The sequence below is a fragment of the Microcaecilia unicolor genome, chromosome 1, assembly GCF_901765095.1.
Source record: "Microcaecilia unicolor chromosome 1, aMicUni1.1, whole genome shotgun sequence".
Classification (NCBI taxonomy): domain Eukaryota; kingdom Metazoa; phylum Chordata; class Amphibia; order Gymnophiona; family Siphonopidae; genus Microcaecilia; species Microcaecilia unicolor.
This window is the reverse complement of record NC_044031.1, coordinates 647,451,805-647,573,700: the sequence shown is the minus strand read 5'-3', so window position 1 is coordinate 647,573,700 and position 121,896 is coordinate 647,451,805. Positions and strand designations below refer to the sequence as shown.

The 121,896-nt window shown below is 45.5% G+C and overlaps 2 protein-coding genes across 9 annotated transcripts; one reads left to right on the top strand and one right to left on the bottom strand.

The window, feature by feature from the left end:
* Positions 1-13,986: 13,986 nt before the first annotated feature.
* ACY3 (aminoacylase 3) lies at positions 13,987-63,696 on the bottom strand. 2 transcript variants are annotated; one of them, XM_030222553.1, is made up of 7 exons: positions 63,625-63,696; positions 51,355-51,607; positions 44,648-44,843; positions 41,713-41,806; positions 36,880-36,987; positions 19,393-19,502; positions 13,987-14,439 (listed from the first exon to the last, which is right to left on the bottom strand). In XM_030222553.1, exons 2-7 carry the CDS (start codon positions 51,570-51,572, stop codon positions 14,242-14,244), a joined length of 924 nt encoding a protein of 307 aa, XP_030078413.1. In that variant the 5' UTR covers positions 51,573-51,607; positions 63,625-63,696; the 3' UTR covers positions 13,987-14,241. The 2 variants fall into 2 exon arrangements, with proteins under 2 accessions (XP_030078413.1, XP_030078404.1); XM_030222544.1 differs by lacking the exon at positions 63,625-63,696 and adding an exon at positions 51,916-51,998.
* A 9,765-nt stretch (positions 63,697-73,461) lies between these two features.
* On the top strand, positions 73,462-114,320 carry NUDT8 (nudix hydrolase 8). Of its 7 annotated transcripts, XM_030222589.1 has the most exons (6): positions 77,333-77,494; positions 78,912-79,051; positions 90,254-90,554; positions 94,632-94,764; positions 95,292-95,369; positions 113,183-114,320. In XM_030222589.1, exons 3-6 carry the CDS (start codon positions 90,268-90,270, stop codon positions 113,405-113,407), a joined length of 723 nt encoding a protein of 240 aa, XP_030078449.1. In that variant the 5' UTR covers positions 77,333-77,494; positions 78,912-79,051; positions 90,254-90,267; the 3' UTR covers positions 113,408-114,320. The 7 variants fall into 7 exon arrangements, with proteins under 7 accessions (XP_030078474.1, XP_030078449.1, XP_030078457.1 ...); XM_030222614.1 differs by lacking the exons at positions 77,333-77,494; positions 78,912-79,051 and adding an exon at positions 73,462-73,471; XM_030222597.1 differs by lacking the exon at positions 78,912-79,051 and having other exon boundaries at positions 77,333-77,482.
* The last annotated feature ends 7,576 nt before the right edge of the window (positions 114,321-121,896 follow it).

Here is a 121,896-nt window from a genome sequence, read left to right as displayed (position 1 = left end):
CTTCATTATCAGCAATAGATTTTGGCTATCTACATTTTGCCTGGACTTGACATGACCTAGAAGAATTTGCCAGGCATTTTCAGTTCACAGAATGTGAAACTAAAGAGCTGTGAGCACAGCTCATGGGCTGTGACTTCAGTAAACAAATAACAGACAATTAATGCAATTGGAAATTCATTTTAGATTTGTTCCTCCTTGGTGCAGTGTACTTACTGGCTGCTGAGAGTAGGCAAATCTCTACAAGTCACTTACTAACAGAAGAGTGACACTCATATCACAGAATCAGGGCACTGGTGCCCTAGGCAAATGCTTCTCAATCCAGTCTTGGGGGTACACCCAATCAGTTAGGTTTTCAGGATATCCACAATGAATATGCATGAGCTAGATTTGCATACCAGGGAGGCAGTGCCTGTAAATCTAGCTCATGTATATATTCATTGTGGATATCCGGAAAACCCGATTGACTGGGTATGCCCTGAGGACTGGGTTGAGAAGCACTGCCCTAGGCAAACCCTACATCCCCCTCAATTATCTTTCAGTCTGCTAGCACCCTCCCTCCAAGATTTTTGATCATTAAATTCGACAATGATGATCACACAAACCAGGGGCGTACCCAGGCCAACCAATCTCGGCCCAGGCCCACCCAGTCGTTTGCAACTTTCCACGACGACGATGATGACTTCGTCTTCTTGCCTGCAACGGTGAGCGGGCGGGCGTAAAAGTAGCAAGTAGCCAGGCTCGACTCCCTCCTTCGCATCCTGCCCTCTCAGCGTCGCGCCCGCCCGAAAGGAAATGACATCAGAGGAAGGCGGGATGGAGCAGAGAGAGGGCAGGAAGTGAAGGACGGAGTCGAGCCTGGCTGCCTTCTGCCTTTACGGCTGCCCGCTCGCTGCTGCGGGCAAGAAGACGAAGTCATCATAGTCACGCAGGTTCCACATTACATTCTTGATGATGCCCCGCTCCTGTCATGCTTACCCTCCCCCAGCCATCCCTCCTCTTGTGCTCTCTTATTTATCCATCTATCCCCCTTCAGTTTCCTCACCACCATCTCTCTCGTTCTTCCCAAGTCCATTCTCTTCTCAGACTCACTCCTCCATCTCTTTTCTCACTCCTGTTCTCCTCTGTTGCCCTAGTCTCTCATGTCCTATTGCCTTCCAAACTTCCCTCTCTGTGTCTTATTCTCTCTTCTCATTTTGACCCTGCTCTGCATGCCCTTCTCTTTGCTGCCAGCCATCTTTCTGATTTTGTTTTTTGTTCTGTTTTTTTTCTCCTTTTGGAGGAGGGTTTGCTGAGTCCAGTGCAAAATAACCCCATTAAATTAAATTGGGGGGGGGAGGGGGAGTAGAGTCTAATAGTACACCCATAGCAATGATAGGCTGGGGTCAGCACCGTCATACACAAGGATCAGGTAAGGAGCAGAGAAAGTGCAAAATAGCTCCCCCAACATGTATCTCCTGCTGCCTTCTTGCAGGCTCTGTTGTTGACTCCTTCTCTTTGGCAAAAAAATAAGTCTGTGCAGCTTTGGTATTAAGCAGGCCTTCTACTTATGTATCCCTTCCTTGTGTTAGGGATTATCAGGAGTACACATCACAGGTTGATAAACCCCTTCTCTGTTGCTAGCAGTACACAACTTACTGCGCTCACAACCTTTCTGTTTTGCAGCTGGTGCAAGCCTAGTTCAAAATCACAGTTGGTACAGTAAATATCTCATTGAGAGAGCCTCCTGCCACTAGTATAATAATATGGTACAATGTGATGTTATATTTTGGTTTTATATTGCATTTGATTTACATTGCAACAACCTTTTCTCACATGAGCACGCAGTTTTGGAATACACTACCGCGCAACTTAAGAACGATCCACGAGCAAGCTTCCTTCCGCAGATTATTGAAGACCCATCTCTTTGAAAAAATTTACGGAAAGAGCCAAAACACATAAAGTCCACACTTACTGTTCATTAATGCACTATACATCCACTTCTGAACTCTCATCCCCCGTAATCCCACATCACTCATACCTTTACTCACAGAAATATGTATACCATATGTCTTTATGCCTTAGTATTGCCCTTTAAGCTCCCATTGTCTCCTTCCAATGTTCAATGTTTGTGTTCCATTGTTGCACTCCTTAACGACACTTCGATTGTCTAGCATAATTCTGCACAATGTAATCCATAACCAATTTGTAACAAATTGTACTTCCATCATTCATTTCTTATTGTAAGCCACACTGAACCTGCAAAAAGGTGGGAAAATGTGGGATACAAATGCAATAAATAAATAAATAAAAGTAAATGGTAGGGAGGTTTTATAGCTGCAGAACGGAAGGTGAATTGCTTTTGACTTTATATTTTTTTTGTCCAGTGAAATGTGCACAAGTCCAAACTTAAAGCCCACCTCTTTACCACTGCTTTTGACTCCTAACCACTACTCACTTGCCCTGTCCTTTATCCTCACCTATTTATCCCCTTACCCTTAATTGTTCTGTCTGTTTTACCTGTCTTATCTAGATTGTAAGCTCTTTGAGCAGGGACTGTCTTTTTGAGTATGAAGCCCTGCTTATGCCTTGTAGCGCTATAGAAATGATAAATAGTAAGGAAGGAAGCCATTTGGTAAATGTGTTTCCAGTTCCACTCCCCCGCGCAGCCGTCGCCGTTCACTCAAAACACAGCAAGCAAACCTGTGAGCTGCTGCATCCACGTTGTTGTTCTTTATTGAGAGAGGGGAGATGCTGCGAAGGGGGAGGGGGCGGGGGAGACGCCGGATAGAATGGGGAAGGGGATGGAAAGAAACAGAATGGGCAGGGAAGAGAAGAGAATTGCTGGACAACAGGGATTGATGGAGGGGACAGGAGAGAGAGGAAATTTGCTGGAGATGGATGGAGGAGAAGGCAGGGGAGAATGGAGAGTTGCTGGACATGGATGGATGGAGAGGAGGGCAGGGGAGAGAGGAGAATTGCTGAACATGGATGGATGAATGCAGGGGACAGAGGACATTTGCAAGATATGGGTGGATGGAGGAGAGGGCAGGGGAGAATGGAGAGTTGTTGGACGGATGGATGGAGGGAGGGGAGAGAAGTCAGGGAGGAGATGTGCATGGATAGAGGGGAGGGAAGAGAGAAGAAATGCTGGACATGGATGGAGTGGAGGGCAGGGAAGAGAGGAAAAATGGATGAAAAGGATGGAGGGAAGGAAAGACAAAGGAAGGAGATGCACATAGATGGAGGGGAAGGGAGAGAGGAGAAATGCTGAACATGGATGGAGGGGAGGGAAGACAGAGGAAGTAGATGCACATGGATGGAGGGGAGTGAGAAGAAATGCTGGATATGGATGGAGGGAAACTTCTGAGTTTAAGGGCTGGATTGGAACACGTTGAGGGCAGATACTGAAACTCGAGGAAAGATAGGGACAGGTCTACAGATGGTAGACAGGACACATAAGGACACAGGAGGATGGTGGACATGGTGACAGAAAAAATATCAAATGGAAAGAAGACACTGCATAAAACATAAGACACTGGGACCAAAGTGAATAGATCAGACAACAAAGGTAGAAAAAAGTATTTTATTCAGAATTTATTAATTGGAATATGTCAGCTTTTGGAAATGTGCATCTGTGATATTTTGCATGTAAGTTTCAATTTTTCTGGTATTGCTGCATGCTGAGTCTGACTTCTTGAGTTAACTTTCCAGTTCAATATTTTGCCTTCATATTTTTTTGATTTCTAGTTCCTTGTGTCATGTCTGTTGTGTCATGTGTGATCAAGGTGCAGTATTCTGCTAGCATGTAGTATTTGCAGCTCTTTTTGTTTTGCTTTTTTTTTTTCACGAGGTAGTGTATTGGTGTTTTAGAGCCTAGTGTAATTACAGTTCTGCCTTTTCAAGCATAAGGTTGTAGCTCATCCTGTCCTTGGAATTAGTGCTGTTATACGTTAGTAAGGATATGAGTGTGTTTTTGCACAAGTTTGTGTATAGCATTTTGCAGTGGAAAGATTGTGGGATAATGTAATTATATTTAAAAATATCAATTTTTCCATTAAGTATGTATGTGGTTATACTGATGCAGGGCAGCTGTTGGGCAGACTACTTAGAAATTCATCATCAAGTGAATTCTAAGGCATTATTTTGTAGGATCCCAAGAGACACTACTCATACTTATATAGACAGTGCTTGCCCACCCATATTAGCTCTGGGCCCACCCTAAATCTCAGGTCTGGCTACGCCACTGACACAAACACATTCCCTCCCAGAAATTCCCTCTAAAAATGCATGTTCGGAATCATACTTTTAAATATTAAACTCTGTTTCATTTATATATACACAATTAGGGCTACACAATGAGGCCTTCCTTACATTATCTCCAGCTTTGTCACTACTATCGGATAGTTCTTCCGGTAGCATGTTCACTAATTCCTCCTCTTGGTCCTCTTTCCAACTCCAAATGCTTCATTCTCTTACTAAGATTATTCTCGAAGATAAATATAATGACCTGTCCACTTGACCCACTCCCTTCCACCTGATGCAAGATCCCAGAGCTGAATTTTACTAAAGGTCCTATTAATGGTTAACAATAGCTTTGCCTTGGGTCAAATTCCAGCCTCTTGGAAATCTGCCATTGTTTGTCCTATTTTAAAACAACTTTCTTTGAAACCCCTAAGTTCCTGCTAGTTACCACCCAGTCTCTAATCTTTACTTTATTTATTTATTTATTGCATTTGTATCCCACATTTTCCCACCTCTTTGCAGGCTCAATGTGGCTCACAATGTATCGTTATTGGTAGATAATAGATTGGAAGAAAAACAAGTAGTGTTACATAAAGAATAAGGTAATCGAAATTTAAACAAGCAGATATAAACAAAAGTAGAGCTGATAATAGTTAAGGTGGAGGTGTATTACATTTATAGTTGTTGACCTTATTGGTATGCCTTGTTGAAGAGGTGAGTCTTCAGAGATTTACGAAAGTTGGTTAGTTCATAAATAGTTTTTAAGTTGCGCGGCAATGCGTTCCATGACTGTGTACTCAGGTAAGAGAAGTTTGATGCATGCGTTAGTTTGTATTTTAGGCCTTTTCACTGGGGAAATGAAGATTAAGGAATGTGCGGGATGAGGTGCTGGAAATAATAGTCTATACTCATTTCTTATCCTTCATTGAGAAGTATCTGGTTGTTCATCTGAAACGGCGTGGTTTTAGAGCACACTTTAGTACAGAAACAGTTCTTACTGCTGTCCTTAATGAACACTTGGATAAGCACAATATTGTCCTGGCTATTTCTCTTGACCTATCTGCAGCCTTTGATCTGGTGAACCACTCTCTCTTAATTTCTCAGCTAAATTCTTTAGGGTTGACAGGTACTGTTCTCACGTGGTTCTCTTCATTCCTTTCAGAATGTTCTTGTCAAGGGAAAGGGGAAAAGGGATTGGGACTTGATATACTGCTTTTCTGTGGTTACAATCAAAGCGGTTAACATATTATATACAGGTACTTATTTTGTAGAAGGCATGCTCTACAGCATCATCTCATCCTTTACCACAAGGTTCATATATCTATGCACAAAAAACTGGAACACACTCCCAAAAGCCTTAAGAAGCATGATTACTTGAACTCAAAAAATATAGGGACAGGCTTATCAACCTCAACATATATACGCTGGGAGAGAGGAGACATGATAGAGACGTTTAAATATCTCAAGGGCATTTATGTACAGGAAGTAGGGCTTTTTTTGAGGGGGTACTGAGTACCGGCACCTTTTCCGTTGTCTGCTAAAATTGACCCATGGACCCCAAGTTTTAATGAAAGAGCTCAGGCTCTACACACCAATTCTGTCTTGTCATAGATTCTGTGACTGGTTGCAGGGGGTCTGGCTATTGTGGGGTGGGTCCCTCAGTGATCACCCCACCCCTAAAGGATGGCCTAGCATTTGAGTACCGGCACCTTTTTTGCCAGAAAAAAATGCACTGAGAGGAAGTGAGCCTTTTTCAACTGAAGCAGAGCTCTGGAACGAGGGGGCATATGATGAAGTTAAGAGGGAATAGGCTTAGGAGTAATCTAAGAAAGTATTATTTCATGGAAAGGGTGGTGGAGGCATGGAATGGCCTTCCAGTGGAGGTTGTGGAGTCGAGGACTGTGTCGGAATTTAAAAAGGCATGGGATAAGCATGTGGGATCGCTTAGGAAAAGGAAGAGTTAGGGGTTACAGAGGATGGGCAGACTGGATGTGCCATATGGCCTTTATCTGCCATCATGTTTCTCTGTTCCTAAATAACTCAAAGCTTTTTTTCCTTCAAAATGTTTTTCTATATGACTCGGGGGGGGGGGGGGGGGGGGGGGGGGGGGGACACCAGATCAGTCATGTGAATCAGAAAGCTCCTTTTAACTCACTTTTCTTGAACTAGTCTACATTTGATCATTCATTCCACAGTTAGGCTCCCAGTCACCACATTACAGTAGTATGTTGTTATTCCCATAGAAACACTCAAGCATCGTACTGAAGAATGTGAAAATAACTCACTCAACTCTTTTCTACAAATAGTAACTAATATATTATCTTTGTAAGCCACATTTAAACAATGTTTATTGGAAAATGTGAGATATAAATGCCGAAATAAATAAAATAAATAAAAATAGGTTGCTATGCAACTATGTAAGTCTAACTGCTTTGAAAATACACCTCTCTTGTCATGCTAGAAAATATGACCATGATTCTCCTTTGCTTTGGGAGTGTCACTGGCTCCTTATCGAGCAGAGATTTGTTCATAAGCTTTTAACATTAACATTCAAAGTTTTCAGGACTGGGTTTCCCAATACCTAGCTATTTTTTTTATTCCCTATTCTCCGGGCCATTTGCTTCATTCCATGAATGACTATCGTCTTGTTCTCCCCTGCCCCAAAGAAGCTCTAGTTGAATCACACCTTCTACTTTGCTGCCCTGTTCTTCTGAAATTCTCTTCACCTAGAGATCTATGCCGATCTATCATTCAAAAGGTTTAAACCTACCATAAAGTCTTGGCTTTTTCACCAATCTTATAATTTATCTTAGGTCTGTTTTGCTGTTCCTTCTGCCTTGCCTCTCCCCCCCCCCCCCCCCCCACTTCTCCTGTACTTAATTTTGTTCTCCTTTCTTATTTCCTGTTTTCCCCTGACTGCTCTGTAGTAGGACTGTGTGAATTATTGTAGTTCTTTTCCCATTTTCAAAATTGTTATTAGTGAATTGTAAACTGCCTTGGTCTGCTAGTTAGTTAAGGCAGTATAGCAAGTTTGAATAAATAAATTCCCAAAACCCTTGCTCCCAAGTAAAAGTACTATTTTAATATTGCTCTCATCCCTGTGAACATAACATACGATCATAAGAATAGCCATACTGGGTCAGACCAATGGTCCATCTAGCCCAGTATCCTGTTTTCCAAACAGTGGCCAAGGCAGGTCACAAGTACCAGGCAGAAACCCAAATTGTGGCAACACTCCATACTACAAATCCCAGGGTAAGCAGTTGCTTCTCATGTCTGTCTCAATAGCAAACTATGGACTTTTCCTCCAGAAATTTGTCCAAACCTTTTTTAGACCTATATACACTAACTGATGTTACCACATCCTCCGGCAAAGAGTTCCAGAGTTTAACTATTCGTTGAGTGAAAAAATATTGCCTCCTATTTGTTTTAAAAGTATTTCTATGTAACTTCCTCGAGTGCCCCACTAGTCTTTGTACTTTTGGAACGAGTAAAACATTGATTTACCTTCTACTCGTTCTACACCACTCAAGATTTTGTAGAGTTTTACGAGCTGTCAGGACTTTCGGTTTTCTTTGACTGAGCTGCTGTTTGCTGTCCCCACGAAGCTACTGCCATAGGTGACCCCCCCCCCCCCCCCCAGTTTTTGTGTGAAGCCAGCCTTGCACAGAATGAGTGTTTTACTCTCAATTATCTAATTACTTCTGCTTTTTCCAGTACTGTACACAGGAAGAAATTTATATTTGGCATACAAAAGCACAAAGTCACTGTTACTGCCAGCACAGCATATTTATTTACTTATAAATAAATATGTTTTGTCTCCCACACATACAGCTGTCTCTCTCTCTCTCTCACACACACACACACACACACACAGAATGTATACATTACTTTAATATCATACAAATCTCCATCATACATATTCATTGTAGATATCATGAAAACCCAACTGGCTGGGTGTGTCCTGGGAAATGAGTTCAGAACAATACTGTAACCAGTGTGTTGAACAAAGAATAACGTGCTGGACTGTTGTTCCTTGGAGATGCATGTGCATATTTATTTTTTAGAATTTATTTACCGCCTTTTTGAAGGAATTCACTCAAGTCGGTGTACAGTAAGAATAGATCAAACACGAGCAATGGGCAATTACAGGAGTAAAAATATTCAACGAACAATACAAAGTATGGCGTGGAGGGGCATAATCGAAAGGGACGCCCAAGTTTTGCTGAGGACGTCCTCGCAAAACATCCTGGTAAAATCTTAAGGAAAGGTTTTGTCACTTGTAAAGAAGTACAGGAAACATTTGTTACTTTTTATTTTTTCCTAGTTACCTCTGATGTTTGCAGTAAAAAGTAAAAGTGGAAGGGAGATGTAAATGATGATTCCTCAGTAAACCAAATGAAACAGCAATTCTGGGTACAGGATTTTGTTATTGCAAACCTTGTCACAGAAGCAGTGTATCATCTCATCTTAAATTTTGCTGTTCAGTAAATATAACCTATGAGAACAGTGAAGTTGCTTGTGTTTGTTGAACTGGTTATTGGCCTCCAGCCAAACAGAACAGTGATGAGTTCGGTCACTTTTGAAGTGGAGATGAAGCCTGAAGCTGGTTGCAATTCATGCCTTTTCCATGGTGTGGAAAGTCACCCCTGACCTCCTGGCTCAGGAAAACTCCTAATTCTATCCCTCTCCTGTGAGGGCCTTGCTTTTTACTTTTACTGTAGTATTTTGACCAACACTGTTTATTATTAGTGTATCTTTTTGTTAAGAGGTATTTGAGAATTTATGGGGGATTATAGACCGGACGGGCATGCGATGAAGCTACAAAGTAGTAAATTTAAAATGAATCGGAGAAACATTTTCTTCACTCAACGTGTAATTCAACTCTGGAATTCGTTGCCAGAAAATGTGGTAAAGGCGGTTAGCTTAGCAGAGTTTAAAAAAGGTTTGGATGGCTTCCTAAAGGAAAAGTCCATAGACCATTATTAAATTGGACTTGGGGAAAATCCACTATTTCTGGGATAAGCAGCATACAATGTTTTGTACTTTTTTGGGGATCTTGCCAGGTATGTGTGATCTGGATTGGCCACTGTTGGAAACAGGATGCTGGGCTTGATGGACCTTTGGTCTGTCCCCGTATGGCAATACTTATGTACTTATGGATTAAGGAATTGGTTATTGGATAGAAAACAAAAGTGGTGACAGAGAAGAAGCTGGAAATTACAGGCCAATATGCCTCACTTCGGATATTGGAAAAGTAATGGAAGTGATGCTGAAGGAAAGGATTGTGAATTTCCTGGAATCCAGTAAGTTGCAATATCCGAGACAACATGGTTTTACCAAAGGTAAATAGTGTCAAATGAATCTCATTGAATTCTTTGACTGGGTGACCGGAGAATTGAATCAAGGATGTGCAATAGATATAATCTACTTAGATTTCAGCAAAGCCTTTGATACGGTTCCTCATAGGAGGTTCTTGAATAAACTTGACAGGCTGAAGATAGGAACCAACGTGGTGAACTGGATTAGAAACTGGTTGACGGACAGATGCTTGAGGGTGGTCAATGGAATTCACTCGGAGGTGGGAAAGGTGAGTAGTGGAGTACCTCAAGGATCGGTGCTGGGGCCGATTCTGCTCAATATATTTGTGAGTGATACTGCCAAAGGGTTAGAAGGTAAAGTTTGCCTTTTTGTGGATGATACAAAAAAAATTGTAACAGAGTGGACACCCTGGAGGGAGTGGAAAACATGAAATAGGATCTGCAGAAGCTAGAAGAATGGCAATTAAAATTCAATGCAAAGAAGTGCAAAGTGAAGCACTTAGGGAGTAGAAATCCATGGGAGATATGTGTTAGGCGGTGAGTCTGATATGCACAGACAGGGAGAGAAATCTTGGGGTGATAGTATCTCAGGATTTGAAGGCGACAAAACAGTGTGACAAGGCGGTGGCTGTAGCCAGAAGAATGCTAGGCTGTATAGAGAGAGGTCTAACCAGCAGAAGAAAGGAGTTGTTGATGCCCCTGTACAAGTCATTGAGGACTCACCTGGAGTATTGTGTTATTGTGTTCAGTTTTGGAGGCCCTATCTTGCTAAAGATGTAAAAAGAATTGAAGCGGTGCAAAGAAAAGCTACGAGAATGGTATGGGATTTGCGTTACAAGACGTATGAGGAGAGACTTGCTGACCTGAACATGTATACCCTGGAAGAAAGGAGAAACAGGGGTGATATGATACAGATGTTCAAATATTTGAAAGGTATTAATCCACAAACAAACCTTTTCTGGAGATGGGAAGGCAGTAGAACTAGAGGATATGATATGAGGTTGAAAGGGGGCAGACTCAGGAAAAATATCAGGAAGTATTTTTTCACGGCAGTGGCGTTCCGAGGGGCGCTGACGCCTGAGGTGGATCGCCGATGTGCCCCGCCCTCCCCGGCGAAGGGACACCCCCCCACCCTGGCAAAAGAACCCCCCAGGTGCACGCCGCTGGGGGGGGTGCCGCGCGCCGGTCAGCGTCGTTGGTTTCCATGCTCCCTCTGCCCCGGAACAGGTAACTTCCTGTTCCGGGGCAGAGGGAGCATGGAAACCAACGACGCTGACCGGCGCGCGGCACCCCCCAGCGGCGTGCACCCGGGGCGGACCGCCCCCCCGCCTTGGTACGCCACTGTTTCATGGAGAGAGTGGTGGATACCTGGAATGCCTACCGCAGGAGGTAGTGGAGATGAAAAAGGTAATGGAATCAAAAAATGTGTGGGATAAACACAAAGGAATCATGTTCAGAAGGAATGGATCCACAAAAGCTTATCAGTAATTGGTAATTGGGAAGCAAAGCTAGTGCTGCACAGACTTCTATGGTCTGTGCCCTGAAAATGGCAAGGAAAAATCAAGGTCAGGTGTACATATAAAGTAGCACATATGAGTTTATTTTGTTGGGCAGACTAGATGGACCATACATGTCTTTATCTTCTGTCATCTACTATATAAAACAGAGGGTAGGATTAAATGGCCATTTTTCTCAGAGAAGAAGGGTGAATAGTGGAATGCCACAGGGATCTCTACTGGGACCGGTGTTATTTAATATATTTATAAATGATCTGGAAAATGGAATGACGAGTGAAGTGATTAAATTTGCAGATGACACAAAATTATTCAGAGTTCTCAAAACAGATGCAGATTGTGAAAAATTGCAGGAAGACCTTAGGAAACTGGAAGACTAGACATCCATATGGTAGATGAAATTTAATGTGAACAAATGCAAAGTGATGCATATTGGGAAGAATAATCTGAATCATAGTTACCTGATGCTAGGGTCCACCTTAGGAGTCAGCACTGAAGAAAAAGATCTAGGTGTCAATCTTCTGCAGTGGCCAAAAAAGCAAACAGGATGTTAGGAATTAATTAGGAAAGGGATGCAAAATAAAACCAAGAATATTATAATGTCTTTGTATTGATCCATAGTGTGACCTCACCTTGAGTATTGCATTCAGTTCTGGTTGCCGTATCTCAAAAAAGATATATCAGAAAACGTTCAAAAAAGAGCGACCAAAATGATAAAGGGGATGGAACTCCTCCCATATGAGGAAAGGCTAAAGAGGTTGGGCCTCTTCAGTTTGGAAAAGAGACTGCTGAGGGGAGATATGATTGAGATCTATAAAATCCTCAGTGGTGTACAGTGGGTAAAAGTGAATTGATTTTTCACTCTTTCAAAAAGTACAAAGACCAGGGAAACTCTATGAAATTACATGGAAATACTTTTAAAACAAATAGGATGAAATATTTTTTCATTCAAAGAATAGTTAAGCTCTGGATCTCACTGCTGGAGGATGTAGTAACAATGGTAGTAACAATGGTTAGTGTATCTGGGTTTTAAAAAGGTTTGGACAAGTTCCTGGAGGAACAGTCCATAGTTTGTTATTGAGATGGACATAGGAAAGTCGCTGCTTGCCCCGGGATTGGTAGCATGGAATGTTGCTACTAATTGGGTTTCTGCCAGGTGCTTGTGACCTGGATTGGCCACTGTTGGAAGCAAGATACTGGGCTAGATGGACCATTGGTCTGACTCAGTATGGCTATTCTTATGTTCTTAAATAAACAACTGCCCTGTTGAGTGCCTCAGGGAATGGGGAACCTTCAATATCCCTTCTGAGACGCTGAGGAGAAAGGAGAGACTAGATTACATGTGTATTTTCCAGGAAGGCAACCTGGGATATTTCTATCACCTGGTTGTCTGCCAACATCTACTGGGCTAAAGAAAGATTACCATCTAAATCTTCAGGGTTCGTGAGGATCCATTTACACCTCAACTAATCCAGATTTCAAAGACCTGTATCAGAGTCTCAGAATCCCTGGGTGTCTTTGCAGTTCTAACATGAACTGTAAGTGAACCTTGTTGTGAACTGTACTGATCTGCTGCTACCCTTCATAGTAGGTTTAAGGGAGGAGAGTTGAATTTTTCTTTGGGATTTGGAGTTGGGAATATAAAGTCCCAGAAACCTTGTAAGTAATCCAGGTGCCCATTTGTTGCCTCTGCCTGTGCCTGCCTCTGTCACATTTTTATTGCATCATTTCAGTAAACAGTTGGTTCAGAACTACAGCACTGGTGTTGCCTGAATTATTGTGAGACTGGAGGAAATGGAGAGAGAGAGTGAGAAGCTGCTTATGGGACTCCTGGAGAATTCTGGTCCTGGCCTTGGTCCAAACCAAATACAAATTGTTTATGTAAGGGCAGGACCTAACAACTGCCAGTTAAATTAGTGTAACTGGGTATATATATATGCACTTATGTGGCTAGGAACATGCACATACAGCACCTGTTGAGTTCGCGTAAATTCTTGCACCAAGATTACAATAAATGTCCTGCATTTTTTAGCATTCTATAAATACTGCATGTAATGTGTGCCCTTCCCCAACTACACTACTAGACTACCAGGGACTCTAAGGTAAGCTCAGGGAGCAGGGTTGCCAGGTGGAAAAAATTTTTCCCACCCAATCCAGCCTAAAAACAGCCCAAAACCCGCCCAAACTCAAACCCCGCCCCTGACGCCCCCGCCGTCATCAACCCCGCCCCCGCCGTCATCAACCCCGCCTCCCCCGTCACCGGCCTCACCTCCCTCGTCATCGGCCCCGCCTCCCCGTCATCGGCCCCGCCCAGAACGTCACTAACCCCGCCCAAAATGTCACTAACCCCGCCCCCCCACGGCTGAAAAAAACGCCTGAAAACCGCGGAAAAGAAAAAAAAGAAGCCCAAAAAACCGCGACCCGCCGCGGGCAAAAATTTCCCGCGGCGGGTCGCGGAAAACCGCCCAATTGGGCGGTAAAACCGCCCACCTGGCAACACTGTCAGGGAGGCCTACAGATGGGTCGGGGGGAGGCTACCTTTGTTTGGGAGGGAGGAGAGTACGGAAGCTGTTACTGGTCGGGAGGGGGGGGGGGGAAGAGTGGAGGTTGCTGTGGTTTGGGGGAGGGGCAGTTTTGGTTTTGGTTGAAACCGAGTAGTGAATTTGATCCAAAGATTTGGTTTCAGTCTTCCTGTAACCCACACTCTGTTCCTGTGTAAACCTACCTCCAAAGTATATGTCATTACATTTAGCACTGTGTTACAGAACAGTGCATACCAGCAACATTGCTTTTCACATGCGTATTTGCTGGTAGTATGGTCATTTACGCATATGCTTGTTGCCTAACTATTGGCGTCCTCTTTCAAAAATTGCCCTCTTGGACCCCATAACAAACCTAAAGGATCAGATCTCTTTAATTTATTTGTTAATTTGCAGAGTATTAAAGTTTTATTTTAACTGTAATACAAAAGAAAGAAAGATATGAAAATTACAAAGACAGCTATGTAATAAAGCTTAACACATCAGCTCAGGGCCAGCTGCACAAAAAGATGATCCTAGAAACATATACAAGGGAAGAACTAGGATGATTTGATTGCAAACATACAGGCCCTGGCTTCTTTGGCTTTGTTTTTCTACTAGGAGGCTGCTAGTGAGGAGAGGCCGCTGACCTCACTGCAGCTTCCTTTACTCCATCTGCGCTTGAATGGCGGGGATGGAGAACCTGAGCTTTTCCATTTTGGCAAAGGCGACCTTCTTTTCATAGTATGCGCCTTCATTGATAAAGGTGGGATAGATGGCATTGTCTCCCTCATACAGAATATCTTTCTCATCCAGGGTCTGGAAGATTGGATCTCCAGGGTTCAGGAGGTCAAAATCCTTATCCTAATGTGAGAGAGAAAGGGGATTCACTAGTCAGATCGCCACAACATTACACAACTATACAACCAGAGTGTGAACTCTTTTATGTCTTTCTGTACAGCACTGAATATGTCTGTACCTGATTAAAATTAACTGGATAACATATCTGGTTAATTTTAACTGGATATTCAGCCAGATAACCAGTTAAGTCAGTGCCACTGAATACTGTGCAGTGTAAAGTTAACCAGATAACTTTATCTGATTAACTCAGACCTGCTATGTATGTAGTCTGACTTACCTAGTTAAAGTTAATCAGATAACTTTTAACTACACCTCTGGCATGCCTTCAAGTTTTCCCTCTTTTAACAAGTTAAGTTTTGTCCAGACACCAAGTTGTTTTTTTGAGGGGGCTACCATGCAAAGTGGAGGAATGGCTTAATGGTTAGAGTAGTGAGCTTGACAGGCAGGGGTTCCTAGTTCAAATCCCACTGCTACTCCTTGTGATCTTGGGTAAGTCACTTCATCTTTTCTTGTCTCAGGTATAAAATTAGATTGGAAGCTCTCCAAGAACAGGGAAATACCTGAATGTAACTCACCTTGAGCTACTACTGACTTAAGATAGGAATACAAAATAATTAAAAGCAGTCCCCTGTCCAGCCCTCCACTTTCCCCAGAATAGACATTTCTTCTTGTCATTTTTGATTCTTAAAAGAAAAACCTTCAGTGAGAGATGTTAAAAAATCCATTAAAACATTATTTAATCACACTATGATCTCATCATTAATGTATAAAACACTCAATTTAACTTCTGCTAAATGGAAAGGAAAATCAAATTCAACACAAGTTTAGCTTCATGGGTAGCTCAATGATAGCTTGGCCAGATCCAGCACTCACACAGAGGAAACTAGCTGAGATGCTGGACCGTATGTGCTAATTTCAGGATGGACGTGCAAAAATTACAGCTTGTGAGGAAACTGAGTTTTAAGAAGCATGGTCTAGTACATACAAATCAAGTTTATGATAACTTCCTAATGTAACTGTGGTCCTGGCCTCAAAAAATTGATATATTTACATTCTGAGACCCGGTTGTGACCTCACCGGGATCCACTCCTCTGTGTGAGTGTGGGGGATCCAAATGCCTTTGCCCTTGTAATGAATAAAGAGGAAGAATGTGATATTGGGATATTTCTGGTGGGCTCGCCCCACTGGGAGGTGTCAAGGGCAGGGTTAGGAGGTCACAGTTCTCCTTGTGGAGAACTGGGCCCTAAAGTAGCAGAGTAGCTTTAGGGTAAAGCAGAAGGAAAGAGAGAGGCATTTGGTATGTCTTTTGTCTTCTTTCTGCTGTGCTGGACTCCTGAGTCAATGGGGTTATGGGTGCTCAGTTGGGCCCTGGACATAGTAAGAGGGGATTGAAAGGGTTTGTATTTTTCTTCTTTCACCTGAAGAAGTTGAGGGGGCTTGAAGCTGAAACCCTATAATCAGCTGGGGGATTGTGAGAGAGAGGATTGAAGCCTGGGGTATTGCTGATGGGGCCTATGACCTTGGGGTGGTGGTGGGGTCGTGGAGAAGGCTAAGAACAAAAGTGTTGCCATACTGGGACAGACCGAAGGTCCATCAAGCCCTTATCCTGTTTCAGCAGTGGCTAATCCAGGTCTCAAGCACCTGGCAAGATCCCAGAATAATAAGACAGATTTTATGCTGCTTATCCTAGCCTAGAAATAAGCACTGGATTTTCCCTTCTTAATAATGGCTTATGGACTTTTTTTTAAGGAAATTATCCAAACTTTTTAAAAACCCTGATAAGCTAACTGCTTTTACCACATTCTCTGGCAATGAATTCCAGAGTTTAATTACATGTTGAGTGAAGAAATATTTTTTCCGTTTTTTTTTAAATTTTATTTTTATTAAATTAAGGATTTCCCCAAGTCCACAATCAGTGTCCAAAGAGTGTCTAGTGTAACCTCCGTAGGTTTTTGTAAAACAGGAAAATTTACCTCAGTTACAACGTGTGAAGATTGTTGTACTCCCGTTTCTCCACATACCTCCGCCAATTCTGAGTTGCCCATAGTTGTTCCTTTTCCACTCTGGCTGCCTAGATCGCTTGAAAGGCCCGCATCCTCCGCGGATTTCCTTTCCTCCTTGTTCCGTTGGATCGCTACAATCTTTGGTCGCGTCACAGTGGAGTCCTGCATCGGCGTGCTCGTTCCAGAGGGTTGTAGGGGAGGCGCTCTTCCATCGGGGCTGAGTGAAAGCTCCAACCCAGAGATCACCAAGGCATTTCCATCTTCACCTGGTCGTTCTAGCGGATCCATTCCCAATGCTGAGGGTAACTGGGTTCTTTGAAGGTAATTTTGCATTGTAGACTGGATTAATGCGGAATTCTGCCGTGGCAGGGCGGCAGAGGAGGACAGGCGGCCCCTTCTCTTCGGCATCATGGCAAACACAGAGAGAGCCCTCGAGTGTCCGAGTTAGTCAGCGACCATTTTGAATCCCTGAGCTTTCCGGTTTGTTTTAAATTTACTACTTTGTAGCTTCATTGTGTGCCTCCTAGTCCTAGTGTTTTTGGAAAGAGTAAACACGTGATTCACGTCTACCCAGTCCACTCCACTCATTATTTTATAGACCACTATCATATCTCCCTTTAACCGTCTCTTCTCCAAACTGAAGAACCCTAGATGCTTTAGCTTTTCCTTATAGGGAAATCATCCTTTTCCCTTTATCATTTTTGATGCCCTACTCTGTACCTTTTTCTAATTCTGCTTTATATTTTTTGAGATGCGGTGACCAGAATTGTACACAGTATCCCACAGAGTCCTCCTAGGTTTAGGCAACCCTCAGTGATAGTGGTAAGGTGTCATTTCAGATACCAGAGAGAGAGAGAGAGAAGCTTGTGGAAGCGAGGATAATTACAGAGAGAGGTTGTGCAAAGGATTGTGAGGAAGTCGGAGAGGAAGACAAACTGTTTCCAACCGAAGAAGAAGAGAAGTGAGAGAAACACCTTCAGAAAAGAACCCAGCAGTGATTTTATTTATTTATTTGTTGCATTTGTATCCCACATTTTCCCACCAATTTGCAGGCTCAATGTGGCTTACATTATGCCGTAATGGCGATGGCCATTTCCGGATAGAGAAATACAAATAGTATTGCATTAAGGTGCATAAATGGTAAAGTAGAATACACAGTGGTATAGCATTGAAGTTCCTAAATGATAAAGTGAATTATAGAATAAGTTAGACAATCAACTATAGAAAGTTCATTTCCGGTATGTGAAATAAAGTGGTAGTGCATATTGCGTAACTTTCATTAGTAGCATGTAGGTTATCAGTCTAGTGTGGAGATTTCGGTTTTGTCTAGTTCATGTAGAGTCTAGTTGTCTAGTATTTAGGATGGATCATTATGGTATTCCTTTTTGAACAGGTTGGTTTTCAGTAGTTTTCGGAAGATTGCTAGGTTGTGCATTGTTTTTATGGCCTTTGGTAGTGTGTCCCACAGTTGCGCGCTTATGTAGGAGAAGCTGGATGCATATGTGGAATTATATTTAAGTCCTTTGCAGCTGGGGTAGTGGAGATTAAAGAAAGTGCATGCTGATCTTTTTGTGTTCCTAGTTGGCAAGTCTATGAGGTCTGACATATAGACCGGGGCTTCACCGTAAACGATTTTGTTGACCAGGGTGCAAACTTTGAATGCTTTGTCAAGTTGACTTTCTCTATGTCTGTGAAGCTAATTGATGAACTCTTCTTAATAGCTTGATTCAAGGAACTTAGGGCCTCTTTTATCAAGGCTCATTAGTGGCTCCCGGCGTGGTAATGCCAACAAACCCCATTCACATTGAATGGGCTCTGTCGGCGTTGATGCATGGGAACTACTAGCGTGGCTTGATAAAAGAGGCCCTTAGTTCACAAGTGCTGCTAACCAGATAAGTGTTGGCGAGCAGGATATTCAGCAGCATTAACCAGATAGTGTTGAATATTTCCTCTGACCTATAAATAGAGTTGGGATGATTTTGAGCAGAATTTGGATGGAGCTGGAGGTTATGCTGCTAGCAGTGATATTCATACCGCTAACTGGGTAAAGTTACAACAGCAACAAGAAATAGCTGAGGGCAGTGGCGTAGCCAAGGGTGGGCTGGGGTGGGCCCAAGCCCACCCACTTTAGGTTCAGGCCCACCAAGTAGCAGCACTCCTATAATGTGGCTGGCAGGGACCCTAAGCCCTACCAGCCAAAAACTCCCAACAACTTTTTGCTGCCGGTGAAAATCTGCTATTTAAAAGGTATACAGGGGAGAGAGGATGTTTGAAAGACCATATGGCATGCAGGTGAGAGAGGGAGAAACCAAATAACTTGTAGGACAAGGCGGAGTGCTGCCCACCCACCTTGGGTCCAGGCCCACCCAAACTTGGGTGTCTGGCTACGCCCCTGGCTGAGGGTGCTACAGGGCAGAAGTGAGGTGCACTAGCAGAACTAAGGTAGGGCAGGAGCAGCCTAGTATTTGGAACATGGGCTGAGAACCAGGGAAGCCTGGATTCAAATCCCACTTCTGCCACTGACACTCCTTGTGACCTTGGGCAAGCCACTTTATCTGATGTTGCCCTCAAGGCTTGAATTCATAGGAGTCTTGACACCTTCAAGAGTGGCTTTTCTGGAAGCTATAAATTCAAGCTTTACTGCTTGTACCAAATGCAATATTCCAGCCAAACAGCTCTGCTTAAGATGGACAATCAAGTAAACATTTACTACTCTCCAGCAAAACCCCTCCTTCTTTTCCAACTACTTGTACTAGGCAGGAAATTTACTTTGGAGGGGAATTCTGTGTAAAAAGGAGCCCAATGACTTATATGGAGGATGAGAGTTTGATTAATAATTTGTAATGAGGAGTCTATATAAATATATGCCCATATGCCAATTCAGTGCACATTTTTGTCCTCCTTTTTGAATATGAGTGACCACTGTTGGGGTACCCTGAGAGATATACACGACCTGTAGATTGGGATGAATGATGGCCATGATCTCACCATCGGAGGATCGAGGGTAATCTTCTCGTGCAAGGAGCTTGTATGCTTCAATCTCAAAGGCTGGGAAGGTTGTACCTGCAGAGAAAAAACAAGAGAGTGTAAAAACAGAGAACGTTATGGCAGCTAAGAGCTGTGAGGTCCATCTAATCTTCTGGCTTTACTTCCTGTTCCTGGTATATTCACTACTTCAGAACTAAAGGCCCCCTGTGCCTTTCATGTTATTTTGGCCTTTATTGGGGGGGGGGGGGGGGGATTCCCTACATTCATTACCTCTTCTGTGAAACAATTCCTGGGGAATTTTATGCAAAATATGAAATATTCTGTGCAGATTTAAAAAAATTTTGCACACAGTATTTTAAGTCTGCAAAATTCTGCATTCTTTATTTGTAATATTTTTGTGTAGAATTCTCCCATCATAAACTCCTGGTACCTCCCTCCATAGGCCTGACACCTGCAGCTTTATCCCTGTTCGGGCTCAATCTTCTCCTATCAGCCCAACTTAGCTTCACACCCTTTCTAGGCTTGATCTTCCTCCTCCCACTCCAATCAAGTTGAACCACCAGTTTCCTCTGCCCCCCCTACTGAATGCAACCTCACCACCACCAGCTTTCTTTCTGTCACTCCCCTTCCCCAGGAAGACTCCCCAGTTCTCTCTGTATTCTTCTCTCTCAACCCCATAGCTCTCTCTTTTTGAACCCCCAAGGACACATGTTCCCATTGCACTCTATCAAACCCCACCCCTTGCACATATTTCCCCATAGCTCTCTTTCAACTCACCCCCCCCCCATCTATCTTTCTCATCCTCCTACATGTATCTCTTTCTGAATTCCCTCTCCCTTCCCCATAGCACACTATTCCAGCTCTCTTCACCCTCCGTAGCACACAACCCTCCGGCATACACTTTCAGCCCCTGAGCTTGGCCTCTTCTTCTTCTCCTTCTTGGTACTGATTAGCACAAGTGGAGGAGGGGGAGAGCAGCTCATGTCAGGTCATGCTAAATCAGCTCTGACGGCTGAACATGAACAAGAGCACAGAGGTGAAAGATGCCACACACCCACTGTAAACTGGAGCAAGACAGGAAAGATTCTTCAGAGAACAGATGACTGCTGATGACTTGACTTCAACAAGAAGAATCTTTATTCCATAAACAATCACACAAATGCTGACGGCATGACCCAACACAGACCATGTTTCGGCAATTCTGCTTTCATCAGGGGTCCTTAACAATCAGCACTAAATCTTTAAATGTTGTGGAAATGAGTCACGATTCCAGAGCTTATGAACGCCAAATTCTGATCAGCTAAAAGTGATCTCTATAGAGGACTGTAGGACTCTTGTTCTTTTTGTGGAAGATTTTTTTCTTTTTTGGGGGGCTGAATATATGAATCACATGGGACACCATAGAACCCTGCAGTTTATGTTCGGGAGCTGGACCCAAGCAACAGAAGAGGAAGAGGGTGCAGCCCTCTATTTTTGACAGTTCTATAACTTTAGCGCTTAAATGTAAGCGCCATTTGCACGCTAACTGCCTGATATTCAGACCGCAGTGTCTGAGCCACTCACTGCCGTGGGCTGAATTGGTCCTGGATATTCAATGCTGGGACATACTCATCTCCTGGCATTGAATATCCAGGTCTCAGCAGTCACTCGGAAGTTAACTAGGTGCTGCCCAATATTCAGACTGGCACACGGTTAAGTTCAGCACATTGTATTGCATTGTATTGTATGATTTTTATTCCACGTTTAACCAAATAATACAAAGCAGATTACAATCTCAAGGAGGCTTCCAATTAGAAGGAGCTTACAACAGAATACCATTTCATTTCAATAATAACAAGATTTCCACCCGCTGTTGAATTAAAAGTGTTGATTTAAAAACAAATAGGTTTTAAGTGTCTTATGAAAAACACAAATAAGGTGTTATTTGGCAAAATTCAATGGGAATATTATTCCATATCTTGGCACCTTGGAAAGTATTCCCAAATTGATTTCAAGATCATTTTCTTCATAGAGTGAAAGTCCAACCTCAATCTTTTCCAACTTCTCAAATGATTACTATTAGCTGTAAATGAGAGAAGCCCTCCCACAGATTCTGAATTTAAACCATAAAAGCCTTTATATAGCATACAGGCAGTTAAAAAATAAATCTGGAATTCTACTATAAGCCAACGTAATCTCTTTAAAAATGGAGTTGCTGTCCTAAATTTATGTGGTTTCTTAGCGGGCTGAAAATCACAGCTAACTGGCTAAGGGGCCCTTTTACTAAGCCACATAAGCACTTACGTGCACCCAACGCATGTCAGTTCTGAGTTACCACCCGGCTACCTTGTGGCCCAGGTGATAATTTCATTTTTGACGTCTGCAAAATACTTTTATTTTCTGGCGCGCGGGCAGTAATTGGCATTTGAATGCGTGTTGACCATTACCATGCAGTTAACGTGTGAGACCTTATCGCTAAGTCAATGGCTGGTGGTAAGGTGTCAGACCCTAAATGAATGCGCGCCAATTTTCATTTTGCCGCACATCCATTTTTGGCCCCCACCCCCAAAAGGCATTTTTTACAGGTGCGCTGAAAAATGATTGTGCGCATGGCCAAAACACGCGCCTACACTACTGCAGGCCATTTTTCAGCGCACCTTAGTAAAAGGACCCCTAGGTTTGTGCTCCACCCATGCCCTGCCCCGAACTGGTTAGGAAATGGCCTGTTAGCTGCGATATTCAGCAGCACTAACCAGTTAAGTGCCACTGAGTATCGTGTGCCGGGTTGCTCAGTGGAGTTAACCAGACAGAAGCCTCTCCTGCTCCGTTAAACCCTTTTAAACATTGGGCGGTGAGTTTATAGAATACTAGTTATACAGTGGGGGAAATAAGTATTTGATCCCTTGCTGATTTTGTAAGTTTGCCCACTGACAAAGACATGAGCAGCCCATAATTGAAGGGTAGGTTATTGGTAACAGTGAGAGATAGCACATCACAAATTAAATCCGGAAATCACATTGTGGAAAGTATATGAATTTATTTGCATTCTGCAGAGGGAAATAAGTATTTGATCCCTCTGGCAAACAAGACCTAATACTTGGTGGCAAAACCCTTGTTGGCAAGCACAGCGGTCAGACGTCTTCTGTAGTTGATGATGAGGTTTGCACACATGTCAGGAGGAATTTTGGTCCACTCCTCTTTGCAGATCATCTCTAAATCATTAAGAGTTCTGGGCTGTCGCTTGGCAACTCGCAGCTTCAGCTCCCTCCATAAGTTTTCAATGGGATTAAGGTCTGGTGACTGGCTAGGCCACTCCATGACCCTAATGTGCTTCTTCCTGAGCCACTCCTTTGTTGCCTTGGCTGTATGTTTTGGGTCATTGTCGTGCTGGAAGACCCAGCCACGACCCATTTTTAAGGCCCTGGCGGAGGGAAGGAGGTTGTCACTCAGAATTGTACGGTACATGGCCCCATCCATTCTCCCATTGATGCGGTGAAGTAGTCCTGTGCCCTTAGCAGAGAAACACCCCCAAAACATAACATTTCCACCTCCATGCTTGACAGTGGGGACGGTGTTCTTTGGGTCATAGGCAGCATTTCTCTTCCTCCAAACACGGCGAGTTGAGTTCATGCCAAAGAGCTCAATTTTTGTCTCATCTGACCCACAGCACCTTCTCCCAATCACTCTCGGCATCATCCAGGTGTTCACTGGCAAACTTCAGACGGGCCGTCACATGTGCCTTCCGGAGCAGGGGGACCTTGCGGGCACTGCAGGATTGCAATCCGTTATGTCGTAATGTGTTACCAATGGTTTTCGTGGTGACAGTGGTCCCAGCTGCCTTGAGATCATTGACAAGTTCCCCCCTTGTAGTTGTAGGCTGATTTCTAACCTTCCTCATGATCAAGGATACCCCACGAGGTGAGATTTGCGTGGAGCCCCAGATCTTTGTCGATTGACAGTCATTTTGTACTTCTTCCATTTTCTTACTATGGCACCAACAGTTGTCTCCTTCTCGCCCAGCGTCTTACTGATGGTTTTGTAGCCCATTCCAGCCTTGTGCAGGTGTATGATCTGTCCCTGACATCCTTAGACAGCTCCTTGCTCTTGGCCATTTTGTAGAGGTTAGAGTCTGACTGATTCACTGAGTCTGTGGACAGGTGTCTTTCATACAGGTGACCATTGCCGACAGCTGTCTGTCATGCAGGTAACGAGTTGATTTGGAGCATCTACCTGGTCTGTAGGGGCCAGATCTCTTACTGGTTGGTGGGGGATCAAATACTTATTTCCCTCTGCAGAATGCAAATAAATCATATACTTTCCACAATGTGATTTTCCGGATTTAATTTGTGATGTGCTATCTCTCACTGTTACCAATAACCTACCCTTCAATTATGGGCTGCTCATGTCTTTGTCAGTGGGCAAACTTACAAAATCAGCAAGGGATCAAATACTTATTTCCCCCACTGTATATATTATTTATTATTTGTTACATTTGTACCCCACATTTTCCCACCTATTTGCAGGCTCAATGTGGCTTACATAGTACCATCAAGGCATTCGCCAGGTCGGTTGATAACAAATACATGGTTATTTAGTGCTTGAATGAGGTAGTTATAGAGGGTCGAAGGTAATGAGGATTGTATATTGTCCGGTACGATCATTGGTCATGCTGTGTTGCTGGGCGAAGGGTTTACATTGGATCACTGGGGTAGGCCTTTTTGAAGAGGGTGGTTTTTAGTGATTTCCTGAAGTTTAGGTGGTCGTGGATTGTTTTCACAGTTTTAGGGAGTCCGTTCCATAGTTGTGTGCTTATGTAGGAGAAGCCGGATGCGTAAGTTGTTTTGTATTTAAGTCCTTTGCAGGTTGGGTAATGTAGGTTTAGGTAGGATCGTGATGATCTGATCCTGTTTCTTAATGGTAGATCTATAAGGTCTGTCATGTATCCTGGGACTACGCCATATATAATTTTGTGGACCAAACTGCAGATTTTGAAGATAATCCTTTCTTTGATTGGGAGCCAATACAGCTTTTGTCGGAGGGGTTTGGCACTTTCAAATCGGGTTTTACTATCTCTCTCTCTCTCTCTCTCTATATATACAGTGGGGGAAATAAGTATTTGATCCCTTGCTGATTTTGTAAGTTTGCCCACTGACAAAGACATGAGCAGCCCATAATTGAAGGGTAGGTTATTGGTAACAGTGAGAGATAGCACATCACAAATTAAATCCGGAAAATCACATTGTGGAAAGTATATGAATTTATTTGCATTCTGCAGAGGGAAATAAGTATTTAATCCCTCTGGCAAACAAGACCTAATACTTGGTGGCAAAACCCTTGTTGGCAAGCACAGCGGTCAGACGTCTTCTGTAGTTGATGATGAGGTTTGCACACATGTCAGGAGGAATTTTGGTCCACTCCTCTTTGCAGATCATCTCTAAATCATTAAGAGTTCTGGGCTGTCGCTTGGCAACTCGCAGCTTCAGCTCCCTCCATAAGTTTTCAATGGGATTAAGGTCTGGTGACTGGCTAGGCCACTCCATGACCCTAATGTGCTTCTTCCTGAGCCACTCCTTTGTTGCCTTGGCTGTATGTTTTGGGTCATTGTCGTGCTGGAAGACCCAGCCACGACCCATTTTTAAGGCCCTGGCGGAGGGAAGGAGGTTGTCACTCAGAATTGTACGGTACATGGCCCCATCCATTCTCCCATTGATGCGGTGAAGTAGTCCTGTGCCCTTAGCAGAGAAACACCCCCAAAACATAACATTTCCACCTCCATGCTTGACAGTGGGGACGGTGTTCTTTGGGTCATAGGCAGCATTTCTCTTCCTCCAAACACGGCGAGTTGAGTTCATGCCAAAGAGCTCAATTTTTGTCTCATCTGACCACAGCACCTTCTCCCAATCACTCTCGGCATCATCCAGGTGTTCACTGGCAAACTTCAGATGGGCCGTCACATGTGCCTTCCGGAGCAGGGGGACCTTGCGGGCACTGCAGGATTGCAATCCGTTATGTCGTAATGTGTTACCAATGGTTTTCGTGGTGACAGTGGTCCCAGCTGCCTTGAGATCATTGACAAGTTCCCCCCTTGTAGTTGTAGGCTGATTTCTAACCTTCCTCATGATCAAGGATACCCCACGAGGTGAGATTTTGCGTGGAGCCCCAGATCTTTGTCGATTGACAGTCATTTTGTACTTCTTCCATTTTCTTACTATGGCACCAACAGTTGTCTCCTTCTCGCCCAGCGTCTTACTGATGGTTTTGTAGCCCATTCCAGCCTTGTGCAGGTGTATGATCTTGTCCCTGACATCCTTAGACAGCTCCTTGCTCTTGGCCATTTTGTAGAGGTTAGAGTCTGACTGATTCACTGAGTCTGTGGACAGGTGTCTTTCATACAGGTGACCATTGCCGACAGCTGTCTGTCATGCAGGTAACGAGTTGATTTGGAGCATCTACCTGGTCTGTAGGGGCCAGATCTCTTACTGGTTGGTGGGGGATCAAATACTTATTTCCCTCTGCAGAATGCAAATAAATTCATATACTTTCCACAATGTGATTTTCCGGATTTAATTTGTGATGTGCTATCTCTCACTGTTACCAATAACCTACCCTTCAATTATGGGCTGCTCATGTCTTTGTCAGTGGGCAAACTTACAAAATCAGCAAGGGATCAAATACTTATTTCCACCACTGTATATGTACTTGTGTGTGTGTGTGTGTGTATATATATATATATATATATATATATATATATATATATATACACAAGTAACTAGTACAAGCTGGAAGTTAAACACTATTCTGTAACTAAAAGAAGCAATTCGCTTGGGGACCTTTTACCCAACTGCAGTAAAAAGTGGTCTTAGCGTGTCCTTTCACGTCATTCCCACGCACTAAGGCCATGCTTTCTACATGGGTAAAATGGCAGCATTTTCTATTTTTTGAATTAACGGCCATGCTCTAATTTTCCGGTTAGCACGTGGCCATTAGTGTGTGATTCCCTACCACCACCTATTTTGTAGGCAGTAAGGGCTTGTGTGCTAATTGGTTAGGACGCGGCAATGTAGCTGAACTAACTGATTTGCGTAGAACAGGCCTACTTTCTGCCTTCGACCTGCCTCTAGTGCAAAAAAATTAAATCTATTTTGTGGCACATGGGAAGTGTATGCCAATCGCAACATTACCACGGGATGCCTGAACGTGCCCTGTGATACGGCCTTTTTTACTGCGGTAATTAGTGCTTACCACAGCTTAGTGGCAATCACATTGACATGGTTCACAAAGAACCATGACTGGGCTATAGTTATATTGAGCTATAATCTGTTCAAGAAACACAGTGTAGGAAGAAAGGGAGGGGGACTGGCATTATATGTTAAAGATGGTAATGGTATGGTAAATCAGTTTTCTATCCTGCTATTACCTCACAGTTCTAAGCGGATTACAATTTATAAGAGGCCAGTTTCATTCAACTGGGAAGAAGAGCGGTTCATGATAGATTCAACAATTGGGGAAAAATATATATTTAACTAGAATGAAGAACAATTAATGAAAGATTCAGCATTTAGGATGGGATAGGTATTTCTGAAACAAGAAAGATTTCATATTTTTCCTAAAATCGATGTAAGACAGAGAAGACTGAAAAATAGATGTAATCGTGGTCCATAGTCTTGCCGCTTGAAAGGACAAACCTAATTCAAACAAAGGGTAACCTCTTTTTCCCTTTTGGTGATGAAAAAGAATAACCTACTGTACCAGTACGTCTTGTTCTCAAAGCAATAGGAAATGTAAAATGTGGCTATAAATAATCCGGTGCCAGACCATATAGAAGTTTAAAAAGAAAAGCATGCCAGCTTGAAATGTATTCTGACTTCAGTAGGCAGCGAATGCAATGTTAAATAGCTAGGAGTAATACCATTAAATTTAGACAAAAATTAGTCAGACTGCCACATGATTGTAGGACCTACAGGATAATGAAGATGCTCTGTGAGCTAAACGCGCTGTGATTGGCTCAGAGACTTCCGGGTCTCTCAGCTGAGTGAAGGTCGTCCAAAAAGGAAGTTTTTATTATTGCGGGGGGGGGGGGGGGGGGGGGGAGGATGTCCAAAAAGGACGTATTTTTGGATGGACATCTTCAACTCCACTCTCCTTGGATTGAGCCGCATCAGAGCCTTTCTGCAGCAGGCCGTGGAGGGGGTGAGTGGCACGGCATCTTCCTTTCGGGCGGCACAGGGAGGCGTATTTGGCATGCGCAGAGCAGCCAGCATAACGCTTGGCTGCTCTGCGCATGCTCGACCGGCCAACTGGCCGACTGTTTAGCGAGCAGCTCATTTGCATTCCCTTTTCTTGATGCATTCCCGTTGCTTACCGATTCACTAAGGAATCGGTAAGCAACGGGCATTAATGATTGTTTTAGTGCATCTTGGCCTTACTGCTTACTAATGGGGAGAGTGTTTCTGAGTTTATAGTAGTAGGTGATAATCTGGCATCTATAGTAGTAGGTGATAATCTGGCATCTAGTGACCACCAGATGGTGTAGTTTAATATTAAAATAGGTGTGGAGAGGGTTCATTCAAATTGAAGGTTCTAGATTTCAAAAATACTAACTTTATTCAGATGGGGATTACTTCAAGGAATTGCTGTCTGGATGGGAACATCTGGAAGAAGTTGCAAAGTAGTTGGCAAAACTGGAAGGAGCTATCGTAAGGACAACAAACCTTTTCATAAGGAATGTATATAAAAGTAAGAGGGAAAGGCAGTTGCATACCGAGGGCGGGGCGGTGGGGGCAGCTCGTGAGGGGGTGGTGACTTGGATGTCTTCCTCCCCCCCTCCCGACTGGTGCAGTGCTGCCGTCTTAACCCCCCCCTCCCGGGTGCGGTGCAGTGCTGCATGGGTGTCCTCCGCCCCCGTCCCCCGACTAGTGCGGTATCGCTCTACCCCTCCGCTCCTGCACGCCTTTCAACTTCGAGGCTTCTGGCAGTAGCATCAGCGACGTAAGCGCTGCCTTCTGCCTGCCCCGGAAGCACTCTTTGTACAGCTTCCCGCGTAGGCGGGGCGCTGTCCAGAGAAGGCTTCCGGGGCTGGCCGAAAGCAGCGCTTACATTGCTGCTGCTGCTGCCAGAAGCCTCGAAGTTGAAAGACGTGCAGGAGCGGAGGGGGAGAGCGATACCGCACTAGTCCGGGGGGGGGGGGGGGAGCGATGTCAGCCAGCCAGCCAGACAAAAGGGAAAGGGGGGTGGAGAGAGGAGGATGTGAAGCCACATCTAAGGGGAAGAGGGGGTGGATACTACGATGCCAGACCTAAGGGGAAAGGGTGGTGGAGAGAGGAAGGAAAGCAATGGCAGGGGAATGGGAAAAGGGGGGGGGGTGGAGAAAGGAGTGAGAGTGATGATAGTCTAGATCTAAGGGAAGCAAGAAGGGGAGGGAAGAGAAAGGTGGGATGCATGAGGGAGAGGAGACTGGGGAAAAGCTGGTTCAGGGGAGGGGGAGAACAAGATACAGTATTATGAAGCAGAGGAGAGAGATACTGGCCCTGGGTTTGCAGTGCAGGAGAAAGAAGGGTGAAGAACATGAGAAGGGATGGGGACACAGAGCAAATGCTGGACATGGGCGAATAGGGACAGAGACACAGAGGGGAGGTTATGGATAGGAGTTAGAGGGAATGATAGTGAACATGGAGAGAAAAAAGTCAAATAGATAAGCAGAAGATGGATATGGATGGGGAAAAGAGAGTGGAGAGAGAAAGAAGGCGAGAAGGGGAGATGCTGGAATGCATATAAAAAGGAGAGAGGGAGGCACATGCTGGATAGAAGGGAAAGAAAAGGCAGGCAGTGGATGGAAGGGGCAGAGAAAGCTGGCAGACACTATATGGAAAGGGGGAGAGGGCAGACAGTGGATGGAAGGTGCAGAGAAAGCAGACAGACACTGGATGAAAGGGAGAGAGAAAGAGAGCAGATGCTGGATGGAAGGGAGAGAGTGAAGAGAAGACGAGGAAAGCAGAAACCAGAGACGACAAAGGTAGAAAAAAAGATTGATTTATTTGCTTTAGAATAAAGTAGTATTGTGGCTGTGGTGATAAATAGAAAATGAAAATAAGGTGATCTTTTTGTTGGACTAATTTTAATACAATTTTTTGACTAACTTTCAGAGACCAAAACCTCCATCCTTAGGACAGGACCGTAACAGCAGTATACTGTACTGACCTGAGGAAGGAGGTTTTGGCCTCTGAAAGCTAATTGAAAAATGTATTAGTCCAATAAAATGGTATTATCTTATTTTCTATTTTTTGTTTTATTTCTATTTGTTAATTTTTAAAGTGGTGATTGGTATTTGTCAGTTTTTCAAATTTATGTCTGCTGTCTTTATATTTTGCACAGTACTAGGGGACATGCATCACTGTTTCTATGGTGTTGCATTGATATGCGGGATCTGGCCTCTTGGGAGTTCAGTTTAATTTTAGTTTGTGGTTACTTATTCTATACTTGGTGAGGATGTATCAGTGTTCTATATTTGTGAAAAAGACATGGTTTTCTGTTGGCAGGATCATTTTTACTAATGTCTTGGCTAGTTTTACAATGGGTATATTGATGTTCTAGTGCTCACTGCAGTGTTTAAGATGCTGCCTTTCCTAGGTACATACTTGTTGTGTAACTCATGGATTATTACTAAAAAGAATATTTTCATATAGAGGAGGGGGTGTTAAAAAATGATCGGCCCCGGGTGTCAAATATGCTAGGTACGCCACTGGGGAAAGGAAGATGCTTTGGTTTGCAAAAGTAGTAGCTGAAAAGGTAAGAAAAAAGAAGTTCACCTGTTTACAAGGGACCACAGAAAGAGGAAGACAGGCGACAATATTTGGAAAAGCTAAGAGCAGCTGGTAGAGTAGTCAAGAAAGCAAAGATGCAAATAGAAGAAAAAAATAGCCAATACAGTAAAATGGGACAAGACATTTTTTTAGATATGTTAGTGATAGGAGGAAGTGCAAAGTTGCATTGTGAAACTTAAAGGTGTAGGGAAGGAATATACACAAGCTGATAAAAATAAGGCAGAATTGCCTAACAAATAGTTCTGTTTTGGCTCACAGCTGAAGGGATGGGAGCAGGACTGCAGAAGACAAAACACAAATAGAAATGGAGGGGTGGTAGTCCTGGAACGATTTTCAGAGGACTGTGTTCGTAAGGAACTGGCTAAACTAAAGATGTACAAAGCGATGGGGCCAGATGGCATACATCTGAGGATACTGAAGGAACTTAGAGAAGTTCTAGTGGCTCTGCTGGCAGACCTTTCAATGCTTCTCTAGAGTCGGGAATGATCCCGGAGGACTGGAGAAGAGCAGATGTGGCTTCTCTCCACAAAAGTAGTAAGGAAGAGGTTGGAAGCTACAGGCCGGTACGTCTGACTTCTGTGGTAAGCAAATTAATGGAAATGCTTTTAAAACAGACAATACTTTGGAATCCAATGGACTACAGAACCTGAGACAACATGGTTGTCAGACAAATCTAATGAATTTCTTTGACTGGGTGACCAGAGAGTTGGATCAAGGGAGAACGCTAGATGTGCTGTATCTAGATTTTAGCAAAGCATTTGACATGGTTCCACCACATAGATGACAATAAATAAACTGAGTGCCCTTGGTATGGGCCCTAAGGTTACTGACTGGGTTAAGAACTGGTTGAGTGGAAGGCGACAGAGGGTAGTGGTAAACGGAGCTCATTGAGAGGAAAAGGATGCTACCAGTAGTGTGCCGCAAGGTTCAGTTCTTGGACCAGTTCTTTTTAACATTATTGTAAGTGATATTGCTGAAGAGCTGTCTGGTAAGGTTTGCCTTTTTGTGCATGATACCAAAATCTGCAACAGGGTAGACACCCCTGATTGTGTGGATAACATGAGGAAGGACTTTGCAAAGCTAGAGGAACGGCCTGGAATTTGGCAGCTTAGAATTAATACTAAAAAATGCAGGGCCATGCATTTGGATTGCAAAAGCTCAAGGGAATGGTACAGCTTGGGGGGGGGGGGGGGTGAAGAACTTTTATCCACAAAATAGGAGTGGGGCTTGGGTGTAATCATATGTGCTGATCTTAAGGTGGCCAAACAGGTAGAAAAGGGAATGGCGAAAGCTAAAAGGATCCTTGGGTGCATAGGGAGAGGAATGATCAGTAGGAGAAAGGAGGTGATGATGCCCCTGTGTAAGACTCTGGTGAGACCTCATTTAGAATATTGTGTACAATTCTGAAGGCCACACCTTCAGAAAGATATAAACAGAATGGAGTCGGTCAGAGGGTGGCTACTAAAATGGTCAGTGCTCTTTGGCATAAAGCGTAAGGAGACAGACTTAAAGATCTCAATATGTATACTTTGGAAGAAAGGCGGGAGAGGGGAGATATGATAGAGACATTTAAATACCTATGTGGCATAAAAGCACAGAAGGCGAGGCTCTTTCAATTGAAAGGAAGCTCTGGAATGAGGGAGCACAGGCTGAAGGTAAAAAGGGATAGACTCGGAAGTAATCTGAGGAAATATTTCTTCATGGAAAAGGTGGTAAATTTGTGGAATGGCCTCTCGGTGGAGGTAAGGGAGACAAAAATAGTATCTGAATTCAAGACAGCTTGGGACAAGTACATAGGATCTCTAAGAGAGTGATAGGGAGAGTAGATGGCGTGGATGGGCAGACTTGAGAGACCACATGGTTTTTACCTGCCTACATTTTCTATGTTTTTAGGCATGTTCATATATACCTAATATTTATGTGGCATAAATGGGTGTTGCCTAATTGTAGGTGCATGAATTTATATATTTATTTAAGAATTTCTAATCTGTACTATTCTAAGTGAGATATAATATATATAACATCACCAAATGACAATAAAATGAAAATAAAATATAATACAACTGTTTGTACACTATAACACAACCTGGGTGCCCAGATGCTGGCATAGACTTCAGGCTCTGTGTTCTTCATCTTTACACCTAACTTTAGCACCAAGTTCTAGAATCGCCCACTTAGTGCTGGGGGAGTAGAAGTGGTGAAGACTATAAGCTTGGGGTCTCACATGGGGTGGTATTTGCCACAAGATTATGTGCAATGTGGGTTGCAAAAAGTGGAGGGGGGGAGAAGAACACAAATTTGAAAATAGTCTGTCTGGGCAATACAATGCACTTCAAACAGTTCTCCTGAAGCAAAAGGAATGCCCCCCACATAGCCAAATTTAGTTGTTTGAGTCACAAAGGGGGTGGGTGTGGTGATATTACAGTAGGGCAACAATGTACATAAGTACATAAGTACATAAGTAGTGCCATACTGGGAAAGACCAAAGGTCCATCTAGCCCAGCATCCTGTCACCGACAGTGGCCAATCCAGGTCAAGGGCACCTGGCACGCTCCCCAAACGTAAAAACATTCCAGACAAGTTATACCTAAAAATGAGGAATTTTTTCAGTCCATTTAATAGCGGTCTATGGACTTGTCCTAATAGCGGTCTATGGACCGGTCTATGTAAGGAAGTATTTTTTCACGGAGAGAGTAGTAGATGCTTGGAATGCCCTCCCGCGGGAGGTGGTGGAAATGAAAACGGTAACGGAATTCAAACATGCGTGGGATAAGCATAAAGGAATCCTGTGCCGAAGGAATGGATCCTCAGGAGCTTAGTCAAGATCGGGAGGTGGGGCTGGTGGTAGGGAGGCGGGGATAGTGCTGGGAAGACTTATACGGTCTGTGCCAGAGCCGGTGGTGGGAAGTGGGACTGGTGGTTGGGAGGCGAGGATAGAGCTGGGCAGACTTATACGGTCTGTGCCAGAGCCGGTGGTGGGAAGCGGGACTGGTGGTTGGGAGGCGAGGATAGAGCTGGGCAGACTTATACGGTCTGTGCCAGAGCCGGTGGTTGGGAGGCGGGGCTGGTGGTTGGGAGGTGAAGATAGAGTTGGGCAGACTTATACAGTCTGTGCCAGAGCCAGTGGTTGGGAGGCGGGGCTGGTGGTTGGGAGGCGGGGATAGTGCTGGGCAGACTTATACGGTCTGTGCCCTGAAGAGCACAGGTACAGTGGGGGAAATAAGTATTTGATCCCTTGCTGATTTTGTAAGTTTGCCCACTGACAAAGACATGAGCAGCCCATAATTGAAGGGTAGGTTATTGGTAACAGTGAGAGATAGCACATCACAAATTAAATCCGGAAAATCACATTGTGGAAAGTATATGAATTTATTTGCATTCTGCAGAGGGAAATAAGTATTTAATCCCTCTGGCAAACAAGACCTAATACTTGGTGGCAAAACCCTTGTTGGCAAGCACAGCGGTCAGACGTCTTCTGTAGTTGATGATGAGGTTTGCACACATGTCAGGAGGAATTTTGGTCCACTCCTCTTTGCAGATCATCTCTAAATCATTAAGAGTTCTGGGCTGTCGCTTGGCAACTCGCAGCTTCAGCTCCCTCCATAAGTTTTTCAATGGGATTAAGGTCTGGTGACTGGCTAGGCCACTCCATGACCCTAATGTGCTTCTTCCTGAGCCACTCCTTTGTTGCCTTGGCTGTATGTTTTGGGTCATTGTCGTGCTGGAAGACCCAGCCACGACCCATTTTTAAGGCCCTGGCGGAGGGAAGGAGGTTGTCACTCAGAATTGTACTGTACATGGCCCCATCCATTCTCCCATTGATGCGGTGAAGTAGTCCTGTGCCCTTAGCAGAGAAACACCCCCAAAACATAACATTTCCACCTCCATGCTTGACAGTGGGGACGGTGTTCTTTGGGTCATAGGCAGCATTTCTCTTCCTCCAAACACGGCGAGTTGAGTTCATGCCAAAGAGCTCAATTTTTGTCTCATCTGACCACAGCACCTTCTCCCAATCACTCTCGGCATCATCCAGGTGTTCACTGGCAAACTTCAGACGGGCCGTCACATGTGCCTTCCGGAGCAGGGGGACCTTGCGGGCACTGCAGGATTGCAATCCGTTATGTCGTAATGTGTTACCAATGGTTTTCGTGGTGACAGTGGTCCCAGCTGCCTTGAGATCATTGACAAGTTCCCCCCTTGTAGTTGTAGGCTGATTTCTAACCTTCCTCATGATCAAGGATACCCCACGAGGTGAGATTTTGCGTGGAGCCCCAGATCTTTGTCGATTGACAGTCATTTTGTACTTCTTCCATTTTCTTACTATGGCACCAACAGTTGTCTCCTTCTCGCCCAGCGTCTTACTGATGGTTTTGTAGCCCATTCCAGCCTTGTGCAGGTGTATGATCTTGTCCCTGACATCCTTAGACAGCTCCTTGCTCTTGGCCATTTTGTAGAGGTTAGAGTCTGACTGATTCACTGAGTCTGTGGACAGGTGTCTTTCATACAGGTGACCATTGCCGACAGCTGTCTGTCATGCAGGTAACGAGTTGATTTGGAGCATCTACCTGGTCTGTAGGGGCCAGATCTCTTACTGGTTGGTGGGGGATCAAATACTTATTTCCCTCTGCAGAATGCAAATAAATTCATATACTTTCCACAATGTGATTTTCCGGATTTAATTTGTGATGTGCTATCTCTCACTGTTACCAATAACCTACCCTTCAATTATGGGCTGCTCATGTCTTTGTCAGTGGGCAAACTTACAAAATCAGCAAGGGATCAAATACTTATTTCCCCCACTGTACAAATCAAAGTAGGGTATACACAAAAAGTAGCACATATGAGTTATCTTGTTGGGCAGACTGGATGGACCGTGCAGGTCTTTTTCTGCCGTCATCTACTATGTTACTATGTTACCACTGTCCTCTGGTCCCTGTATGAAGAATTCTGTGAATTCTTTGCGATGCGCAATTCGTCTAGGAGAAAGAAATAATTACAAGTATTACTCCTCAGAGGGGAAAAGAGAGAAAGAGGAAGGGGATTGAAGAAGACAGTGAGAAGAGAAAGAAACAGAACACAAGGAAGACAGAACAAGAGGAAGTACACAAAGAGAGAAAGAGAGAGAAAGAAAGAAAGTGGGAGAGGATTAAAGAAAGGAAGACAACGAGAAGAGAAAGAAAGGAAGAGCAGGCACAGGGATGGCAGTTCAAGAGGAGGTACGAAAAGAGAAGCAGGGAGAAAGAGAAGGGGTGAGGGGGAGCAAAAAGTAGGAGGAGTCAGGCAGAGAAAGAGATAAAGAGACAAAATGAAGTAGAATGAAAGGAAGAAAATCAGAGGCGAGAACAAGAGAAGAAATGTTTCTGATATTAAGTGGTTTTTCTTTGTCTCATGACATCAGATCGGGATCAATAATGATTTTATTCCTTCATTTGTAACCCTCTTTCAGGGTATTTTTTTAAAAGGTTAGTGATCCACTTTCAGCAGCTGCAGGGGGGAAAACCCCCAGACTGGAGTGTCTGGAATACTACTAATCATTTCTATAGTGCTACTAGATGTATGCAGCACTGTATACATTATATGCAGGTACTTTTCTCTGTCCCTAGAGGGCTCACAATTGTAAGTTTTTGTACCTGGGGCAATGGAGGGTTAAGTGACTTGCTCAAGGTCACAAGGAGCTGCAGTGGGAATTGAAACCAGGTAGCCAGGATCAAAGCCTGCTACACTAACTATTAGGCCACTCCTCCATGGGGAAGTACAGTAGTTGGGAGGCAATTAGAGGATCACACCCTGTCACTCAAAAAATACTTCACACTTGAGTTTGTTTCAACCATAAAATAAGTTTAGTGACACATAAAGATTTGGCAAAACAGTACGAAAAATTCAAGAAAACTAAAGGGAAACAAAGTCTTTAATTTCCACAATTTCAGTCTTGAAAGTGCACCTTCTTGTACACCTCAAGGACATTATCAGGAAAGTTGAGACCACTCTCCAGATAGCTAACTAGGTAAGTTAGAACCAGTGGCGTACCCAGGAACATTTTAAAGGGATTGCTTCTCCCCCTTGCCACCCCGTGCTGCTGCCCCACCCATTTTCTCATCTCTAACCCCCCATCTCTGTCTTCCATGTTCCTCCTCCCCCACCACCTTAAAACCCTGTTGGCTTTAGTTTTCAACTGGGCAGCAGCACTTATAGGCTGCCTGTAGGCAGCCTATGAGTGCCACTGCCCAGGTGAAGACCAAACTGAGAGGGTTTTAAGGTGGGTGGTGGAGGGGCCGGGTCTAACAGCGGGTTAGTATGCCACTACATACTTACGCTAAATACACCACTGGTTAGGGCAGCCTTTTTGCTCTTCTAACTGTATCCAGACAGTTTTCTGATTGCTGGGCTGAATATTGCCGTTAACCAGATAAAACCACTCAAGCTCCACCCCGCAGGCGGTCTATAAAGATATACAGCGGGTAGTGCCATTGAATATTCACAAATAGGCCTGACTAAGCAATTTATCCAGATAATGGCAGCCGTTATGCAAATAAATGACTTTGAATATTGGCCTGTGATTTTCTATGGCATTATCATTGTGTGCTTATTTGTACATCACCCAGAGCTGTTTTTTTTTAGTGAGAAATTAAATCTAAATAAATAGTGTGGCTCACCTTGGTTGAAGAGGTCGATGAAGTCCAAAACAGAGTTGACAAGACCCCTCATGTGTTTGAGAGCGTCGGCTCTCACCACCCCCTGAGGTTGCGGGCCTACCTCCAGTGCTGCCAGGGAGACAAAGAGCCAGAGTCAAGTCTCACAGATCACAGAGCCTGCCAAGTTACCCAGCACCAGAAGGGAGACTTTTTGACCAATCCTGGTTTTGAATTTACCTCCCAAAGCAGTCTGTGATTTGTAGTCTCTGTTTCTACTCATTGAGGGGGTCTTTTACTAAGGGCGCACTAGCTAAAAATAGGTGCATGCTGAACGCTAGAGATGCCCATGGGAATATATTGGCGACTAGCATTTAGCGTGTGCCTAGTTTTAGCATGCACTAAAAAATGCTGGTGCGCCTTAGCAAAAGACCCCATGATTTCAGTGTTGCAGGTCCCAAAATGCATGGTATATAGGGTTATCAGAAATCCAGGACTGGCCTGAAATCGCCCTCCTGTGACTGGGTATCTTTGCAGCTGTGAGTGTTACATAGACAGAGCCTCCCCCCCCCCCCCCCCCCACACACATCTCTTCAGCGCAAATTATTAGGGAGATTGATAGAGAAGATGCTCAATCAGCTGAGTATAGAACCAGTGACCAGGGATATCCTGACTTTTTTTTTTTAATTTGAATTTTACTGGATTTTAAGAAATTTTTTTTTTAAAGTTCAAACATTTTATTGAATTTTGATGACAAAAAAAATACAACTGAAGAGAATTATATAAAACAAAATATAAATAAAACATAATTATATCATTCCCATTGTCAGAAGGGAAGAAATACTTCAATCATAATCAGCTTGTAATTAATAGAAAAACAATCATAATACTCATTGATGAGATAGTATATTAAGGTGCTTATTTTTCAGAGCACAAAGACTTACAAAGTGATGTGGAGGGGCATTTTCGATATGACGTCTAAGTCTGACTTTGGACGTTTTGCTCAAAATGTTCAGAATTCAAATAGTGAAAATAGTGATTTTCAAAACAGCAAAACGTCTATTTTTTTTTTTTAATGGCCTCTTGTTAGATGCTTTGGACTCTGTGCATTTATCTTTTTGGTTCATTTTTGATAAAAATAATGTCCAAGTGAAAAACGCACAAAATCAAGCCATTTGGGTGTAGGAGGAGCCAACATTCTTAGTAGACTGACCAGCAGAGCTGTGGGGGCACCCTAGGGGGCACTGCTGTGGACTTCACATAAAAGATCCCTGGTCCACATGTCACCCTTAGCCCCGTATATTGTATGGTGAGCTCTCCAAAACCCACCAGAAACTTACTGCACTCAACTATACACCACTACAATAGCCCTTATGTCTGCAGGTGTCACCTATGTGTGGGTACAGTAGGTTTTTGGTGAGTTTTGGAGCAGTTTCCATCACAAGTGTAACAGAACAGTGGCGTAGCTCCATGGGGCCAGGGGGGGCCTGGGCCCCCGTAGATTTGGCTCTGGACCCCCGTGCCGACGACCCTCTCGACCCCCTTCCCGCCGCCAACCCGCCGTTGCCTGCCTTTGCTGGTGGGGGACCCCAACCCCCGCCAGCCGAGGTCCTCTTCTTCCCGGGAGGGGGGGGGTCGAGCGGGTCATCGGCGGGGGGGGGGGGGGCAAAGTTGGTGGTGGCAGCGGCGGGGTTGGCGGTGTCGGGGGGGGGGCTAAAATGTGTCCCCTCACCTCGGGATCTGAACCCCCCTCCCGCCAATGTCTGGCTATGCCCTTGAGTTACAGTGGGGTATGGGCCTGGGTCCCATTCTCTATACTGCATTGCACCAACCACTAGGCTACTCCAGGGACCTGTTTGTTGCTCTAATAGAACTGACTATAACATCTGAAGCTGTCATAGAGGCCGGTATGTACTGTTTCTTTTACATCTTTGGGGGAGTAAGAGGGGGGGGAGGGGAGTCATTCTTTTATTCCTCCAGTGGTCATCTGGTCATTTAGAGCATCTTTTTCTGACATGATAAAAACAGGTCTAGACCAAAACATTTAAATTGTAGTCTTGGACGTTTTGGTTTTATTAATGCAGAAGAACATCCAAGTGTTGGGAATGCCCTAATCCCACCCCTGAAATGACCCCTTGTGATTTGGACACACTGCAGATGAACTACATAGATAATTGTCTGCAAAATAGGTTTTCAAAACAGCGATTTGAACGTTTTGGCAAGCAAAACATCCAAATGCTGCTTTATACCACTTTTTAAACGTTTTTCACTTTTGAAAATGAGCCCCATAGTAACCTATGGAAATTTGTATGTCTATGCGCTTTGAAAGTAAGCCTCTAAATCCATGAAAGATAAGTTTCAAGAGGTTTCCAAATAGTACAAATTTTACGGTATCTATTGTTTGTTTTTTTCTGCAGCCTTAAGTTCGTATTTATAGATAAGACAAATTGTATGCCACCAAAAGATATCATTCAGAGTTGTGGCAGTCTTGCAACAACCAATCACAATTACCCCCTGCCCCCTTTTACAAAGGCACGCTATCGGCTGATGTGTGGTAATGCCAACACAGCCCATTCACTTTGAATGGGCTATGTCAGCATTACCACACCGGCAGCCAGTAGCATGGCTTTGTAAAAAAGGGGGGGGGGGGGGTTAATATGTCAAACAAATATTGTTGTGTATCATATAGTTGGAAAGAAGGATGTGCTGAATGTAGGATGAAGATGGATAGTGAAACTAAATTGTTGATTTTTAGAAATGTTTGGACAGTTAACCATATCTTTTGCCAGAAAGTATTAATACGTGAGCAGTTGAAGACAGTATGAAGATTTTAAGAGATGTTAACAGCGAAACAAACAACAATATGCAGAGCTGTCAAGTTACCCAGTTCCAGTAGGGAGACTTTTAGACCACTCCTAGTTTTGAACTTACAGGGATTTATAGTCACTGATTCTGCCAGTTGAAATCCATCTGGACCCATAATTCATCATGTGTTGTCAGAAAGCCAGGGCTGGCCTACAAACTTGGCAGCTCTTAACATGAGTCCTACATCCAAAAGTTTTAATACATGCATCCAACAGTTAACAAACTCAGATCTTCAGCCTCATTATAACATCCTTCCCCCAGTGCCACCCTCCTTCCTCTCCAGCCCCCTTCCCTCACATTGTGACCTTTTTGTTAGCACATGTGACTACCTAGGGAGGTGAAAACAGTTAAAATCTGCTTAACCTTACCAGCAAAGAGAACTGTGCAAAGCCAAGCCCTCACCTATCTGGTGAATATATTTGAGTAACAAGGACTATAAGAAGGAACTGTTTGTAATTTTTGTGCTTGATTAGAGGAGAAGAGAAAGCTATTGTATATATTTGGCCATGTGTTTAAGAAGTTTGAAGCTGTACTCTCATCAGTTGAAGGACAGTAAAGATTTTGGCTTTCAGCAAAAAAAACCTGGTGTGGTCTTCATCATGGTGTGGTCTTCATCATTGTGTGAAGTGTGAAATCTGGTGCACAGCTTGGTCAGCCTCCTAGGTAAATCCTAGTCCCACCCTTGTCCCAACCAATAAATAATACTGTGCACCGTTGTTGTCCACCTTTCTCAGGCATAGTCTAGGCCACTGCCTAGATCACCTTAACAAGACTGACCATTCAGACAACTAGGCAGTGCAGAGCAGTTGGGGGGGGGGGGGCAGTACCTCCTCTCCAAATGACTGACATCATCCCCCGGTCTGGCACTCCCCTTCTCTCTCACCCCTCCCCTGCTTTGGCATCTCCCTTGTATCTGACACTCCTCCTCACATTTACCTCAAAAGTTTCTTTCTTCATACAGAGTCCTGGCATAGGCTGTTTGCCGCTGGCTGGAATCTTCTTTTTGCCATGGCCTGCCCTTGCGGAAGCAGGAAGTTAAATTAGAAAGGGGCAGGCTGCATCAGAGAGAAGGTTCCAGTCAAAGTCAGACAGCCTATGCTGGGACCCTGGATGGAGAAAGGAACTTTTGAGGTAAACATGCGGGAATGGGGGTGTCAGAGACAGGAGAGATGCCAAAGCAGGGGAGGGGGTGAGAGGGAGGGAGAGCATCAGACCTGGTGACAGAGGGGAGAGAGATGTCACTCATTCGGGGAAGAGGTACTTGGCCCCCCAACTGCTCTGCACTGCCCAGTTGCCCAAATGGTCAGTCCACCTCTGGCTATCCATATGTAACCCACTGGTTAAGGTGGTCTAGGCAGCTGCCTAGAACGTGCCTGGGAAAGGTGGACAACAGGGGTGCACACTATTATTTATTGGTTGGGACCAGGGTAGGACTAGGATTTACCTGGGGATGGAGGAAAGAGAGGAAAGAGGGGAGATGTTGGCCTTGGGAGGGAGAGAGAAAGAAAAGGGAGGGAGAGAGGCAGCGATGTTGGACCCAGTTGTGGGGGAGGGGCAGAAATGATAGAGCTGTCGAGGAAGGGGGGCAGAGAGATGATGCATCTAGGCAGAAAGAGAGGCAGAGATGGTGCACCTGGGGGAGGGAGAAAGATGTTGGATCTGGAGAGGGGAGAGAGAGGGAAGAGAGATGTTGGATCTGGGGGGATGTAGGGAGAGATGTGGGACCCAAGGGGGAGCCATGACCCTTATTGCCCAGGGGACCAGATCCCTTTCAGTCTGCCTCTGTGGATAGCAGCAGGGCGGGGAAATGGCCCAGGGCCACCCTTTGCTTTCAAAGATCAAACAGGTGAGGGATGAAACCAGTCTTCTAGTTTCTATCACAGGTATTCTTCTGGCCTGACACAGAGTGCCCAGTCCCACTGTGTACAGAGCAGGTCTGATTGAATCTTACTATGATAATAAGTCACCAGTGTAGAACTTTCCCATTCTTACCCAGTCCATTTTTACAGACAGAGTCAATAGCGTAGGACTCCTCATTGCCCAGCTTGTACAGGTAGATAGGTGTCTTGGTGTGGGTGTAGTTTTTCTAATTAGAAAACAAAAACATATGTTAAATACATCTTTCAATGCATCTTAGTCTGTAATGCTCTAGAATTACAAATAAGTTATTTAAGGGACTATGTACATGAATCTCAGGGTGTGTTTCATGTACATAGGTGTCTGAATGAAAGAAATCTGTGTGTGTTATCTGTACATAAGTGATTGTATCTGATAAGGTGTCAGTGGGTGTGTTACCTATATGTAAGTGACTGTATCTGCAGAGGTGGTGCTGGATGTGATACCAGTACATAGGTAACTGTATCTGGAGATGTTTCACTGGGAGTGTTACCTGTATATAGGTGACTGTATCTGGTGAGGTGCCCCTGGGTGTACTACCTATATGTAGATGGCGGTATCTGGAGAGGCAGGGCTCTTTTTGAGGGGGGTACTGAGTACCAGCACCTTTTCCATTGTCTGCTAAAATTGATCCATGGTTCTCAAGTTTTAATGAAAGATCTCAGGCTCTACACACCAATTCTGCCTTGTTATAGATTCTGTGACTGCTTGCAAGGGGCCTGGCTATTGTAGGGTGGGTCCCCGCAGTGATCACCCCACCCCAGAAGGGTGGCCTGGCATTTGAGTACCGGCACCTTTTTCACTAGAAAAAAATGCACTGTGGAGAGGTGTCATTGACTGTACTACCTGTATATAGGTGACTGTATCTGGAGAGGTGTTGTTAGGTGTGTTACCTGTATGTAGATGGCGGTATCTGGAGAGGTGTCACTGGCTGTACTACCTGTACATAGGTGACTGTATCTGGTGAGGTATCATTGGGTGTATTACCTGTATGTACATGATGGTATCTGGAGATATATCACTGGGTGTGTTACCTGTACGTAGGTGATTGTAACTGGAGAGGTGTCTCTGGGTTTGTTACCTGTCTGTAGGTGACTGCATCTGGAGAGGTGTCTCTAGGTGTGTTACCTGTATGTAGATGACTGTATCTAGTGCCACTGGGTGTACTACCTGTTTGTAGATGGTGGTATCTGGAGAGGTGTCTCTAGGTGTGTTACCTGTATATAGATGACTGTATCTGGAGAAATGTCACTGGGTATGCTACAGTGGTGGAAATAAGTATTTGATCCCTTGCTGATTTTGTAAGTTTGCCCACTGACAAAGACATGAGCAGCCCATAATTGAAGGGTAGGTTATTGGTAACAGTGAGAGATAGCACATCACAAATTAAATCCGGAAAATCACATTGTGGAAAGTATATGAATTTATTTGCATTCTGCAGAGGGAAATAAGTATTTGATCCCCCACCAACCAGTAAGAGATCTGGCCCCTACAGACCAGGTAGATGCTCCAAATCAACTCGTTACCTGCATGACAGCCAGCTGTCGGCAATGGTCACCTGTATGAAAGACACCTGTCCACAGACTCAGTGAATCAGTCAGACTCTAACCTCTACAAAATGGCCAAGAGCAAGGAGCTGTCTAAGGATGTCAGGGACAAGATCATACACCTGCACAAGGCTGGAATGGGCTACAAAACCATCAGTAAGACGCTGGGCGAGAAGGAGACAACTGTTGGTGCCATAGTAAGAAAATGGAAGAAGTACAAAATGACTGTCAATCGACAAAGATCTGGGGCTCCACGCAAAATCTCACCTCGTGGGGTATCCTTGATCATGAGGAAGGTTAGAAATCAGCCTACAACTACAAGGGGGGAACTTGTCAATGATCTCAAGGCAGCTGGGACCACTGTCACCACGAAAACCATTGGTAACACATTACGACATAACGGATTGCAATCCTGCAGTGCCCGCAAGGTCCCCCTGCTCCGGAAGGCACATGTGACGGCCCATCTGAAGTTTGCCAGTGAACACCTGGATGATGCCGAGAGTGATTGGGAGAAGGTGCTGTGGTCAGATGAGACAAAAATTGAGCTCTTTGGCATGAACTCAACTCGCCGTGTTTGGAGGAAGAGAAATGCTGCCTATGACCCAAAGAACACCGTCCCCACTGTCAAGCATGGAGGTGGAAATGTTATGTTTTGGGGGTGTTTCTCTGCTAAGGGCACAGGACTACTTCACCGCATCAATGGGAGAATGGATGGGGCCATGTACCGTACAATTCTGAGTGACAACCTCCTTCCCTCCGCCAGGGCCTTAAAAATGGGTCGTGGCTGGGTCTTCCAGCACGACAATGACCCAAAACATACAGCCAAGACAACAAAGGAGTGGCTCAGGAAGAAGCACATTAGGGTCATGGAGTGGCCTAGCCAGTCACCAGACCTTAATCCCATTGAAAACTTATGGAGGGAGCTGAAGCTGCGAGTTGCCAAGCGACAGCCCAGAACTCTTAATGATTTAGAGATGATCTGCAAAGAGGAGTGGACCAAAATTCCTCCTGACGTGTGCAAACCTCATCATCAACTACAGAAGACGTCTGACCGCTGTGCTTGCCAACAAGGGTTTTGCCACCAAGTATTAGGTCTTGTTTGCCAGAGGGATTAAATACTTATTTCCCTCTGCAGAATGCAAATAAATTCATATACTTTCCACAATGTGATTTTCCGGATTTAATTTGTGATGTGCTATCTCTCACTGTTACCAATAACCTACCCTTCAATTATGGGCTGCTCATGTCTTTGTCAGTGGGCAAACTTACAAAATCAGCAAGGGATCAAATACTTATTTCCACCACTGTACCTATACCTTCTTATCCCCACCTCTTTAATTCCCTTGCCTCTTAGTTGTTCTGTCTGTTTGCCTGTCCTATTTAGATTGTGAGCTCTTTGAGCAGGGACTGTCTTTTCATGTATGGTGTACAGCGCTGCATATGCCTTGTAGCGCTATAGAAGTGATAAGTAGTAGTAGTGTTACCTGTACATAATTTGCCATATGCATGGTGAGGTAGTTCTCTGGACTGTCCACAATCAGGCAAGCACCCATGTTGGCGGTCGTGTTATGCATGTCAATCATAAAGTCATAGGCCTGCGATGACCCTTTGGGGCCGTATAACTGGTTAATTTCTTTGGCTCGTTTTATCTCATACAGTTCATCTCCTTCATTAGAGGAGCTGGAAGAAGAGAGATAATTTGATGGATAGCAGAGACTATTAACATCTTTGAGTGTGATGAAGTTATCACTAAGTCACACTTTAAAAAAATTCTAGTAGATTGATGAGACATGGCTTCCCTGTACTAAATCCTCTGATCTAAACCGGGTTCTGAGAGTGCTGAGGGTGTCACTGAGTTCTGTTGCTCTCTTCCAGCACAGAAAAGAGAGAGCTGAGAGTGACAAAATCAGTGAACATATGAAAACACACAAAAGAATGGGGTAAAGTCAGCATGGGTTTAGCAAAGGGAAGTTATGTCTGACCAGTCTTCTAGGAATTTGTGAACACGTAAATAAAACATGTTTATTTATTTAACAGATTTATACCCCATATTTTCCCACTTAGTTGCAGGCTCAGTGTGACTTACACAATACTGTAGAGGCAGGCTCCGGTTCGGTAAAATACAAATACACAATATAGTTGTAGACATATAAGAAACATAAATAAAAGTAACAAAGAAATAAAGAGGAGGTGGTGATAAAAGTCCAATACGGTCCATAGTTTTGCTGTGTCGCAGGAAGTAGAAAGTTAATTTGGGTCAGGGCTGTAGGCATTCTTAAACAAGTTGGTTTTCAGTGACTTCCTAGTTGTGGATATCAATGAGCCAGTTGATAGTGTATTGGATTAAAAAAAAAGAAAAAGAAAATACTACAGTCCCTCATGAGAGATTCTTGAGGAAATTAAAAGGTCATGGGATAGGAGGCAGTGTCCTATTGTAGTTTAGAAACTGGTTAAAAGAGAGGAAACAGAGAGCATGATTAAATGGTTAGATTTCCAAATGGAAAGAGCAAATGGTACCATGCCTTTCTTTGAGATCTGTACTAGGCCCGGTGTTTAACATATTCATGTTTCTAGGATTTGCACACAGTGTTTTAGAATTTGGGGCAGGGGCGGACTGAGCATACGGGCAACCAGGCAATGCCTGAGGGCCCAGGGCTGTGGGGGGCAGTGCTTCCTTCCCACGTGCCCAATGTGCAACGTCCTTCTTTCTCCTCTGGGACTGGGATGTCCTGTCTCCTCCTCCTCCTACACTCTCATCGCTGAACCCCCTCCCCCCTTCGCAGGTAGGGGCACTGGCAGCTATAATCGACCATCTGCTGCTAATGCTGGAACTTCCCTCTGCCACTTCCACAGGCCACGGCAGAGGGAAGTTCCAGTATCAGCGGCAGATGGCCAATTTAGCTGCAGGACCAGTGGCGTACCAAGGGGGGGGCAGTCCGCCCTGGGTGCACTCCGCTGGGGGGGGGGTGCCGCGCGCCTGTTGGCCAAGTCCACTCGTTCCCTCCCTGGGAACAGGAAGTAACCTGTTCTGCGCAGAGGGAGCAGCAGGGAGGGAATGAGCGGACTCGGCCAACAGGCGCGCGGCACCCCCCCAGCAGGTAAAAATGCACCTGGGGGGGAGAGGGTGTAATTTTGCCGGGGGGGGGCGCATCGGCGATCCACCCCGGGTGTCAGGCAGCCTAGGAACGCCACTGTGCAGGACTAAAGGAAAAGGTCAGTGCAGCAGGACTAGGGTTACCATATTTTGTCCCCCCAAAAGGAGGACACATGCCCCGCCCCCTGTCACACCCTCACTCCGCCCCTGTCACATTTCCCCTCCCCCCTGTCACATACCCCGTCACCCCACCTCCCTGTCATCCCCCTCCCCTTACCTTACTACTGCCCTGATGGTCTAGTGACCTCTTTGGGGCAGGAAAGAGCCCCCTCTTTCCTGCCTGGAGCACTGCCCTGCATGCATCCTTCCTGTTGCTGATCCTCATTGCTGATTCAAAATGGCCACCGAGAGTTGAAGTCTCGCGAGGTCACTTCAACTCTCGGCGGCCATTTTGAATCGGCAACGAGGATCCGCAACAGGAAGGATGCATGCAGGGCAGCGCTCCGGGCAGGAAAGAGGGGGCTGTTTCCTGCCCTGAAGGCGGAAGAGGTCACTAGACCACCAGGGTACTAGTAAGTAAGGGGCGGGGAGGCTAGCAATCTGCCCGTTTGTCCGGATTTCTGGACAAACGGGCAGGCTGGTGGCCTAGGACGGCCCACCCACCAGCCTGCCCGTTTGTCCAGAAATCCGGACAAACAGGCAGATTGGCAAAACCCGCCCGGTTGCCCGGACATGCTCTCAAAAAGAGGACATGTCCGGGTAAATCTGGACACATGGTACCCTAAGCAGGATCGAGGGAGCAGCAGGACCTGTGGGCCCAATGATCCTCTTTGCCCAGGGGCCCAGACCACTCTCAGTCCACCCCTGATTCAGGGGATCTGTGCCTAATTTAGGTGTGGGCAATTAAAGCAGGGTTCAGTTGGTATAAATCCTTACACTCAAAACTGGGTGCGGATCTTGGTGCTAAGTGCTATTCTGTAAACGACGTCCAACTTGGAATGTTGTTTATAGAATAGCACTTAGTGTGCATTTTTTTTGGCACCCAATTTACAGAATTAAGTCCCATATGTAGAATGTGGGAGATAATGTATTTATTATGCTATTATGTTTCAGTGTGTTCCAGATTCTTTGATGACTACAATTAGTAAGATTGGGCTAGATTGAATAAATGGCACCAGGATGATCTTTGCTAAACCAGTATTTTGTAAAGGGCGCTCTGCTTGGAACAGTCTTTAGAGCTTCTATCAACTAGCATAGGGCCAGATTCTATATAAGGTGCCTAAAAAATCCTCGCGGAAAACATTTCTGACATCATATTCTGTAATGGCACCCAGATTTAGGCGTGGTATATAGAATACGTTTATTAGATATCTTAGCACCTAAAACTACGTGCCTCCATTTACACCAATGAAAACATGGCATAAATCCCGGCGCATAGATTTAGGCGCAGAGGGCCATATGCTATAATTAGCAAATTAATTTTGGAACCCCCACAAAATGCCCATCTCCCTGCCCATAGCTTTGCCCATTTTTGCCTGAGTGCGTTAGATGTTAGGCACACTGTGTTACACAATAGGCTTAGCAAGTTGTGCATGTAAATTCTAATTATTGCCAATTAGTGCTCATTATATCTTGTTAAGTGCTGTTATCAAAACTAATTAGCTTGTTAAGCAAATTAAGATACACATATTATTATAGAACTAGTAGAACCCAACCCGTTTCCTCAACAATGAAACGGGCCCTAGAAAGGCTCTCTTGTAAGCGATTTTTTTGTCTATCCCCTGCCCTCCCCTCCATGTCCAGCAATTCTTCCCTCCCCTCCCCTCCCCTCCATGTCCAGCGATTCTCTTCTTCCCTGCCCTCCCATCCGTGTCCCACGATTCTCTTCTCTCCTGTCCTCTCCTCTCCTCCCATCCCATCCCATCCATGTCCATTGATTCTGCTCTGCTCTGCTCTGCCCTGCCCTCCCCTCGATGTGCCACAATTCTCTCTTCCTTTGTACCTCATCGTTTTCTGGCTGGCCTGGCTGGCTTCCCTTCTGTTGGTAACATCCTGACGTCAGCTCGCCTCCAGTGTTCCCTTCCATCTCACTGTTCCGCCCTCTGACATCATTATGTTTTGACGCGAGGGCGAGGCAGTGAGAGGGAATGGAACGCTGGAGGCTGGCTGACATCATGAGATGTTACCAACGCAGGCAGCCAGACAATGATGGAGCGTTGGAGGTGCAAATTATTATATAGGATATGCCTGGGTTTTGGCGCAGATCTCTGGGCTGCTAGAAACTTAACTGGCCAGTGTTCAATATTGACATAGCCAGTTAAGTTTGAGCCAGCCAAAAACCCCTGATATTCAATGCCGGTCACCACAAATGGCCTGGCATTGAATATCTGGGGTCAACACTGATTGTGGCACATGAATCTGTAATCCATGCCCAAAACTGAGTGTCTAACTTTGGGCAACCCATACAGAATCCGGGAGATTATGTGCACCCTGTGAGGTCTATGGAAAGAATTTGAGTACAAAGGTGATAGTAATTCTGATAAGAACATAACCATATAAGCGTTGCCATACTGGGACAGACTGAAGGTCCATTAAGCCCAGTATCCTGTTTTCAACAGTGGCCAATCCAGGTCACATGGACCTGGTAAGATCCCAAAAGAGTAAAACAGATTTTATGCTGCTTATCCTAGAAATAAGCAGTGGATTTTCCCAAGTCCATCTTAATAATGGCTTATGAATTTCTCTTTTAGGAAATTATCCAAACCTTTTTAAAACCCTGCTAAGATAACTGCTTTTACCATATTCTCTGGTAACAAATTCTAGAGTTTAATCTGTAATTAGATTTCCAGTGGTGTAGAAATATTTACTGAACAATACAAGCCAGAACAAATTCAGGAATATGAATATCTAGGCAGTTCAAACACATAAGGTGGAAAATGACTAACAGAAGTAAAAAAAGAAGAATTGGGAATGGAAAAAAAATACCTTTGGGAGTCTTAGGGGTTTCTTAAGAGGAACAGATTTAAAGCAGAACAAAAGACTGCAGAATGCAGACACTGTCTGAATGATACAAGACAGAAGTGAGACATGAACTTAGGGAACATAGTTCATGGTGATATAGAAGAATTCTAAAGGTTAGCTAGAAGGACAGGACCGGGCGGGTTTTGCCAATCTGCCCATTTGTCCGGATTTCTGGACAAACGGGCAGGCTGGCAGGCAGGCCCGTCCTATAGGACGGCCCGCCCGTCAGCCTGCCCGTTTGTCCAGAAATCCGGATAAACAGGCAGATTGCTAGCCTCCCCTCCCCTTACTTACTACTGCCCTGGTGGTCTAGTGACCTCTTCCGCCTTCGGGGCAGGAAAGAGCCCCCTCTTTCCTACCCGGAGCACTGCCCTGCATGCATCCTTCCTGTTGCTGATCTCGGCGCTGATTCAAAATGGCCGCCGGGAGTTGAAGTCTTGCGAGGTCACTTCAACTCTCGGCGGCCATTTTGAATTGGCGCCGAGGATCACCAACAGGAAGGATGCATGCAGGGCAGCACTCCAGGCAGGAAAGAGGGGGCTGTTTCCTGCCCCGAAGGCGGAAGAGGTCACTAGACCACCAGGACAGTAGTAAGTAAGGGGAGGGGAGGCTAGCAATCTGCCTCTTTATCCGGATTTCTGGACAAACGGGCAGGCTGATGGGCGGGCCGTCCTATAGGACGGGCCTGCCTGCCAGCCTGCCCGTTTGTCCAGAAATCCGGACAAATGGGCAGATTGGCAAAACCCGCCCGGTTGCCTGGACATGCCCTCAAAAAGAGGACATGTCCAGGTAAATCCGAACATATGGTAACCCTATGCATGGAACTTATAGAATACTATGTTATCCCCCATATGCTATATATGGTGCCAAAAGATCGGCGCCAAAATTTAGGTACAGTGTCACAATGCTCACACAACTAGCTTGGTAAATAAGCTATCAAGTATGAATTAATGAGCCCTATCAATTGGTAATTGCACTTAATTGGCACTAATTGGAGTAATTGCACTTAATCGCACTAACTGGCACTAAGTTGTGGCCGCGGTGGGATGGTGGTAGTTCCGAATTGCCATGCGGCAACCCTTTAATAAAAGGGGCCCCTGAGTGCATAATTTGTAGGTGGGCACTCAGTGCTATTCTATAATGGATGCTCATCTTTGGGTGCCCAATATAGAATAGCATTGTGAGCCTTTGAACCAGCTATATGGCTGACCTAAACACATAGGTGCATATATACCTGGTTATGCTAGTGTTCTATGAAGGAAAATAGTTGCCTTATTTCCTTTACACTATAGGCTCCTAATGTAGATGTCCCTTCGTAGAATTGCCTTCCATATGCGTATAGTGAATCAGAGGCTTGTCTCTTGCTGCCAGAGTCACTGTCTCTTGAGGGTCCTGCTTTACAGAATGTCTCATCTTCTCTTCAGCTAGATCAAATGTTCTCAACCCAGTCCTCAGAGCACAGCTAGCCAGTCAGTTTTCAGGATATCCACAAGGAATATGCATGAGATAGAGCTACATGCAGTTCCTCCACTGTTTGCAAATCTATTTCATACGTATTCATTATAAATAACCTGAAAACTTGACTGGCTGGGTGTGTCCCAAAGACTGGGCTGAGAACCACTGAGCTAAACAAAATGTTCCACAATCCCCAAGATGTCTAGACCTAGTTTAATATACAAAAGAGAATATTATGTGTTGGAACCCTCTGAATGTTCATGTTCTTCCTAATCTCTATTGGAAAGAAAAGCAGAATGGCAAAGCATTGGAAGAATCCTTGTGGAGGAGTATCCTATTGGTTAAAACAGCAGACTAAGAACCAAGGAAGCCCAGTTCAAATTCCACTGAAGCTGCTTGTGATCCTGAGCAAGTCAGTTAACCTTCCATTGCCTCAGGTACAAGCTCAGATTCTGAGTCCTCCAGGGACAAGAAAACATATACCTGAAGATAACTAACCTTGGAAGAAGGTGTGAGCTAAATGCCTAAATAAAGACATCTATTTGACTGAAAAGGAGGACATAGTTCATGGGTGAACCACACATGCCACTCATTTAGACAGAAACTCTACTTTCTACTTACGTTAAGATCTCTGTTTTGAAACTGCGGTTAAGGTCCTGGTCAACATATCGAACAGTTTTCTCAGTGGCATGAGGATTCCCCAGGAAGGGTGTGGCACTGAAGGTTTTTCGCTGAAGCTCGCATGGGTTCTTCAGCCAGTGCTTACTGAGAAAGACTCCTGACATTTCATTTCCATGGGTGCCTCCAGTCACTACCACCCGTTTCAAAGGCTTAAACATCGTTGGAGAAAGTGTTTGATCAACTTGCTCCACTCCTGCAAGACAAATCAGTATTAAAGGTCCACTCAAGGTAACCATGTAGCAGGCAAAAATGTTATCAGAAAACCCACCCTATCCATGTTGCATAATATATACAGAAAACAGGGAGTAATTATAGAGATTCGATACTTTAGAGACTGAAAAGAGACAAGACAGACCCCATAGAAACATATGTAGAGAGAAGATAGATAAGAGAGATAAATAATATATTACAGAAATATAGTATAGATACATATATATACATAGAGAGAATAATAATAAATCATCACTAACAGAGAGATTGTTAGAAACATAAAGCACAGACCTCCTTAGAGAAATGCTCAGACAGAAGATGCAATGATAAAAGACAGGGCAGAAAGAAGCCACATTGGGCAATAAATGTGTTTGTGGGCAGGGAGTGGGGGACTATTTTGGGGTTTGTGCGTGTGTGTGGTTTTTTTTTTTCAGCAGAGTAAAAATTTAAATTAGGAAGTGAAAACCTCTTAGAGGAGCAAAACAACAGAGCACATGTTATAATCCAGCGCACATTTCAAACTCCTCAAATCAGTAGCTGCTGGATTTGAGAGGAATGTTAAGTGAGACCATGAATACACTATATATTGCACTTTATTTATTTATTGGGATATTTTAAAATCTTAATAGACGAATCTGATTATTTTATTAGACTGGATAACCTAACAGTTGGATCGAAGGAGAGTGCTAGATGTCGTGTACTTACATTTACAGTTCCACATAGGTAAATTATAAATAAACTGAGTGCCCTCGGTTTGGGTCCAAAAGTGACTAACTTAGTTGGGAATTGGTTAAGTGGAAAGTGATGACTGAGGTTAGTGGTAAAGGGAGCACACTGCGAGGAAAGGGATGTTACCAGTGGTGGTCGGATTGGTTCTTGAACCGGTTCTTTTTAACATTTTTTATGAGCCATTTTGCAGAAGGGATATCTGGTGAGGTTTGCCTCTAGGCAGATGATAAAATTTGAAATAGCTTAAACACCCCTGAGGAGGGATCTAGCAAAGATTGAAGAATGGTCTAGGATTTGGCAGCGAAAATTTAATGCAATAAATAAATAAATAAAAATGCACAGTTGTGCGTTTTGATTGCAAAAACTTGAGGGAATGGCACAGTATAGGGATGAAGTACCTCTGTGCATGAAAGAAGTGGCCAAACAGGTAGAAAAGATGATAGCAAAAGTCAGAAAGATGTCTGGATGCAGAGGAATGGCCAGTGGGAAAAAGGAGGTGAAAGTGCCTCTATATAATTGTCTGGTGAGACCTCAGTTAGAGTACTGTGCACAATTCTAAAGACCATACCTTCAAAAAGATATAAACAGGATGGAGTTGGTCCAGAGGGTGGCTACCAAACATGCCAAGAAACGGTCCGGATGCGTGTGCATTTGGCGTGTGACACACACATCCGGACCCCTTTTCCAGCTCACATGCATAACCTTTAGAATCTTATGTATTGCCGATCGCTCCCGTGGTCCACCAAACTTGCTTGAGACTGCTGCACATAGCACTAAACAGATGCTGTTTCTGGCTAATGCAGGGCCTTACTTCTGCCGCTTCTGCCTCCTCTGGTGATATTTCTGATTTCTGGAGGTGGGTGGCACTCTGGGTGGCAGCCTAAAGCGAGTTCGGCAGATTACAGGAGCCAGGAAAGTCAGAGATGCCAGCCAGGCCACTGAGGAGCAGGGGAAGGAAAGAAAGAAAGTGTCAGGGGGAGATGTCAGGAAGAGATGCCAGGATGGTGGGGAAAGAAGGAAGAGGGAGATGTGCTAGACCTCCAAAAAGGAGCCGGAAAAGGAGTGAGGGAAGAGAGAGGAACACTTGCCGGACCCCTGGGGGCCTGGGGGGGGGGGGGGGGGGGGGGGAGGCAGAAGGAGGGAAGAGAGAGAGAGATGCTGGCATGATGAGGGACAGGAGGGAGAAGGAGAGATGCTGACATGTTGGGGGGTGGGCATAGAGACACAAAAAAGTTATGCTGGACAAGGCAAGAACAGGGACACTGAGGGGGGGGGGGGTGATGCTTAACATGCTGGCAAGATAGGGGCAAGGACACAGGAGTGATGCTGGGTAGGGTGGATAGGGATACAGAGAGAAGATGGATGGTAAACATGGAGAGAAAAGAAGTGCCAAATGGACAAGAAGACCCTGACAAGATGGTTGAGAGAAGAAAGCAGAAACCAGAGACTGGGGCCAACACAATTAGAAAAGTAAAATTACCAGACAACAAAGGTAGAAAAAGGTTTTTTATTTTCTATTTATTGATTAGAATATCAGTTTTTGGAAAGTACATATGCTAGAGCTGGTTTATGACAAGGCAGGGGCCGGTGAGAGAAATCTCACTCATTGGCCTTAAATCTCCAGCACTGTGGTAGTAAATCTCTAGCTTTGGGATAGGCCACCCTTGGTGTTTCTGATCTTTATCATAAAGTGTATGGGGACAGACTTAAAGATCTCAATATGATATGTAGACTTTGGAAGAAAGTTTAGTTTACTTTAGATTGTTAAAACTTGATATACTGCCCAAGCTGACTCACAGAACTAAGCAGTTTTCAAAATTAAAATCAAAACAAAGAGCAGAAAAGAACTACATTGAGTAAGATAGGAAAGATATAGACCACTCATACAAGAACAAAGATGGAAGAAGGGAGATATAAGAGAGACATTTTAATATCTCAGTAGCAAAATGCACATGAGGTGAGTCTCTGTCAAATGAAAAGAAACTCTGGAATAAGGGGGCATAGGATGAAGGTGAAGTGGATAGACTCAGGAGTAACCTGAGAAAATACTTCTTTGTGAAAAGGTGATGGATACAACAGACGGTGGAGCTGTTGAAGACGAAGACTGTGTCTGAAGTCAAGAAAGTGTGGAACAAGCACAGAGTATCTCTTAGGGAGAGGAAGAGATAGTAGATGGTATGGATGGTGGGCGGACAGGATAGGCCCTATGGTCTTCATCTGCTGTCATTTTCTCTGTTTTTATGTAAATGTTATTTTTAGTACTTACCTAGTGGAGCTTTACCCTATGGACAGGTTGCATAGGCAGAGACGCCAAGGGTGGCCCATCCCAGTGCTGAAGATTGAAGGCTAATGAGTGAGGTTTTTCTCACGGCCCCCAGTCATGTCTAAAACTAGTTCTGGCAGATGCACATTCCAAAAACTGATATATTCCAATCAATAAATATAAAATAAAATTCCTTTTTCTAACTTTGTTGTCTGGTCATTTTATTTTTCTTATTGTGTTGGTCCTAGTCTGTGGTTTCTTCTTTCTTCTCTTAACTGTCTTGCCAGTCTCCTTGTCCATTTGGTACTTCTTTTCTCTCCATGTGCACCATCCATCTTTTCTCTGCATCCCTATCTATCAGACCCAGCATCACCCCTGTCTTCCTGCCACGCTGAGCATCTCCTATCTCTGTGTCTCTGCTCTTGCCCTGTCCAACATAACTCTTCTGTATCCCTATTCCACCCCCCCCCCCCATATGCCAGCATTTCTCTCTCTTCCCTTCTGTCTTTCTCTCCCAGCCAGCGTCTCTCTCTCTCTCTTTCTGCCTCCCCCCCCCCCCCTCACTCCTGCTCTTTGTCTTCTTTGCTGGACCAGCATCTCTCCCTCTTCTTTCTTTCCCTGCAGGTACTGGCACCTCTCTCCTTTCTTCTCCTTCCCTACCCCTCCCAAGTCCGACAACTCTTCCCTTTCTGTGCCCCCTGTCTTCCTCACCCCCCTCACAGGATCTCTTCCCTACCTGACCTCCCTGTCCAGCACCTCTCTCCCTCCTTGCCTCCATCCCTAATGCTGCACTCGTTCTCTCCTTTTCCCCAGTGCAGCACCTGTCTCCCTCCTTGCCCCCCCTCACGATGCAGCACCTGTCTCCCTCCTTACCCCCAAGATGCAGCACCTGTCTCCCTCTTTGCCCCCCCTATGATGTAGCACCTGTCTCCCTTGTTGTTCCTCCCCCATGATGCAGCACTTCTCTCCCTCTTTTTCCTCTCCTTGCCACCCACAATATAGTACCTCTCCTCTTAAGTTATTCTTGCTGCAATCAGTGCAGTGCTAGCACCGTCAGCAATAGCAGGCTGCTTCAGCCAATCCCGGGGTCTTCCTTCAGCAAGGGTGCACAGATTGTGGCAAGAAGAATCACAGAGAAGAGGAGAGGTACCGGATTGTAGGTGGCAGGGGAAGACACCAGTGAGTGAGATTGGGCCCCTTAAGCATGTGAGCCAGAGAAGGGGCCCAATTGTGTGTGTCACATGCTGAATGTGTGTGACTTGGCATGTCTGCATTGGTAAAATACTATTTTATTTGCAGAAAGGCCTTCAATTATTACTTTTCCTTAGAGACCAACCAAGTTTCAGTTTTGGCTTTGGTTATGGCGCTGAAACCAGCCCAAAATCCTTTTTCTGATGGTTTTGGTTTCAGCCAAAAACTTATTTTAATTTTCAGCCATGTTTTCAGTTTCAGCCCAAAGTGCTACTACTACTATTACTACTACTTATCATTTCTAAAGTGCTACCAGACCGTATGTTTTTAGTGGACGCTGAAAATTTGTATTGTCCCATTTGTCTCCCCTCCTTCCCCTCTAACAGGAGTTTCCCCTCCTCCCAGACCCTCTAAGTGCATCACCCAACCCATAGGCCCTCTTGGGCCTATCTTACAATCCCTGGTATTCTAGGGGTATAGGTGGGGCAGGAGTGATCCCAATTACTCCTGCCCATTCTGGCTCTGCTCTCAAAATGGCTGCCATGACTAAGACATTGCTCCTGTCCTGACTACAACACTAGACCACCAGGAACTGTAAGGTAGTCCTGGGGGGGTGGGGGAGAGGGGCTACTCTTTGTATTCTTTTTTTTTTTGTATTGCAATTAATGCAGTTATGATTTTGCATAATGGTTTATATGGTAGAGTGCTCCAACTAAATGCTTTTGATAATTTTAGCAGGAATTTAAGTGTGTTAGGGGCCCTTTTACAAAGCAGCATTAAAAAATGGCCTGTGGTAGTGTGGGCGTGTCTTTTAGGTGTGTGTTGGGCTATTTTTTACCGCAACTGGGAAAAAGGCGATTTTTTAATGGGCCGGGAAATGGGCCTATGCTAATATTAAAACTAGTGGACGTCTATTTACGGCCTGAGCCCTTAGCACCGCTCATTGACTTAGCGGTAAGGGCTCACACACTACCCATGCGGTAACCATGCAGGTTACCTTCGGGAATGTCCCCTACCACTGGATCTGGCGCACGCCAAAATCGAAACTACCGCTGGGCACACTCACTACCCTGGCGGTAGTGTTGATTGGGTGCGTGCTACCCATGTGTTAGCCATCCCGTGCCTTTGTAAAAGTGCCCCTAAAGTTGGGATGATAACCTGTTTAGGAATTAGCCTCTCTTTGGAGTTCAGCACCGTGGTTTTAGTTTAAGTTTTCATTGGCTGTGGTCCATATGTGTGGAGGCTATTTTGCTTGGAGGTAAACTATGGTCTTTCATTACTTAAATTATATTCTGACTTGGATACTGTGGGCCCAATATTCAGCCGGCGACAGGCAGCGCATTTGCTGTCATCCACTGGTGTTAAACCTAGATATTCAATGCTGGGCTGTATCCAGCAACTGGCACTGAATATCCAGGTTTGTTCTGGCCGTTAAAAAGTTAACTGGCTATGCCAATATTCAGCGCTAACTAGTTAACTTTTTAGCAGTCAAAGAAAGACCTGCTATTTAAGCGGCCCATTTTGATCGCTCAACATAGCCGGTTTGGCTTTGAATATCTGTGCCTAACCAGCTATGTTGCGTGATATAGCCAGATTACGACTAGCCACTATCCAGAATATTCAGCAAGAGATAACTGGTTATCTCGCGCTGAATACCTGCAGTTTGGCGCTTAAACACTATTTAATTGGCCAGTTTCTGGCAGCGACAGTGGCAGCGATTCCCATAGGCTGCCCTGCTGCCAGCACCGGCCTCTTCTCCCTACCTGCCTCAACGTAACTTCCTGTTTCCTATGGGAATCACTGCCGCCTTTTGAAAAAGAATAAAGTAAGGTAAACGCAGGGAAGAGGGTTGAGGAGGAAAGGGGGGAGATGCCAGACAGGGTGGGGGTGGGGGCGGCATTTCATCCCTGCCTTGGGCAGCAGATTGCTGTGAGCTGCCCCTGCTCAATGCAGTTCTGTAAAGGGCATTCTGGGCTGAGCACTCATTATAGAATAATGCTTAGTGTGTAAGGATTTACACCAACTGAAACCTGGTATAACTCCTGGTGAGCAACTTGGGTGCGTAGGCCCCAAATTCTATTATACTGTGCATAATTCTTTGGAATGTCCTGACCCACCCATGCCCCTCCCATAGTCATGCCCCATTTTGGGTTGTGTGCAAGAGAATTTGGGTATGGATCTTTATAGAATCGCATGCAGTTAGATCTGCACGCTAATCCAGATTAAAGCCAATTAATTTCAATAATTGTTAACAGCCAATTTATTGATTGTTAATGGATCATTAATTAATTTATTTGCACACGGATCTCAGGATCACGCACAATTTTGGGCGCCCAAGGTTGGACGCCATTTATAGAATCCAGGGGTAGGTGTAAAAATGGTCAAGCAACTTTCTAGATTTAAGGGGTTACAGTGTAAGTAGTCATTAACATGCACAAATGACCTTTTTAAAAGTGTTCAGTGTAAATGTGTGTGCATTGTTGAAGACCCCTCTCTTCAAGAAAGCTTACCCTAATGACCCTACTTAACTTTTAAGCCCACCCACATGATTCCTGTCCTGACGATTATCATACCTTTGACCATATCTCCCAATCTCCTTATGACTATTCCTCAATCTTTTCCTCTCCATCCTTCCCACTCCTTATCCCTCCCAATCTCTTTTCCTTTGCTCATCCTATCTTTGTTTTACCTCTCCATGTTCAATTTAACTATCCTTTAAAAAAACCCTTATTACTATGTTTATTACAACTTGTAATACTCTCCTTCAAGACTTTGTAATTCTATCTGCTATGTAAGCCGCACTGAACCTGCAATGTGTGGGAAAGTGTGGGGTACAAATATAATAAATAAATAAATAAAAATAAATAAATTGTTTGCATGGTGGGTACTTTTACTGTGGGTGTGCACATAAGTGGAGTTTGGGCAGAGTGTGGATGGTACAAGTAAGTGTGGGCACTGGTGATAGTTGTGTAGAATTCTTTATAAGATAAGTGCAGCTCTGTGACTTACAGTACATAAACAAAGCAATTCCGCTCATAGTATCAAAATGTACAATCTGAAAGCGAATAATAGAGGTAAAACACCTTGGTCTTGCCAAAACCGCCAAAAGCTTTGTTTATGCACTGTTAAGTCACCTGCATTTATCTTGTAAAGAATTCTGTACAACGATTGAGACCCCTGATGCAGGTGAATAGTCGCCCGAAACACGGCCCATGTCGGGTCTTTTCAATAAAGAATTTTTCCATTGTCCTCCTCCTGAAGGCCCTTTGTGCTTTTTTGCTTTGTTCTGTTCCATGGTGGACTTTGGAAACTCTCTTTTCTTCTTGTGGGCACTGATGATGAAATATTTATTTATTTATTGCATATATTTGATATACTACCAAAGGCCTGCACATAGGCGTCTAAGCTAAAATAAAACGAAAAGCAAAGGACAGTCAGTGCGAGAGAATAAGAAGAGCTTTAAGTAGCATTACATAAGTACATAAGTACATACGTACATAAGTAATGCCACACTGGGAAAAGACCAAGGGTCCATCAAGTCCAGCATCCTGTCCACGACAGCGGCCAATCCAGGCCAAGGGCACCTGGCAAGCTTCCAAAATGTACAAACATTCTATACAGGCAAGAATGTTAGAGAAACGGAGAAAAGATAAGAATTTACACACATACTTGCCAAATGTAGGTGTGGATATGTGGACTATCGGTCACTTGCGCGAGTATTTTATACCGAAAAGTAGGAGTCTATTTTTTCCTTTTAGAGTAGGCTTAAATAGAATTCTTAAATAGTGCTTTTTGTAGGTTTTTGGAGAGTCATTGTATAACAGGTCTTCTAGACTGGAAGACCAAAGAAGCACATGTTGAGAAAAAGCCATATAGGTGCCTTTGTATCTTTATAAAATAACCTCATAAAACATGTTGAAATCATGGCTAAAATGTGGTCGTGTACGTCTCCAGCAGCTCGGGGACCAGTGTAAATGTTTGCAGCCAAAGTATTGCACAGGGGTGGACTGAGATTGGTCTGGGCTTCTGGGCACTGAGGGTGGTCTGGGCCCCCCGCCCGGCTGTTGCCCAACATCCCCTACTGCCGCGCTGCTGCCCCAGTCCTACCTGAAGGGCTCTGGTGGTCTAGTGGCCTCTGTGGGGGGAGGGGGAGATGCATGTTCTTTCCTGCCCGCTTTGCTGCCGCTGTTCCCCTGCCTGCTGCCGCCGCCATGTTTTCAAAATCGGCGACCGAGACTTTACGCGGTAGTCTCAGGGGTCTCGACAGTCTCAGCTGCCATTTTTAAAATACAGTGGTGCCAGGCAAGGGGATTAGCGGCTGCACAACGAGCAGGAAAGAACATGTTCCCCCCTGCAGAGGCCACTAGATCACCAGTGGCGTGCCTTTAAAGTTAGGACTGGGGAGGGCTATAGTGTGCAGCGGGCAAATAGGCCCCCTAGAGCCTCTGGGCTCTTGGGTACTGCCCGGTTGTCCAAATAGTCAGTCTGCCCCTGGTATTGCATATTCTAGGCATGTACTTTGTAGCTTTGCCTGTGCTTTTTATAAAGTAGGCCCCCTGAAAACACTTACACCTGTGTTGTGTTTGACTTTTCACCTTCTTGTCATTGTGCAAAGTTTTACACATAGTGTAATTGCATGAGAGGCCTTTTAGGCACATACACAGGCCTTAAACATCCTTTTTAAAATTCCCCTCTCATTGCAGAAAAGTAGGGGCTCTGAGGCCCTTTTATTAAAGCTTAGGGTGTGCTACTGGACATTAATGTGCAATAAGGGCTAGATTCTGTATATAGAGCCTAAAAATTGGCATTAAAAAATACCCGCTTAAGCGGTATTCTATAAGCTGAGCCTAAAGTTCAGTGCAGTTTATAGAATAAACACTTAAGCAGAGAAGTCCTGTGTAAATTTAGGCACCACCATTTGCACCAATGAAAATGTGGTGCAAATGCCCACGCCTAAATTTACGTGTGGTGCACTCATGTTCGGTAATTATGCATGTAACTCAGAACTATTCCCCTCCCCCATTCTGCCCTGAAACACCCATGTCCCTCCTATTTCTGTGCCCTCTTTTTGGACCGCTTGTAAATTTTAGGAGCAGATCCCACACCTAACTTTACGCTTCACTCTCAATTAAATCTAATTAGTGCCAATAATTGCTTATTAAAAAGCCAATTATTGGCACTAATTGGCTAATTATTCTATTACATTTCGCATGCAAATTGAGAATGCACCTAAATTTGCATGTGCAATTTTTGGTGACATTTATAGAATCAGGTAGCAAATGCTGCACTTTCTATTTTATATCTATATTCATGGGCCACGTGGAACATAGGACATACTAATGTCCACTAGCATGACGTAAGCTTTAGTAAAAGGGCCCCTTTGTTTCCTGGTGCCTACTTTTCTGCATGCATATCCTGAAGCAGTTTTATAAGTGGCTACATTGGGCCATAAATACTGTAATACATGCTCAGGTTGCCCAAACAATTCCTAGTGTAATGTGCTGTATAAGCATCTTGTGTCACAACCCTTCAGTTAATGAGTTGATCACAGTCTTTAAAGTTGCACCTTTCAGTTCCATTTGGGACAAATGCTCTTCTGTACCAAAAACGAATAGCATGGAGTGGAGGAGTAGTGTAATGGTGGGCTGAAAACCTGGGGATTCAATTTGCACTGCAGCTCCTTATGGCTCTGGACAAGTTACAAAACCCTCTATTGCTCCAGGTACCCCATCCCCACCCCACATTGAGCCCACTAGGGACAGAGAAAGTTTAGTTTATTCATATTTGCTGTACCGCCTTTGCTAGCAAATCAAGGCGGTGGACAGTCTAAAAACCAAGAGTAATTAGAAAAGAACTGCATAATCTGGATAGGAAAGAAGGGCAACGCATACAAGATCAAACTCACCATGTATAGGTTACAATACCTGCATATAACAAATATAAACTGCTTTGATGGTACCACAGAAAGACAGTATGTCAAATCCATGAACCTTTACCCTTTTAATCAAATATTCCATGTTAACTATCCCCTTGGGGGAAGGAGGGGTAGGAGGGCTGGCAAGGCACAAATGAGGAAATGGATAATTGTTGAAATGGCAAAAAGAACTTTTATAAAAAAGCTTGTGGTTGAGAGAGAGAGGGAACCAGAAGCAGTTTCTAAGGAACCCTCAGAGAATAAATAAATAGCCCTGCTTATCTCCATGTGCACCTGGACCAGGCGATTATGTAACCAGGCCTGGATTTTAGACCCACAAACTTCACTGCAAATCCTACAACTCAGCAAGTTCTATATTCAAAAATGCAACTCAGGAAATCTCTTGAATTTACTGCAGTGAGCTGCATGACCAGCTCTGTATCACTCCTACTACTACTACTACTACTTAACAGAATCACCCCCGCTTTGTCACTGTCCTGCCGACACACAACTGCATTAGCATAGGAACACAGAGGGCAGTATTCAGTAAATTCATCCAGAAATCTAGATCCAGGGATCTTACTTTACCCAGATATTCAGCAGTATCTCTCTGGGTAAAAGTGTCACTGAATATGCTTCGATAAAATTAATTTGAATAATTCTAATTGAGATACTCGGGCTGGCCAGGAACATCTTCAGCTCTGCCCCATTTTGAATTGCAGTCCATTGTGAGTTGAATTTAAAAACCCGTACAAGAGACCCCTGATGGAGTCGGGATTGTCGGTGAAACGGGTCCCGTTGGGTACCTTAACCTAAGTACAGGCTTTCAATTTAAAATATGCTGCTTTGGTTACCTAGGACCTTTCCTTTCTATATAGTTTTGATTCTAAGGGGACTGCTTCAAACTGACCCTTTGGAAGATAATACAGTAATCAGATTGCCCTAGTAAACCTTGCAACAATTCTACCTTCCTCATAGTACCTTAATTAACATCTAATTCAGATCAGTAGCACAGCTACCTCGCCTCCTGGCAAAGAACAGAAAATAACTTGTTCTTTTAAGACAGAAAGTTTGAACACTGCTCTATTACTATCTTGTTTAATACTCTAGGCTGTTACAGTTGTTTCTACCTCTGGTGGAAAGTTTCAGTAAGACTATGGGAAAAAGAGTTCTACGCTATGGAAACTAGTTAATAAAGTTTCCTTTTTTAATGTCAAACTGTCTCTATCAATAAACATCAAATTTATCAATAAACCTACAATTAGTTCCCTTGCTCACTAATAAAGGGGATGGGATGACTTCCCTATGAGGAAAGGCTAAATCGGCTAGGACTCTTCAGCTTGGAGAAAAGACGGCTGAGGGGAGATATAATAAAGGTCTATAAAATACTGAGTGGAGTTGAACAGGTAGAAGTGAATCACTTGTTTACTCTTTCCAAAAATATTAGGACTAGGGGGCATGCAATGAAGCTACTGTAAATTTAAAACAAACCGGAGAAAATATTTCTTCACTCAATGTGTAATTAAACTCTGGAGTTTATTGCCAGAGAATGTGGTAAAAGCAGTTAGCTTGTAGGGTTTAAAAAAAAATGTTGGATAATTTCCTAAAATAAAATCTATAAGACATCATTAAGGTGGACTTGGGAAAATCCACTGCTTATTTCTAGGATAAGCAGCATAAAATCTGTTTTATTTATTTATTTAAGACATTATCCCAAAGAAGTTCGAGTTCAATGTGGCTAACAATAAACATTTGCAAAAAGTACAATACAATTAGTAATAGCATTCGTAGTAATAATACAACACACATACTTCACTACTATTGAATAACAAGAGCAAGGTTCAAGCATGCCCAAGAGCTGGCTTTCAACAGCTTACAAAATAAGAGATAATCGATAACATACCTTAATGGATTAGACAGAGAAATCCATATCTTCGTACCTTGATAGGTCAACCTGCATTATGAATAGATTCATAATGAATCTTCTTACAACTTGAGTAATGAAGGATGAAATAGTCCCTAGATGTAGGAAAAGCATTTTGTAAAGCAGTTCTATCAGGATTTGCATGTAGCAAGGTAATAAACCATCAAAATTTGATAAACAAGTACACAAAGTTTAAAAGTAATCTGAGAATTTATTGGAAGCCAATGTAATTTAGCCAGGAGAGGAGTATAATGGTATAATGAGGAATTGTACAAACAAGATGGACAGTGGTGTTCTGCGCTGAGAGAGTACTAGTGTTTGGACCAAAGAACGGAAGATTGAATTTTACAGTTTTAGGATCTTGCCAAGTACTTGTAACCTGGATTGGTCACTGTTGGAAACAAGATACTGGGCATGATAGACCTTCTCTCTGTCCTAGTGTGGCAATGCTTATGTTCTTATGTTACTCCAGCCCACCTTGGCCATTCAGCCAACCTCCCTGCTCCCTTGCTAACTGTCTTGGCCTCTTCATTCTCATCTATCCAACCTCTCTTGCTCACGCTTATCCCCTAGTCCTTTATTTTCTTACTTCCTCAGCCTCCCTTTTTAACTCTCAACCTCCTCATCCTCATCCATCCAGACCCCCTCCCTGTTCCCTTCAGTCATATGCTCATCCCGACTGCTCACTCTAAAACTATTTTAGCTTCCCTGGAACTCTCATTCCTTCAATCCCTTTACTCACTCACTCATCCTCATCCTCTTTCTCTAGCACTCACAGTCTCTTTATAATTAAGGCTGCATGGTAACCGCGATTAATGCAACATGCATTAATCGTGAATAAAAATATGAATCTTGGCAGATAAAATTAACCTTACCTTTTACTTTCCACACAGCCGCCATTTGCTTCTCCTTCCCTTCCTCTCCCATTTCAGCTGAGGAGCATCGCTATTGGGGAGCGCACTGAACATTAGCGCGTGCTCTCTACAAGGAACCCCCTCTGCCTGCTGTTGTTGCCTGCCTGCCAGTGCCTGCTCACTACTGGTAAGGCCTCAGGATCCTTCCACCCCCTCCAAGGGTGCTTTTTAACATATTTATAAATGTCCTAGAGATGGGAGTAACTAGTTAGGTAGTTAAATTTGCTGATGACACAAAGTTATTCAAAGTCGTTAAATCGCGGGAGGATTGTGAAAAATTACAAGAGGACCTTACGAGTCTGGGAGAGTGGGCATCTAAATGACAGATGACATTTAATGTGAGCAGGTGCAAAGTGATGCATGTGGGAAAGAGGAACCCGAATTATAGCTACGTCATGCATGGTTCCACGTTAGGAGTCACAGACCAAGAAAGGAATCTAGGTGTCGTCGTTGATGATACGTTGAAACCTTCTGCTCAGTGTGCTGCTGCGGCTAAGAAAGCATATATAATGTTAGGTATTATTAGGAAAGGAATGGAAAACAAAAATGAGGATGTTATAATGCCTTTGTATCGCACCTTGGTGCGACCGCACCTCGAATATTGTGTTCAATTCTGGTCACCATATCTCAAAAAAGATATAGTGGAATTAGAAAAGGTGCAGAGAAGGGCAACAAAAATAATAAAGGGGATGGGACGACTTCCCTATGAGGAAAGGCTAAAGCGGCTAGGGCTCTTCAGGTTGGAGAAAAGGCAGCTGAGGGGAGATATGATAGAGGTCTATAAAATAATGAGTGGAGTTGAATGGGTAGATGTGAAGCGTCTGTTTACGCTTTCCAAAAATACTAGGACTAGGGGGCATGCAATGAAGCTACAATGTAGTAAATTTAAAACGAATCGGAGAAAATATTTCTTCACTCAGTGTGTAATTATCTATCTATCTATCTATCTATCTATCTATCTATCTATCTATCTATCTATCTATCTATCTATAGCGCTACAAGGCATATGCAGCACTGTACACCATACAATTAAACTCTGGAATTCGTTGCCAGAGAATGTGGTAAAGACGGTTAGCTTGGCAGAGTTTAAAAAAGGTTTGGACGGCTTACTGAAGAAAAAGTCCATAGACCATTCTTAAGTGGACTTGGGGAGAATCCACTATTTCTGGGATTAGCAGTATAGAATGTTTTGTACTTTTTTGGGATCTTGCCAGGTATTTGTGAACTGGATTGGCCACTGTTGGAAACAGGATGCTGGGCTTGATGGAATTTTGGTCTTTCCCAGTATGGCAATACTTATGTACTTATGTAAGGTCCACCATCTCCTCTGGCCCCCCTCCACTGCAGTCTGGTATCCTCACTGGGCCCTCTCCAGAGCCCCCCCGCCACAGTCCAGCATCTTCTCTGGGCCCTCTCTACTTCCATCCCCCCTCCGGGGTCCTGTGAACTCAGCCCTCTCCACCTCCTCTAAATCCTGAGGCTCAGAATCTCAGCCCCCTCCACCTCCCCACCTCCCGAGGTTGGCAATCTCGGCCCCTCCCTCTCCCCCTTCCCCTAGCGAGGTCCGGCATCTCTTTAGGTGCACACAATCTTGGGGGCAGGGTGAGAGATGTAGTCATTCACAGCCAGTATGACTGCATCATAAGAACATAAGAATAGCCATACTAGGTCAGACCAATGGTCCATCTAGCCCAGTATCCTGCTTCCAACAGTGACCAATCCAGGTAACAAGTACTTGGCAGAAACCCAAATAGTAGCAGCATTCCATGCTACCACTCCCAGGGCAAGCAGTGGCTTCCTCCATGTCCATCTCAATAACAGAGTATGGATTTTTCCTCCAGGAACTTGTCTTTTTGAAACCCAGATACGCTAACCGCTGTTACCACATCCTCTGGCAATGTGTTCCAGAGTATTCTTTGAGTGAAAAAATATTTCCTCCAAAAGTATTTCCATGTGATTTCATTGAATGCCTCCTGTTCTTCCCTGCAGTCCTCGTCATCTCGCCCCCCTCCCCACACTGTGTACTGCTTGCTTCTCTTCCCTCCTGTCTGATCTGTGAGTCACAGATCAGACATACAGGCAGGCAGCACACAGTCTGGCAGGGTGGGGGGGGGGGGGGGCGGAGAAGTTCAGGAGGGAAGAGAGATACAGTGACTGCATCTCTGCTCCCTCTTGTCTTCCTCCCCTCCTCGCACATACCTTGTGCAGCCTGCCCTGTGTTTGCATCTCTCTCTTCTCTCTCCACTTCCCCACAGACCTCCAAACTTCCTTCTCAGTTCCCATAAATATCCACTGGCTCACAGCAGCATCAAAATATGTGCTTGAGCTACTGGCGGTGTGATTGCTGCCAGCTAAGGCCCTGCTAATCCTGCTTAGGCCTGAGAGAATAGGGCCAGCAGGCCCTATACAGGCTGCCTGCAAACTCATGGGCTGGCTCTCCTGCACATATTGGTGCTTTGATTAGAGGGAGGGAAGTAGAGATTTGAGGGAAAATGTTGAATGGGTAAGTTGAAGGGTGGATAGAGAGTAGATGGAAATGTTGGACTAGAAGGAGGGGAGAAAGGCTGGGTGATGTTGGGCGGCTTGGTCACTGGTAGGAGGGGAGGGAAAGAGTAAAGCAGGGAGACAGGGGATGCAGGACCTAGGGAGGAAATAGGGAGACAGAGAATATGCTGGACATAGGGGGAATTGTAAGATGCTGGAGATTGAGAGAAGGGAGGAAGGGGAGAGAGAAGTTAGGAATTTAAGGCTAGAGAAAGATAGAGTGATAGGGAATGAAGAGCTGAGTGGAGGGAAAGAGTAGGTGTAAAACTAACTTTCCTTATGCGGAGAGTTAACTGGTGAACACTGGTTTGAAAAATATTGACCAATGTCTGGTTAATGTCCAGGTGCCTGTCTAAAGTGTCACCAATTGCCTTCATCCCTCCCACCCAAGTAGCATATAGCCACCCTTCCAGTCCTTCTCCCACCCTTCCTCCCTAAAGAGGCAAGATTCCCCCCTTCTACTATAGAAGTATCGCAAGACTGCCTTAGTGGAGTGGGGGAAATGGAGAGGGAGGGACAATCTTGCCTCTTTAAAAAATAACAGTGACTGTCATGGGCTGAGTATCTCCCCTCTTTTATTTACAATTTGGAATGTCAAATCTGATATTTAACTGTTGGGGAGGGGATGGACACAATTGAAATTTGAGTGATAGTTGACTTTTGCCAAATTTAATTTTTAAAAAATTGTTCTTGTCTTGAAAGCGAAATGGAAGCGAATAATAATAGTCACTTTACCTTCAAAGATCGGCCAACAGTGATTTGTACATTTTCTAAAGACGAGTTCAAGTATCATCGCAGCACGTCATCTCTGTCCTACCATCTCTGTACTAAACATTCATTTTCTTCATCCCAACAACAACATAAGAACGACAAGGTGACGGCCATGGCCAGAAGAATGCTAGAGAGGGGCGTAACCAGCAGAAGTAAGGAGGTGTTGATGCCCCTCTTCAAGTCATTGGTGAGGCCCCACTTAGAGTATTTTGTTCAGTTTTGGAGGCCATATCTTGCTAAAGATGTAAAAAGACTGGAAGTGGTGCAAAGAAAAGCTACAAAAATGGTATGGGATTTGTGCTGCAAACCGTACAAGGAGAGACTTTCTGACCTGAGCATGTATACCTTGGAGGAAAGGAGAAACAGGGGTGACATGATACAGATGTTCAAATATTTGAAAGGTATTAATTCGCAAACGAACCTTTTCCGTAGATGGGAAGGCGGTAGAACTAGAGGACATGAAATGAAGTTGAAGGGGGGCAGACTCAAGAAAAATGTCAGGAAGTATTTTTTCACGGAGAGAGTGGTGGATACTTGGAATGCCCTCCCACAGGAGGTGGTGGAGATGAAAACGGTAATGGAAGTCATACATGCGTGGGATAAACATAAAGGAATCCTGTTCAGAAGGAATGGATCCTAAGGAGCTTAGCCGAGATTGGGTGGCAGAGCCGGTGGCAGGAGGCGGGGATGGTGCTGGGCAGACTTATATGGTCTGTGCCAGAGCCGGTGGTGGGAGGCGGGACTGGTGGTGGGGCTAGTGCTGGGCAGACTTCTACGGTCTGTGCCCTGAAAATGGCAGATACAAAGGTAAGGTATACACAAAAAGTAGCACATATGAGTTTATCTTGTTGGGCAGACTGGATGGACCGTGCAGGTCTTTTTCTGTCATCATCTACTATGTTACTATGTAAGGTGCACCAAGATGACACGCCTAGCGGAGGTGGAGCTACACGCTCCACGTCCAATGTTTCTAGGTCAGTGACGCTGTGGGTGCCGGACACCCCGCGCATGATTCTGAGATTGGGACAGTAGTGGTGGGTGCAGTGCACTGTAGACAGGTGGACCCAGGCCTATACCTCCTTCTACCTGTTACACTTGTGGTGGAAACTGTGAGCCTTCCAAAACTCACCAGAAACCCATTGTACCCACATATAGGTGCCCCCCATAGGCGCCGACTCCATGGGTGTTGTGAGTGTTTGAGCACCCCCAATATTTTCTAACCCGCCATCGGAAGTTCTGGTTCCAACCCCAGCTCGACCTGCCCACCCTCTTCTCCCTCAACAGTCCTACGTCCTCACCTTCTTGCTACCCAGAATTTAAAACTCATTTTACCTCAGGTCGCGACGGCAGTGAAAGGCGAGGAGGCTCACCTTCAGCCTTCCCTTCTCTCTCAGCTCTGGTCCCGCCCTCGCGGAAAGAGGAAATGAGGGTGGGACCAGAGCTGAGAGAGAAGGGAAGGCTGAAGGCGAGCCTGCTCGCCTTTCACTGCCACCACGACCTGAGGTAAAATGAGTTTTAAATTCTGGGTGGCAGGAAGGCGAGGACAGAGGACTGTTGTCGGAGAAGAGGTCGGGCTGGGGTTAGAACTGGAACTTGGGGGGGCTGAAAAGGGGCAGGTGGTGTTTGGGGTGAGTTACTGTACTTGAAGGGGATGGGAGGGGAGGGCAGGGGAAAGAGGAGAAATCGCTGGACATGGAGGGGAGGGGAGAGAGGAGACATTGCAGGACATGGAAGAGAGGGCAAGGGAGGGATGAGACTTGTTGGACATGGATGGATGGAGGGAGGGGAGGGGAGAGCAGGGAAGAAAGGAGAAATCGCTGGATATGGATGAGAGAGGAGAGAGGAGAAATCGCTGGACATGGAGGGGAGTGCAGGGGATAGAGGAGAATTGCTGGATATGGATGGAGGAGAGGGCAGGGGAGAAAGGAGACTTGCTGGACATGGATGGTGTGATAGAGACACATCCAGGATAGTTGGGTTAAGGCAGTTTCAGTCTGAAATACAAGTCCCAGAAGGCATTGCAGGGAAGGAGGCAAGGGGGTGAGATGAAGAACCCGGACTGGACTCCTAGCTGCAATAAGGGAAGATATGGGTGTAAGCTGGCAGGACGTGTAGATTGGCTGCCACTAGGGGGAACGAGAGATAGGAAACCCTGTATGCAGGAGCTCATCATTAGTCTAATGCTCAACTCAGCTGGTATGGGTTTGGGGGAAGCTAATGGAAGGAGAATGATTGGTTGTGAGAACAGAAGCCAGGGATTGATTAGGCAGGTGGGAAGGAGTCCCAAAAGAGAGAAGCAGAAGGAGAGAAGAGGGTAGAGTGGAGCAGATGCAGGGTGAAATCCCTTGGGTGTGAGAAAGTCCCAAAAGTATTTGCAGGCTGAAAACCTTTGGGTAATAGAGGTTCCTAAATTATTGAATCTACCAGTGAAGCCGATGTAAAGGGGAATCCATTGGGGTATGAGAAATCCCTAAAGTATGGAACCCCTCCTGAAGGTAAAGGGAGTAGAAGGTAGAAACTGCTGCTTTGTGATTTAACTGTGATGATGAACTGAATGAACTGCTTCTATTTGGAATTGAACTACTGTTTATTGTGCACTGGATAAAGAGCCCAGACTGGAGCTGACTGTGAGCCTGTATTGAATCCTGGTATGTACTGATAGCCTACTGCTTCAAGGGGAGTATTTGCCACACACTTTCAGGTGGCTTATATGTGCTTAAGATTGAAGGTGAATGCTGCTGTTGGAACTGTGTATCAGGTCTACTAGAAACCTGCATGGAATAAAGTCCTTAAGATTGAAGTTGCTGGTGGACATTTATTTCTTGACTGTACCGGGAGCCTGTGGCTGGAGGAGATTGTTCTATCCTTGGCTGCACCTAGAGGTACCTGGTTAAATTGGATGGAAGGGAGGGCAGGGGAGAGAGGAGAATTTGCTGGATATGGATGAGAGGGGAGGGTAGGGAAGAGAGGAGAATTGCTGGATATGAATGGAGGAGGGCAGGGGAGAGAGGAGAATTGCTGGATATGAATGGAGGAGAGGGCAGGGGAGAGAGGAGGCTTGCTGGACATGGATTGATGGAGGGGAGGACAGGGGAGAGAGATTGCTGGACATGGATGGGAGGGGAAGGGTGAGAGAGAAGAAATTGCTGGACATGGAGGGGAGGGCAGGGGAGAGAGGAGAATTGCTGGATATGGATGGAGGAGAGGGCATGGAGACAGTTGCTGGACATGGATGGAGGGGAGGGCAGGGGAGACAGGAGAGCTGCTGGACAGGAGAGCTGTGAAAAGGGTCCACTGCTTCCCAGCAAGGTGGAGCCGTCCACCAGCCATTCTTCCAGATCTCACCACAATTGCAGACAGTGGCTAGGTTAAACGATTTTTATTATCAAGCCAATAACAGCTGTCACAAACTTCAGTACATAGGTTTCCAGTAATGCAGGTAAATAAAGCAGGCTTCCAAATAAGTCAGGTTTCCACATATATCAGGCTTCCAATAAAGCAGGTTTCCAAACACATCAGGCTTCCAATCAAGCAGGTTTCCAAATACATCAGGCTTCCAATAAGCAGGTAAATAAAGCAGGTTTCCAAATACATCAGGCTTCCATTAAAGTAGGTTACTCTCACCTCCAACACCCTTCCAAACCCTCAGGAGCTGGCCATCCCCGCCTTGGAACTCTCCCACTCCATAGAGGCTTCTCTCCCCCCCTGGGATTCCTCCCCCTCCTGATCTACCCCTCCTTCCATATAATCCATCCAATCATCTTCTTCCCTCTCCATGGGCCCCTCTTTATTCCAGCTGGGCTGCATAGTATATTGATTGCATATCCAGGGGAACTGAGCCTCTTCCCTACGCCTCCCCCTAGTGGGTGACGAAATTATAGGCTCAGCCTGGCTATCCCCCTGGCTCCCCCTGCTGGAGCTGGGAATCTATTCCCTTGTCTCCAGACTACTCTCTGCCTCCCTCCTTGCAATGGCTTCCGGTACTTGTATTTCAGGGTCTAAATGCTTCATCCTAGCCACCCTGGCAGTAGCCTTGTCACATACCCCCCCCCCTCAAGAAATTGCGACCCTCGGAAGACCACAGAGGGCTCTCCCGAGGGTCTGCAGTTCGGGACAGGGCATCTGCATTTCCATGGAGCTTCCCTGCCCAGTGCTGCACTGTGAAGGAAAAAGCCTGCAGGGCTAAATACCACCTCGTAAGGCGGCTGTTCTGGCCACGCATCTGCTGCAACCATTTTAACGGGGCATGATCCGTTATGAGCGTAAAAGGTCGTCCCTGGAGGTAATATTTTAAAGCCTCCATGGCCCACTTAACGGCTAGGCACTCCCTCTCTATCACCACATAGTGCCGTTCTGCGGGCGTCAGTTTCTTACTCAGAAACAGCACTGGGTGTTCCTCCTGCCCAAACTCTTGGGACAAGACAGCCCCCAGCCCTGTTTCGGAGGCATCGGTTTGTAAAAGGAAGGGCATCCCGAAATCTACCCCCTTCAAGACGGGTTCTTGCCATAAGATGTGTCGTAGCATGTCGAAGGCTGCCCTTCCCTGTGTCTCATAGTAACATAGTAGATGATGGCAGAAAAAGACCTGCACAGTCCATCCAGTCTGCCCAACAAGATAACTCATATTTGCTGCTCTTTGTGTATACCCTACTTTGATTTCTACCTGTGCTCTTCAGGGCACAGACTGTATAAGTCTGCCCAGGACTATCCCCGCCTCCCAACCCCAGCCCCTCCTCCCAACCACCGGCTCTGGCACAGACCGTATAAGTCTGCCCAGCACTATCCTCACCTCCCAAACACCAGCCCTGCCTCCCAACCACCGGCTCTGGCACAGACCGTACAAGTCTGTCCAGCACTATCCCTGCCTCCCAACCACCAGTCCCGCTGCCCACCACTGGCTCTTTTTAACATATCTGTCAAGGGTTCCGGAGATCTCCGCAAAGTTAGGGATGAAATGTTTATAGTACCCCACGAGTCCCAGAAAGCTACGAAGTTGTTTTTTGTTGAGGGGCAAGGCGAAGTCCCATATACCCTGCACTTTATCGGTTAGGGGTTTTATGACTCCTCCCCCTACCCGATATCCTAGGTATGTCACCTCTTGAGCGGCAAACATACACTTTTTTGGGTTCACCGTCAATCCTGCTTCCTGCAGGGATTCTAATACTGTTGCCACCCGCTGCAAATGGGACACCCACTCCCTGCTAAATATTACGATATCCTCCATGTAGGCGGCTGCATACTCGCGATGCCCCCGCAGGATGTGATAAGCGCTGACAGGATGCCGCTGCCCCATTCAAGCCAAATGGCATTCTCCTAAATTGGAATAGCCCTAGAGATGTAATAAAGGCAGTCTTAGGCTTGGCTTCCTCTGCTAAAGGAATTTGCCAATAGCCTTTTGTAAGGTCTAGAGTAGTAAGATACCGGGCTTGTCCCAATCTGTCTAATAAATCATGGACTCGGGGCATAGGGTAGGCATCGAATCTAGAGATGGTGTTTACCCTTCTGAAATCGATGCAAAATCTTTGGGAGCCGGCAGATTTTGGTACCAGTACTACTGGACTAGCCCACGGACTGTGGGACTCCTCTATGACCCCAAGGTCCAGCATTTCTTGCACCTACCTGATAATCTCCTCTCTTCGAGCCTCGGGCACCTGGTAGGGTGTTTGGCGAATGATCTGCCCCGGTTCAGTATGAATATAGTGGGTGATCACCTGTGTTTCCCTGGGAAGGGGGTTAAGTACATCCTGAAACTGCCTCAACAGTGCCTTCACCGCCTGCCTCTGCTGGGGCTCGAGGGAAGTACCTATACCCGGAGTACCCCCTGCCTTGAGGTCACTAAGCTGGGGTCCTAGGTCTTCCTCCTGGACCGCTACCATCGCTCTCCATGGGCGTAGTACAGTCACATGATACACTTGGACTCTTCCTTTGTCATTTTTAACCCGGTAGGGGGATTGAGGGGCGGGACTGTTCAGGGAAGAAGACCTGGTGCAGGTTGCAGGCAGCCTTTGAGTGGCGCTGCCACTGCCCAGGTGAAGACTGCAGCAGACAGGATGTTAAGGTATGGGGGAGGGGGGAATGCACCACCTGTAAAAAAAAAAAAAAAATTTCAGCACCCCCAATTATTTTGACAAGTTGGCTCCTATGGTGCCCCCTTCACCCAAAAGGGCTATTTAATGGTGTACAGATGAGGGTAGTGGGTTTTGGGTGGGTTTTGGAGGGCTCAACAGACAAGATAAGGAAGCAACGGTGAGAAGTGTACCTGGGAGCATTTATATGAAGTCCACAGCACTGCCCCCTAGTGTGCCCCATTGCTCTCCTGGGATGTCTGGGGAACCAGTCTGTTAAAAATGCTGGCCACTCCTACATCCCAATGGCTTGATTTACTACATTTTTCACTTGTACATTTCTTTTTTTCAAAAATGGCCTGAAAGAATAAATGCACAAAGCACAAAACCTTGTTCGAAATGGTATTTTCTTAAAAAAAAAAGACAATTTTCTTTTTTCGAAAATGGGTATATTTCCTATTCAGATTTGGTACGTTTAGTGCAAAATATCCGAAGTCCAACTTAGACGCACTATCGAAAATGCCCCTCCATGTGTAGTTGTTCACTTATACTGAATGCATTTTTTTGGCTGTTCTTGTTCTTATAGTTATTTTATTAATAAATACAATATTATTCTTTTAAGTTTTTCCTGCTGACTTTATTTTTTTTAATCATTTGATTAATCACTATTTAAAATTTTTAAATGAAATGCAGCCCTACTTATAATCATTTCTCTCTAGCTTTCCTTTGCTTGTTATACCCCCCATTCACTTTCTGCTCCTCCTCTTTGACCATTCACCAGTCCTTACCGCCCCCCCCCCCCCCCCGTGGCAGGAGAAAAACAGCAGCAGCAGCACTTAGTTGCAACTGCCTCCTTACTCCTCCAATGACTTACTGAAGTTTGAACCTGTGTAGGCCTTGTAATCTCACATGACCTATTAGGCCTACATGGGTCAAACTTCTTAGTGGCCTAGTGGAGGAGGAAGCAGGAAATCTCTGAAGCTGCTGCTCCTTTTCTCTTGTGGAGTGCCCTAGGGGGTTAATTAGACTGTAGAACCACTGCAGTTAGACCAAATGTGGATAGCTGAGCATATGCTCTGAAGCTATCAGTCTGCTCTGGATAATAAATGAATGTGATGGGCCAGTGGCATGGCACCCTTCAGCCAATGGCTACAGCAGCCTACTGGAAGCCTCTCCACCATCCTAGTGGCTCAATTCATTCCTTAGAGAGAGAGAGAGTTATTGCTTGCTAGGAGGATGAGAGAGGGATAAACAGTAAATCTTGCGGCGGCAGCCAAAAAAGCAAACAGGATGCTAGGAATTATTAGGAAAGGAAATAATAAAGTAAATAAGACCAAGAATATTATAATGTCTCTGTATCGCTCCATGGTGTAACCTCACCTTGAGTATTGCATTCAGTTCTGGTCGCTGTATCTCAAAAAAGATATAGCAGAATTAGAAAAGGTTCAAAGAACAGTGACTAAAATGGTAAAAGGGGATGGAACGCCTCTCATATGAGGAAAGGCTGACTAGGTTAGGGCTCTTTAGCTTGGAAAAGAGATGGCTGAAGGGGGATATGATTGAGGTCTACAAAATTCTGAGTGGTGTCCAATCGGTAAAAGTAAATTGATTTTTCACTCTTTCAAAAAGTATGAAGACCAGAACACTCAATTAAATTACATGGAAATATTTTTTAAAAAATAGAAGAAAATATTTTTTTCACTCAAAGAATAGTTAAGCTCTGGAACGCGTTGCCAGAGGATGTGGTAACAGCGGTTAGTGGATCTGGGTATAAAAAAAGGTTTGGACAAGTTCCTGGAGAAAAAGCCCCTAAGGTGTGGAGGAGTGGCTTAGTGGTTAGAGCACTGGGCTTGCAATCCAGAGGTGGCTGGTTCAAATCCCACTGCTACTTCTTGTGATCTTAGGCAAGTCACTTAACCCTTCATTGCCTCAGGTACAAACTTAGATTGTGAGCCCTCCTGGGACAGAGAAATATCCAGTATACCTGAATGCAACTCACCTTGAGCCCCTACTAAAAAAAGGTGTGAGCAAATTCTAAATAAATAAAATAATCTGTTTTTGAGATAGACATGGTAACATGGAATGTTGCTACTATTTGGGTTTCTGCCAGGTACTTGTGACCTAGATTGGCCACTGTTGGAAGCAGGATACTGGACTAGATGGACCATTGGTCTGACCCAGTTTGGCTGTTCTTATGAATAGTTCTGTTTTTTGTCCTGTTTTTCTTTTTAAAATATCATCTCAGCTGTAGGGAAGTAGGCCACATGTCATGTAGTAATACAATCACATTGCAAGAAGAGGTGAGACCAGTTCTGTTTGATTCCTGGAAGAAAAATTGGTGAGGTAGGTCTGGTCTTGATTGGTTTAAACTGGTCTTTGTGGCTCGGGTGCTCATCTGCTGGTTGGGTCAGATGACACACCCAGAGATATCCAGAGAAATGCATCAGAGGCCAACGGTATTTGACTCTAAATGGTAAAGTTCTATCCAGTGCTTGTGAGGTGTTGTCTGAAAACATGCATATCACAGCAGGGAAACTGCTCTCTCAAGCTAAATGGCCAGCTTCTTTTGCTTAGAGAAATATGTGACTGGAGTAACCTAGTGGTTAGTGCAGTGGACTCTTGTCCTGGAGAACTGGTTTCAATTCCCGCTGCAGCTCCTTGTGACTCTGGGCAAGTCACTTAACCCTCTGCAGAGTAAAAGCTAAGTAACATTAAGTTGAAATTGTAGTTGGAAAATATCACGATTGAAACATTACAATTGAGTATTATATTTTTATCATAAAAAAGTGGAGTTTTTTAAGACCAAGGATTATAATGGAGTCCTAAGTAAGCAGACGATTAGATGGATTGATACATTGAACAAGAATATCGTCATGCTAGGACTGATGAGGTATTTTTTTTCTCCTTTTTTTGATTAAAAAGCAAAAAGAAAAAAGTAAAAAAGATTGCAAGAAAAAGAAAGAAAGATTGATATCACATTGTATATGGATACATGTTTATATATTGTTTACTAGGGTTCAGCTTGTCACTTGACAATATAGTTCAGATTCGCTGAAATCGTGTCCAGACTTTTCTGTTTTTACAAGTTACTTAACCCTCTATTGTCCCAGGTACAAATAAGTACCTGCATATAATATGTAAACAGCTTTGAATGTAGTTGGAAAAACCACAGAAAGGTGGTATATAATCTCCTTTCCCTTATCTTTTGTTATCTGTACCTGTTTGGTCCTAATTTGGTGGAAGGCAGAGTTGTCTCCTTTTCATTTTGAACCCTTAGCCTTTCCTCACTTCCATTCATGTGTTTTTCCTGAATTACGTGTAATGATTAATTCAGCACAAGACGTGTCACTACCTTATTACATGTAATCACTCACCTCTATTATAGCTAGGCGTCTCCATGATGTTATTTCTGGGCTGCTCCAACAATGATCAAACAGGTTTTGTTAAAAATCATCATTCTGTATCCAGCATGAGTGTTGATGGCTGTAGAATCTCAGAGGGTAGCCTATAAAGAACTGTTTTGCTGAGCCTTGATACGAAAAGGTATTGGACAAGGTGGGTTGGAACAACCTCTTTTCATTCCTACCAAATTTTGGCTTCAATAGGCTGTTTTTAGATCAATTTTTAATGCTATAAGAGTTACCCAGCACAAGATGTTTTTTTAATTATATAGCCAGCCTTCAGATTTATTTCCTCATTTCAGACGAGGCTGGCTTCTGTCCGTTCCAGTATTTATTCTGGTTTTGGAACTTCTGGCCATCCAATTTAGGATATATATTAATCCATTCAGGTTACAATTAGCCTCTTTACAGATGATATATTGCTGTTTTGGTGTAACCTCCGATTAGCTCGCCATAGAATTTGGAAAATATTTGCGCACTTTAGAACTTTATCTGATCTTCAAATTACATTTTTAATTCTCTGATGAATCTTTGCCTAATAGGAGGGATTCTGGTTTTCCATTTGAATGACTCAGTGACTTCTTGGTGTACTTTACATCTCTGTTGCAAGAACTTTTGCACAGACATACAGGGCTCCTTTTACTAAAGTGTGCTAACAGATTTAGCACGTGTTAATCAATAGCACACACCAAAGGGTCCTTTTACTAAGCTGTGGAAAAAGGGGCCCTGGGCTAGCAGCGGCAGCCATTTTTGTTGCATGCTGAGGCCCTTTTTACCACAGCGGGTAAAAAGGCTGAAAAAAAGAAATGGCCATGCGGTCCGATTGCAGTAGCTGCGTGGCCATGAGGAGGGAGCACTTACCTCCACCCATTGAGGTGGCAGTAAGGGCTCTTGCGCCAACCTAGTGGTAACCGGACAGTATGCGGTGCTGCCTAATTATCGCCGATTAACTGCTGCAGTAAAAAAAGGGACCTATTTTCCCTAGCACCAGAAATGTCACGCGCTGGGGGTAGAACTACCACCGGCACCTGCGTTGGGTCGGTGGTAGTTCTGGATTGCCGTGAGGTAAGCGTGGGGTGAGCTTACCGCTGCTTTGTAAAAGGGCCCCTAATTGATAAGATACCCATTATATTCCTATGGGCACCTTATCATTTAGAGTGTGCTGATTGTTAGCGTGTATTAAATCTGTTAGCGCACCTTAGTAAAAGGACCTCATAGACTTCTTAATATTGCGAATTCTTTAAGAAAAATGAGTTCATTATTAACAAAATGGAAGGATCTGCCTCTTGTCTTATTTGGAAGATGTGCATTGGTTAAAATAACTGTTCTACCTAACTGGTGCCATGCTGAATGAAACAAGACAATATTCGGCTTTATAAATCTGCAATCGCTAGTTGTACTTGGAAGGTAGTGTGGAAAGCATTGGTCAAAAAATAAGTGGTTTGAGTATGCATGACCTACAATGCCATCTATCAATTCAGAATGTTAAAACTCAAATAAATACAAGGTAAGTTTTTACATGGAGGATGAAACTTGCTAAAGTATCCGCAATTACATTCTCTTCACTACAGGACTGGAATGTCAGATGTTTCATAACTGGAGAAAGAGAGGTCTTGACAGTCTCTGGCAGTTCCTACCTCTGTTATCTCTTTTGAATATCTGAAGGATACATGGGGAATAGCTAATTCTCCCTTGTCCGGATATTTTGAAGGTAGATGGCGGATGCACTATATTCCAGACATCACAGTATTTCCTATCTCTTCAAGATGAAAGATCATTGTATGCTTATTCTACAGTCTTTAATTTTGTCTCATTTTGGTTATTGTAATCTTTTATACAATCTGTTACAACAAATGCAGACACTTCAGAACATTGAAGCCAGGTTAGCCTATTGTGCATGTAGATTTCACAGAGACCCAATTGTTAAGAGAGCTACACTGGCTCCCCCTGATGACAAAACCTGGCTATGCTTCTGCCTTCAAGTATATAAGTATTGCCATACTTGGACAGACCAAAGGTCCATCAAGCCCAGTATCCTGTTTTTAACAGTGGCCAAGGTCACAAGTACCATGGCAAGATCCCAAAAAAGTACAATACATTTTATGCTGCTTATCTGAGAAATAAGCAGCGGATTTTCCCCAAGTCCATTTTAATAATGGTCTATTAACTTTTCCTTTAGGAAGCCAGCCAAACCTTTTTTAAACCCCGCTAAGCTAATTGCTTTTACTACATTCTCTGGCAACGAATTCCAGCAATTAATTATACGTTGATTGAAGAAACAGTTTCTCCGATTTGTTTTAAATTTACTACTTTGTAGCTTCATTGCGTGCCCCCTAGTCCTAGTATTTTTGGAAAAAGTAAACAAGCGATATACATTTACCCATTCCACTCCACTCATTATTTTATAGACCTCTATCATATTTCACTTCAGCCATCTTTTCTCCAAGCTGAAGAGCCCTAGCCGCTTCAGCCTTTCCTCATAGGGAAATCTTCCCATCCCCTTTATCATTTTTGTTGCCCTTTTTCTAATTCCACTATATCTTTTTTTGAGATGTGGCGATAAGAATTGAACACAGTAATCGAGGTGCAGTCGCACCATGGACCGATACAAAGGCATTATAACATCCTCATTTTTGTTTCCTTTTCTAATAATACCTAACATTCTATTTGCTCTCTTTGTCGCCGCAGCACACTGAACAGCGGGGTTCAACGTATCATCAACGACGACACTTAGATCCCTTTCCTGGTCAGTGACTCCTAACGTGGAGTTGTTACACACTATGGATATGCTGAGTCTGAATTTTCCCGTCCAGGGCATAAAATCTATTTTAATTTATTTATTTATAATTTCAATATAATACAAGTTAAACTCTTGCTAAAGAAAAACAGACCATATAATTTCCAAAAATATACAATATCAACTCCTTTAAATTAAAAGGAAAAAGGAAAAATCAATACTCTTTCTTAGACCACCAATGTGAAAATTGTGGGGGCGTGAGGAAAGAAAACTGGTGGATTTCAATCTAAGGTAACTTATAATAAACAACAGGGCATAAAATCTATTGTAAAGTTGATGTCATTGTTTTCTTACCAGGCAGCTTTACATTGGAATTCTTTACCATTGAATATTGCATAGCAACATAGTAAATTATAACAGATAAAGACCTGTACGGTCCATCTAGTCTGCCCAACAAGATACTTTATATGTATACCCGAGTTTGATTTGTCCTTGCCTTTCTCAAGGCACAGACTGTAGAAGTCTGCCCAGCACTGTTCTTGTACTAAGTTCTAAAGCTAACGTCGAAGCCCATTAAAATTTACACTCCAGCCCATCCCTATCTATTCAGTCGCGATCAGCACGTAGGCCATAGAAGTCTGCCCAGCTCCCATTTTGTTTCCCAATTACCGGTGTTGCCACCCAATCTCAGCTAAGATTCCACAGAACCATTCCTTCTAAACAGGATTCTTTTGTGTTTATCCCACGCATGTTTGAATTCCATTACTGTTTTCATCTCCACCATCTCCCGCGGGAGGGCATTCCATGTATCCACCACCCTCTCTGTGAAAAAATATTTCCTGACATTAGTCCTGAGTCTGCCTCCCTTCAACCTCAATTCATGTCCTCTAGTTCTACCACCTTCCCGTCTCTGGAAAAGGTTAATTTGCAGATTAATACCTTTCAAATATTTGAACGTCTGTACCACATCACCCCTGTTTCTCCTTTCCTCCAAGGTATACATGTTCAGGTAAGCAAGTCTCTCCTCGTATGGTTTGCAACGCAAATCCCATACCATTTTTGTAGCTTTTCTTTGCACCGCTTCCAGTCTTTTTACATCTTTAGCAAGATACAGCCTCCAAAACTGAACACAATACTCCAAGCGGGTCCTCACCAACGACTTGTAGAGGGGCATCAACACCTCCTTTCTTCTGCTGATTATACCCCTCTCTATGCAGCCTAGCATCCTTCTGGCCACAGCCGTTACCTTGTCGCCTTGTTTCTTCAAACAATATTAAAACACAAACTCAGTATATGACCTTTAGGAGAAAATTAAAGAGCTACCCTTTTCAGACACTTTTACAAACATGATTGGTCAGATTGAGTATTAACAAGTGAGTTACTGTTATATTCCTAGTGAATGGCTAGTACTCTTAACCCCCTGTTTACTAAACTGTGCGGCAATGCCATCATAGTCCATTTAAAATGAATGGGCTGTGTCGGCATTAGCGCATGGCAATTGCTAGTGCGGCTTAGTAAACCAGAACGTTAGAATTGTGATTTGCACTGAACTATGAGCCCTATTTACTAAGGTGTGCTAATGTTTTTAGCACATGCTAAACGCTAGACATGCCTATATATTCCTATGGGCGTCTCGGGCGTCTCGGGCGTCACTAAAAATGCTAGCTACAGCACGGCTTAGTAAACAGGGCCCTATAGTTGAAAGATAGTTGTGGAATATAAAATGTTAATTGTATTGTATTGTATATTTATCATGGGAAAAAGTATTGGCTAACTTAGATCACTTTATTTAATACCCTTCTTTACACACTCATGTAACAAAATAGCATAATGCTTTAAATGTTTGATGGGTCATATCAATGCATAACACATAGAGAAATTGACTACTAAATGGTTGGTGAAAATGGGAGAAGAGCTGATAATAGAAGAGCTTGAGAAATATTGTCTCAGTTTGTTAGAACTACCCTCAGATTCTTTATTTACGGAAATTTTAAATGATTGCAAAGGGCCTATTTCCACATAGATAGGGCTCAACTTTAAATGTTTTTAATTTGCTTAAAATGCAAAGTTGAGGTAGGTAGCTTTAGACGTTCTTTCATCTGGTTTCTGCATTTGGGTAATTTTTGATGCGGAGTACTGAATTGGATCAGGCTGGTTAGTTGCAAAGTGGTTTTAGTTCTGAGAGCTCTAGATAGGTGGATTTGTTTTCAATAGCACAGAGGAAATTTGTCTATATTGCTCTACCTCTGGCCAAAAAGGCTAGTAGGGGTTAGGTATTTACTTACCATCAAGCTTTGGGCTCAACTCATGATAAACTACCAATTCAGTGACAAATTGTGGGGTCAGGCAGTGGCGTAGCTGTGGGTCGGCCTGGGTGGGCATAGGCTCATCCATTCTTGGCTCAGACCCACCCAGTGGTGGCACCCCACATCAACATCTCTCCTCCTCCGTGGTGTCCTGGCATCTGCTCGCCCATTGCTGAGCTCCATTCATCCCTGGTGTACCTTACAGGCATCCCTGGTGCCTGCAGTGATTCAACTATTGCTGCCTGCGCCAGCCCTGCAGGTTTCCATTAGCCAGGTCTTACCCTCGCTTTCATCATTTCCTGTCTAGTGGGTAGAATCACTGCAGGCGCCAGGGACATCTGTAAGGTACAACAGGGAGGGACGGGGCTCAGCGATGGTCAGGCAGATGCCGGGACGCCATGATGGAGAAGAGAAGTTGATGTGGAGTAAGTGAAAAAATCTATAATTTGTTAAATATCTCCTGGGGGGGGGGGGGGGGATGTGGAGTGCCATGCAGTCCTGCCAAGTCTCCCGCATTGAGCAGGAGACTCCTGCTTTGGTGCGCCATCTCCCGCCCTCCTGCCAAAGCAGGAAAGTCTCCCACTGAGATGTAATTGTTTTTTCTTACTGCCGCTGCTGCTTCTTCCATGCAGCAGCCGCGGGAAAAAAAAAAGCAAACGTGGAGCCACAGTTAGACGTATGCAGCGCTGTACACTTGAACATGAAGAGATGGTCCCTGCTCAACAGCGCTTACAATCTAATTAGGATAGACAAACAGGACAAACAAGAGATAATGGAATATTAAAATGAGGATGATAAAATAAGGGTTCTGAACAAGTGAATAAGGGTTAGGAGTTAAAAGCAGCATCAAAAAGGTGGGCTTTTAGCTTAGATTTGAAGACGGCCAGAGATGGAACTTGACGTACCAGCTCAGGAAGTCTATTCCAGGCATATGGTGCAGCAAGATAAAAGGAATGGAGTCTGGAGTTAGCGGTGGAGGAGACGGGTGCAGATAAGAGAGATTTACCCAGTGAACGAAGTTCCCAGGGAGGAATGTAGGGAGAGATGAGAGTGGAGAGGTACTGAGGAGCTGCAGAGTGAATGCACTTATAGGTCAATACGAGGAGTTTGAATTGTATGCGGAAACAGATAGGAAGCCAGTGAAGTGACTTGAGGAGAGGACTAATATGAGCATAACAACACTGGCAGACATCTCTGGAAAAGGTTTGTCTGTGAATTTATATCTTTCAAATATTAGAACATCAATTATTATTGTCCTTTTATGGAATTAAACTAGTTTATGAGTATGTGAGTGCACTGGTCAGTATGAATGTGTCAGGCCTTTTGAATGTGAAATAAGAAGATTCAGTTTCTTTCTTTGGAGAAAATTATTGTTAATAAAGGGGAGTTTGAACTGTAAGATACTATTCTTATTCTCTTGTTTGTACTATAACTATTTTTAGTTTTATCTTTGTCTTTCTTTAAATAAAAGACTTAAAAATAAATAAATGACTACGGGGTCCTTTTGCAATGGCACGCTAAAAATAAGCATGCGCTAAACACTAGAGACACCTATATATATTCCTATGGGTGTCTCTAGCACTTAGCACATACTAATCATTAGCATGCACTAAAAACGCTAATGCACCTTTGTAAAAGACCTCCTATATGAATACTATGACAGACAGTGGGTTTTTGTAAGCCTGTGACATTTGTTTTGATATTTTCCTGCAATCTATTTCTCTAGTTTGGCCAGCAGGTAGTGCATGTTATGTTTTAAGCTGTTGAAGAAAGGTGAATGATTCCTCCTTTAGTTTAAGCACAGAGAGAGGAAGAGCCTGCAGTGATGTGGGCAGCTATTTTTAAATGTTGTTGTTCTGGGTTCTGATTGGCCTGGAGTTTGAAGTTACCCAGGAGTTACTGGTTTTGCCTCCAGTTTCAGCCAGGGAGAGAGAGAGAGAGAGAGAGAGAGAGAGAGCCTGATCTTCCCATATAGAAAACAAATGTTTTGTTAGTGTTATAATTGATCCATATTTCAGTTATCTGTTACTGTTTGCTGATTGCACCTTTTCTGTTCATTGTTCTAATTTTTCAGACAATAAACAATTTCAGTTTGTTGCCTCTGCTTGTCTGGACTAATTAAGAATCCTGGTGGATTGTGTGTTGGGTCTGTGAGTGCTTTCTAGGAACTATGGGAGCACAGGGCGTGTGGCCACAGTAACCTATCACTGGGGATAATTTGAGAGTAGAAGACTCACCCAGAGGCGGTTGGGACCTATTCGGTGGGAGGAGGGTGCTAGTGTAGAGCACAAGCAGCAGGTGCAGGCGGACCTGAGCTGTACTGGGGATAGACCCTCTAAGTTGCCGTGGGATATCCAGGCGAGTGGCTAGGCGTTTTGTGACAAATACATTGTCAACATGGTACTTTAAATATTTCATATGTGATTTTGTGATCTGCCAAGAACATAGTAGACTGTCAGAATATAATTGTTTTAAATAAAACATAAAAACTGGTTGTACATGTTTAGAGCATATTACTCCTTATTTAGAGGTAATAAATAGAAATAAATCAAAACATAGAACTTTCCTCTACTGATTTATGTTGGTCCTGCTCCAAGCAGAAAGGGTCACTTAAACATATATTATTTGAATGTAACAATGTAAACGCCTTTGGTTTGACATTTGGCCCAAAATACAGGCAATTATAGAGTTTACAGAACCCTTGTCTTTTAAGCACATTGTTTGGAAATCTCTTATAATGCCTTATTCTCTGTCTGATGAAGAAGCCTCTTTGTTTGATTTTCTTATCTCCATAGCATTAAAATCGGTTATTCAACATTTAAAAGATAATTCCAACTTGTCCACTTTTTTATGGTGGAATACTGTATTATTATTTAGGAAATATGAAGACGTTTCTTGAAAGTTTATTTCCCCAACTTGTAAATGTAAGTGCAAATGGCTTAAGTTTGATAATTATTTATCCAAACATTCAGCAATTTCCATTGTACTGTAAGAAGTTTTATCCTCATCTGCTCATTTGTTCTCTTGTTTATGCTTCATGTTTCAAGCATATTGTTCCTTATGCATACATAACTTGTTAGTAAAGATTATTAATTGGCTTTATATGGTTTTGTATTATTGTTATGCCGAATAAATTCAATAAAGATGATTTTCAAAAAAATATATAGAAAAGAAAATAAGATGGTATCTTTTTTATTGCACTAACTTAATACATTTTTGATTAGCTTTTGAAGGTTACCCTTCTTCAGATCAGAAGAAAAAGGTTTACCTTCGAAAGCTAATCAAAAAATGTATTGTTAGTCCAATAAAAAAGGTACCATCTTATTTTCTTTTCTCTGTTTTGATTTATTTCTATTTATTACTGTTAAAAAGTGGACTAACACAGTTACTACACTCCTTATTTAGAAAAATTGAATTGCTTACCCATGTTAAGAAGGATTAAGTTTTAAGATTTTAATCCTTCTGTTTAAGATTTTTGATGCCTACATGATTACTTTGCTCAATGGTTCCATCATGCGGTGTGTCGAGGCTCAGTCCCACATGTGGCTGGGGCCTTCCCACATATTAGTCTCGTGTTGTGGAATTCATTGCCTCGAGAACTTAGGGCCCCTTTTCCAAACCTGTGGTAAAAGGGGCCCTGTGGTGGCATTGGTGCGTGGATTTGCCACGCCGAGGTCCCTTTTTACTGCAGTGGCTAAAAGGCTTTTAAAAAAAGAATAAAAGGAAATGGCCATGTGGTAAGTTAAACACTTGCCACACAGCCATTTCATGAGGGAGCCCTTACCATCACCTAATTAGGAGGCGCTAAGGGCTCCCATGCTAACTTGACGGTAATGTTCTGCCTAATTATCACCAGGTAAGCCCCTAGCGCTAAAAATAAAAAATATTTTTAAAGCACTGGAAATGATGTGCGGTGTGGGCGGGAACTGTCACTGGGCTACTGCAGTAGCCCTGCGGTAATGCCGAATTGACGGGCAGCACGGCGCCTTTGTAAAAGGGCCCCTTAGAGAAGAATGGACATTATTAATATTTCTGAACTGTTTTGAGAGCTACCAATCTAATGGTATATAAAATGGCCAAATAAACATATAATAAATTTTGAAAGACACCAACTAACTAACTAACTAACTAACTAACTAAATAAATAAAAAAATTGGTTTTGGAACAATTTGGATCAAAAGTATAAAATATATATTATTATTGTTAATGTTTTGAATTTTCTCTATTCTGTTCTATGTAATCCTCCTATAAAAGGGGTTTACTTCCCTGGATTGGTGGAATATAAATAATTGTAAATAAATAAAATAGAATGAATTCAATGTTCAGCTTAGTTAGATACGTCACCTCCACCCTGTAGATGGCAGCCTAAGGTATTCCAGGCATCCTACTCACACAGACACAGACACCACGGATCATCAGAATTTCAATCATAAGTTTAGGCTTAGCTTCTGTGAAACTCTGATCCTGGAGGTTTCTGTAAGTAGGGTGCGCTTGTCTTTTGCTCTTGTTGTACAAAACTGTATTGCCTCTCTTCGATGGCTCGCAGAGAAAAATATAACAACAACACACAGGAAACAGGTGGATCTCCCTGGCCCTTTTTGCTATCGTTCAAACACGTCTTGCTTGAACAAAACTATAATGTTTTAATTAAAAGCAATATGTTGGAATAGGCTTATTTTTTAAAGTGATTTTACATATGGTTTAAGAGGCAATAAATGTTCCGATGAGCAAAATTGATGTTCATATTTCGGCTTAATTTGTTATATTGTACTTATACAAATTTTCAAAATAAAAGTGATTTTTGAAAAAAAAAAAAAAAATCAGTTTCTGATTATGGAAACCTCCGGAGGGGAGGGGGGCACGTGGTAACCATATTGGATAGGGGCATAGGTTCTGGAGAATGAATGTGTGGGCGGCCATTTTTGTGAGGGGCAAAAACTGGTGTTTAAATTCCTTGCTAAACACTAAACATCACGGAGCGTCTTTAAGCCATTATCTGGGCCCCTCCTTGATATGGGCAGAAGCTAGTCACCCTCGGGTTGGACCGGCTTCATCTTTGTGACGTCACACCGCTTGTTTACCCGCCCCACCTCCTTTGTAGGGAATGCAGGATACGAGACAACTCAAGGACGTGTCTATTAAACCTGCTTGACACAGCCCTATTAGTTTGGGGCGGAAGTGAATTTTTTTTCCTCTGGTAGTGGCCATCTTTGTTAGCTTATTATGCAACCTGACAGTTTCTAAGGTGACCTTTCATTCTTAAATTCATCAAGTTCCTTAGTAGAAACGTTCATATACCATTAGGCAGTTATTATTAGGTTCAGGTAAATGTGTTTTCAATGTAAAATTAAATTAGTTCTTTTTATAATTTTAAAAATCGTTTGACGTGGAATAAGAATAATCTTTTAAACATTGCGCTTTGCTCTTGGGCTGCTACCTCGTGTCGTGAGCAACGGCCTGAGACCCACGGCACGTGCCACGACCGTATTTCAGGGTTTGTAGTCCTATTTCGCCAATCCTTACTGGGTCAGGACTACAAGATCCAGAATGCACGTCACCAATCCTTAATGGGTCTGGACTACACGATCCAGAATTCAACTGCTAAGGGAGGACATGCGGTTCACTTGAATCTGAAGATGTTCCACTTCCAGAAATGTTGCAACACAACGACTCAGAACTGTAAAAACATGTACAGTGAGGATTATTGTCGCCACTAGTAAAGGTGAAGTAAGTCACAGAGGACACGGCTGTCATGTTGTGATGTCTGTTTTCGGTGCCAGAGGGCGCTGCTGCTTGATTTCTTTTTGTTGACTTTCGCTTCTGAAGGGTAAACGAATTTCTGCTATTGTGCCCTTAAGCATGTTGTTAAAATCATGAGATGCAAAGCATTCTGACATCAGACAGGACACTGCCAAATGCCCGGGTAATTAGGGAAGAATCAAATAGGAAAAGAATTAAAGACCTTTATGCTCAGAAGTTCTTGCTAGCTCTATTGAACCGGTTTACCCAAGGAAGTGGTGGAGTCTCACATATTGGAGGTTTTTAGACCAGTTGAGCTGAATGGGTTTGCACCTTAACATGAAGAAGAGAGATTGAGATTCTGACAACTGGTAAAATCAATAATTTCATTCTTGATGGAGAAAGTAATAGAAATAGTATTTATTTATTTAATTTATTTAACACATTTATACCCCACATTTTCCCACTAGTCGCAGGCTCAGTGTATTTATTTGTTACGTTTATATCCCACATTTTCCCACCTATTTGCAGGCTCAGTGTGGCTTACAAAGTACCGTAAAGGCGTTTGCCATTTCGGTTGATAACAAATACAAGATTGTGTTGAGGTCAGATGAGGTAGAAGTGAATCAGGCGTCATGGGGTCGAGGGGAAAGAGGAAAGTAAATTGACCAGTATGAACATTGATTATGTTGTGTTGCTGGGTGTGAGGATTTATGTTGGATCGGTGGGATAAGCTTTTTTGAAGAGGTTTTTTTTTATAAATGATTTCCTGAAGTTTAGGTGGTCATGTATTGTTTTCACTGCATATGGGAGTCCATTCCGTAGTTGTGCGCTTATGTAGGAGAAGCTAGATTCGTGAGTTGTTTTGTATTTTAGCCCTTTACAGTTTGGGTAATGTAGGTTTAAGTATGATCGTACTGATCAAAGTCTGTTTCTTGTTGGTAGATCTATAAGGTCTGTCATGTATCCTGGGACTACGCCGTAGATGATTTTGTGGACCAAAGTGCAGATTTTGAAGATGATCCATTCTTTGACTGGGAACCAGTGCAGCTTTTCTCAAAGGGGTTTAGCGCTTTCGAATCGTGTTTTACCATATATCAGTCTGGCTGCTGTGTTTTGGGCGGTCTGGAGTTTTTTTGTGAGTTGTTCTTTGCATCCAGCATAGATACCGTTGCAATAATCTGCATGGTTTAGGACCATTAATTGTGTTAGTTTACGAAAGGTATCCCTCGGGAAGAAAGGTTTTATTCGTTTGAGTTTCCACATTGAGTGGAACATTTTCTTTATTACGGTTTTTACTTGGTTCTCGAGAGTGAGGTTGCGGTCGATTGTGACTCTGAGTATTTTTAGGCTGTCTGAAATAGGGAGTGTATGTCCTGATAATTTCAACCTGCTTGGGTTTATTGATTTGGATCTAGCTCTTACCTTTTCAACAGTAGCTCAAAGTGAGTTATATTAAGGGTACTCTAGGTATTTCCTTGTCTCTGGAAGGCTTATAATTTAAGTTTGTACCTGTTTAGTGACTTGGTCAACATTACAAGCAGCAGGATTTGATCCAGGCATCCTGGAGGAGTAGCCTAGTGGTTAGTGCAGTGGACTTTGATCCAGGGGAACTGAGTTCGATTCCCACTGTAGCTCCTTGTGTCTCTGGTCAAGTCAATTAACCCTCCATTGCCCCTGGTACAAAATAAGTACCTGAATATATGTAAACCGCTTTGAATGTAGTTGCAAAAACCTCAGAAAGGCGGTATATAAGTCCTATTTCCCTTTCCCCTTTATTGTGAGCCTGGTTGCTCTAAGCACTAGAATACTCCTCCACGCCTTAGAATGGATCAGTAACACTATCTCATCAGATATGGATAATGTTCAATAAATAATGCAGCTTATGAAATTTACCGCAAGCTGCATTTCTTTATTATGTGTAACAGTGAGGTGCTTTGTGCGCATTTGTATTGCATCACAGTTCATAATTAATATGTATTGCATTAAGCCGTACTATTGACAGGTAACATATGTTATTGCCAATTACCTTGCATTAAGTGGCAAATAATACTCGTTATGGCCATAATAGAGCTTAATAAATAGATGTTTAAATTTGTATCTTGAAAAGGTTCTCTCTCTTTGTCTGCAGTCGGTCTGGGGGTGATGCTGGCAACAGTGTTGCGCCTCTCCTGGCGCCCAGACCTCACCAGAACATGTGCCACCTTTGCTAACTCGCCTGAAGTGACAGCCCATGGCCCTGCCTGGAGCTGCCTGTCACTTGAGAATGAGCAGCGGTGCCGCCATGTGTTGGAGGCTCCCACAGCACAGTACCGTGACACAAAAGTTTCAGCTGCTGTCCTGGTGTCGCTGTGCACCGTGGCCGGAGTCCCCTCTTTCCTGTATACGTTGCGCTCAAGCACACTACTTGGGAGCCACAAGGGGGAAGTCAGGTGAGTCTGTGTGATATCGGTTGGTCTCGATTACTATAAATTCTGTGCCCCATTGAAACACCATATTTATTTTATTTCAGTATTTATTTAGTGTCTTAAAAATGTCGTATTATAGATGATATTAGATCAGGTCCTCTGGGCAAACCCAACCAGTCAGGTTTTCAGGACACTGACAATGAATATGCATGACATAGATTCGTTTATCGTTTATTACAATTTGCTATACTGCCTCATTCGTGACACAAGGTGGTTTACAATCAAATAAAAAAATCAAAGAAAAGAACTCCATAAATTAAAGGACAAATGTCAATCAGTCAAGATAAATAAGAATACATTCATTCAATAGCCCTCATTTACAGCATCCTGTGCATACAATAGAGGTAGTTCATGCAAATTTATCACATGCATATTTATTTATTTATTTTAACACATTTATACCCCACATTTTCCCACTAGTAGGCTCAATGTGGCTTACACAAAACCTTAGGGTAGGTTACAATAATGTGGATAGGCTATAAACTGGATTGGCTAGGTGTGTCCCAAGGACTGAGTTCAGAACCCCTGCATTAGATAAGGGCCCATTGGTCCATCCACTCTGCATGTTTGTTCCCATGTACCCTGCTCTAGCTTTTGGATATCTTCCAGCTATCAGCAGTACAAACTTGACCACCTGTGGGATATCGCTTCTCTTTCAAGAAGATTTTCATTAATTCCCTTGCTTGACAACTTCATATTTTTTAAACCAACATCCACGCTCTTTTATCCAACTTCTGTACCCTGCCCTTTCCACCTCTCTCTGCCTCTGCCCTTCCTTAATTCTCTCAAAACCTTGATTACCTTCAAGTTTGCTGACAGGTGATTTCTTAGTGATGGAGGATTATATTGTATTCTCTAAGTCTCTCTTCCCACCCCCCCCCCACCCCCAGCTTCATATGATACTCATTTACCTGCTTCCCATTCTCCAACTTACTGGTTCCCAGTCTTTTGATGGAATGGCATGCTCGGCACCAATTCAATCTGTTGTGACACACCTTCACTTTCCATCCTCCCCTTCCACATCCTGCATCATCACCTCCCCTCCCCATGCCTTGTATTGCCTTCTCTCAAGATCATCTCCTGTTGCCACCTCCCCTGCCAGTTTCCTTATGAAGTCAGAGCCATGTGGGACTCCATCCCATAGTGCCGGTCTCATCTCGGAAGGAAACTGGCAGAAAAGAAGGGAAGAACAAGAAAGAAGCACCGCTCGCCAATACCTCCTCATGGTAGGACATGACCGCGCAAGGGAAAAGAGAAGAAAGAGAGGAAGACCTTGTTGCTTTGCACCACAGCAGTTGTGGCTCGTCCCCTCTTTTCTCTGCTAGGGATCTTGAAGTTCTCTGACACTGCAGGACATTAGTTGGGAATCTCTGCCTTATCTAACCTGTGGGCTGCGGCACCTGGAAGGCAGATAACATCCTTCTTTCTAGTGTCATTTTTCAGCTCTGTACCTCTTACGCCAGAGACCCTTGCTGGAATGTTTTTCTCGTTTGGGTACCTCTGCCAGCTTTTCCCAGGTCCTTGTCATAGATGATCTCTCTGAGGGTGGAGGCTTTTCTGAGAAGTAAAACACATCAGGCATCTCTGATCCATAGTCTGAGACGTTCCTCTTTTTGAAGACCTCTGTGCAGTGGTACTGGATAAAGTAGTTCCTACATTGTTCAGCTGTAACTCTGATCATTTCCCTGTCGGATCCTGAGATCCAAACATAGATAGGAGAACATTAAAACTGCTATAAGGTTTCCCTGAAGACTGAAGTCTCTCAGACACTGCACTGCATTCTCTCCCCATCCAAAATGTGGTAATGCATTTACTTGTGGGATACAGTATGAAGGACTACATGTCTGTAGTCCCGATGCAGTATGTTGGTTGCCAGTTGGCTTCAGGATGCAGCTAACGTGACTATAATGAGAAAGTGTAGTGCTTAGTCTGCTTGAATTATGGAAGACTAGTAAAAAAGGCCCGTTTCTGTGAGAAATGAAACAGGCGCTAGCAAGGTTTTACTCAGAGTGTTTGTTTGAGAAAGAGTGTGTGCGAGAGATGGAGTGTGTGTGTCAGAGAGAATGAGAGAGAGAGAAAGAAAGAGTGTGTTAGTGTTTGTGTGTGAGAGAGAGTGTGTGTGATGAAACAGGTGGTAGCAAGTGTGTGTGTGTGGGAATGAGAGTGTGTGTGTGTGGGAATGAGAGTGTGTGCCAGGGTGCCCCCCTCCCCCAAGGTGGCCCCCTTCCCTCCCTCTTCCCTGCTTGCCAGATGCAAGTGTGTCTTTGTGACAGACAGAGAGAGTTAGTGAGTGCGAGTGTGTTTGTGAGAGAGAGAGTGGGTGTGTGTGTGTGGGAATGAGAGTGCGTGCCAGTAACTGGCAGCCTGCCTGCCAAGGGGCTTCCATCCCTCTGCCTATCTCCCCACCTCGTACTCCTCCTGCAGCTTTCCCTGCCACTTGATCGGCGTTATTGGGTACTCCTCCCCCTGCCTGCTAGCACTGATGTTTCCCTGCATGCCTGGCTGCCAAGGGGCCTCCCCCCCCCCCGCCTCTCTCCCCACCTCGTACTGCTTGCCTGGCTGCCAAGGGGCCTCCCCCCCTGCCTCTCTCCCCACTACTGCACCTCGTAGTGCTCCTGCACCCCTTCGTGGGACTTGATCGGTGTTATTCTCGACTCCTCCCCCTGCCTGCTAGCACTGAGCTGTTTTACCTCCTGCTCGACCGGCGTCCCGTTTGTTTTTTTTTTGGAGGGTGGGAACTTGGGGATCGCGGCAGTGTGGCCAGGTGTTTGGACGGTAGGGTCGGGAGGGCAGCGTCGGTGGTCAGCTGTTTTGCGGAGGGCGGAGGACGGCAGCGTCGGGAGGGCGCAGGTGGCTCATTTTTTGTAGGGCGGCAGCGTGGGGATGGCGGCGGATCAGCTGTTCGGACGGCACTCCTCCCCCTGCGTAGGTCGCTGTTTGTCGCTTTGCGTGGGGGGGATGGAGGGTCTGCGTAGGTCGCTGTTTGTCGGTGTGCGTGGGGGGGGTGGAGCGTTGGAGGGCGGTGGAACTGGGGATTCGTTGAGTGTCATAGCCCCGCCCTCGACGTCATAACGTTCGGACGCGAGGGCGGGGCAGACACTCATGGGGAAAAATTTTGGTCTCTGCCACCTCAAAAACGGAAGTGGCAGCTTCATTTAGAACGTTGGGGTTGCGAATTATGTGCGGAAGGGGCGTGGCTGAGGGTGGGTCTATGGGTGAGAGTGAGTGGTGCATGAGTGACAGTGAGTGTCCCTGCCACAGAGTGAGCTTCAGAATGTTTCAGGTGAGATTTATTTATATAGATGAGTGCAATTTGCATTTGTATGATGGATATGCAGATGTTTAATGTGCTCTCCCTGCTTGGGGTACCTGTTAGAGAAGCAGTTAAATGTACATGGGAAAAGGATAAACCAGCCATTCCCAACCCAGTCCTTGGGGCACAATTATTCCCATCGGGTTTTCAAGATAATCCACAATGAATATGCATAAGATAGATTTGCATGCAAATCTAACTGATAAATATTCATTGTGGCTATCCTGAAAACCTGATGGGACTAGGTGTGTCTTGAGGACCGAGTTGGGAATAGCTGGGATAAATGTTCCTTAAAGCTGGAAAACAAATCCGCCTCATCTGTTCTGGTGATTCCTGGGTGTGGTGAATAGCCCTGCAAAAGAACCATACTGGACTCTAAACCCTATGCAGGCATCAAACTGACACACATAAACAGAAATCCAGCACAGAGAACTGAAGAGCCCCATGCAGGCATTACACTGATACATACAAAGCATGAGTACAGCATGGACAGCTCAACAGTACACTCAAGCAAGAAAATTCTTTCAAACAGGGGAAGTGGCCATAATAAAATATGCAGAGCCTGTATTTAAAATAAAAATCTCAGAAAGTGAATATATTTTAAAATAGGTGAAATGAAACAGGAGTAAAACGAAGAGAATGAGTGCCATTTAACTGCCAGTTAATATGTGGAGGCCTGTAGGTGGCGCTGTTGCTTAAAAGAGGAACTTTGGTTTTGTGTCTTTCAGTTTCCCTGGAGGAAAGTGTGACCCATCGGACCAGAGTGTTATCCACACAGCCTTGAGGGAGACTGAGGAAGAGCTGGGGATTCAGGTGCTAGAGGAGAATGTGTGGGGGATCATGAAACCGCTCACGCTTCGGGTAAATGTTTTAGTGTACCTCTCCTGAAGCCTTGTTAGGAAAGACCCATACAGACTGAATGAATAGAATAAATAAATCAATCTCCTGTGACATCACAGAGCCTAAAACTGCTCACTGATTGGGCAGTTCTTCGATAATGTCACCCTGTAATTGCTCACTGATTGGATAATTTCACTGTGATATCATACACTATGAATTTAGCTACTGCCTAGGAATTGCTTAGTGACTGGTTAGTATTGACTTCTAGGGATGGAGACTTATCCACTTGTTACATTTCAGTTTTGGGTTTTTTTGGGGGTATATGGTTTGTCCCCCAGTAAAACATTTTCCCCTGAAAGATGTAGAGTATGGTGTGTTGATGGGTGTGGAAAAACTCACAATTTAAATGTATGTAAGTCTGACACACACAGACACAACAAGGGGGTGTGGACCTTTTGTAGCTACCATACGCATAGTGTGTATTTGTAAGTTATGCAGACACTGATCTTTTCTGTGCTTCAATGGTAATATTTCTTCTTTGTGGCCAGACAGAAATGGTGATTGTTCCGGTTCTTGCAAACCTTGGTTGTAAGGAATTGCTCAGTCTGAGGCCAAACAGAGCAGAGGTGAGTCCTTCCCTGCACTGGAGTTGTTAATGTTGGAATCTGCTGACCAATGGAGCGAATGTTGGAGCTGAGAATTTGCCCAAAGCTGCCCTGGCCGCTCAAAGTCATGTCAGATGTAGCACTGAAGCTCTAGGAACATCCTTGGTACTCTATTGAAGATCTTTTCTGGACCATCCATAACCATTTCACTGTGCTGCCAGGCTGCTGCTTCTAACAGGAGTGCTTGTCCAGTACAAAATGAAATTCTCCTGTGCTCCACAATTAGAAATGTTTTGCTGTCTACAAAGCAACCATTTCAGTTCCGAAGGTCATAAGATAATCAGAAAGCCAGCATGGTATTAGGGATGTTGTGCTTGTGGAAGAGATGTGTTGCATAATCAGCAATATGTTGAAACCCAACACTGTATCAACAACTTATATTTCCTTGTCATCAGCAGCAGATGAATCCATTAACTGATGGGTTATGTCCGCCTACCAGCAGGTGGTGATAGAGAACACTGAAAAACCATAGTGCTCTATGGACGGCTAGCTCCATCTGCCTTCAGTATTGCTCTATCTCCCAGCAGGTGTGGACGTAGCTTGATCAGCTCCTGGAAAAATTCTGCCTGGGGTGGCTCCTGCGCTTTTGCCAGTTGAAGCAGGGGTGTTGTGGCTGGTGGTGCCCACTTTGAAGGCATATAGGTTCGCCCTTTCCCTGCCTTACCCATCCCCCTGCCTACCGGAGTACCTCTGTTGCTGCCTGCCTCCAACTTTCCTCACAGCGTAACAAAAAAAAACGCATTGGTTCTGCGTGGCTATTCTGAGGTTATTTTCCACATGCAGCTTGACCGGAGCTCGTTTGACTTGGTCTTTTGAGGTGAGAGTGGTGCCCTGCTCCTCCGGGGAGGTCCCGCGGACGCCGTTCCGATTGAGGTAAGTTTTGGTGCGAAGCCGCCATTTTACTTATGCTGAAGCAGTTAAACGCTTCTCCCGTTGTGGTAAATGTAGATCAGCAGCGGGGCTCTGTAAGACGTGCTCTTTAGACGCTAGAGCTGGTATGAGCATGGCGAGCGATGATTCTTCCCGCTCAATGGAGCTGGCAGTGGGCGCCATTTTGGAAGCGCTGCACGCCTCGACCCTCGCTGTTGCAGAGGAGTCTGAGTGCAGGAGGACGCCTCGGTTAGAGGCTACCAGAGGAGCTCCCGTTCCCGTTTCTCCTGATTCGGAGACAGAGGGTCAGGGTGAGTGTTTCTCCCCGGAGTTTGTGCTTTTAATGCATAAAGCTTTCATGTTGAAAAGAGCTCTGCTGCACGTGTCTGACACTGCGATGCTACCTGGTTTCCCCCCGGGTGTTGATGGCCCTAGGGGCTGGCTGATTTCCCCCAAGCGTTGGAAGGACGCAAAATACAGACGGGTAAATTCCCCATCGGAGAGTGGTGCACTTCCCTTCCCCCCCCCCCCCCCCCCCCCCTCGTGGTCGGGCGGTTGGATTCTGAGGGTTCTGGCAGGGTCTTTTGGTCTGAAGAGCCAGAAGAAAGTGCCGGTTTGCCACTGGATCTGGATGATCCCAATATGGTGAGGATTTTCCACCGCGATGAGCGGCCAGCGCTCATTTTGGACGCCTTGCAGGCCCTCTCGATTGATGATCCTGCCAAGGGCGAGGCCTCCTCTGGTAATCCGAGGATGGCGAATACTAAGAAGCCTGCTCAAGCCTTTCCTGTGCATGACTCCATCCAAGAGCTTATTTCAGCTCAATGGTCTGAACCCGAAGGGCCTTTGAAGGTGGCCAGGGCTATGGATCAGCTTTACCCTCTAAGTGAGGAGCAATTGGCCGCTTTGGGGATGCCTAAAGTGGACACCTTGGTCACGGCGGTGACCAAGAGGACCACCCTCCCTGTAGAGGGAGGGGTTGCCCTGAAAGATATACAGGACCGGCGGCTTGAATCCGCATTGAAACGGTCATTTGACATCTCGGGCCTTGCCTTAAGGGCGTCTATATGCAGTTCCTATGCTGCCCGGGCCTGTCTTTCTTGGTTGCAACAGGCAGCGGAACAGCCCGCGGATGGTGCGGAGTCCCTCGCTGAGGTTGCACCGCGGATGGAGTCGGCCCTGTCATTTTTGGCTGACGCCCTCTGTGATCTGGTCAGAGCTTCGGCTAAACAGATGTTTGTGGTGGTTGCGGCCCGCCGCCTTCTATGGCTACGGCATTGGGTGGCTGACTTGGCCTCTAAGCACAGGCTGGTGAAGCTTCCCTTTCGGGGCCACCTGTTATTTGGAGAGGAACTGGAGAAGATTGTGAAAGACCTGGGGAACCTAAACCCCAGCGCTTACCCGAGGATAGGCCGAGGCCTTCTTCCAAGGGTTCTGTGTGGCCTTCCAGACCTCACTTCCGTGAAGCTTGCAGGTATCGCCCGGGGCGCTCTGCTGGGATTTCTCAAGTGCCCGTTTTCAGCAGAGGAACTCCTTTAGCTCGGACAAGTGTTCTGCTGCGGCCGGTTCAAGGCCTGGAGTTCAGGGGCGGCCCCATCAATGACGGGGTGCCGGTCCATTCCTCGATTCCTGCAGTAGGAGGACGTCTTTCCCTCTTTCTCGAGGAATGGACCAAGATTACCCCCGATCAGTGGGTTCTGGACCTGATCAGAGAAGGTTACCGATTGGAATTCAGCGCCCCAGTGAGAGACGTGTTTATGGAAGCCCGATGCAGTACTGCCGTCAAACGGGCGGCGGTAGAGGAGACCTTACAAGTCTTGTTGCACCTTGGAGCGGTGATCCCTGTGCCTCCCGCCGAACGCGGCTGCGGTCGCTACTCCATTTACTTTGTGGTGCCTCGAAAAGGCGGGTCTTTCTGACCGATCCTCGACTTAAGGTCAGTCAACGAGGCTCTAAGAGTGCGACATTTTTGCATGGAAACCCTGCGCTCCGTCATTGTGGCGGTACAGCCAGGTGAATTTCTCACATCTCTGGACCTAAAAGAAGCTTACTTGCACATTCCTATTTGGCCCCCACATCAACGGTTTCTCCGGTTTGCGGTGTTGGGAAAACATTTCCAGTTTCGGGCCTTGCCTTTTGGCCTCGCCACAGCTCCCCGCACCTTTTCCAAGGTTGTGGTGGTAGTAGCTGCTTTTCTCAGGTGACAGGGTATCCGGGTTCACCCGTACCTCGACGACTGGCTCATCAGAGCGGATTTGGCAGACGAAAGTCGTCTGGCCACAACCAGAGTGGTCTCAGTACTGCAGTCTCTGGGCTGGGTCATCAATATACCCAAAAGTCACCTAACCTCCTCTCAATCTCTCAAATATTTGGGGGTCGGTTCGACACGGCCTCGGGGTTTGCCTTTCTACCCGACCAAAGGCGATGCAGGCTTCAGAATCAGGTCCGTCTGCTCCTGCGGATGCCTTGGGACTTTGTCCAGCTGCTGGGGTCGATGACGGCCACTTTGGAGGTAGTACCATGGGCGAGAGCCCTGCTTCAACGATGGTCTCCAATGTCCCAGCATTATCAACGCAGACTCACGTGGCTCCCTGCGGCCTGGCTCAGTATGGAGTGGTGGCTCTCCAACAGCATACTGTGGCGAGGAATGCCGCTAGCGCTTCCCTCTTGGTGCCTGGTGATAACCGATGCCAGTCTGGTCGGCTGGGGAGCACAATGCAAGGGAAGCTATGCCCAAGGTCTGCGGACACCCGCGGAATCGAGGTGGTCCATCAATCGCTTGGAACTGAGAGCGATATTCCAGGCTCTTCTGGCCTTTCACAAGACTCTGGAGGGGCTGGCTGTCAGAGTTCTGTCGGACAATACGACAGCTGTGGCCTACATAAATCGACAGGGCGGCACTCAGAGCAGAGCACTGGCCGCGGAGGCCGCTCAGATTTGCCACTGGGCCGAGCTACATCTGCAGCTTCTGTCAGCAGCTCACATAGCAGGTCAGAGCAACGTGCAAGCTGATTTTCTAAGCAGGCATCAAATGGACCCAGCGGAGTGGGAAGTGGCAGACGAAGTGTTTCTTCAGATCTGTGCCAAATGGGGAATGCCCGTAGCGGATCTAATGGCATCAAGCGCAAATGCCAAAGTCCCGTGCTTTTTCAGCAGACGGAGAGATCCTCGCTCAGCGGGGTTGAATACCTTGGCTCAACCCTGGCCTCCGGGCCTCCTGTATGTGTTCCCTCCTTGCCCCTTGATAGCGCGAGTCCTCCTGCGAATTCGGCTACATCAAGGAGTGGTGATTCTCATTGCCCCGGATTGGCCCAGGCGGCCGTGGTACGCGGACCTCCAGCGGATGTTGGTGGAGGCCCCTCTTCCTTTGCCTCTGGTACCGAACCTGTTGATGCAGGGCCCGGTGCCCATGGAGGATCCCTTCTGCTTTGGTCTTATGGCATGGCTCTTGAGAGGGCGCAATTGAGAGACAAAAGCTATTCTAACAAAGTCATCTCCACTCTCTTGCAGGCCCGCAAGCAGTCCACTTCCATTGCTTATGCTCGGATCTGGCGCCAGTTTGAGGTGTGGTGTGTTTCAAAGGCGATCACACCCACGAGGGCTACAGTCTCGCCAATACTGGAGTTTTTGCAGGATGGTTTACAAAAAGGCTTGGCCTACAATTCCCTGCGAGTGCAAGTGGCAGCATTGACATGCTTTCGAGGGAAGGTCGCTGGCCTTTCCCTGGCCGCTTATCCGGACGTTGCCCGATTTCTAAGAAGGACGCTCCAACTTCGCCCGCCAGTGCAGCTGCCGTGTCTGGCTTGGAACCTGGGGCTGGTGTTGAAGGCGCTCCAGTGTTCGCCCTTCGAGCTGCTGAGGCGAGCGTCAGAGAAGGATGTGACTCTAAAGACAGTCTTTTTGGTGGCCATAAGTTCTACGAGACGTGTGTCTGAGCTCCAGGCTCTGTCCTGTCGAGATCCCTTTCTGCAATTCTCATGAGTCCAGAGTTACGGTGCGTACTGTGCCTTCCTTCCTGCCTAAGGTGGTTTCAGCGTTTCACCTAAACCAGCCCATTTATCTGTCCTCCTTTACTAGGGAGGAGTTTCCGGAATCTTTTGGGCAGTTACATCTTCTGGAAGTTCGCAGGGCTCTCTTGCAGTATCTGCAAATGTCAAATGACTTCAGGACCTCTGATCACCTTTTTGTCTTGTTGTCAGGTCCTCGAAGAGGGTCTCCAACGTCTAAGGCCACTATAGCCCGTTGGCTCAAGGAAGTCATTTTTTCTGTGTATCTGCTGTCAGGGTGGTCTCCGCCTGATGCATTTAAAGCGCATTCCACGAGAACGATTTCCTCTTCGTGGGCCGAAACAGGAGCACTCTCTCTTCAGGAGATCTGTAGTGCGGCTACTTGGGCTTCTAAGCTCTCCTTCATCTGGCATTACAGGCTGGATGTTGCAGCAAAGCGGGACGCGCAGTTTGGAGCACAAGTGCTAGCTCGGGGAGTGACAGATTCCCGCCCTAACTAGGGAGTGCTTTTGTACATCCCATCAGTTACTGGATTCATCTGCTGCTGATGACAAGGAAGGGAAAATTAGGTTCTTACCTTGGTAATTTTCTTTCCTTTAGTCACAGCAGATGAATCCATGATCCCTCCCTGTCTGTTTATTTGTTCAGTTGTTTCCTGCAGACATGGTCCCTCATTGGGAGAAGGTTCTGTTACAGGAGGTTGAGATCGTCCCTCCTTTGTGTGATTATTGCTCCGGTTCTGGGGCATTCGTTCGCTGTGAGGAAAGTTTATGTTATTCTACTTTGAGAATACACTCTGCTTTGGAAGTTTCGAATACTGAAGGCAGATGGAGCTAGCCGTCCATAGAGCACTATGGTTTTTCAGTGTTCTCTATCTCCACCTGCTGGTAGGCTTACATAACCTATCAGTTAATGGATTCATCTGCTGTGACTAAAAGAAAGAAAATTACCAAGGTAAGAACCTAATTTTCCCTTGGTACACCTCTTATTCAGTGCAGATACTGACCATCGATTTTCTGGACCTTGGCAGCAACTCATTCCACATAGAGATCTCATTCTGTGATTTGCTGAAATCATCACCGTACCAATAATATCTTTAAACAATTTTTAATTCTGAATTTTTATCAAAATCACCTTAAAGTTTAGTTTATATAAAAACTTCTTAAAACTTCACTAATCAAAAACACTTATCTTGTAAAAGCCGCTATAAGGGCCTCGGCCAACAAGGGCCATGTTTCGCCTCTGCTGCATCAGGACTTGGTCCTTACTAACTGCTAAGAAGCAACAGAATTGAGTTCTTGAGTGGAGTGTTGTAAGCAAGATGCTTTGGCAGAAATTCTTCTCAGCAGTTAGTAAGGACCAAGTCCTGATGCAGGTTTTGATAAAAATTAAGAATTAAAATTTGTTTAAAGATATATTGGACTGATAATGATGATTTTAGCAAATCATAGAGTGAGATCTCTATGTGGAACTAGTTGCTGCCGAGGTCCATAAAATTGATATTCTGTATTTGCATTGAATAAGAGGTGTACCAAATATGAGTTGTTGATACAGCGTTGGGTTTCAATATGTTGATGATTTTTTATCCCCGCTGTTAGTTGTTTGGACCATAAGTTGATGCTGCATAATCAGGACATTCTCCATCTCCCAGCATGTCACTAGGGTCACTCCACTCCTAGAAGTGTTGTCCTTCATACCAAAGACCTAAGAACATAAACATTGCCATACTGGGTCAGACCGAAGATCCATCAAGCCCAGTTCCTGTTTCCAACAGTGGCCAATCCAGGTCACAAGTACCTGGCAAGATCCCAAAAGAGTTAAAACGGATCTTACGCTTCTTATTACAGGAATAAGCAGTGAATTTTCCCAAGTCCATCTTAATAATTGCTTATGGACTTTCCTTGAAGGTACTTGTCCAAACCTTTTTAAACCTTCTTAAACTAACTGCTTTTACCACATTCTCTGGCACTGAATTCCGGAGTTTAATTACACGTTGAGTGAAGAAAGATTTTCTCCAATTTGTTTTAAATTTACTACTTAGCATCTTCGTTGCATGTCCTCTGTGATATACACATATCTATATTTCTAGTTTTTATTTTAATATTGCTATTTTGCTTTTCTTGTGCTGGGAGCAGATCTGGAAATGCAAGATGCTATACTACTGTATTTTTTCTGGTAACTACCTTTCTAAGGCTGTAGAAATTTGTGGTTTGACATTTGGCCTGTGCTAACTTGTGATAAGTTGCTGGTCAGAAACTAAGAGACAGAAACTCCTATGACTAAGGACGCCTTCTATATCCAGATAAACAATCAGAAGGAGAAGTGGGTGTGGGTAAAATTGTAGGCTCAGCAAGAGGGTGGAGGGGGCTAGTATGATGACTGTCAGGCTTATTTTCGAAAGAGAAGGGCGCCCATCTTTCGACACAAATCGGGAGATGGGCATCCTCTCAGGGTCGCCCAAATCGGCATAATCGAAAGCCGATTTTGGGCGTCCCCAACTGCTCTCAGTTGCGGGGATGACTAAAGTTCCCGGGGGCGTGTCGGAGGCGTAGCGAAGGTGGGACTGGGGTGTGCCTAACAGATGGGCGTCCTCGAGCCATAATGGAAAAAAGAAGGGCATCCCTGATGAGCACTTGGGCAACTTTACTTGGTCCATTTTTTCTTACGACCAAGCCTCAAAAAGGTGCCCGAACTGACCAGATGACCACCGGAGGGAATCGGGGATGACCTCCCCTGACTCCCCCAGTGATACCACCTCCCAGCCCGAAAAAAAAACAACTTTAAAAACTTTTTTTGCCAGCCTGAAATGTCATACTCAGGTCCATCGCAGCAGTATGCAGGTCCCTGAGGGGGGAGGTATGTGTGTGTCAGCAGAGGCATAGCGAAGGCGTGGACGTCCTTTCAAATATTTTGGATGTCCTGAACTGCCCCCCCCCCCCCACAGGGACGGTCAAATTTCAAGGGAGTGGAGGAGTGGCCTAGTGGTTAGAGCACTGGTCTTGCAGTCCAGAGGTGGCCGGTTCAAATTCCACTGCTGCTACTTGTGATCCAAAATCCAAATAAATAAATAAATAAATAAAGGGGGTATCAGAGGCATAGCAAAGGCATGGACTTCCTTCTCACAGAAACATCCAGGCATGGACATCCTTCTCACAGAAACATCCACATTTTGGACATCCTCAACTGCCATCGCAGGGACGGAGGCATAGCGAAGGACGTCCTTCAGCCATACTCTTAAAAAAAAAAAAGTCCCTGACGAGCACTTGGACGTTTTCACCTGGACTTGTATTTTTCTAAGGTTGTAGACGGCAATTTATTTAAGGTTGTAGATGGCTATTATACACACAGCTTGTCTGCATGTATGAAGCCATCTTTGGCATGCGCATAGCAGCCACGCATAATGCTTGGCTGCTGTGCACTGGCTTCCCCTCCTTAGGAAGGAAATCGTGTGCAAATGAGCTACAGTGAGCAGCTCATTTGCATGTGATTTCCTTCATGCATGCCCGTTCCTTTCCGAATCGCTAAGGGATCGGTAAGGGAAGGGCTTTTTCCATTCAGTTAGTGCATCAATTAGTCTACTGCAGTGCCCCCTAGGGTGCCTGGTTGGTGTCCTGGCAATGTCAGGGGGACCAGTGTACTACGAATGCTGGCTCCTCCCATGACCAAATCAGTTGGATTTGGTTGTTTTTGAGATGTGCGTCTTCTTTTTTTTTTTTTTGTTGTTGTTACATTTGTACCCCGCGCTTTCCCACTCATGGCAGGCTCAATGCGGCTTACACGGGGCAATGGAGGGTTAAGTGACTTGCCCAGAGTCACAAGGAGCTGCCTGTGCCTGAAGTGGGAATCGAACTCAGTTCCTCAGTTCCCCAGGACCAAAGTCCACCACCCTAACCACTAGGCCACTCCTCCACTCTTTACCTAAATGTTGAGATTTTGGCGTCCCCGACCGTATTATCGAAATGAAAGATGGACGACCATCTTGTTTCGATAATACAGGTTTCCCCGCCCCTTCACGGGGACGTCCTGCGAGGACGCCCTCAGGAAAACTTGAGCGCCCCGTTCGATTATGCCCCTCCACGTATACCAAGGACATAGGCCAAGTCATATCAAATGAAAACTTATGCTTTATATGACTAGTTTTTTATTTATTTATTTATTTATTAATTAATATATTTCAATATTTCACTACAAACTGTGAATATGCAATCGGCATTACAATCAGGAAATCCATATAAAGAAAAATCTTTAAGGCCTATTTGTCCACAAAGTAAGAAAAATTAGATTCCAAGAATTCAGAAACATAAGTAACATAAAGTATTTAAGAAAAGAATCTACCGGTTGCTACCTCGGGTTAACTACCCTAGCCTGCTATATGACTAGTTTTAAACTGTCAAATAAATAATGGAATATGATAGAATGTGATGGAACAGGATCTTACCATAAAAGGAATAGAATGTTCTGGAAAGATGCATTGTCATTAAGTAGGAAGGGTAATTAAGATTAAGATAATGAAGAAGGAAAGAAAATGTATATAAGAGGAAATAGAACTAGGGCCTCAATGTGTCTGCACTAGTAGGTGTTAAAAAACCTCAAATATCAGAATGCCTAACAGATTCTCTGCTGACTCTACTAGATAATCTACAATGACTGTGAAGCAGATCTTGAGTTGCAAATGAGGGAAAAGTCTCAACTGCTATGGCTATATTTGCACATGAGTGTTCATTGTATAGCACATAGAAAAAGTCATCATGGACTTGAAAAACCCTCTAGTATGTAATCAAAGAATATTTTTTAAATTTAATATATCAATATATGTGTAAGCCTGATTAGACTTAAAAATCAGTGATCAAATCAAAAATATATCAAAAAAATAACTGTGTCCAAAATATATCCAAACTACATCACTTATCTTATCCAGAATCATGGAACAATGTCGTTCTAATGAGGCGGTGGATCCAAAAAAAGTTTTATGAATGCATTGGTTCCTACGGTCCCGTTTCGTAAATCTTCATCAGGGAACCCGCTATTTTATTGAACCCCGCACCATGATCGCTCTATTTGCAATGAAATTCACACAAAAATTGTGTCTTCTGGAAAGAATTGGTGTTAAAAAACCAACAAAAGTGGAGAAACTAGATCTGCTACAAGGGTAAAGATACAAAAAAAAGTAGTGTGATCAACACGACACTTCCAAGACACCATGGAGGTGAGTAAGAGATATTCAACCTTTATTAAAAAATGTAAAAAACTTAAATGACACGGAGCTGTGTTTCGGCGAAAAACACCTGCTTCAGGAGTCTGTTCTGTAAGCCAATGGATGGGGTAGCTTAAGCAAGCAAGCCAAATCAAGCCTTTAAAAAGACTAGTGATAGGTGAATGCACCCAAGCATAAGCTTTAAAGTACCAATACAGACTGTGAGAAGAGTCAATCTCAGTGGTGCTGAACAAAAAATGCTGAGGCAGCGATGAGTTTTTTGCTGAAACACGGCTCTGTGTCGAGTCTTTTAAGTTTGTTTACTTTTTTTAATAAAGGTTGATTATCTCTTACTCGCCTCCACGGTGTCTTGGAAGTGTCGTGTTGATCACGCTACTTTTTTGTTTTTTTACACTAGTAGGTGGTCATATTGACAGCTCCCAGGGAAAACTCTGTTTCCATATCATCATGCTGATCAATCCATAGACTGGTGGGTTGTGTCCATCTACCAGCAGGTGGAGATAGAGAGCAATCCTTTTGCCTCCCTATATGTGGTCATGTGCTGCCGGAAACTCCCCAGTATGTTCTCTATCTCAGCAGGTGGTGGTCACACACAGCAGCAGCTCTGGCTAGGTCTCCAAGCCTAATTTTTAGGTTTTGTTGAGTACCTGGGGTTGAGGGTTCTTCTTGAGCAAGTGCAAACCTGGTGGCGCCAGGTCCCTCCTTTTCTCCCCTCTCCCGCTGGCTCCGTTAAAAAAAAAAAAAAAAAAAAAAATTTTGAATGTCCTTAAGGGCGTTTATTTCGACATTTATTTAAACGTTTATTGCAGCTACTCACTGGGACACCAGGTCGTTACAGCTCGGAGCGAGAAGCAGGTAATTTTTACCTTTTTATAGCGGGCAGGGGGTTCCCCGATCGATCTCCACGTGGCCTATGGCGTCGGAGGGCGAGGGCGCGAAGAATCGCTCCCCGGACCGCGTGTGCGCTTCTAGCGGGGATGCGGGGGTCTTAAAGTCTGACTCGCCCTTGTTGGGTGTCAGTTCGGAGGCCGGTCAGTGTCCCGGGTCTTCCTCCGGTGCGGCGGTTTTTCCCGCCATAAACGCCCATCCCCCGCTGCTCGCCTCCGCCATCTTGGCCGGCCACGCTGCTCGGACGGCTTCTTCTTGGGCCGCCCTTGAGCTGGGAGGCGTTAATGCCATGGCCGTCCTTGATTTGGGCGACGGCAAAACGGCTAAAGTTAAGCGCCGTTCTTCCCGCGCGGCTCCTTTGCGGAGTGTCGCGCCGGACGCCATCTTGGATGCGCAGCATGTTTCTCCCCCGCTCTTGCGAGCGCCGGTTGAGGGTGCGTCTAGGGCTGTGGCCCAGGCGGCTGAAGTGCACAGTCTGGGGGGTTTATCTCCCGAGTTTATTTTGCTGCTGCATCAGGCCTTCCTTATGCAGAACGCTGCCCCTTCTCCCTTGTCCGATAAAGGGGTTGAGGCCCCCGGAAGTAAACGCCCTCGGGTGGATTCCCAGGCCTTAGAGGACTTTGTCTCCTCTGATGTAGATGAGGGCAGCGTATCTGAGTTCTCCCAACGGTCCTTTGCGGATTCCTTGGAGGAGACGGATTCCCGCTCGGATGGAGCGGATGACCCCTCTGCAGCGCGGATCTTTCGCTCAGAGGATTTCCCAACCTGTTACTGCAGGCCATGAGCATTTTGAAGATTTCCTCTCCAGAGGATGTCTCTCCCTCAGCCCCTGTTGGCTCCGCCATTATGCTGGGGACGAAGCGCCCGCCTAGAACCTTCCACGTGCATGATGCCATGCACACCTTAATTTCGGCTCAATGGGATGTCCCGGAAGCGAGCCTCAAAGTGGCTAGGGCTATGTCCTGCCTCTATCCTTTGCCTGAAAGTGAACGTGAGGCCTTTCTTTGGCCTACCGTGGATTCTTTAATCACTGAGGTGACTAAGAAAACGGCGTTGCCGGTGGAAGGTGGCACGGCCCTAAAGGACGCCCAAGACAGAAGATTGGAGGCGGCCTTAAGGTCGTCCGAGGTGGCTGCCTTAAGTTTGCAGGCCTCAGTTTGCGACTCCTATGTGGCCAGGGCGTGCCTGACGATTGTGCAGCGGGCTTCCCCCTCGGATCCTTCCTTGAGGGCTGATTGGCCGGCCCTGGAATTGGGCTTGGCTTATTTGGCAGACTTACTGTATGATGTCTTGAGAGCCTCGGCTAAAGGTATGGCTCAGACAGTCTCTGCGCGGCGGTGGCTTTGGCTGAAACATTGGTCTGCTGACCACGCCTCTAAGTCCCGCCTGGCTAAGTTGCCTTTTAAAGGCAAGCTGCTTTTTGGGGTCGAGCTGGACAAAATCGTGACCGATCTCGGCACGTCTAGGGGCAAGAGGTTACCAGAGGTCAGGGCTCGGGCCAGTGCTCGCCCCGGTAACTCCAGAGGACGGTTTCAGGAAGCCCGTCGGTACCGCCCGGGCAAGTCGGGCTCCTCTGCCCCCTCTTCCTTCAAGAGGAACTTCTCCCCCAAGCAGCATTCCTTTCGCAGAGACCGCCATCCCGGAGGTGCGCCCTCCGGTCCTCCCCCAGGGTCTCGTACCCAATGACGGGATCCTGGTCCATGGCCCAGTGCAGATTGGAGGACGCCTGTCCTCGTTTCTGGGCGAGTGGACCAGGGTAACTTCAGACGCTTGGGTGCTGGAAGTCATCAGAGACGGCTACAAGCTAGAGTTCTGCCGACCCTTAAGAGACGGGTTTGTACTCTCTCCCTGCAAGTCTCCGGTCAAAGCTGTGGCAGTGCAGCAGACCTTGGACAATCTCATCCGCCTGGGTGCGGTCGTTCCGGTGCCAGAAAATCAGCTTGGCAAGGGACGTTACTCCATTTACTTTGTGGTACCAAAGAAAGGAGGTTCTGTACGGCCTATCCTCAACCTCAAAGGGGTCAATCGGGCCTTGAAAGTTCGGCACTTTCGCATGGAGACTCTCCGCTCTGTTATAGCGGCAGTGAAGGCAGGGGAGTTCCTGGCATCCTTGGACATCAAGGAAGCGTACTTGCATATTCCCATCTGGCCTCCTCATCAACGCTTTCTGCGTTTTGCAGTCCTGGGCCAACACTTCCAGTTCAGAGCCCTCCCGTTCGGGTTGGCTACTGCTCCGCGGACCTTCTTCAAAGTAATGGTGGTCATCGCGGCCTTCCTGCGAAAGGAAGGAGTCCAAGTCCATCCTTATCTGGACGACTGGTTGATCCGAGCCCCCTCTTATGCAGAGTGCGGCAAGGCTGTGGACCGGGTGATTGCTCTTTTGAGCTCCCTGGGGTGGATCATCAACTGGGAGAAAAGCCAGCTGCGCCCGACTCAGTCACTGGAGTATCTGGGAGTTCGATTCGACACCCAAGTGGGCAGAGTGTTCCTGCCGGACATTCGGATTGTCAAACTTCAGGCTCAGGTGGACCAGTTCCTAGTAGCCTCTCCGCTTCGGGCTTGGGACTATGTGCAGCTGTTGGGCTCTATGATGGCCACGATGGAAGTAGTGCCCTGGGCCAGGGCTCATATGAGACCACTACAACACTCTCTGCTGCAGCGCTGGACTCCGGTGTCGGAGGATTATGCTGTGCGCCTTCCCTTGGACCCAGCAGTGCGCAAGGCGCTGAGCTGGTGGCTGAAGACAGACAAGTTGTCTGCAGGGATGCCTCTTGTGACCCCGGAGTGGATTGTCGTCACGACGGACGCCTCTTTGACGGGCTGGGGAGCCCACTGCTTGGGAAGGACAGCGCAGGGGCTCTGGTCTTCTGCAGAGGCAAAGTGGTCTATCAACCTCCTGGAACTCAGAGCCATTCGGTTGGCGCTATTGGAGTTCCTCCCGGTACTGGCGTTGAAGCCAGTACGGGTCCTGTCGGACAATGCCACGGCTGTGGCCTATGTCAACCGCCAGGGAGGTACCAAGAGCGCCCCTCTAGCCAAGGAAGCCATGAATCTATGCCAGTGGGCGGAAGCGAACCTGGAACAGCTGTCAGCGGCCCACATTGCCGGAGTCATGAATGTCAAGGCGGACTTTCTCAATCACCATACCTTGGATCCCAGAGAGTGGCAGTTATCGGCTCAGGCGTTCTTGCACATCACGAAGCGCTGGGGCCAGCCGAGCCTAGATCTGATGGCGTCATCGGCCAATTGCCAAGTGCCGCGCTTTTTCAGCAGAGGACGGGACCCTCGATCTCTGGGAGTAGATGCTCTTCTCCAACAGTGGCCGACACAGGAGCTTCTCTATGTGTTCCCGCCCTGGCCCATGTTGGGCAGGGTACTAGACCGGGTGGCAAAGCATTCGGGCCGGATAATCCTGGTGGGTCCGGACTGGCCCAGACGTCCCTGGTATGCGGACTTGATCAGGCTCTCAGTGGACGACCCTCTGCGGCTGCCAGTGGAGCAGGGCCTGTTGCATCAGGGTCCCGTGGTGATGGAGGATCCCTCCCCCTTTGGTCTTACGGCCTGGCTATTGAGCGGCAGCGTCTGAGGAAGAAGGGCTTCTCAGACAAGGTCATCGCCACTATGCTGAGAGCAAGGAAGCGCTCTACTTCTACTGCTTACGCCAGGGTTTGGCGTACCTTTGCAGCGTGGTGTGAAGCAGGCTCACTTTCTCCCTTCACTGCTCCAATTTCTTCAGTGCTGGCGTTCCTGCAAGAAGGTCTGGAGAAAGGCCTGTCGCTCAGTTCCCTTAAAGTCCAGGTAGCGGCTCTGGCTTGCTTCAGGGGCCGCGTGAAGGGTGCTTCCCTGGCTTCGCAGCCAGATGTGGTACGCTTTCTCAAGGGAGTTAATCACCTGCGCCCTCCTCTGCACTCAGTGGTGCCTGCGTGGAATCTCAACCTGGTGCTCAGAGCCTTGCAGAAGCCGCCTTTTGAACCCTTGTCGAGGGCATCTCTGAAAGACCTGACGTTGAAAGCAGTCTTTTTGGTGGCTATCACTTCAGCCAGAAGAGTTTCCGAGCTCCAGGCACTCTCATGTCGAGAGCCTTTTCTGCAGTTCACTGAGGCAGGAGTGACTATTCACATAGTGCCTTCCTTCCTGCCCAAGATTGTTTCTCGCTTCCTTGTGAATCAGCAGCTCTGTCTCCCTTCCTTTCGTAGGGAGGACTACCCAGAGGAATACTCTGCTCTCAAATTTCTGGATGTGAGACGAGTCATCATCAGATACTTGGAAGTGACCAATGATTTCCGGAAATCGGATCATCTGTTTGTCCTGTTTGCAGGTCCTCGTAAGGGTCTGCAGGCTGCTAAGCTTACAGTGGCAAGATGGGTCAAGGAAGCCATTGCAGCGGCTTATGTGGCCGCGGGGAAGATGCCGCCTATTCAGCTGAAGGCTCACTCCACTAGAGCTCAGGCGGCCTCGATGGCAGAGGCCGGGTCCATCTCCTTGGAAGAGATATGCAAGGCAGCAACTTGGGCATCGGCCCATACCTTCTCCAGGCATTACCGCTTGACTGTGGCTGCTCGGGCGGAGGCCCGGTTTGGAGCTTCAGTGTTGCGGTCAGGGATTTCAATGTCCCGCCCTGGGTGAGTACTGCTTCGGTACATCCCACCAGTCTATGGATTGATCAGCATGATGATATGGAAGGTAAAATTATGTATCATACCTGATAATTTTCTTTCCATTAATCATAGCTGATCAATCCATAGCCCCTCCCAGATATCTGTACTGTTTATATTCTGGTTGCATTTCAGGTTCAAGTTTAGTCTTCAGTTCCTGTTCAGGAGGACTTCGTGTTCAAGTTTTTTCAATTGGATTCTTCAGGAGTTGAGACGAGTTTGTGTTACAGTGAGCTGCTGCATTCCTCTCTCCTCCGTTTTACGGGGCTGGATTGAGACATAAATTCTGCCAGCGCTCCCTCCCGCTTCGGCGGTGTTAGGGTCAGTCAGCTCCTCCCGCGGTTGCGGTTGCAGGATAAGCCAGATCCCCCCGCATCGGCGGGGTGGTGTCCCTCCCCCGCTCCGCGGGGATGAGCTGGACGGATTCCCCTCCCCCACTTGTGTGGGGATGAGCTGGGTTAATTCCCCTCCCCCGTTTCGGCGGTGGTGAGCTGGGCAGAGTGTCCCTTTGTGGGTGTAATTCTCTAAGTGCTGAGTCCTGCGGATGGAGCTTGGATATTGACATACTGAGGAGTTTCCGGCAGCACATGACCACATATAGGGAGGCAAAAGGATTGCTCTCTATCTCCACCTGCTGGTAGATGGACACAACCCACCAGTCTATGGATTGATCAGCTATGATTAATGGAAAGAAAATTATCAGGTATGATACATAATTTTACCTTATTTGCTACATACTATACTCTATTGGGGCTTTTATTTTCTTTAATATCTAATTGCTTTATTGGCTTCTCTGAATAAACATTTATTGAATCTAATACTTATTTAGTAGCCAGAGAGGGGCATAATCGAAAGGGACGCCCAAGTTTTCCTGAGGACGTCCCGGCAAAGGGGCGGGGAAACCTGTATTATCGAAACAAGATGGACACCCATCTTTTGTTTCGATAATACGGTCGGCGATGCCCAAATCTCAACATTTAGGTAGACCTTAGAGATGGTCTTCCCTGGTTTTCGGCGATAATGGAAACCGAGGATGACCATCTCAGAAACGACCAAATCCAAGCCATTTGGACATGGGAGGAGCCATCATTCGTAGTGCACTGGTCCCCCTGACATGCCAGGACAGCAACTGAGCACCCTAGGGGGCACTGCAGTGGACTTCAGAAATTGTTCCCAGGTGCATAACTCCCTTACCTTGTGTGCAGAGCCCCCCAAAATAAAACCCACTCCCCACAACTGTACACCACTGCCATAGCCCTTAGGGGTGAAGGGGGGCACCTACATGTGGGTACAGTGGGTTTCTGTTGGGTTTTGAAGGGCTCACATTTACCACAACAAGTGTAACAGGTAGGGGGGGATGGGCCTGGGTCCACCTGCCTGAAGTGCACTGCATCCGCTAAAACTGCTCCAGGGACCTGCATACTGCTGTCATGGAGCTGGGTATGATATTTGAGGCTGGCACATAGAGGCTGGAAAAAATAATTTGTTAAATTTTTTTTGAGGGTGGGAGGGGGTTAGTGACCACTGGGGGAGTAAGGGGAGGTCATCTCCGATTCCCTCCGGTGGTCATGTGGTTATTTAGGGCACATTTTTGTGGCTTGGTTGTAAAAAAAAAAAAAAGGACCAGGTAAAGTCGTCCAAGTGTTTGTCAGGGACTCCCTTCTTTTTTCCATTATCGGTCGAGGACGCCCATGTGTTAAGCATGCCCCAGTCCCGCCTTCGCTACACCTCCGACACGTCCCCGTGAGCTTTGGTTGTCCCCGCAACGGAAAGCAGTTGAGGATGCCCAAAATCGGTTTTCGATTATGTCGATTTGGGCGACCCTGAGAGAAGGACGCCCATCTCCTGATTTGTGTCGAAAGATGGGCGTCCTTCTCTTTTGAAAATAAGCCTGAGAGTTTTTTCTTGCCTGGGGTTCTGCCTGGGGGAGTAAAGATTTACTCGAGGTTCCAATCCCCCAGGAGACCTCCAGAAGGCTACTCCTGTCTCTGAGGCACAGACAGGAATGCAGATGTACTAATGGAAATGATCACCTGTGTACTCAGGACTCACGCTGTATTTCCCAGCCACTGGAGGTGGTGTTCCTTATATCTAGTACATGCTCTTTTACGAGTTTTACTTTTTCTCTCTTTTTCTGAGGTGGAAGATGTTTTCACGTTGTCCCTTCCGCATATTTGTGAGAAGCAAAATCAAGGCTATACAAACTTCCGCTGGCATGGACGCTACCGATACACAACCCCGGTCTTCTTGAATGGGAAATACAGAATCTGGGGCCTCACTGCTGCGCTGACTGACTTTGCCGTCAAACTGCTTGTCCCTGGATTGTACCGGACCAGGGCATTAGATCTTGGTCTCCATTTCTGAAGAAAGGTTGCAGATTTGCATGGATACTGGATGAGTCTCCTCTAGGCTGGAAGCAGATCTTGGGCCATGGAAGGAGAAATGACGCAAATGGAAGCATTAGCTTAAATCAGCATTTTGGAAGGAGGGGGCCCATTGCTTGGCATTAGAGGCACAACTGCTGCTACCTTCGTCTTCTCCCCACCTCTTTTCCTTGTAAAGACTCGCAGATAGCTGTGTATCTGGCTATTCTTACAATAAGTTGGCCTGAGCTGGCCACATCCATCAGATATTCTGGGACATGCCATATTACAAACAGCTCTGTATCAGAAACATAAGAAGACTAAATGTTATCCCAGTTTCCTGGCCTGAGCTGCCCCTGAGATAGTTTGGGTACAGCTTTGAGTGCTCTAGTCAAACAGAGAATCGGCGCTATTAGAAATTTCTAACCCATGTTCTTTTAATTATTTCAGCCTGAAGGATTTCTAACATCTGTCACCGTGCACAACCAGGGGTGACTACATCAGCCAGGAAAAGTAGTAACATCTGTCTCACTGCACAACCACGGTGACATGTCAGTTGGAATGAGGGATAACATCTGTCATAATACACAATCAGGGTGGGTTACCACATTCAAAACATGGATGATAAAAGAAGGGAATGAATACGAACATGTTTTAAAGCTTAAATACTAACTTGAACAATTATCTTTCCACAAGAAAAAATACTGCATGATGTATGTTTTTGCTTAATGGATTATTTCACATAGTAATTGTAATATACTTTTATGTGTGTGAAAGAATAAAAATAGAGCACTCTTATTTTTAAACTTTGAGATGGAAACTAAAGTTATCTTTTAAGGAAATGCAATATTTTTATGTACCTTTTGGCAATTGTGCTGCTCCTAATTTTCTATTATTTTCTTATTTTTCATGTTCTTGGGTAAGAATAAACTTTGGTAATGTGAGAAGCTTCTCTTGTTTATAGTTGGGGAATTTGTATGGGTGAGGTGTTGGGCTTTTGGTTCTGAGACTCAACACTGACAGGCCCAAACAATAGCAGACTTTGGACTTTTCCTCCAGGAAATTATCCAAATCTCTTTTAAACCCAGATATGCTAACCGCTGTTACCACATCCTCCGGCAAAGAGTTCCAGAGCTTAACTATTCATTGAGTGAAAAAAATATTTCCTCCTGTTTGCTTTAAAAGTATTTCCATGTAACTTCCTTGAGTGTCCCCTAGTCTTTGTACTTTTGGAACGAGTAAAAATTTGATTTACTTCTACTCGTTCTACACTACTCAGGATTTTGTAGACCTCAATCATATCTCCCCTCATCTGTCTCTTTTCCAAGCTGAAGAACCGTAACCTCTTTAGCCTTTCCTCATACGAGAGGAGTTCTATCATCTTTATTATTTCGGTCTCTCTTCTTTGAACCTTTTCTAATTCCGCTTTCCTTGTCATCAACAGCAGATGAATCCATTAACTGATGGGTTGTATCCGCCTACCAGCAGGTGGAGATAGAGAACACTGAAAGACACAGTGACTCTGGACGGCCAGCCCCTTCTGCCTTCAGTATATCTCTATCTCCCAGCAGGTGTGGATGTCGCTTTAGCAGCTCCTGGATTTCTGCCTTGGCAGGCTCCTGTGCTTTGCCAGTAGAGCGGGGGTGTTGTGGCTGGTGGTGCCCACTTTGAAGGCGATACAAAGGCATTATAATGTCCTCATTTTTGTTTTCCATTCCTTTCCTAATAATACCTAACATTCTATTTGCTTTCTTAGCTGCCGCCACACACTGAGCAGAGGGGTTTCAACATATCAGCAACGATGCTTAGATCTCTTTCCCGTTTGGTGACTCTGTTAAGAATAATATATATATTCTATTCTCCACCAATTACCTATAAGGTAATAAAATAAAGATATGTAAGAAAAAGGGAATTAAATATTATATTTGTTAAATTACATTAACCTGCACTGCAGGGTTTAAAGACATGTGCTCAGAACATAAAGACCATATATTTAACTTTAAAAAGGTTTATTTACAATACAGGTAATGTAATAATGTTTCAAGAGAGAGGCAGTTTTAAAGAATCTTTCACAAGTGGAAATGTGCTTTTCAAGATATCAAGTCTGAATTATAAATTATACTGGATATTATAACTCACTTTGATGGAGGCTGCTGGTAGCTGGGGGAAGTGATGAAAGAGATCCTGTCTGCTAAAGAAGTCTTTTGTTGCAAAGTTGGTTGCTGGAGCCTGGAGAGAGTCTTGTCAGGGTATACGTAATGTCCAGCAGAGAGGCAGGCGGCAGATCCAAAGAGAAGCAGATCCCAAGAGAGAGAGCTGGGCATTTCCAGTCTTTTTATATTTTGTTGCTGGACCCTAGGCTGAAGTCAGGTAGGGTGTACTTGATCCAATGAAAACTCAGGGATAGCTGAAAACTGGTTTCCATATCATCAAGCTGATCAATCCATAGACTGGTGGGTTGTGTCCATCTACCAGCAGGTGGAGATAGAGAGCAAACTTTTGCCTCCCTATATGTGGTCATGTGCTGCCGGAAACTCCTCAGTATGTTCTCTATCTCAGCAGGTGGTGGTCACACACAGCAGCAGCTCTGGCTAGGCCTCCAAGCCTAATCCTTAGGTTTTGTTGAGGCCTGGGGTTGAGGGCTCTTTTGAGCAAGTGCAAACCTGGTGGTGCCAGGTCCCTCCTTTTCTCCCCCCTCCCGCTGGCTCCGTTTAAAAAAAAAAAAAATTTTTAAACGTCTTTAAAGGCGTTTAATTCGACGTTTCTTTAAACGTTCATTGCAGCTACTCACTGGGACACCAGTTCGTTACAGCTCGGAGCGGCAAGCAGGTAATTTTACCTTTTTATAGCGGGCAGGGGGTTCCCCGATTCTTCTCCTCGTGGCATATGGCGTCGGAGGGCGAGGGCGCAAAGGGTCGCTCCCCGGATCGCTGGAGCGCTTCTAGAGGGGATGCGGGGGTTTTACAACCTGATTCGCCCTTGATGGGTGACAGTTTAGTGACCGATGAATGTCCCGGTCGTTCCTCCGGCGTGGCGGTTTTTTCCCGCCATAAACGCCCATCCCCCGCTCCTCGCCTCCGCCATCTTGGCCGGCCACGCGGCTCGGACGGCTTCTTCGTGGGCCGCCCTTGAGGTTGGAGACATTAATGCCATGAACGCCCTTAATTTGGGCGACGGCACAAGCGGCTAAAGTTAAGCGCCGTTCTTCCCGCGCGGCTCCTTCGCGGAGTTTCGCGCCGGACGCCATTTTGGATGCGCAGCATGTCTCTCCCCCGCTGTTGCGAGCGCCGGTTGAGAGTGCGTCTAGGGCTGTTGCCCAGGCTGCGGAAGTGCACAGTCTGGGGGGTTTCTCCCCCGAGTTTGTTTTGCTGCTGCATCAGGCTTTCCTCATGCAAAACGCTGCCCCTGCTCCCTCTTCTGATAAAGAGGTTGAGGTTCCCAGAGGTAAACGCCCTCGGGTTGATTTCCAGGCCTTGGAGGACTTTGTCTCCTCCGATGTAGATGAGGGCAGCGTGTCTGAGGTCTCCCAACGGTCCTTTGCGGATTCCTTGGAGGAGATAGATCCCCGCTCGGATGGAGCGGATGACCCCTCTGCAGCGCGGCTTTTTAGCCCAGAGGATTTGCCCAACCTGTTTTTACAGGCCATGGACACTTTGAAGATTTCCTCTCCGGAGGACGTCTCTCCCTCAGCCCCTGTTGGCTCTGCCATTATGCTGGGGACGAAGCGCCCGCCTAGATCCTTCCACGTGCATGATGCCATGCACACCTTAATTGCGGCTCAATGGGATGTCCCGGAAACGAGCCTTAAAGTGGCTAGGGCTATGTCCCGCCTCTATCCTTTGGCTGTGAGTGAACGTGAGGCCTATCTGTGGCCTACCGTGGATTCTTTAATCACTGTGGTGACTAAGAAAACGGCGTTGCCGGTGGAAGGTGGCACGGCCCTAAAGGACGCCCATGACAGAAGATTGGAGGCGGCCTTAAGGTCGTCCTTTGAGGCAGCTGCTTTAAGTTTGCAGGCCTCAGTTTGCGGCTCCTATGTGGCCAGGGCGTGCCTGACTATGGTGCAGCGGGCTTCCCCCTCGGATCTTTCCTTGAGGGCTGATTGGCCGGCCCTGGAATCGGGCTTAGCCTATTTGGCAGACTTGCTGTATGAGGTCTTGAGAGCCTCAGCTAAAGGCATGGCTCAGACAGTCTCTGCGCGGCGGTGGCTTTGGCTGAAACATTGGTCTGCTGACCACGCCTCTGAATCCCGCCTGGCTAGATTGCCTTTTAAAGGCAAGCTGCTCTTTGGGGTCGAGCTGGACAAAATCGTGACCGATCTCGGCACGTCTAAGGGCAAGAAATTACCAGAGGTCAGGGCTCGGGCTAGTACTCGTCCCGGTACCTCCAGAGGACGGTTGCTGGAAGCCCGTCGGTACCGCCCGGGTAAGTCGGGTTCCTCTGCCCCCTCTTCCTTCAAGAGGAATTTCTCCCCCAAGCAGCATTCCTTTCGCAGAGACCGCCGTCCCGGAGGTGCTCCCTCCGGTCCTCCCCCAGGGTCTCGTACCCAATGACGGGGCCTTGGTCCACGCCCCAGTGCAGATTGGAGGACGGCTGTCCTCGTTTCTGGGCGAGTGGACCACTATAACTTCAGACGCGTGGGTGCTGGAAGTCATCAGAGACGGCTACAAGCTAGAGTTCTGCCAACCCTTAAGAGACGGGTTTGTACTCTCTCCCTGCAAGTCTCCGGTCAAGCTGTGGCAGTGCAGCAGACCTTGGACAACCTGATCCGCCTGGGTGCGGTCGTTCCGGTGCCAAAAAATCAGATTGGCAAGGGACGTTACTCCATTTACTTTGTGGTTCCAAAGAAAGGAGGTTCTGTCCGGCCTATCCTCGACCTCAAAGGGGTCAATCGGGCCTGGAAAGTGAGGCACTTTCGCATGGAGACTCTCCGCTCTGTTATAGCGGCAGTGAAGGCAGGAGAGTTCTTGGCTTCCTTGGACATCAAGGAAGCGTACCTGCATATTCCCATCTGGCCTCCTCTCCAACGCTTTCTGCGTTTTACAGTCCTGAGACGACACTTCCAGTTCAGAGCCCTCCCTTTCGGGTTGGCTACTGCTCCGCGGACCTTTTCCAAAGTAATGGGGGTCATAGCGGCCTTCCTGCTAAAGGAAGGAGTACAAGTCCATCCTTATCTGGACGACTGGTTGATCCGAGCCCCCTCTTATGCAGAGTGCGGCAAAGCTATGGACCGGGTAGTTGCTCTTGTGAGCTCCCTGGGATGGATCATCAACTGGAAGAAGAGCCAGCTGCGCCCGACTCAGTCCCTGGAGTATCTGGGAGTTCGATTCGACACCCAAGTGGGCAGAGTGTTCCTGCCAGACAATCGGATTGTCAAGCTTCAGGCTCAGGTGGACTAGTTCCTAGTAGCCTCTCCTATTCGGGCTTGGGACTACGTGCAGCTGTTGGGCTCTATTACGGCCACGATGGAAGTAGTGCCCTGGGCCAGGGCTCATATGAGACCACTACAGCTATCTCTGCTGCTGCGCTGGACTCCGATGTCGGAGGATTATGCTGTGCGCCTTCCCGTGGACCCAGCAGTGCGCAAGACGCTGAGCTGGTGGACGCAGACAGACAAGTTGTCTGCAGGATTGCCTCTGGTGACCCCGGAGTGGATTGTCGTCATGACAGACGCCTCTTTGATGGGCTGGGGAGCCCACTGCTTGGGAAGGACAGCGCAGGGGCTCTAGTCTCCTGCAGAGGCAAGTGGTCTATCAACCTCCTGGAACTCAGAGCCATTCGGTTGGTGTTATTGGAGTTCATCCCGGTACTGGTGTTGTAGCCTGTACGGGTCCTGTCGGACAATGCCACGGCTGTGGCCTATATCAACCGCCAGGGAGGTACCAAGAGCGCCCCTCTAGCCAAGGAGGCTATGAGTCTTTGCCAGTGGGCGGAAGCGAACCTGGAGCAGCTTTCAGCGGCCCACATTGCCGGAGTCATGAATGTCAAGGCGGACTTTCTCAGTCGCCATACCTTGGAGCCCGGAGAGTGGCAACTATCTGCTCAGGCGTTCTTGGACATCACGAAGCGCTGGGGCCAGCCGAGCCTAGATCTGATGGCGTCATCGGCCAATTGCCAAGTGCCGCGCTTTTTCAGCAGAGGACGGGACCCTCGATCCCTGGGAGTAGATGCTCTTCTCCAACAGTGGCCGACACAAGAGCTCCTCTATGTGTTCCCGCCCTGGCCCATGTTGGGCAGGGTGCTAGACCGGGTGGCAAAGCATCCCGGCAGGGTAATCCTGGTGGGTCCGGATTGGCCCAGACGTCCCTGGTATGCGGACTTGATCAGGCTCTCAGTCGACGATCCTCTGCGGCTGTCAGTGGAGCAGGGCCGGTTACATCAGGGTCCCGTGGTGATGGAGGATCCCTCTCCCTTTGGTCTTACGGCCTGGCTATTGAGTGGCAGCGTCTGAGGAAGAAGGGCTTCTCAGACAAGGTCATCGCCACTATGCTGAGAGCGAGGAAACGCTCTACTTCTACTGCTTACGCCAGGGTTTGGCGTATCTTTGCAGCATGGTGTGAAGCAGGCTCACTTTCTCCCTTCACTGCTCCAATTTCTTCAGTGTTGGCGTTCCTGCAAGAAGGTCTGGAGAAAGGCCTGTCGCTCAGTTCCCTTAAAGTCCAGGTAGCGGCTCTGGCTTGCTTCAGGGGCCGCCTGAAGGGTGCTTCCCTGGCTTCGCAGCCAGATGTGGTGCGCTTTCTCAAGGGAGTTAATCACCTGCGCCCTCCTCTGCACTCAGTGGTGCCTGCGTGGAATCTCAACCTGGTGCTAAGAGCATTGCAGAAGCCGCCTTTTGAACCCTTGTCGAGGGCATCTCTGAAAGACCTGACGTTGAAAGCAGTCTTTTTGGTGGCTATCACTTCAGCCAGAAGAGTTTCCGAGCTCCAGGCGCTCTCATGTCGAGAGCCTTTTCTGCAGTTCACTGAGGCAGGAGTGACTATTCGCACAGTGCCTTCCTTCCTGCCCAAGATGGTTTCTCGCTCCCATGTGAATCAGCAGCTCTGTCTCCCTTCCTTTCGTAGGGAGGACTACCCAGAGGAGTACTCTGCTCTTAAATATCTGGATGTGAGACGAGTCATCTTCAGATACTTGGAAGTGACCAATGATTTCCGGAATTCGGATCATCTGTTTGTCCTGTTTGCAGGTACTCGTAAGGGTCTGCAGGCTGCTAAGCCTACAGTGGCAAGATGGGTCAAGGAAGCCATTGCAGCGGCTTATGTGGCCGCGGGGAAGGTGCCGCCTATCCAGCTGAAGGCTCACTCCACTAGAGCTCAGGCGGCCTCGATGGCAGAGGCCGGATCCGTCTCCTTGGAAGAGATATGCAAGGCGGCAACTTGGGCTTCGGCTCATACATTCTCCAAGCATTACCGTTTGACTGTGGCTGCACGGGCGGAGGCCCGGTTTGGAGCTTCAGTGTTGAGGTCAGGGATTTCAATGTCCCGCCCTGGGTGAGTACTGCTTCGGTACATCCCACCAGTCTATGGATTGATCAGCTTGATGATATGGAAGGTAAAATTATGTATAATCATACCTGATAATTTTCTTTCCATTAATCATAGCTGATCAATCCATAGCCCCTCCCAGATATCTGTTCTGTTTTTATTCTGGTTGCATTTCAGAAAGTTATTTCAGAAAGACTTCGTGTTCAAGTTCTTTCACTTGGATTCTTCAAGAGTTGAGACGAGTTTGTGTTACAGTGAGCTGCTGCATTCCTCTCCCCTCCGTTTTACGGGGCTGGATTGAGACATAAATTCTGCCGGCACTCCCTCCCGCTTCGTGCGGCTGTAGGGCAGCTTTGTACCCCTCCCGCTTCGGCGGTGTTAGGGTCAGTCAGCTCCTCCCGCGGTTGCGGTTGCAGGATAAGCCAGATCCCCCCGCATCGGCGGGTGTGGTGTCCCTCCCCCGCTCCGCGGGGATGAGCTGGACGGATTCCCCTCCCCCACTTGTGTGGGGATGAGCTGTTTTAATTCCCCTCCCCCGTTTCGGCGGTGGTGAGCTGGGCAGAGTGTCCCTTCGTGGGTGTAATTCTCTAAGTGCTGAGTCCTGCGGATGGAGCTTTGATATCGACATACTGAGGAGTTTCCGGCAGCACATGACCACATATAGGGAGGCAAAAGTTTGCTCTCTATCTCCACCTGCTGGTAGATGGACACAACCCACCAGTCTATGGATTGATCAGCTATGATTAATGGAAAGAAAATTATCAGGTATGATTATACATAATTTTACCTTCATCTAGTTTTGAGATGGGGCATGGTAACTGGTCCCTTGTTTAATGATATCATAAGACTTCCTGTCTGGACATCTGTGGCAGATACACATCCATAAGGAATCTGACAGGATTACAAGAGTCTGTCTGAGGGGCTTCTTTTGTCAGATAGCTAGATGGGCTTTTCAGTCTGAGTCATTGTTTGAGAATAGGTGGAGCTTAGTCTCTGTCTTTTGTTAACT

Coding starts and splice junctions, on each gene's coding strand:
- ACY3 (XM_030222553.1), bottom strand. CDS start 51,572: ATGTTTAAGCCTTTGAAACGGGTGGTAGTGACTGGAGGCACCCATGGA. Junction 41,807..44,647: donor ATATGGCAAATTATGTACAG/GTAACACTACTA, acceptor TTTTCTAATTAG/AAAAACTACACCCACACCAA. Junction 36,988..41,712: donor TGTCTGTAAAAATGGACTGG/GTAAGAATGGGA, acceptor TCTCCCTGGCAG/CACTGGAGGTAGGCCCGCAA.
- NUDT8 (XM_030222614.1), top strand. CDS start 90,268: ATGCTGGCAACAGTGTTGCGCCTCTCCTGGCGCCCAGACCTCACCAGA. Junction 94,765..95,291: donor TGAAACCGCTCACGCTTCGG/GTAAATGTTTTA, acceptor CTTTGTGGCCAG/ACAGAAATGGTGATTGTTCC. Junction 95,370..113,182: donor TGAGGCCAAACAGAGCAGAG/GTGAGTCCTTCC, acceptor TCTTTTTCTGAG/GTGGAAGATGTTTTCACGTT.